This window comes from Marmota flaviventris, chromosome 7 (assembly GCF_047511675.1).
Source record: "Marmota flaviventris isolate mMarFla1 chromosome 7, mMarFla1.hap1, whole genome shotgun sequence".
NCBI classification, from domain to species: Eukaryota; Metazoa; Chordata; class Mammalia; order Rodentia; family Sciuridae; genus Marmota; species Marmota flaviventris.
The window spans coordinates 73,272,457-73,416,635 of NC_092504.1; the positions used below are offsets into that span (position 1 = coordinate 73,272,457).

General features: G+C 36.4%; 2 protein-coding genes, 1 long non-coding RNA gene and 1 pseudogene across 6 annotated transcripts; 2 read left to right on the forward strand and 2 right to left on the reverse strand.

Annotated features, from left to right (window-relative positions):
- Positions 1–17,238: 17,238 nt before the first annotated feature.
- LOC114079359 (broad substrate specificity ATP-binding cassette transporter ABCG2-like) lies at positions 17,239–58,286 on the forward strand. The gene is made up of 16 exons (XM_071614440.1): positions 17,239–17,366; positions 28,686–28,907; positions 31,864–31,923; positions 32,448–32,562; positions 33,570–33,722; positions 36,563–36,699; positions 42,728–42,879; positions 47,384–47,488; positions 48,071–48,318; positions 49,145–49,227; positions 49,715–49,804; positions 51,197–51,321; positions 53,021–53,169; positions 55,373–55,461; positions 56,138–56,223; positions 58,075–58,286. The coding sequence occupies exons 2-14, from the start codon at positions 28,705–28,707 to the stop codon at positions 55,436–55,438; spliced, it is 1,686 nt and encodes a 561-aa protein (XP_071470541.1). The 5' UTR covers positions 17,239–17,366; positions 28,686–28,704; the 3' UTR covers positions 55,439–55,461; positions 56,138–56,223; positions 58,075–58,286.
- On the reverse strand, positions 42,835–80,670 carry LOC114079362 (uncharacterized). 3 transcript variants are annotated; one of them, XR_003580476.2, is made up of 5 exons: positions 80,358–80,511; positions 58,548–58,614; positions 47,102–47,202; positions 45,566–45,682; positions 42,835–42,920 (listed from the first exon to the last, which is right to left on the reverse strand). It is a non-coding gene; the product is annotated as an uncharacterized lncRNA (long non-coding RNA). The 3 variants fall into 3 exon arrangements; XR_011707995.1 differs by lacking the exons at positions 47,102–47,202; positions 80,358–80,511 and adding an exon at positions 80,586–80,670; XR_011707994.1 differs by lacking the exon at positions 47,102–47,202.
- On the reverse strand, positions 67,825–70,007 carry LOC114079361 (la-related protein 4-like; annotated as a pseudogene).
- Positions 80,671–117,162, forward strand: LOC139706425 (broad substrate specificity ATP-binding cassette transporter ABCG2-like). 2 transcript variants are annotated; one of them, XM_071614438.1, is made up of 16 exons: positions 80,671–80,781; positions 84,892–85,113; positions 89,197–89,256; positions 89,810–89,924; positions 90,475–90,627; positions 93,012–93,148; positions 98,715–98,866; positions 100,589–100,693; positions 101,297–101,544; positions 104,923–105,005; positions 109,419–109,505; positions 110,605–110,726; positions 112,231–112,379; positions 114,399–114,488; positions 115,873–115,958; positions 116,999–117,162. In XM_071614438.1, exons 2-16 carry the CDS (start codon positions 84,911–84,913, stop codon positions 117,144–117,146), a joined length of 1,938 nt encoding a protein of 645 aa, XP_071470539.1. In that variant the 5' UTR covers positions 80,671–80,781; positions 84,892–84,910; the 3' UTR covers positions 117,147–117,162. The 2 variants fall into 2 exon arrangements, with proteins under 2 accessions (XP_071470539.1, XP_071470540.1); XM_071614439.1 differs by lacking the exon at positions 80,671–80,781 and adding an exon at positions 88,875–88,989 and having other exon boundaries at positions 85,030–85,113.
- The last annotated feature ends 27,017 nt before the right edge of the window (positions 117,163–144,179 follow it).

The following is a 144,179-nucleotide window of genomic DNA, read 5'->3' on the forward strand; positions in this document are numbered from 1 at the left end:
TGTTTGATAACCTACCATCATTGAAAATGTTGACAACATTTCAAACAATTTTGATTCTCCTTTGATTTTTGCTTTTCTGTTCATTGAATAAGAAAAACACAAAACAAAAGTTGACCATAAAAATTCAAGAATTTTTCCTACCTTCAAAGAATTCTATCATACTTAGTTTTTCTTCATACCCAGCATTTGAGCTTTCTCTCATCTAGGAAAGTGTGTATCCACTGTGCACTCTTTAAAATAGCCATTCATTTGAGCTTTCTTGGCAAGACTTTTTCCAAGTGAAGATTTTTGTTTTTGTTTTTGATGCTGTGCTGGGTATAATGGATGATAGAAAAAAAAAAAATCTCTACCCCTGTGCTATATCCCCAGCAGTTTTTTTAAAATTTTATCTTCAAACAGGGTCTTTCTAAGCTTCTCAGGCTCGTCTTAAATCATCTTGCCTCATCCCATCAATAGCTGGGGCTGCACACATGTGCCCTGTGCCCTGATAAACAGAACTTTCAATATTATAAAACTGTGTTTTACTGTGATGCCATGTATCATATTCAAACATGGAAAGAATTTATAAAACACTTTGAGACTATGCTGGAGGAGCTGTGATATTTATTTCCTATCTGTTGATATTTTTTCTGTTATCTCTCAACAGATATTTCTATATACAGATAAAATTTGATTGGTAGGCTTATCAATAACATATACAGAGATATACAGAAAGATAAGGAATCTGTGTACACATGTATCCTTTCCCTCTCTCCTTATTAATGAGAGGAAGATGGTGACTTTGGGGTTTATTTATTTCATAGATAATTGTTACAGTATTCTCAGCCTTCACCACAGGGTCATTGTTTCTGAATTTTTATGTTTCTCTCTCTTTTACATGCACCAGAAATATATATTTATAAAAACACATTATAGGATAAGAACCACTTATAAAGTGTAAAGTTTCCATTTTATAAATAAGAGATATGTTATAAAGAATTGGTCATGGAATATATACCCCCAGACTCCTGTTCTTGCAGCTGTTCCAAAATCATTAGACTGTATGACCCATAGTGTTAGCTCATTACAGTTTTTAAAGTAGTTTGTGATGCTTATCTTATTCCATTCTCTATCACAGAGCCACATGATGGTTTGTCTGGGAGACTTAGGTTATGGAGATACCTTTCCTTCCCCCAGGTATTAATCCACTGAGGTTGTGGAACCTGATCTCTGTTTCTTCACTAATGCAGTGACAACAAACAATGAGCAATGTTTCTGAGTACAGGAAAAAGCAGTATAATTTGGTCAATCATGATGTCTGTGTCTCTCCATCTAAGCAGTGCTGAAATTGGTCATAATTCCACATAGGGAAACACAGGTGCTATATGGAAAAGTGATTTGGTATTTAAGTGTACCAAAAAAACTGTATGATAACTCTATGCAGTTATATACAGGTGAACATTGAAATTGCTTGCCCATGGTAGTTGGATATGGATAACTTTTTTCATTCAGGTATTAATTTCTCTGAATTATTAACATTTGTATGGTAAATGATCTTGAATACATATTGACCTAGTAGCAGGGCTGAACCATTTTTTTCTTTCTAAGGATTGAACCTGGAGGCAAGAGCTTTCTCAATCATGATGCTTACTCTTGATGGTATACTATTCAACTTCCTGATACTAGCTCTAGGAGCATATGAACATTTGTCCATAGCAGAAATTATGGAGCCCTATTATCTGTTAATACTGGTGAGTAAGAACTGTGCTTCTCTGAGAGGGAAATTTCCCCTTGTTCTTCCTGAACCGTTTCCTGTCATTTAAAACATACTTTGAGGATTCTAAACATGGGATTTGGATGCTCCATGAGGACATAGATTGATACAGTCTAGAGAATGTTCCAGCTCACCTTCTCGACTTTATCCAACCTTATTTTGCCACTATTCTAATGTAGTTAGTATAAATCTCTTTACTAATGAATTTTTAAAAGACACTTCTTGATAATATTGAATAAAATCTTGAACTTCAAAACCCGTGTAACAAGAACAGTAGTTTCTCTGCCTACTTTTCATGCTGGTGTTATATAGAACTGCCAGCTGTTTAACAATTGGATTCATTGCTCTCCAAGGTAAACATGAAGCTCCTTGAGAAGTGTTATAGTGTGTGGCATGGAGAAGGAGTGTCTTATCTGGGTCCCCCATGTATTTTGAAAAGCAGTTTTTTAAGAATACTGGAAAATTCCAAAGTCCATAGTACTAGGTCACTTCCTTTCTGTGTTCCTAAGAATCTCTCATATCAAATATTTCTGCTTATCTTTTCTTTATAATGGTTACTTAGTTCTAATCTCACAAGGCCCCAATGTTTGTACACACATAGATGAATCAACAGATGAGCAGAATGAGTTCCCTCATTTTTGCCTCATGACGTGGACTAAACAGGAGTGCTTAGGCATCAATGCACATGTCATCTCTGCTATAATAAATGTCTTTCAATGATGCATAATTAGCATAAGCTCTTGTCAAAGTTTAATTCTTGCATTTCTGACTTTGTCAATTACAATGTATTGCATTGGGAAAGTGATGACCTTGTTTATATTTCATCTAATAAATAAAATATATTTTAATAAATACAGATGATTTCTTTGATTTATTGGATGCTTTGGCTGATTATTATGTAAGGGTTTCTTTGCAGAACCTTAAAACCACAGTCATGAAACCACATTTTACTCAGAGATGGTATGTTTTAGGCTTGACTTGGTTAGATCAAGTCTAAATGTGTGCAGACACATAACATTGTCATTGTTTGGTTATCCTAGTGCACTTGGTACCACTTAGGACTGTACCATTTAGCTGTCCCTTGTGTTCTGATAAGTCCTTCCTGGCATCTCCATTGTGATACTGATTTCTGGTAGCTTGAATTGGGAGGATTAACCACATTTTCTCCTATACTTCATCATATTATTCTGTTTATCAGTTCTAGACTTTGGGTCATCTAAAACCTGCATTCTGAACTCCAAATTATTCTTAATGTCATTTTTTGGGTCATTATGCCATAAAGTATACAATATAAACTATTTATATAGCATGTACATTGTAGTAAGTATTGTTAGGAAATAGAGAAATGATTTGAAATATACAGGATATTATTTTCAAGCAAAAAGGAAGTACATGAGTTACATTTGTGCAAATACTATACCATTTAAAAAGAAGGGACTTGAGTAACTTCAGATTTTGTATCTATGGACTGGAGTTCTGCAACCAATGCCCCTTGCATACCAACAGATTACTACTTCTTAAACTTCCATTGTGTGCAGTTACAGAGAATGTTGAGGACATGGTCTTAATCATTTGGGATCTTTTAAATAATTAAAATATATAATATAGATATAGGTATGTGGTCCTTCATTCCATACCACAAACAATGTCAGATATTCAGAGGTATACATATTCAAAGAATGAAGATTATTGTTTAGAGTAACTGGAAGGAATTTGAAGAGAATTGTTCCTAGCAGTAATGTTTGGAAAGTTGTAGGGTTCTTGAAAAGGGTCTTATCTAGAAATAATCTTAAAATCACTTGTTGGATTTTGATTCATGTATTTTTGCCTTTTGTAGGGTTTATGTATTATGTTACTGAATTCCATTCCTATTCTGCTTTGGCTCTCATGGCTTAAGTACATCAGAATTCCTCATGATGGCTATATGGTAGGCTGTCTTCGTTTGTTATGATAAATGGGTTCCCAATCTGTGACAAAATCAAAATAAAACCTGACCGGCTCATTTCCCCAGCCATGATCTGCAAATGTCCCCCTTTTTGGACTCTCCTTTTAAGAGCAATGAATGAAACTCTACTGTTAATGTCAGTTAGCACATGTTCCTGGAATCATGGGGGTTTTCCCCAGTCACCCATTGTTTGAGGAAGAGGAAAGTTGTTGAGAAATATTATAGTAACATGGAAAGATTAACTAATGATGATAAGCATGTTGTGCTTTAATTATGTAAGGAAATAAATGAGAGGATGGGGGATTAGAATTTATAGTTAATATCAAAAGAAAAATTAGAAGAGAAACAAAGACCATATAATTATATTTATTGTTGATATCAAAAGGAAAATTAGAAGAAAAACAAAGAACCATATTGGCTTTAGTGAACTACTCTACGCCAGAATAACCTGTGTCAATACAGTATGAGTGTTTCCAGCTCCCATAATTACAACTAGATTTGAAAAAAAAAAAAACAAAAAAACAAGAAAAGATTGTTACTATAAATTAGCAATATTATTTGTGCTCCATTGTATCATTTTAATTATAATGTTTGAGGTATAAAATTGGGAGAGCAGAAAGTAACCACAGTCTAATCTATCCAGAGTTTTCCTTTCTCAGCCAATGGGAAGCAACATCACAACCCTAGGCCACTTGAATTCCAGGAAAAATAATTTTAATTACTTTGGTGTGGCAAAGACATTAAAGGGAAAGAGAATATTTTTAGAAATAATAATAATAAAGATTAAACCTGAGGACATAATTTTGTGATAATCCCTTGACACTATTTACCTTGCTCCCTTGTGATAATGCCTTGGAACTATTTATCTTGCCCTGCTCCCATTGTGTTTTAGGCTATTCAGCACAGTGAATTTTGGGGATGAAACTACTGTCCAGAACTCAATACAACAGAAAGCAGTAGCTGTTCCAAATATGTGATGTAAGTTTGCATTCAGTGTCACATTGGATGTGCTTACTATCATAGTATGATGTGGAAAGATCCCTGGGCTTAGAGCTGGTAAGGATCCTTTCACAGTCAATAAGCTCTTCTGAGCCTATGTTTTCTCACTTGTAAAGTGAATTGTTGTACACTAATATATGTGATTATGCTGTGTGATTCTTGTTCTCTTAACAGTTAAATATTATCTAATATGAAAAAATGAGTTCTTTTTCAGAAACATTTGAATTTGTAATAGACTGTTTTAATGGTTTAGCAAGGGCTTATAGTCTTTGAACCTGTGAATTATTGGATAATTATGGTACCTACCCAGGTGCTTTTCTGACCTGTAACAGGGATACTCATTCTATCCTGCTGTGCTCCAGCTTCTAACTAAGGTTTGAGCCTGATCCTGGGCCTCCTGGTATCTTCCCATAACTGATTATCTGCAATGCTCATTACAGGCTTGGTGCAAGAGCTGATAGAACATGATTTTGTTCAGAAGCCCTTTCTCCCCTCTGATCCTTGTTTTAGAATTCTTAGCCTCTTTTTTGAGTGACTGTCTTGTGTGTAAGCAGAACTATAAGGAGCTTTGATCATATGGGCAGGAGCCACAGGTGACATCAGGTAAACTGAGGTTTCCCCACCAGGTGTAAATGAAATTACTCCATTGGTATTTCCTTTGAGGAGAGCAGCATCATAGATTTGAAAACAAGTGAATCTGAGGAGCCTAGGAAATTGGTTCACAGTATGACTGTGTAAACTTGGCCAAGTAAGTTAAGCCTACATCACTTCTTTTTTGAAATGTGTATAATATTTATATTTCTTTAGATTGTTTTAGGAATTAACTAAGCTGTCAGGCACAAGATGCTTATTATATCTAGCCAAATGTTAAATATTCAATAACTGTTACCTATTATATATGAAATGGCAACTACTGAAGATTTAGGTGACCTATAGACTTATTTAGGAATAGCAACTATATTGAGTAAAATTTGAAAGATTCTTAGAATATAGTCATATATTTTTGTGTTGAATTTCAGATGTACTGGTGAAGAACTCTTGACAAACCAGGGCATCGATCTCTCACCTTGGAGTTTATGGAAGAATCACATGGCTTTTGCTTTCTCACAATTGTCTACCTAAAATTATGATTTCTTAAAAGAAGTTATTAAGCTCCCATTTAATATACTATGAGTTACTCTTACATTAATAAGAAGCACCTTAATTTATTTTTAGTATCCAATGAAGATTTTTGTTTTCTTGTGCATGATTGCCAAACATACTGTCAAATTATTTTTAATAGAAAATATTTTCAGAAAAAACACAACTGATGGAATTATACAAGAAAGAATCCAAGCCAAAAATTATTGTATATTGTCATTAGAGAGTAATTGTGGGGAAGAAATCCAGTTGAATTTATTGGTCAGAAAAAAAAATGAATTGAATTCTGGATACTCTTGTCTAGTTACTAATATATCTGGAATCAGTTTTCTCATTTTCAAAATTAATATGTTGATTAATAGCCCTTCAGTTTTAATAGATTTGCTGTTACTTAATAAATAACAGATGTTAATATATTAATGCTATAATGGTAGAATGAAATATAAAATAGGCTGAAAAAACAGAGATATATCCAGGGTAAAAAGAATTATACAATTCTTAATACACCTTTGTAATAAGAATAATAAGAATTGTATGCAAAAAAAGAGAGCTCATGTATAATGGCATCATTTGGTGTGAACATACTTTATATACAGAGTTACAAAAAATTGTGCTGTGAATGGATAATTATGAATGTAATGCACTCCACTATTGTCATGTATGTAAGAAATAAATACAAAAAAAATCATGATGATAGAAAAACATGATTATGATAAGTCTATTAAGATTGTGGAACTTACTGTAGTTCTCTATTGGAATTATAAAGTTTCAGTAGTCTTGGCTGTGAGCTTTGAGATTTAGTAGAGGGTCAGGGATCTGTGAATATAGTTCTTGTGCATTTTGGGCACATTCTGCCTCTGAAGTCACTTTACTCCCCAGATGTCTCAGTGGTATATATGTGTCTGGCCCTGTCTGTCCCACCACAGCAGCACCTGCAGACCTGCCTTCTTGAAGAACTTGCCAGGACTGGATTTGGCCATGTACAAGGTCCATTAGCTCTTAAAGCTTTAGATTTATAGCCTAATGACTGTTGGATCTGGGCCCACATAGGATCCCCCTACTTGTACACCTCTTTTATTTCCATATACTATGTTCATTCTCACCTTTACCAGGAATGGGAAAGTATTTACCAGTAATACTGAAGTATTTTAAATCCTTTCTTTTACTGAAGGGTAATTAACCAAAAGTACAGTTCAGTGAATTACCAAAAAAAATGAAGACATGTGTGCAACCTCCAGTTCAGGCCAAGAAGGAAAACATGACCAGAACTGGGAGGCCCAGGTACCCCTTTCCCAACCACTACTTCCTCTTTTCTCCATGGGTTGTTTTTGAAATGACACGTGTGCAATCATCTCCGTTGCTGTTATCAGAACATCACTACAGCTCAGGTTTGTGCTCTTGTGTGCACAGCTACATAGTTAAATCTCCTTCCCACAATTAGTAAACTTTTAATTTTCAAATGATCTTAGATTTATAGAAAAGTTGAAAAGATAGTGTAGGAAGTTCTCATGTGCCCATGCCCAGATTCATTTAGTGTTAATATTTTATATGTTCCTATAAAACAAGGCACAGTGTCAGGGTAAGAATTAACATCAAGACATTGCTGTTGACTCAACTGCACACTCTGTTCACATTTCACCACTTTTCTACCATCATTGTTTCACTGTTCTAGGCTGCAGTTCAGGAGGTCACAGTCCATCCAGCTACCCTTCCTAAAAGCAAAATACTTATAGGAATCAAGCAATTTGGAAGTTAGTGAGCAGAGATCTCTAGTTATTGGTCATCCTGTTATATCATTTATCCCATCTATGCTGCCTGTCATGTTGTTGCAACATGTGTCTGAAGACAAAGATTTGTATTTTTATATTTGAATTTTAAGAAAAAAAAAATTTCTTCTTATGATTTGACTAAGCCTTCATCTCAAAAGTTATAATGTAGTTTTCCTGGTTATTATGTGAATGTCAAGGTGAATAAATTTTTCCTGTGTTTTATACAGTTCTACCCATGCCTTCCTCATATGTACATGCTTCCATATTACATACACGTATACCTTATGCTCACACTAGGCCAACCAGAACAAGCAAAAAAGTCAAAAGTACAATACCTACACTTTTTAAAAATTGATTTTATTTTTTAAATAGATGACAGTGGAATGCATTATAATTCTTATTACACATATAGAGCACAATTTTTCATATCTCTGTATATAAAGTATGTTCACACCAATTCATGTCTTCATACATGTACTTTGGATAATGATGTCCATCACATTCCACCATCCTTGCTAATCTCCTACCCACTGTCTTCCCCTCCCAAACCTCTGCCCTATCTAGAGTTCGTCTATTCCTCCCATGCTCCCCTTTCGTACCCCACTATGAATCAGTCACCTTATATCAGAGAAAACATTCAGCATTAGTTTTTTGGGATTGGCTAACTTCACTTAGCATTATCTTCTACTCCATTCATTTACCTGCAAATGCTATGATTTTATTCTCTTTTATTGCTGAATAATATTCCATTGTTTATGCCACATTTTTTAATCCATTTCTACTTTTAAAATATGAATTTAATAAGAATATATACTACTGTCTTTATCTCCCTTTTGTTTTACAATTGTCTTTGTAGTTTTATATATATATATAATTTTTAGTGATACTGGAGATTGAACTCAGTGACGCTCTGCCAGGGAGCTTTATTTTCAGGACAGCTGTTGCCATGATCCTTCTATTTTCTTGGGTGAACAGATATCCAGTGATTACTCTCTTTGGCAGTTTCATAGTGAAAGGAGCCATACAGTCAATTTTTCCATCCTCTGAGTGAACTATGGCTCAAGTGGCTAATAGCACGATTTCAATGAAAATTTGCCTTGTCTTCACAATGATTTTTGTGATAAAAGTTAGTGTTTTAATCACACCTTGGGTCTACCTTTTCCCCAAAAGTATTAAATATTTTCTAGAGTCAGTAGAATCAACAGTTCATAAAAGAAAAAAATATATAAATGATTTGCATGAAAAAATCCAAAACCTTAAGGAATTGTAAATTTGATGCCATTTTGGCATATTCACTGTTGAAAAATATTCTTTTTGTTTAGAGAGGTTTCTTTTCCCCTTTTAGATATTGGTGGTGAACTGTGATTTTTTAAAAAAATTATTGATTGTGTTTTATTCTCTGGAAAATTCCTATCCACTAAAAAGAAATACCTGCCTTAAAATTTTAAATATGTCCCTTTCTGTTGAGGACCACAGTCAAGTCAAGATGGCGCCTGGCACTTTGCCAAGAGGAGTGGTTTGAGAAGTAATGCCAGCGAGCCATTAAGATGATGGAGATTCCTTAATGACTGACTGCTGTGTCTAGATTATGTCAATTAAGTTAAGCTGTGTGTAATCATTAAGATGATGAAGATTCCTTATTGGTTGACTGCTGTATCTAGTTTATGTTAATTAAGTTAAGCTATGTGTAATTAGTTGGGTATATATACTTCTCTGTCCCGTAATAAAGCGGCTCCCGCTGTATCAACCTTCACAAGTTGCTTGTCACCCTCCCCCACCCCACCCGTTACTTTGCCCAGCCAGACTGCGGCACCTTTCTTTTTAAATTCTGGAAGTGATTTTAGGGAATTCTGTCTTTTGTGAGGCAACATCTGAGATTCTGAAATTTATTCCTATTCATGTATAATATTTTATTTAAATTCAAGCACAAATAAATAATTTTCTAAACGTCTGCTATATTTGCAGGTAGGCAGATAGGAACCATGTGATTTTTTTTCCTTTTATGAATGGGTATAAACATTTTGGAAAATTGTTTGGCAATTGGCATCTAAACCATTTTTGGCACTGACTGACCTAATTAGTAAATTTCCACAGATTTTTATAAAGAATTCTGTAAAGAAATTCTGAGTCAGTTTTTATTATCTGGTAATATCAGTCCCTGTTATTTGCCTCTTCAATTGAATAGCCACAAATATGAAAGAAATATTGATGTTTGTTATTCATAGCATTATATATAATAATGAAATCTGGAACCACTTAAATATCCAATGCCAGGGATGACATTGATATTTTTCAGTAATTTCATATGAATCATAAGTTTACAGCTTATCATTATTTTATATCTAGACATCATATTTATTTAATATATATTAACATTCTAGAGCCATTAACAAAAATCAGGATGCCATGGTAGATTCATGATTCAATATGAAGTGAGTTGATAATACAAACTGTACAATTAGGACAAATAAATAAGTAAATAAATAAATTTTTAAAAAATTTTGAATTTTTAGTTGTAGTTGAACACAATACCTTTATTTTATTTATTTATTTTTATGTGGTGCTGAGGATCAAACCTAAGGCCTTTCACAAGCTAGATGAGCACTCTATCACTGAGCCACAACCCCAACCCCAAAATAAATAATTTTTAAAAAACCACTATATTATCCTATTTGTCATGTTCACATTCTAAAGGTCACATTACTGAACATTATTGGAAAATAATGTTTTTATCTTTTATTGAGAAATAAATTTCCTCATGTAAATTGGGGGAGACACTCTCCTAGTGAAAAATAGCTGGTAACTCAAAATTTGGCTGATATTTACTGATAATGCATGAATTTTCAAACTATAGACTCCTTTTAATTAAATTGAACTTCAAATTGATAATAAAGTCTAGTTTTGAATAAAAGATCAGCAGTATTTGAGAACTATATTGTTTTGCTTATCTTTTTTATTAAATTATTTATTTATTCTTATTTGTTATACATAATCACAGAATGCAATTCATTTCATATTACACATATAGAGCACGATTTTTCAAGTCACTGATTGTACACAAAGTATTTTTCACTACAATTCTTGTTTTCATACATGTACTTAGAGTAATGATGTTTAACTCATTCCACCATCATTCCTACCCCCATACCCCTCCTTTTCCCTCCCTCCCCTTTGCCCTATCTTAAGTTCCTCCATTCCTCCCATGCTCCAACCTCTCATCTCCCTTATGAGTCAGTATCCTCATATCAAAGAAAACATTTGGCCTTTTTTTTTTTGGGGGGGGGATGGCCTTGCTTTACTTAGCATTATATTCTCCAACTTCATCCATTTACCTGCAAATGCCATGATTTTATTCTCTTTTAATGCTGAATAATGTTCCATTGTGTATATATACCAAAGTTTCCCTATCCATTCATCTACTGAAGGGCAAAAGTTGGTTCCATAATTTAGCTATTGTGAATTGAGCTGCTATAAACATTGACGTGGCTGTGTCCCTGTAGTATGCTGTTTTTAAACCCTTTGAGTATAAACTGAGGAGTGAGATAGCTGGATTAAATGGTGGGTCCATTCCAAGTTTTCCAAGGAATCTCCATACTGCTTTCCAGATTGGCTGTACCAATTTGCAGTCCCACCAGCAATGTATGAGTGCGTCTTTTCCCCCACGTCCTCACCAACACTTATTGTTGTTTGTATTCTTGATAGCTGCCATTCTGACTGGAGTGAGATGAAATCTTAGAGTAGTTTGATTTGCATTTCTCTTATTGCTAGAGATATTGGACATTTTCTCCTATGTTTGTTGATTGATTGTATATCTTCTTCTGAGAAGTGTCTGTTCACCTCAAAGTGGATGAAGGATTTAGGAATTAAGCCAGAGACCTTGCATCTAATGGAAGAAAAAGCAGGCCCAAATCTTCAGCATGTCGAATTAGGCCCCAACTTTCTAATACAACTCCTATAGCACAAGAATTAAAACCAAGAATCAATAAATGGAATGGATTCAAATTAAAAAGCTTCTTCTCAGCAAAATAAACAAATAAACAGGTTACAGAATGGGAGCAAATGTTTACCACAAGCACATCAAATAAAGCACTAATCTCTAGAATACATAAAACATTCAAAAACCTTAACATAAAAAACAAATAACCAATAAATGGGCCAAAGAACTGAACAGACTCTTCTCAGAAGAGAATTATATTCTTGAAACAGTGTAAAACCACAACTTTAGTTTTATAATGGCTTATGAAACTTCTTTAAAATCTTGCTTACAATTAATCTTTGCTGAATTAAAACTTTTATTACATATAAAAAGTAAATTGGTTCTATTTTATTAGTATAAAATTAAATTCAGTTGCAAATTAATTGAGACACATGGGAAAGAAAATAAATGGAGTACTTTTTATACTAAACAAGATATTGAAAAAGTGACATTTTTAAGGTTCCTTTCAATGTTTTTGTTTATAGACACCATTTTATCTTATAATTGAACTCTGTTGGTTTTCTCAGTTCATTTAGAGAGCTAAAATAATGTGAAAATGAAGCTATACAGCTATTCTCATAGACATTAATTATGAGAAAATGATAAGAAAAATGTAATACCTAACATTTATCTTAACTCTTCATAGAAATTCTAGCATAGTAGCTGCATACATTCTATGGTTTTGAGGCCTTTTCTCTTCCATGTTTTAGCAAAGTTCACAACAGAAATATAGTTGTACTGAAATATTATTTTTGTTCAAATTGTTCCCATAAATTTTTATTGGTACATTACATTCTTACATAATGGTGGGATTTGTAATCATATATTCATAAATACATGCAATATATTAATGTAATTTGAACTATATTTACCCCAGTGTTCCCCCTTTTTCTTTTCTTCTCCCTCTATGTTGTCCCATCAGCAAATGCATAAAATGAAAAATCAATGGGGCAGTTGTCCTTATAAAGGGCTTGTCATTTATGTGTCCTTACAGACAGAGAGACAGAGTGAGAACACCACATGAGGACAGAGGATCAGAATAATATAGCTACACCAAGGAGGGCAAGAGCTTCTGCAACCACCAGAAACTAGAAGAAACAAGGAAGGATCCCCATATTTTCAGAGTTAGCATAGCCCTCCCACACTTTGATTTTGGACTTCTAGCTCCAGAATTCTTATAAAATAAACATATATTGCTCCAAGCTATAAAACAATGTAGGAAATCCCTCCCCATAAAACTAAACAAGCAAGAAACAAATCATGAACAATCTAAACACAGGCAACATTTCATAAGCCATTAATTCTGAAAATTAATTAACAGAAGGATAAACAAGCGTAACATAAAAAAGTTAAGCTACTTACAAATGTATTTATTTTCAAAGAAGATGTAAAAATGCCATAAAAATATAACTATATCAGATATAAAGAGAGTAGAACCAAGAGGTCTTCTTTGGTCCCACATTCCAGGCCATATGCCACAAAATGAAGCTGCCACTTTCATAGGAAACCTAAATATTTTGCTAGATCTAAATCACACTGTATTCTTACAATGCTATCATAGAGATGAAATAGGGGCATATGGATTGGGCATAATGCTGCACACCTGTAAGCCAGTTATTCAGGAGACTGAGACAGGGTATTGCAAGTTTGAGTCAGCCTGAGAAACTTTATGAGACCTGTATCAAAAAAGGGGAGAGGGGGCTGGGAATGTTAGTCAATCGATACAGCATTTGCCTAGCATGCCCAATCTTCAGTACTAGAAAAAAAAAAACAAAAAACAGAAAGAAAGGAAAAAATGAACATATATTTGAAGGGATTACAAAAAATAGAAGTGACATATATAAACCAAATAACTATTAGCCTGGAATTGATTTACTTGTCATCAACCTCAAGAAAGGCTCTGTGCACCAGTGAAAGAGAAATACTGATGAACAAGAGGGAAAGGGGCAATGTTGCCAACCATAATTGAGAAGCTCCATGTGCCAACACTGCCATGTGCATGACGGCGTCCTTTCCTCCCTCCCTGTGAGGGTGATGGGTGCATGAACCTGTATGACAATCCCACCTGAGGATGCATAAAATGCCCAGAACATCAGTAAACCTCAGAAGGGGCTGCTTCGTTTGCACAGCAATAAACCTCCCTGTATCTGGTCCTGAACTGATCTTTAAGAATGACAGGTGACAAAGATTCTTTACTGTAGTCAGCCTCCTGAAGCTGCTCTTAGGCCCATCTGTGCACTCCCTTGTAAAGTCCAGCTTTAACAAAGAACTTGACTAAATCACTTTATAAATATGACTGTTTGTTCAGATTCCTTACCTGAGTGACATCACTCAGGTTATGTTTAATCACTCTGGTCTATCTTCAACAAGAATCCTGTCAGGTGGGATTAGCCAGAATCCCCCTGGCCCTTGATGTTTCCTCTTAGTAACTTTCCATCCACTGAAGCCACCTTACTTCTTGACTATAATTTCCCATTCTCTGAATGCTCATGCTGCATTCAGAGTCCAGCCCAGTCTCTCTGTCCACTGCAAAATCCTGTTGCACTGTCCCCATACATATCACTATGGTCCTGAGTAAAGTGTACCTTATGGGGTCTTAAAACTTATTGCTGAATATTTTTTTTTCTTTATCAATAGGAACTAAACAAACAAAGAGGAATGTAGTAGTATGCCTGGAGACCTTTTTGAGATCAAAATTGATGAGGTTGAAGTACCAAGTATTTATTGGGGTTAGCAATTCTGAAGAAGTAAACAAAGACCATATAGTGAAATTCTAGTCTGTTATCTACGTTTCATCTTCAAGGTGAGGTGACTACAGCATGTCAGCTGGAAGAACAACCTGCATTAATCAGCTGTCAGAAGCAGTAGTGCTGGAGACACACATGAGGATGCTGAACTACAAAGGGGAATGGCTCCCATCCAAACTGTGGTTCCCGTGGTTTTCAAAGTCTTAACATTTTAATAAATTGTATCACACCATTACTTAAACCCCAGCTTCACATCATAAGCCCCTTATCAAACTTCACAGGACTTACAGGATCTGGCCCCCATCACCTTTCCAATTTCATCTGCTGGCACTGTCCGATAACTGGCTTCACTCAACTTCTGGAATGTTCTGAAGGTTTTTCTGCCTTAGAACATTCATTCCTGCAGTTCTATCCTCCTCTGAATGGTTCCCATTCTTGTTTCAGTTTTCAAAGCCTTTTCCCTATAGGAGAACCCTCTTCCCCAGTCATATTCTTTCTTTTTTTCTTCAAAAGGTTTTACATATTTATTACTGAACTAATCTGATCTACTACTACTGCCAGCAAAGTCAGATTCCTGGTTATATATGCCAACCTGTCCAGACAGTGGTGACATTTTCAGTATGACATGGTAAAATGATCATGACCTAGATTGAGCATAAACATCAGTGACAACTCAACTTAAAGATCTTAAAGACCCAGCTTCAGTCTCCCCAAAGTCTCCCTTTGAAGTGGTACCCAAGTTTATTACCATTTTATTGTCTGAATTTACTGATAAATATAATATATTTCTTTTCCTTGTTTGGCCAGGAAACGTTGTTACAGAATCAAGTGTATGTATTACAATTGCTGCGAAATGTGAAGAAAGGGAATTCAAAGGAAGAAGGCATTATCCCCATCCATTTCTTTCATATCACCTACCACACTTAAGGGCCAGGCCTGAATACATTCACAATTAATTGTTACTAAACAATTAAATTAATGAAAAAAGTAACTCAGGAAAGAGAAGATGAGGGCTTAACTACTAATAAGAATAACATAGAAAAGAAGACCTCTCAGAAGTGAGAAGTCGTAAGGAAGTAGAAGGATGCTATAAGAAGGATAAGGGAAGACTTCTCAGACACCACTCAGGCTTGAGATAAGGTGTTCAGGTGGGTGATAGTAAGATTCATTCAGGTAGAGATTGTGACTGAGGCATGTTTGGATGGGTGGGATGATGAGACAGGTTTAGGACCATTAGGGATAGGATGCCTGTGAGACATCCCATCAGGATGTCAGGTAGAATCTGGCACAAGGTGTCCAGCTCATGAAAGAGGTGAAAACTTGGGAATCATCACATACCAGTACTAGTTGAAGCTTTGCTATCAGAAAGATCACCTAAGAGAAAGCTAAGGACCTAGTCACAGAGAATACATTGTCTAAACAAATTTAAGAAAGAAAATGAGGAAAGCGAATATGGCAAGGAGAAACACAGGAAGAATGAGAGAGAATTCAAAAAGGGAAATTTCTTGATTGTCATATGGCATGGGATCAAATGCCAGAGAAGCTGAAAAAAGCCCAGAAAATTTGGCAATGAAGAGATCCTCAGTGACTTTGGTGAGGGCCTAGGTGAGGGACGGAGGAAAGACTGCAGAATCAACAAGAGAATGAAGAAAGTTATTTGAATCCTCACAGGATGTCGATGTATCTCAGTAATGGAGTTAGTGTATGAGTAAGGCCCTGGGTTCAATCCACAGCACCATCTAAAGCACTAATATTTAAATAAATAAATATTAAACAATGTAAAACAGACAAAAACTAATGTATAGATGTCAGCACAGTGGTAACCTCCATAAAGGATAATGCTAGGATGGAGTGTAAGAGAAGCTTCTGAGGTATTATTAAGGCCCTTTTGAAAACTGGGGTAGCAGATATACAGATATACACATTGTAAATATACATTAAGCTGTCTACTGAGATTTTCTGTACTTTATTTTATAGGCACACTTTACTTGCATAAAACATATACTTAAATAAAATACTTGTATGAGTATTTTAGTATGTTGAACTCTCAACATTTAACATTTCAGCCTATGAAGCAGAGACTATTGTTATATCTGCTGCTGTATTATCTGACTCTCCAAGTTAATTACCAACATCAGTATTTGTTTTTCTCAATGTATTCACAGGATGTAGCTATCTGTTAACCTTATAACCAAATGAATTATTTTTGTTTAGCACTGCTAGGGATTGAACCCAGGTCCTGGCACATACTAGGAAACCGTTTTATTACTGAGTTACAGCCCATTTCATTTTATTTCATATTTTCAGGTAGGATCTCCTAACTTGTCCTGGCTCACCTCATATTTGAAAGGCAAATTTGAAAGCCTCCTCAGTAGCTGGGATTACTGGCCTGCACCACCACACCAAGCTCAAATGAGTTATTTCTTAGTTGTTCACTATCTGTTGTATAAAGCAAATTATATGAACCAAGGTGGCCCTATCCTGGCATCCGTGGGTCTTATCCTCCATTACAACGTAGACACACTCTGTGTCCGTCTCTATTTTAATCATATACCCATTTTCTGTTTGTAAAATGGAGGAAAAGGAGGAGGAGGAGGAAGGGGGGGGCAGGAGGAGGGGGGAGGAGGAGGGGGGGAGGAGGAGGGGGAGGGGGGAGGAGGAGGGGAGGGGGGAGGAGGAGGGGGAGGGGGGAGGAGGAGGGGGAGGGGGGAGGAGGAGGGGGAGGGGGGAGGAGGAGGGGAGGGGAACGGGAAGGAGGAAAGAAAAGAAAAAGAAAAAAAAGAAAAACAAGTTTTGGGTTGAACACTCTTCTTGAATCTGGCTGTCAGGTCCCTGGATGTTTATTGCTGACTGGCAGGGGGTGCTGTGCCTTCCTTGGCCAACCAGGGAGAGGCCACCCGCGCCCTGGCCCCGGACCGTGCCCCAAGTAGCAAAGCCGCATCCATCCATGCTGCCTCCTCATGGCCTCCAAGCAGCTTCCTAGCCCGCTACAGCCCTGAACCGGGAAGCTTCTCATCTTCCCAGGTGGCCGCTCCCGGTGAGTGTGTCTGGTCCCCAGGTCAGGGCCCTGGTGGAGTCATCTGGTCCGTGATCTGGAAGGGTCTCTGCTGCAGCTGCAGGCTGTGTTCCTGGATCCACAGACAGCACGTGTCCCCAGAACTCAGGAAGGGCAGCCCTGCAGGCCACCACTAAGGGACTGTGAGACAGGAATTTCTGTCTTTTGTTGGCAAAACGAAAGTGAATCTAGTGATACACCGGGAAGCTGTATTGGACTTCTTCTGTAGCTAGAAGGGAGGCCCAGCTCTAACCCTGTTAGGCTGGATGGTTGCTTGAAAAAAGAAAGGGACTGGTTCTTTTTCACATGTACCTGTTGCAGGCATGGGCTAGAGTGCAGGAATTTTCATCGGTTGGGTGTACATTTTCAAAGCATGAGTGCTGTTTTTGTATGCAAACACTTCTGCCTGGACTAGTAGACTGTCAGTTTGGAGCCCAGGAGCATGTTTGCTACTTGTATTGGTGCTATCTTGTAAGAAATCCTTGCCTTGTGATAGGAGGAGTCCTGGCAGTTGTTAAGAGAACACAAGATGGGGAAAGTATAAATCATGTACAGTAACAAGTTAAAGTCCCTGGGAGTTTGCCTTTACCCTTTGCAGAGATCCCCCAACAGTTTCATTCTTTATCTAGTTTATCCTCAGAGATATTAGGAGAAGGCATCCAGGCTTTAATGATGTATCTGGGTTTTGAGGTCCATAAGATTGCTTGAGAGGGTGAGCAGCAGGAAGGAACACACACCATACTTTTAATGGCAAACGGGCTGTAAGTTAAGGTCCTGGGAGTGCCTTTCCTCTAGCTGGGGTGGAGGGCTGGGGTTGGGTCTGACTGTCTCATTTCCCCTCTCATAGTTCCTACTCTTTTAGTCTTAAGGGGGTGTGTTTTTCATGGGGATTCCCAACTGTCTCTGGGACACACTGGAAGGGGGCAGGCCTGGAAGGGAGCCAGTGATATTTGGGGAAAGCCCTTCAGGAATTGCACAACACAGATGCTTGACATCATTGCTGACAGGAAACTACTTCTTTGGGTCTGTTTGGAAGGTCCAGCTTACTCCTTTGAAAGTTTATTTAAAGACTGTTGATGCTCTGTTTCTGAGCACACCCATCCTGAGACCTAAGCTCTTGGTTACCTGAACCACTATTAAGTCAAGTGAGCAAATTTGTGTGGCAGGAAAGGAAGATGGGTATTCTGTGCCCTTTTTGTGAGAAAATAGCACACAGCTAGAATGAGATGACTGAGTTCGTATTGCTAGAGTCCTAGAGCAGAGCTTCAACTCTGGGAGTCCCAACAAATGAGGTGTGATCACTTGCCCCCAAAATCAAATGGAAAAATTAATGGTTAAAAGCAGGAAAGGAACTTTAATCAGTGCAGCTACATGAGAAAGACAAAGGAGACCAGTGTCTCCAGCATTGTCTTCAGGGTACTGACAAGAACTTCTAGGATCTACAGACAAGTGGATCAGAAAAAAGCATAGTCCATCTGTCTTGATCCAAAGGTGGCCTGGATGATCATTAGGTCAGGACTGATCGGTGGAGTCTTGTTGGAGACAGTAAAGTTGCTGTTGCCTGGGTGGCAGTTCTTATTCTCCACAAGATGTTTATCCATCACACATATTGGTCCTAGAATCCAAGTTGACTCAGAACAAAGGAGAAAGATGAAAAAAAGGAGGCAGAGAATCCATTTAAAAAAAAAATCCCACGTTTAGTTACCCATGGAGTATTTGTAGGGTCCAGTGAAGTCAGGGTCCTTGTTACATTTGTAACCCCTGCCAGTTTCAGTTGAAAGTGAGCATGAAGTACAAACTGACAATTAAAGGTTTGTGGGATGCCTTTTCAGAAAATGATGTGGTGGTGTGACTGACTCTGGGTCTTGTCGTGTGTTAGTTGTGTCTTGGTTCAGGTAAAACCTTACCTGTGTCCAAACATAGGGTTGATATTGGATGGAAAAAACCTTACTGAGCATGGGCGTTACTATGGATGGAAGAGAAATTTGTTAACATTATTTGAAAAGTATTGACAAATGTATTCTGTCTTTTACTTATTCCCAAGACACAAAGTTTGTCCACAAGTTTGGATGGTTTGCTGAAGAGTTATTGAGCTCCTGTTTGTAATTTTTCTGTGAATAATTGTGAATATTGAGTTTTAATAACTAACTTTAAAAATTAACCAGATTATTACAATGCACATTGAAAGCAGTACTAAAAAACACAAATAATACAGAAAAATATAAGACAAATATTCAGGTTCTAAATTTCTAAAAGTATAAATAAGCATCCCCAATTTTCTAATCTGACAAAAGACCTCCCCCCTGATAAATTCTGACATAATGATCCCCCAGACCACACTTTCCCAGGACTCCTGGTCCCCCTTTGTCTACTTGTTATCTGAAAGCTCACAGTTAGTACACCCAAAGACAATGCTGAAATGCGGTCTCCTTTGTTTCCTGGTACTGATTGAGGTATAAGTTTAATCAGTTAGTCCAGTTGGGGTCCAAGTTCTTCATGTCCTGAGCAAAGAACTGAGCAACACACACAGAAGTAGCAGGCAAAGCACAGATTTGTTGAGGTGAAGTGGAAATGGCACTCTGTAAGGTAGAGTGGAGTGGGCACATCAAAGAGGGAAGCTCAAGTCCCGACTGAGTAAAAATTAGTGTCTTACATACTGAGTTGTGGGGCATTATTTTTCTCACCCCATTTGCTTCTATTGGTTATTTTATAAGCCCTGATTATTATAGTGTTCAATATTACTTTAGAAAACCTACTTAGAGTACTGTCTACCTTACCCCATTGGTTGTTTTAGAAGACCAATCCTGTGACAGAAGTTTTTATGGCCACAAGACCTCCTTAATTGGAGATGGCATGATAATTGGACTTATAAATAGGGACAAGATGCCTCATCTCCCTGTATTGTCCTCCAGTGGCATTTTTCTTATACCCTGCCCCCATCATCTTGGCGTCCCTGAATTCCTGCCTAATACTTGCTTTTCACCATTACTTTTTCTATTTGGTTTTTGAGGCAAGCACCCAGACCTGATTGATTGGGATGCAAAGTCAGTCAGTTGTCAGACTTAGGATTCTGGTAACAACACTTAGGACAAGAAAAATTGCCACTATAATAAACCGTCTTAAGAAGCTCACTTAGATCATTCATTGTTTTATGCATTATAGGATAGCACCGAGAATGTTCCCATTATAGTTACTCACTCTCCTCTATGTTCCCATGTGACACACAAGATATCTTCAAAAGTTAATGCCAGAAGTGTCTAGAAAGTTAATAAGGCTTTGAATCTCCCTCTGGGTCCATTGGAAGTGAGTGACTTACAAAGAAAGAGAAAGGACTACCCAGGCCTGGTGGTGCATACTGGTAATCCTAGCTACTCAAGATAGAAGCAGCCAGGTTTCAAGTTCAAGGACAGCCTGAGCAATTTAGTAAGACTCTGTCTCAAAATAAAAACAAATGGCGGGAGAGCCTAGTATTTGTGAGTCCTTGGTTTCAATTCCCAGTAGAAAAAAAATGAGGAAATATAGGAAGACAATCTGAGAGGTACCCACACTTATCATATCTTCAGCTAGAGGTCAATTCCTTCTGCTTCCCTTTTCCAACAGCACTACCTCAATCATTCCCACCTTGGTTGTACTTTAGGGTGTGGAGAAGGGACAGCAGAATACTGAGAAGGAAGAAGAAAACATTATACTTTACCTCACCCTTTCCATGAGTTTGAGGTGGCTTAAGATCTTTAGATCTTATATTGGCCAAATAATATTGTTATATTGTTTTCATGTATGGATACATAACAAAACCCCACCATTACGTATTACTATAATGTACCAATAAAAATGTGGAAAATTTTTCAAAAAAATTCTTTAAGTCTATTGCATAATAGAAGGAAGTGGCCATTAATGAGCAACCGAATGCTACTGTGTGCATTTGTCTTTTATAATCATTCCCATGTTGACTCTTAGCTTCCAGGTAGGAATTTTAGTCATCACATATGTATAGGAGGAATGTGAGAATCCCTAGGGTCACTCAAAGCTGGGACAAGTTAGAAGATAAAGGCAGAGCTCAGTGGTAGAGCACATGCTCAGTGTATACGATGCCCTGGTTCTGTCCCTACCTTGCGTGTGTGCATGTGTGTGTGTGTACCCCCCCCCCCCAAACACACACATAGAGCTTAGACAAAGCTTTTCCAGGTAGGTGTTATGGTGCAGTATTAATAGATGAGGAAGGTGAGAGTTCATTGGTAACAAAATACTACTGAACTTTGTTAATGTGCACCATGTCTCTCTGTCCATCTCTCCATCTTTTATTCCTCCATGTCTCACTTTGTTCCTAGCACCCTCTTTTGTTTTCTTCCTTCCTTCTCTTCTTCCCTTGCCCTAACCTGGTAGTGAGTTTATATCTCTCCTAGTTTTTCATAGAGCAGCTCATGTTGAAGGCCAACAAGGAGGAGGAAACTATAAGCTTCCTGCTCTGTGTCCTTTCTCAGTGTGCCAGAGACATCTCCACAAGCCTGATTTCTAGAGGAATCTCGTTGTTCATGTCATTTGAATATCAGTTAATTACAAATATGCCATATTAACCAGGAAGGGAGATTTTTGCTATGTCATTCTTCACAAAACAATGTTTCATAGAATAAGCTTTGACTGGGCTGTATAGATTTTGATAAGGAAATCTTCAGGAACAATGATGGTAGATTAAGTCCAACACTACACTTCTAATACAAATATTGAAAAAATGTTGCTTGTTTTATATTTAATTTTATTTTATTAAGGAGGTGGTACCAGAGATTGAACTCAGGAAAGCTAATCACTGAGCCACACCTCAGCCCATTTTATTTACTTTTAAAAAAATTTATGTATGACAGCAGAATGCATTACAATTCTTATTACACATATAGAGCACAATTTTTCACATCTCTGGTTGTATACACAGTATATTCACACCAATTCATGTCTGCATACCTGTACTTGGGATAATAATGATTATCACATTCCACCATCATTAATAACTCCATGCCCCCTCCCTTCCCCTCCAACCCCTCTACCCTATCTAGAGTTCCTCTGTTCCTCCCATGCTTCTTCTCCCTATCCCACTATAAATCAGCCTCCTATACCAAAGAAAATATTCAGCATTTGGTTTTTTGGAATTGGCTAACTTCACTTAGTATTACTTCTCTAACTCTATCCATTTACTTGCAAATGCTATGATTTTATTCTCTTTTATTGCTGAGTAATATTCCATTGTGTATATAAGCCACATATTTTTATCCATTCATCTGTTGAATGGCATCTAAGTTGGTTCCATATTTAGCTATTGTGAATTGTGCTGCTATAAACATTGATGTAACTGTGTCCCTATAGCATGCTGTTTTTAAAGACTTTGGGGGTATAGACCAAGGAGAGGGATAGCTGGGTCAACCATTTTATTTCCTTTTTTAAAAACAGAGTCTCACTAAGTTACTCAGAGCCTCACTATGTGGCCGAGTGTAATTGATTTTGAAATAATTTTTGACTTAATGAAAAGTTTAAAAAAGTGGAAAATCTTCATAACATCTTGCATAATTAGAGTACAATCATCAAAACTAATAAATATCAATTGCAGACTACTACAGTATTATTAATTAGATTCATATTATTAATTAAATTATTTGTAATACATTAGTTACATACTTTATTCCAAGATTTATTGTCCCTCTACTACCCTTTTTCTCTTCAGGATCCAATCCAGATTCTCACAGTGCAGTTCACTGCTATAGATCTATTTTTCTACTCCCTATAATAATTTTTCAGCCTTTTTCCCCCTAAGATCTTGATACTGTTGAAGATACCAATTAGTTTATGGGTAGATTTCACCACATTTTATTTGTTTGATGTTTTCTCATGATCACCTTGAGGTCCTGCCTTCTGAGAAAAACACCACAGCAGTACAGGGCCTTCCCAGGCATCATATCAGGGGTGTGTGATGTTGGTGCCTCTCATTGCTAATGGTGTCAGCCTTGGTGGAGGTGATGTTTGCCAGGAGTGATCATCTTCCCCTTGTAATGAAGACATATCTTGGGAGAAACACTTGTGTTATGTCAATATCCTGTTTGTTCTTAAACTTCCATTGATGAATTTTGGCATCTAGTTTTGGAACATGTTGTAAATGATATTATGTCAATCTCAGGATGGGTTTTTAAAAAATGGTTCATTTCTTCTACACTTTTATATTTTCCTGTAAGGAAGAATTTCCCCTTTCCTTCTTTTATTCAAATTTATGTTAGTATTGACTCATGGGTGTTTATTTTGTTATATGGGTTGTAATCCATTTTTACCTTTATTCGATTTGCTGTTCACATTGCATCGGCTTTTGCCACCAAAACCTCTTCTTTCAGACTTGCCCTGTGACATTTGTGTGTAATAGATTTGTGACTACTAAGTACATCATTACAAAAGCTGGTATTACCTTAAATTTTATACACTACATGGGACCTGATTGTAGTTGGCAATTTGGATTCAGCCTTTTAAGGGTAAGGAGACCAATTTGCTAGCACTTTGGAATTTTTAAAAGTTCCCAGCTTATCTCAAATGATGACTTGTAAGTGTTAACAGAACAATCAGTGTACACATGAGCTATTTATTTGTCACTGGTAAGAAGTCCAGAACATTTTATTAGCTTAGTAGCTTGATTAAACTTCATCCTGACTAATAATTGACTGTATGTGAAGGGAAGATATATTGAGATGCTTAAAATATTCTCAAATGAGTTAAGATGTCTACCCCCTCTCTGTCATGTAGGGGCAAGTCTGTATTCTGCATCCTCATTCCAGAAATAAAGGTTTTAGCAATAGTTTTTGGCTCCCATGCTTTTCTTGCATACTCAAAATACTCCTTAATATCCATAACATTTGGGATACTACCTTTATTTTAGTTTTAATTTCAGTATCTGCTGACTGAATACACAGTGCTAAATGAACTCAGTTAAAATTTAAATCCATATTTATTTTAGTCATAAGAACAGTGATGTTATTGATACTAGCAATTCTAGTCCTGCATACATAATGAGACACACATAATCCTTGCAGACCAGATTAGGCTGCTTACTTTTTTATAAAAGGCAAGTGATGTAAAAAGAAAAAATGTATTTTATGCACTTTGATCAAACTGTGGAAAAGTAGCTATATTGCTTTTCTGCTGGTGCCAAAAAGAGGTTAACAGTTATAGAAAAGATAGGTAAGCAATATAAGTATAACTAGGCTGTGTTTAACCAGAGAATATGTCAGTTTTAATTTTCTTGACATCTATCTTCAGCCTGTGTGAGTTTTTATTCTCATGTGAAATTCAGGAGCTCTCTGTTTCAGAAGGACTGGGTTTTAGATCTAGTGATGTAAAGCTTCTGGTAAATTCTAACTCAAGTATTCAGCTTGATCTTAGCCTATTCCTCTTGTTTTCCCCTTGGATCTCCTGATTCTACAAATTTCTAATCACCAATGACCCCTCTCTGCTGTTGGTCATCTTGTCACAGTGCCAGGTTGGTGAGGCCAACCTTGGGAAAGGAAAAGAGAAAGGGTGATGATGACGGATAACAGATGTGAGTGGTGGAAACATGGGGTTCAGGGGGCAATTCTATAAACTGTGCTGACCCCCCATGTGCTTTCTTTTTAAAATCAATTTACCTGCAGCTCTGTCTGGGCTAAGATTCATCAGTAAACAACATTTTATCTGCTTGAGAAATGCAGGGCCAAAGACTCCTTCCTGCTAATAAAAAGAACACAGGTTCTCTGAAGGAGGGATTTTGTGACTTCTATACAGGGCAGATTCCAGGACTCAATAAGACAGAATAATTGAATATTACGCAGCCATAAAGAAGAATGAAATTTTGGCATTTGCAGGTAAATGGATGGAACTGGAGAATATCATACTAAGTTAAATAAGCCAGTCTCCCCAAACCAAAGACCAAATGTTCTCTCTGATATGTGGATGCTAATCCACAACAAGGGAGAATGAGGAAGGGAAGAATAGAAATCCATTGATCAGACAATGGAGAATGAAGGGAAGGGAGTAGGGAGGGTAATAGACAGTAGAATTAATGAGACATACTTTCTTAGCCTTTTATTTGAATGCATGACCAGGGTAACTCTACATCATGTTCAACCTCAAGAATAGGATCCTAATTAGAATAAGTTATAGTCCCTACATGTGTAATATGCCAAAGTACATTCTTTGCTATATTTATATAAAAAAACAAATAAATTTTTAAAAAAGAAAATGTGATCTTAAATGACACTTCTTAAAAAATAGAAAGAGAGACAGAAAAATTAAAAGCAAAGCACACTATCAATAACATTTGTAAGAACAAGTTCTAATTAAAACTGGTCAGCATGGGCCAAAGTGACTCAGAGTTGCTTTGAATTTTTAACATATTGTTATAATATTAAAATGTCTCCTCATGGCAAAATGCCATTTGCAGTGGTGACTTGATAGTCTAATGCAATCCTTCTATCAGTGAGAAGTCAAGAGGTGGACCTGGTGTGACTCTGGAAACTTCCCTGGGATCCCCAATAAAACTAGAGGTCAGGAGGGCTGCACCTTCCCTCTCTTCTTTGAGAGGATCCATTGTCTCCTTTTTTCCTGTCTCTTCTAATAAACTCATGCCTGAGCTACTCTGAGCAACTCCTCTGAAATCTTTCCAGCATGATCACAAAGAACAAGTGACCAAAGACATCTAGAGGAATTTTGGCTCCATAGATGGCCTTGATCTCTAACAATGACTTTCCCTGGGGGCTTCATAAAAAGAGTGAAAAGAGGTGGGATTTGAGTTTGTTGAAGATCTTTCCTATTCCCAGAAAAGATATAGATATTCCTCATTTTTAGTAACCTGTCCCCCTTCCTCATTATTTTTATCCTATATTTGCAACCTCTAGAGTCGAGAAACTGATATATGAGTAAATATTCTCCTTCTCCATTTTTTTGAACCCTGAATAAAACCATCCCTTAAACATTGATTTTCCATGGGATGAGCTTCCATACCTAGGAAGAAAAACACTACAATAATCTACCATCCCTAGAGAAGTTCTACAAATCTAATTCTTAAGGTGATTGCTCTTGATTTCTTGCTTGTGGCTATAGTAGTTGTGGTTAATTGTGAATTAGTCTTTTATTCTATATGAATCTTTGAAAATAGGGTGTGAGGAGATCCAAAGGGCTGAAATAACTAGATATTATGATATTAAGTGAAAATTCAATTTTCAAATGCAATTCAATTTTCAAATGCAAATATGATTTTTAGAAATTATAGTTTTGCAATGAAAAGCTAAAGGAGATTTTTCTGTTAATATTATTCTTTTATTTACTTTAAACAGAGGAGACAGGCTGGAGCAAAGAGAAAGATAGAGCAAAAGTTACTACTCTATGACTGAACTCGAAGACCATTTTAATGCTAAATGGAATCATAATCTAAATACTGGCATACATGCTTAGGAATCTTTGGGACTTTTCTAGGAAAGGCCTAAAGGTGGGAATTCCTGGAAAGGTTATAGGTATTGAAATTGTTCTTGTTTTGTCTTCTTTTTTTCTTTATCTACCATTGCTATTGGAAATTTGGAATACAAAAATATGAAACTCACTTCAGGAATGAAGATGTCATGTTTTGATTAATAATAATGTGAATTATCTTTAGAGATCAGATTTAATTCTTTGGATACATCTCTTTTGTTTTGCTTGAAGAAAAGGATTGCATTTAGCTAATAGGCAGCAGTTCTAAAACAGTAGGATCATTTTCTTTTAGATTTTTCACACACTTTCTAATTTTGCACATTTAGTATTTTCAAACTGAAGTACACAGAATTTTTGTTACCAGTACTGCAGGTTCCAGTGTTCCCCCAAAGTAAAATCAGGCAGGAACACTGTTTTACAGGAAGAAGGCTTTGATTCTTAAGCTCTAATATAGGGAAGGCAGCAGGTGGGAATGGGATTAACAGTCCATTCATTAAGAGAGAGAAATATACAGTTTGTTGTTGTTTTGTGTGTGTGTGTGTGTGTGTGTGTGTGTGTATTTTTATTGCATATATAGGGTAGGCAGAAACTCAGTGATGTCATTTCATATAGAGGTGCAGTCTTAGAGCCCACCTGGGCTCTTTTCATCATAGAAGAAGTAGTCTTCATGGGCTACCTGTCTCATTATCATATTAGGTCTCTGTTCTGTGATATAATTTTAATATGCTAGTAAGGAAAGGGTTATCATGTTTTATTCCAGTGACTAGTTTCCACATGCCTTTATCCTTTATAATTCGGTAAAGCCTTAGCACTGTGTTAGAGGAAAGTACAATATTAATATGTATGCCTGTGCATCACTGATAGTTAGCTTTATAACTTTGCTTTTCTCAGTCTTCTGTTTCCTGATGTTTGCTGACCCCATAGTCTTGAGGACTGAGTGTACTACCTCACTTTTCTACTCATTTCTTTTTTAGCATTTTGTTATTTTTGAAAGAACTAGGGGCAGAGAGAAATTTCTTCATGGATGACATTGGCTTTTCAAAAACAAAGCTAGGTTTGTTGCAGGTAATATTTCAAACCTCTTGCACAAGACCAGTTAACATTAATGTCTTATCTAATTAAATATTTTAAGGGGTCTTTTGCAACTTATTTAGTGAAATGCTTTAAATCTACTTTATGAATGTAATATTCAGTTTTTGCTTTAAAGTATGGAGCTTCTTAACTATTGGCTTGATTTACTTTATAATTTTCATAGTTAATTTAAAACTTTGCTAGAATTTAAATGACCATTAAGGAAATGATTTGTTATTGTGAAAAATTATGATGTTACTTTCTCAGCTGATTGAAAGTGCATAACAACCAGAAATATAAAGTCTAGAATTATAAATTCAGAGAGATTTCTCCTGTGCTTGACTGCTTGACTAAGCTTGTATTCATAATAAAAATGTTATAAACTCAAAAAAAAATGTGGCACATGATGATGGTGTAGGCTATCTCTCAATGTAAGTTGTGTCATACTATGTTTTCAAGTACTACGCCAGGCACGTAAAACGCTCACCTGTCTTTTCCCTCCATTATGAGTTTTGGGTACTCTTTAATTATCAGGAAATTATTTGGCATCTAATTTTGAGTGTTTCATTGAATTGAGGATTCAAAGGTGTTTTTCCTCCCATTATGGATTCAAAGATTGTTCTCATCATAGTGATGTGGGCTGACTATTAGAAAGTAATCTAGTGCAGCACACTTTAAAACAAAATTGATTTAAATATATTAGCAAGGGTTTACAATCACATTTATATGGACTATCAACTTACATTGTTTCCCCCTCTACAGAAAGGCAGAATATGTCAAGATGTCTTCCAGTAATGACCAGGATTATATCCCATTTTTACAAAGAAACAACAGTGACCTCCCTGAGATGACCTCAAGTGACCTGAAGACATTTCCTGAAGGGGCTGTGTTAAGTTTCCATAACATCTGCTATCAGGAAAAAGTGAAGAGTGGCTTTCTATTTTGTGGGAAAACAGTTGAGAAAAAATTACTATCAAATATCAAGTATGTATATGAACTTTTTAAAAGACCACTTTAATGACCTATCTCAGGCTTCAAAGGCTTTGCCTAATACCAAAAAGTTACTGTGAGCATTTGTGCTTCAGTCTTTGTGCTGGTGTATAGACACATGCTTTCATTCCTTTTGACTAAACTAGGACTAAAATGACTCCATTTAATGAATTAAAATTGACTCATGAAAACTAACTCATTAAAATTGACTTGTGAAATGCTGACAAGATTTTTTGTAGAAAGTAATGTGATTGACCACATGCATATTGAATAGCTGTTCAAACATACTGTGGGAATGTATATTTACCTTGTCCTTCACTTTATCCCCGCCCCCCCTTTTTTTTTTATTTGTTGGAGCATGGAGGAGTGTGGATTACAGACTTTACCCAGGGCTTTGTGCTCCCTGGGTCATCATTCTCCCCATGAGCCACACTCCCAATTCCTCTTGCTTATCTTTTTCACCTGGGAGACTACTGACTCAGTATACTAAGGGTCTCCTCTATTCAAGAGTTCACACTGAGTTTATGGCTTAGTGGTGTGCATCTCTACAAAGGAGGAGACCATTGTTTTGTGCTTTGTTAGACTTATAAAAAGTAGTAAGTCTTGAAATTTTTATTTTGTTTTTACTGTTACAAACACAGCAAACGTTGGTTTTCATGCTTATTCACATTTCTGGTTTTTTATTCAAGAGAAGGTCATATTTTTCTGGCTGCAGTGTTTCCAAACTTTCTCCTATCTGCTGGACTCAAATAGTCTCTGGTGTGTGAAGGGTCACTCTCATTATCTTATTTTTGGTTTGTGTTGAATAGCACTATCATTATTGAAAATTATGACAATATGTCAAGAAAAGGTCATGAGAATCTTGGTTTTTCTTTGGATTTTTGCTCTTCTGTTCATTGTTTAAGAAGACAGTAAAACAAAAATTGATCATGAGAATTCATTAATTTTCCCTACTTTCTTAGAATTTTATTTTGCTTAGTTTTTATCCATATCTAGCATTTGAGCTTTCTCTTACCAATTCTAAAATTATTGAAAAAGGGCTGAGTATGTAGCTCAATGGTAGAGTGCTTGCCTTGCATGCATGAGGCACTGGGATCAATTCTCAGCACTAAATATAAATCAGTAAAGAATAAAGGTCCATTGACCACTAAAAAAATATTATGGAAAAAAATTCTCCATTCCAGCAGATGTGTGGATGTCCTATAATTGTGAGGAAAATTCTTCACCCTGTTTGAGAAATTGGTCTGGTTATCTATTTTGAAATAATTTGAGATGTAAAGCTGCATGTGCATAACCCTTTCACCAGATTCCCTAACTGTCCACACTGCACTGTTGCTCCCATCATTGTGTCTCATTTGTGTCCATTGTTACTACTGGTTTTTGTGAATCACATGATTCACCTTTATCCCTAGTTCTTTTAGTACTACTTTCTAGAAAGGTGATTCCTGTCCTGTATAATCACTCAATTGTTTTCTGGAAGCAACTAAGAAATGATGTATCCTCAGAGTGAAGGCAGGAGAGGTCCTGAGGATCACTCTTCACTGTGTTCCCCACATAAGTGACTAACCACCACATCATGTCTCTGCAGTCTTGTCCATCCTGGTACTTTCTAGTCCCATCCCACTCCAGGTGATGTTAAAACTGATCACCTGGTTATGTTGCTGTCCGTCAAACTTCACCATCAGATCACCATTGTCCTCTTTGTACTTGATTAATATGAGTGGTGATACTCTGATATTACTCCAGAATCTTGTTCTTCATTAAACTTGAGTTTCATTCCACTATGGTGACTCCTGTGTGGATCAGCAACCACTATGATTGTTGATAAAGGGTGAGTTCCTATTTTAATTGTCTCATAATTTGCATTCCAATAATAGGAAAAATCTTCATTCATCATTTCTCATTTTGGTTACTGTATAGACTCATGGATTGTATTTTTTTTTTTAATTTCCTTTACTGGGGACTGAACTAAGAGTTACTATACCACTAAGCTACTTCCCCAGTCCTTTTATATTTTGATTTGAGACAGTATCTTGCTAAATTTTCCAGGCTGGCTTCGGACTTACAATCCTCCTGCATCTGCATAAGGAGTCTTTGGATTACAAGAGTGTACCACAGTGTCTAGTATGGATTTGTATTCTATACAATAACACTCAATTGTAATGCTTCATTAGTATTATTTATCTTCATACTCCTATTGCTGCTGATTTAGTCAGTAGGAAATTTTTCAAGACAGGTTAATTTTTTATTTTTTAACTCATCCCGCCACTCTTAATTCTTTGGCATAGCAAGAAGTTCCAAATTTATTGTATACTTGCCTTCCCAGTCCTGGAATCCTCCAGTGTTTATTTTTGGAGAATGGTATTGAGAAAACATGATCTGGGCGATTTGAACACTCATTGCTATTCGGATGTCATTGCTCCTGTGCCTTCTAAATGGACAGACCTAGGGAGTGTATGTATGCAGGTACCTACACACATTGAATATGTCTATTGCATTTGGTAGTATAGCCATTTGGACAATATTAATTCTACCTATCCAAGAATATGGGATGTCTTTCTATTTTCTAAGTTCTTCAGTTTCTTTATTCAACATTGTGTAGTTATCATTATAGAGGTCTTTCCCCTCCTTGGTTAATTTAATTCCCAGTACTTTATTTTATTTTTGAGGTTATTGTAAACAGAATAGATGTACAAAAAGGATCATGGTTTAAAGAATAATTGAAAGGAATTTAGAGGGACCTGATCCATCTTTCTTATAAATATTGACTAATAATAACATCCTTCATAGACTAGACTTCTGTTAACCAATAAGTCTTTTTTCTTTGATTTGGTGCTTGTTTTCTGTCTGCAATTTCTTCAGTCTTCCTTGAGTGTATCATTGCAGAGTCTAAGTAAATGGTACTGCATTTAAAGTAGAACAATAAATCATCATGCTTTTGTGTTTACAGTGGAATCATGAAACCTGGTCTCAATGCTATTCTGGCACACCAAAGTCGAGGGAAATCTTTGTGAGTATAACAGAAAATATGTCTCAACCACTTCTGTGTAGTTGTTGTGTGATTTTTAAAGATGACTTTTTAAAATTTACTAGGGCATAACTAAACAATTGATATGGTGATGTTGGCCATATTAGAAGTGAATGGAGAGGGGAGAAAGGGAATAATGATAAAAGTGGGAAGATGGAGCTGAAGGAATAATTGAAGACAATAATTCTTTTTTTTTTTTTTTTTTTTGGTAAAGAAGCACATTGCCTGAGCTGGATCCACCAAATTCAGACAGCTAGAAGCTCATTTGGGAAGACTGTGCTGGATCAGCCAACATGGCTTTGCTTATATACCTTTGGGTTTTCTTGTAACAACAACAACAGTAACAACAAAAAGATGATGAGAATTTAAACATACACATGCACATATAAATAATTTTAGTTAAACCTCAGATTTCTGGAGTAGTAAATTTTCTAAGTTTAGCAGAATATGAGAGATATGGCCTATAATGGAGGAGAGAAATCTGTAACATATATGTCCTTTTATAGGTTGCTAAATATCTTAGCTGCAAGGAGAGATGCATCTGGATTATCTGGAGATGTTTTGATCAATGGAGCACCTCAATCTGATAATTTCAAATGTAATTTGGGTTATGTGGTTCAGGTAAGAATTCGTAGATTTGCCTTTTTTGTTTCATCTGTATGAGCATACTCTTTACTTACAGGTTATTATGCTTCTAGTTGTTTATGTGACATGCTCACATAACCAATATTCATTCCACCAGCTTTCATAATCTTCCATCTCAAGAGTTAAATGGAAAAGCAAGGAGGACTTGGAAAATGACCCTGGACAATGTTATAAATTCTGGCTTGTGTATAATTTACAAGTGTCCACAGTTGTCCTTTTTACCCTTCTAGCATTTTTCCTTTCCCTAGAAGATGTGTTTACAAATCCTTGTACAAAGCAACCTGGCTGTATCTGGTTCTAGTGGGCATGATTACCTGGGCTCAAACCTGGCGTGCAGATTGAGGATGAAAATGACTTCCTTGGACTCTGCAGCTATCTTTATGTGGGTCACTGCAATTGGTATAGTTGAAAGTTTACTATTAGCTTGAACTTTACCTTGGTTATGTTATTTTTATAGATCATGGATTAAGTTGCATATACTGAAATATGACTGAGGAGATTAAAATGAGACAGAAGAAAACACATGTACAGGGAAAATTACACTCAACTTAGAAAATTAGTGAAAAAAAGCCCCAGAGAGAATTCAGTCCAGTCTGGAACAGATTTATTATTAAGCATCTAAAATCATTACAGAGTAAAGAAATAAGTATGAAATAGGGAAAACTGAATGGAAATCTAATGATATTAAATATTATCACTAACAAATTTTACATATGATAATCATATTGTGGTTATGTTTTATATACATATAGAACTATGTACTATGATGTCTGGAATTTTCTTCAAATTATAGATGAGACAACACTGATCATGAGTTTATAATTAATGAAATTGAATTTTGAAGATGTGGAGTTTATCATATTATTCTGTCTATTTTTGAATATATTTGGCAATTTCCTAATGGAAAGTAAAAATAAAACATTTTTTTGGTAAAGGGAAAATGTTGATTTCTGATTTCAAAAATGAAAAAAAATTTGCATTAGGATGATATCGTGATGGGCACCCTGACAGTGAGAGAAAACTTACACTTCTCAGCGGCTCTTCGGCTTCCAATGGCTATGACAAATCATGAAAAAAATGAAAGGATCAAAAAAGTCATTGAAGATTTAGACCTGGATAAAGTAGCAGATTCCAAGGTAGTGTGAAAAAACCTGATAGTATCATAACCATGAAAGATGACCTCCTGTGTAGATGCTGTGACCTAAATGTGTGTTCCCCAAAATGTGTGGGGTCAAAAGTGGCTGCTTTCTGTAATGATGAGAACAATGACTACTTACATACTATGAAGGTGGAAATTAAGTGGAAAAATACTCTTAATAATGGCTGTATCCTAGGAATGGAGTGTGGTTTGGTGTGGGGAGTGTTCCTCACAGGACCCTTTCCACCCTCATTGTTAAGTCATGGCTCATTTGATGTCTTTGAACTAACCCTTCTTCTTCCTGTTTCTCTTCCTGCTATTAACTGCTGTTTTCTTTCTCTTCCTCCTGGGGCCTTTGTTCCATGACTTTTTTGAGGTGAATTTCTGGAATCAATAAATGACAAGAATCCACGGATTATTGCTTTGTATGTTTAATTTTTCTTTCAAAATTGTATTTTGTCAAATTATAATTTACTTTTAATTCATATAGTCACCAAGAATTTTTGGAGCCTTTCTTTGTCAGTTTTCTTATCCCCATCTCACTCTCTCCTTTCTTTCCTTTCCTTTGCCAGTCCTATTTTCAGATCTATATTCCAGGCTTCTTTAGGTTTGAGAGGTACAGTTGTGAACAAGTGTGACAATGAGTGAAGTGTGACAAACAGTTAATGCCTACTTAGGCATCAGAGAGAAAAATTGAGTGGAATGCATCAACTTAACACTATAGAACAGTTGAACAGTCTGTAGGCAGGGATTGCTGATCAGACATTTGAAGCTGTGTGTAATAATGAGCTACTTAGACTGTAAATGGTTCACCTCCTTAAGAACTCCCCGACTTAGAAGCAATGAAAGTTGGGGTTCTACTGGCTTATGCTTCCTGTATTATTGTGGATATTCTTGCATGTGAAATATATTTGTTATGGAAGAATAACCCTAGGATTCCACTATTTACCATTTATTTTTTGTGTACTTAGTGATTGAGTTGTCTTTGCTTTTCATCTGTTTATTGACTTGACTTTTGAGTTTCTTCTGTGGGATTCTACTCTATTCTTTTTTTTTTTTTAATTTTTTATTGTTGGCTGTTCAAAACATTACATAGTTCTTGATATATCATATTTCACAATTTGATTCAAGTGGGTTATGAGCTCCCATTTTTACCCCATATACAGATTGCAGAATCACATCAGTTACACATTCTACTCTATTCTTTAACATTAAGCACTCGCAGCCTTAAATTTCTTGCTTATGTTTGCTGGAAAAATATGCAGAGGTAGTCACTGACTGCCTATATTCAAATAATCTAATTGAATTCCATGGTTCATTTTTTTTTTTTTTTTACTTTTGGCATTTGCAGGTAAATGAATAGAGTTAGAGAAGATAATGCTAAGTGAAATTATACAATCCCCTCAAAACAAAAGCCAAATGTTTTGTCTGATATAAGGAGGCTGATTCATAATGGGGTAGGGAGGGGAAGCATGGGAGGAATAGACACAAACTCCAGATAGGGCAGAGGGGTGGGAGGGGAAGGAAGGGGGAATGGGGTTAGAAATGATGGTGGAATGTGATAGACATTATTATCCAAAGTACATGTATAAAGACACAAATTGGTGTGAATATACTTTGTATACAACCAGAGATATGAAAAATTGTGCTCTATATGTTTAAGAAGGATTGTAATGCATTCTGCTGTATATATAAATTTTAAAAAGTTAATTAAAAACAGAAAAGATATTCTCCTTACTATAATGTGATTGTTGAATCATTAATAGAAGAGTAAATTCCTAATTCTATTCCCTTAGACTTCTCAGTTGTTAATATCTTCTTCCTTAGTTACTATAGCTATTTCTTACTGAAGTATTTTATAGAAATTATATATATATATATATATATATATATATAATATTTTACCTCTTGTTATGCATCTCCAACAAACCAGAACATTGCCTTCCTTGTTTTAATACCATTATCAACTAACACAATGAGTAATGTATTTACATCATCATCTATATGGAGTTCATGTTAATTTGTACACATTTTCCAAATTGTGTCCAAATGTCTTTTATAGTTCAATTGTCAATAGCACCCTTGTTTGAATCTTGTTAAGAGACTCTGGGAACTCTGAATTTCATAATTGCTTCTAACTTTCTGCCTACCTAAAACCTTCCTTCTCTACTCACACACAGAATGACATTGACTCATTCAAATGAGTAAGCCCGTTGCCCTGTTGAATAACCTGTCTTCTTTTAAGTCTGAAAAGGTAAAGTAGAAATTCTGCATTCAGTTAGGGCATTGACAATGTCAGTATGGAAAACCTTGTAGAAACTGAAAAGGTGTAGATAGTGAACATTTCCTGGCTCTAAATGTACCTATTTTTGGTAGATAGTGAACATTTCCTGGCTCTAAATGTACCTATTTTTGGTAAGTCCACTTGGGGACTTTTGGTGAAAACAGTGTGGGAAGTTGTTAGAAGTCTAATAAATCACCATAAAGTTTTCCCCTTTTCCTCTCCTATCTTTCTCTCCCATTTTAGGCTATAATTTCACTATGTCAGGGCAATGACTCTTCATGTTCTAATAGACTATCTTAAACCTAAATATACTTAAAAAAATACAGGACTGTTCAAAGCATGGGCTTCACATCCAGTCTCAGCACTTACTTAGCAGCTCTGCTCTGACCCTCAGTTTATTCACTTTTAAGAGAAACTTCTTTCTTCTCCCCCGTGTTCATTTATTTGTTGCTCACAATAATTAGGACAATGAGATAAAGTATTTCTGTCAGGACTGTTCAACAATCATACTGACTGTGCCATTCTTGCTGATAATATAATAATCTGTGCTTTAGGTTTTATCTAGGGGAGAAAGAAAAAGGACCAGGATAGCAATGGAGCTGATCACAGATCCTCCCATCTTGTTCTTGGATAAACCAACAACTGGTTTAGATTTGATCACTACAAATGCTGTTCTTTTGCTCCTGAAAAGGTAAAGCTCTTTCATTTATTCAATATATGATTACTTGTGTTTACCATATATTCTTGGTTCAGGGAAATCAGAATACATCAGCAGGCTTTCTTACTTCTTTGTTAGAGGGAAATTATAAACAAACAAAGAAATGTTATCGAGATTGATGAAATAAGAGTGTAGGGAAGGAAAGTGGTAATGGGGTTGGGAAGCTGTTTTAAATAGTAGGAGGGTCAGGGAAGACCACAAGCATGTGACAGGTGAGCTGGAGTGAGACCTCATGTATCTGCAGAAGAGTTCTGGGTGGAAGGAGCAGCCAGTGGCCCTGAGCAAGAGCATTCCTGGTGTGTGTGGAACATCAGAGAGACCACAGAGACAGAACCTAGTAGATAAGGGGAAAGGAAACTGGGTGATTTTGGTGTAAAAACAAAATACCACAGACTGGAGGCAAACAACAGAAATTAATTTCCTTCTAGTTCTGGAGGCTGAAAGTTGATATCAAGATGTTCCACAAGGTTGTTTTTCCAAGGCCTCTCTTATTGGCTTGTAGATGACCATCTTCTCCCTCTGTGCCAGTTTCTAATCTCCTCTTAACTGGACACCAGTGAGTGAGGACCTTCAAGGTTCTCATGCAATCATAATGACCAATTTGAAGACACTTATCTCCAAAAGTAGCCACATTCTGAGATACTGGGGGTTAGGTCTTTAACATGTGAGTTTTGGGGAAGCCAGAATTCAGCCATTCACAGTTATAAATGATGTGAGATGAAGTTGGGCTGGCCTAGCTCTCCTAGGCCAGTGTTAAATATATGGCTTTCTATTCTTTTTGCTAGGGACATGGGGTCATTTTTTTTTGTCTTATTAAAGATACAATAAGCTTTCATTTGCCATTCTAGAATTGGGAACAATGAATGTTCAATGAACTGAGCAAAGGGGGTTGGCTTTATAGGAAGAAAAGGGCAGAAGAAAGAAGAGAACATATAGCATAGAGGTTATTAGAAAGTTACTTTCCTTAAGGGGTTAAACAGAGGGGACTTCCTTGTAATGCAACTCAGGTAATACAGAGCTCTTATGATTGGTTACTGAGAATCTGATTTTGGAAAACAGACCCATTTAAATCTAGTTTGATTACCTTGTACTTAACACAAAAGACTCATGGAAGCATTTTGAGCATAGGAGCAGGGCAATGGCTATAGGGAAGGCTGTGAGGTTAGGATAGGATGAGTGAAGGACTCTAAGAAGGAACTGTTGAGGCAGGATGGGGTCTGGACTAAGGTGCTCATGCTGCAGTGGTGGGGAGCACAGGTTCTGAATCTGTTTGAGGCTAGAAAAAACAATCAGTTTGGGAAGTGGACCTGGGCTTTGAGAATTGAGAGATGATGCCTGAGATTTGGGGCCTGATTAAGAGGAAGAATGAAGCAAAAGAAATGACAATAGCTTTTATTAAGAAGTGAGAACTGGGGCTGGGGATGTGGCTCAAGCGGTAGCGCACTCGCCTGGCATGCGTGCGGCCGGGGTTCCATCCTCAGCACCACATACAAACAAAGATGTTGTGTACACCGAAAATTAAAAAAAATAAATATTAAAATTCTCTCTCTCTCTCTCTCTCTCTCTCTCTCTCTCTCTCTCTCTCTCTCTCTCTCTCTTAAAAAAAGAAGAGAGAACTGTGGAGCTGGGCATGGTGGCATATGTCTGTAATCCCAGCAGCTTGGATGCTGAGGCAGGAGGGTCATGTGTTCAAAGCCAATCTCAGCAACTTAGTGAGGCTCTAAGCAACTCAGTGAGACCTGTCTCTAAATATAATATAAAAAAGGACTAGGGATGTGGCTTAGTGGTTAAGTGCCCTTGAGTTCAATTCCCAATAACAAAAATAAAAAAATGCAAGACTGTGAAAGGAAAGTTTATAGGAAACATTTCAAAAGTTAACTTTTAAATTCATTTGAAAGTATAAAAAATAATTTCAAAATTATAAGATGGCTCCAAGAATATTACAAATAAAATCCACTCTTCTCTCCTAGTCTCTCCAACTGTTACATTTTACTGCATTTTATTGCCCTCCATGTCTCTGATCACCATTACATAGATTTTTTACTTTACATCATCCTTTATCACTACTGAATACTCCTTAGTTTAAACTCCAAGATATAAAGACACTATACCATATCAACCTCCCAGTGAGGAACTTAACAATGACAGCTTCACAATTATTGAGTCCTTCAACTCCAGTCAGATGTCACAAGCTCACCCTGCTTTCTTTCTCTCTCAGGATTCTGAAGAAACACGTATTTCCTGGATGTTTCATTTTTTTATCCTCTAATCTGGAAAAGATGCTCAGTCTTTCTCTGGCTCTCATGTGGTTGAGTTAGGACATTTCATGAGTGACCTTCAGATGGTCTATTACAGTTGCTTAGGCTGACTCAGGCATGAAACCATGCTGAGTTCCCAGTATAACACACCTGAGCTTCACCCACCACAGCTGGTGTACACCTCCATCATCTGATCACATTGGTGTCTGCTGGACTTCTCTTCTGATAAATTACTGTTTTCCCCACACTGGAATAGATTAGTATATTATTGGGAAATAAAATAGACTATTTAATGCCAAATTCTATTCCTCATCAAATGTCCCCCACCAATTTTAGATGTACCCAAATCTCCTGCTCTTGTGGTAGCTGCCTAACATGTAATTGTTGACAGCATATCTAAGAAAGAGGTGTTTCTTCTTCCCTATTCATTTCCCATATGATTCAGTGAGTTGGATCTCTATTACTCCCTGTTTCAGTGATCAAGTTGATCCTGATTGGGCCTCATTCAATGTGGCTTTTGTGTTCCTTTGACTTCTCCCTAATCATTTGTCCAGCATTTCTTTCCTTTGTGGTCATTATGATGTTCCATGCTCACGTTGTACTATATCAGCCATTTGTAGAAGGTGCCCTTGGTTAGAAACCAAGATATGGTTGTTTAGTGCACTTACTACTATTGGAGTGGCTTAGCTTCTAGTGGCATTGCCTTTAGAAGACAAATCTAGGAAATATACATGTGTAAGTGTGTGTGTGTACACACATATAAAGTAGAAATCTGATTCTATATTTTATTTGTTCAGATAATAATTATAAATATACTTACATATGCATTTATGAGTCTCTGTGTGATTTGCACATTGTATGTACCCAATCTACCACTGAGCAACATTACCAACACCTACATGTGAATTTCTGATAGTCACAAATAAACATACATCTGCAAATGTTGATATTTCTTTTAGCATTTAATGTTATCATTAAAATCCCATGAATTCATAATAATATTCCTAATTCCAATCTAACAATTCAGTGTATTTTAAAATATTTTTTTAGTTGTAGATGGACAGCTATACTTTATTTTATTTGTTTATTTTTATGTGGTGCTAAGGATCAAACCCAGAGCCTCACTCATGCTGGGCAAGTGCTCTGCCACAGAGCTACAGCCCTAGCCCCCTTCAGTGTTATTTTAAATTTTGTCCTTTCAATCTTTGCAAGTCACTTTAGACAGTGAGAGATATGGCCCATTATCTCAATATATTTGCTTATTTTCTCAGTTAAGTAATTTAATTGTTTAATGCAATCAGTCTCCCAGTTGCTTTGGTCTACCACCTCTGGAACCCCTCTGCCTCATATATTAAGCTGGCAGACACATCACCTTCATGGCTCACCCTCTCTATCACTATGTCACTTCCTCTGGTGCCCATGCCACCATAAGAAAGGTTCTGTGCTAGCAGAGAAGAAACAGGAAGATGCAAAGATGGATAATTAAACATCTTAATTTTGAAATGTAAAGTGCACATACAAGTGTAGATGCCAAGTTATGGGTCTAGCCTTCTGGTACCATTTCAGAATATACCCAAGATATTTTTATTATTTAGAAATATGTTAATGATGTTTATTAGCAAATGATGGATTGATACAAAATATATAACTGCTTTCTTTATGCTTTGCACTATGTAGCACACAAGCATGCTGCCTACTGCAGGGAGCTCTAATTGGTCATTCTAAATGACTTATGTGTATTCTTATCATCAATGGTCTAGTTATAATGCATATTCTATTTCTTTAGTCTGAGATAGAGCCTAAGATTCTCCACAGGAGAATCAAACAGGGGATTCTGATAACGTTGCCACTGGTCCTCAGACAACATTTTGGGAAGCAGGGCTGTCATGCAATTATGCTTCCTGCTTCTAGTCCAGGTCCCTATTACCTGCTGGCTACAGTTGTGTTTTTTGAGTGAAGACTTAATCATCCCTTTTTTGGGGGAATCTCTTTAGTTATTTTCTTCATCCAACATCTAATATCTCATTATCAAAAACATACACACACATAAGTCCTGCTTTGTAAAAAGAGCTTCTTTTAGTTTCCAAAAAAAGCATTTTTAAAAAATTTCATGCTTTGTTTATTTTGTTCTTCAAGAATGAGCTGTCTTCTATTCTTAGATCACTCCTACTGAGACTTTTGATGTTCTACTAGTATTATCTTCATAATGGGTTGTAAGTCTCCTATTTTGCTTAAATGGAACCCTCATCTAATTCTATTTCCCATTGTACTGAAATTATTGGCCTACTGGCCTGATTATCTTTGAGGCAAAGCATCTTTCCACACACAGTTAGCATATACTAGGTGCTTCTCAAGTATGCATATTCAAGCTGTCTTCTCATAATTTTTTTTTTTTTTAGTACTAAAGTTTGAACCTTGGGGTGCTCTACCACTGAACTATATCTCCAGTTCTTTTAATTTTTGTTTTCTTTTTTTAAAAAGACAGGGTCTCACTCAATTTCCCAGGTTTGCCTCAAATTTGCAATCCTCCTTCCTTACCCTCCTGAATACCTATGATTAAAAGCATGTACCTCCATGCCCGGTCCCTAAAGTATTTCAAATATAGTTTTTCAACAGTGATTTTGTCATTGTGTCTTCTACCCATAAGCTATAACTCCTTTGTAAAGGAAGTTTAGCACTGCTTATACTGTAGAATAAACCAGAAATCAAATTCAAAGTTTTTTCCCTAGTATTCAATGACCCTTTGATCATCTGCTTGAACGTTAAGCCTGAAATGTAAAAAGAAGAAAATAATTATATCGGAACTGCCTTATAACAATATTGTGAACATGAAAACATGGCTGTTTCTAAAGCATTTAGCAAACACATAGTAATGTTAATTGTTTTATCAGGTTAGAAGAATGAAAATTAAACCTAAAAGATATAAATGATCAAGGAGAATTTATCATATGACACCTTTAATAATATTTACTCTATAACTCGTTCTCAAACTCAAGTGTACTTACAGATTACCTGGGCTGCTTCTTAAAAATATGGACTCCTGCCAGTTGCAGTGGCCCATGCCTGTAATCCCAGCAGCTCAGGTGGCTTAAGCAGGAGGATAACAATTCAAAACCAGCCTTAGCAACTTAGCAAGGCCAAAAACAACCTAATAAGACCCTGTCTCTAAATACAAAATAAAAGAGGGCTAACTGGTTAAGCACCCCTGGATTCAATCCCAGGTACAAAAAAATGAAAATTAATCCCTGTACCTACCCCTAGATCTTAATTCAAAATCTGGGAAGACTATCCAGGAATCTTTATAGTAGATTCCAGACTGTTGATTCACAATCCTTTAAGAAGTCCAGTTTTTTTTTTTTTTTTTTTTTTTTTTTTTTTTTTTTTTTTTTTTTTTTGAGAGAGAGAGAGAGAAAGAGAGAATTTTTAATATTTATTTTTTAGTTTTCGGTGGCCACAACATCTTTATTTTTATGTGGTGCTGAGGTTTGAACCCAGCACCCAGCACATGCCAGGTGAGCTACTGCTTCAGCCACATCCCCAGCCCATGTCCTAGTGTTTTTAATAAAAATATTGAATTTCATTTTCCCAGTAATCATGTAGATAATATAAAATGAGATGAGAACTTCATAAGAGAAAATCAAGTGGAACTGGGAACAAATGGTCTAATAGCAAGAATAAAATATTTTACCAAGAAGTTCAGGATTCATATATTTAATGATTCATTGTTTTCCCTTTTAACTTAGGATTTCTCAGCAGGGAAGAACGGTTATCTTCTCTATTCATAGACCTCACTATTTCATCTTCAAGCTGTTTGACAGCCTCACCATCTTGGCTTCAGGAAAATTAATGTACCATGGTCCTGCACAGAAGGCTTTGGAGTACTTCTCATCAGCAGGTGTAGTAGACTTTTTGCATGTACTTGATCCTTCATTCATCCTATGTTGGGAGAGAGCAGAGAAGTCCACAGGAGTGCTGTTTGATAATATATAGGTACCTGGGATTCCACCACCCTAAAACATCTTTGGTTACTTTGGTGCCAGAATTTTTCTTCATTTTGGCAGTGCTTGCTTGATTTTTAGGTCTCTTTCTTTTTCCTCTCCTATCTGAGTATGCATGTGTGTGTGTGTGTGTGTGCATCTGAGTATTTTTACTGGACCTGTATGTTATGATTCTTAGTTATCATTGATTGGTAGTCAGATTTCCATTGTTGTGACAAGACACCTGAGAAAAACAACTTATAAAAAGATAATTTATTTTGGCTCACAGTTTCAGAGACTTCTGTCCATGGTCAGCTGGCTCCATTGCTTTGGACCTGAGCTTAGACAACGAAGAATCTCATGAGGAAGAATATGGTAGAGGAAAGTTGCTCAGTTCATGGCTGCTAGGAAGCAGAAAGGGAGAGAGAGAGAGGGAGAGGGAGAGGGAGGGGAGAGGGAGAGGGAGAGAGAAGAGGAGAGGAGAGGAGAGGAGAGGAGAGGAGAGGAGGAGGAGGAGGAGGAGGAGGAGGAGGAGGAGGAGGAGAAGGAGGAGGAAGAGGAGGAGGAGGAGCAGGGACAATGATGACCAGAGAGGAGGGGAGAGGTGGGGAGGGGAGGGGAAGGGAACGCAATTTCAGATCCTCCCATGGCATGCTCCCAGTGACCTATTTCCTCCAACTAGGTCCCACCTCCCAGTAGGAATAATTGGAATTATTAATACATCAAATGGATTAATCCACATGAAGTTAGAACTTTTATATCCAATTGTTTCTTAAAAGCCCCGCCTCTGGACATTTTTCCACTGAGGACCAAGCCTTGTACACAGGAATCTTTGTGGGACACTTCATATGCCAACCATAAATTTCTACCCTGGTCCCAAGAAACTCATGCCTATCTCATAATGCAAAATGCATTCAGTCCCAAGAATCCCCATAGCCTTAACAGTTCTACCAGGTCTCAAAAGTCTAATTTCAATGTCTCCTCTGAGATTCAAGACAAAACCTTAGCTGTAAACTCTTACATAAAAAAAAAAAAAAAAGTTCTATGCTTCCAACATATAATGACAGAGTAAACCTTCCCATTCTAAAAGGGAGAAACAGGCACATAGAATGAAGGGATTGGACCAAAGCAGTGAAAACATTAAATTCTGTAGGTCTACATTTAGTTTCTGAGACAATGGTAGCAAGATCTGGGCTCTTAGGGCTGGGGAAGCCCCTCTGCCTCTGTCCTTACTTGTTGTAACCCCTATGGCTCCTTCTTCTGGTTCTGCTGCTAGTCTGCAGCTTTCCTTGGGAGACATTCTACATTCTAGGGATCTCTTAATTCCTGGAATTCCACTGCATCATTTGCTTCACTCTCAAAGTTTCACACTTTGCCTTCTCAGGGTTCACCTTCAGGGATTCCAACTCTGAAACACACTATCTGGTTCTCAGGCCTTCATTTGAACTCTCTGTTGAAGTCTGAGAGACTCCTCTAACTCTAGCATCCTGCATTCCTGCAAAACCAGCATCATGTGGATGACAGCAAACTATACAACCAGCCACAGCTCTATTCTGGACCTCTTGAACCATGGTTGCAGCAGTTCTGAATGCACGTGCCGCTAAGCAGGGTGTTTTAGTTAGCTTTTTCATCACTGCAACTAAAAGACCTAATCAGCACAATTGTAGAGGAGGAAAAGTTTATTTTGGGCTCACAGTTTCACAGGTCTCAATGGATAGACAGCAGGCTCCTTTCCCCCGGGCTCAAGATGAGGCAGAACATCAGAAGAGTGTGGCAGAGGGAACCAGTTCACATGATGGTCAGTAAGCGGATACAGGTCTTCACATGCCAGATAGAAAAGCCACGCCTCCAATTCCCACCTCTTCCAGCAGCTCCCTACCACTTCACTTACTCTCAGTTAATCCCTATCAGGGGATTAATCACTGATTGAGTTAACACTCTCACAACCCAACATTTCTCCTCTGAATCTTGTTGCATTATCTCACATGTGAGCCTTTGGGGGACACCTCACATCCAAACCATAACACAGGGTGAAAGGAATCCTAGGGAAAGAACTTCTTAGGCACCCCTGTGCGAAGGACTCTTCTTAAAGTCTTTCAACATGTTTTCATTTGTACACTATTGAGCCTGTTATGCAGGTTGGTCAATTCCTGAATGCCCTCAAGGCATCTCTCCTATTGTCTCTATGAGAAATACTTGTTTTGCTTTTAGTCATGCCAAATTCTGGCCAAACTACAAAATTTTCAAAATCTTTCTGCTTTGATATTTAGTCCTGATTTTTATTATAAAGATGGTCAAACAGATCAAAATGCTGTGCTGCACTGAAATTTCCTCCACCAGATTAATTAGTCCATCACATTTAAATTCAACTTCATACAAAGCCTAAGGACATGGAAAAGTGTACACATGTTCTTTGCCAGGATGTATTACTAATGGCCTCCAGTCCAGTTCCCCAAAGAGTCCTCACTTCCATCTGAAACTCATGAATGTAATCTTTACTGTCTGCATTCCTATGTGCATTCTGGTCTTCTGACCTCCCACCAGAATTGTTCAATAAGCTCTGTTTAAAATATCTTAAGGCTTCTGTAGCTATCATCACCAAACCTTTCCAGATTTCTCCTGCAAATCACTTCCAAAGGCTTCTTAACCACATGGGTAGGCACAGTCACAGCAATGACTCCTCTTCTTGGTACATATTTTCTGATAGTCGACTTTTCATCACTGTGATAAATACATGAGAAAATCAACTTTGATAAGGAAAGATTTATTTTGACTAATGATTCCAGAGGTTTCAGTTCACCTTCAGTTGGCTCCCTTACTTTGGGACTGTGATAAGGCAGAACCTCATGGCAGAAGGACATGGCACAGGAAAGCTGCTTAGCTCAAGACATCCAGGAAGTAGAATGAGAGGGGGGGGCAAGGGAAACATAAAACCTTTAAGGAGATGGCCCCACTCACCAACTTCCTCTATCTAGGTCCCATCTCCTAGTAATTTATTCATATTTTTAATTAATCACATGTATTAATTCACTAAGGAGATTATAGTCCTCATGAGCCAATCATTTTCTAAAAGTCCCACATCCCAACATTGCTACATTGGGGACCAAGTTCTAAACATATGAATCTGGGGAAGGAAATACTTCAAATCCCAACCCTAACAATGGTCTTTTCCTGAAAGTTCATTATTTAACTGGTTGTACTGTCATCTAGTTATTCTGTCATTTCAATATTTTTGGAAAGTACCAGTATTACTTTCTTCTTGATCATAGAACCAATTGTGGTTTTTTCTATGTTGACTTGGCAGTGATCTTGCTCTGCCTTGATGAGGGCTCATGAAGATGCTACACCACTTTCTAGGAACATTATATTTAAGATTTATGAATTGAATGGGTGTGAATAATAGTCAATAGAATGTGTGGTTCTAAATTCATCTTTAATGAACCAGTGTTTCTGAGCTGCCTGGTTCTATTTCATATTGAATTATGTGCTTTTTAAAAATGGATCCAAAAATCTACTTAAAGACATTTGGAGATGATCATACGTGTTTCTCCATGACTCCAAATGCAGTAGTGAATATTCACTAGCTAATTTTTTATTTGTTTATTTTAATCTCTGTCATTTAAATATAACCTGGGCTTAGGTTGTGGCTCAGTGGTAGAGTGTGTTAGGCACGGAGTTCAATTCTCAGCATCATAAGTAAATAAATAAATAAAATAAAAGTCCATCAATAACTAACAAACTATTTGAAAAATAAAATAAAATAAATCTAACCAAGCATGTAAGAGTCTGGAGAGTCCAGTGGAGATGAATTTGAGAGTCAGACTTCAGGCTCTCTTCAGATGATTGTGCCAAAAGAAGCTGAGGTGGCAGTTCAGGTATAACCTGCTGCTCATATTCTCAAGAATGCTGCTCCATATTTTGAATATGGCAGCATGTGAGGTGATCATTTGCACCTCCAAATTCAGTAGGCAGAGAAGCAGTCATTGCTGCATACACAGGGAAGTTTCAGCAGTCCCTACGTGAACTCAAAAACATACTGTATCCAGGCCTTTAATACTTTTTTTCTTGGACCTAGTTTTAGTACTGGGAAGTACTAAAGTTTAGTACTGGGAAGTACTAAGTTTACTTGGAAGTACTAACCTTAGTACTGGGAAGCACCAGAGCATATTGATAGCTGTTCGAGTTTCATGATTTATGATACCCACACATGTATTGCTGGCAGATAGAATGTTGTTGAAAGTCTGCATGAATGAATAGGATGAAAGAAAGTACAAATTTGTGAGGTGAGAAGAGAGCAAGAAGAGGAGGAAGAAATTTTAAGATTCTGTCTTCCCTAGCCTCACCTCCATCACCCTCTGGAAATGAGACCTGTTTACATTCCAAGACCATCACGCTGAGTTCTTGGGGTGTCTCCTTTTACAGGTTATTCCTGTGAGCCCCATAATGACCCTGCTGACTTCTTCCTGGACGTCATTTATGGAATTTCCTCTGCTGTGGTATTAAACAGAGAGGAAGAAGACCATGAAGGTATGTGAATCTTTTAGATTCACAGATATTTGCCTAATTGGTTTGTCCAAAGCTTAGCAATGTGGTGGCTCATTAAAACTTAGCTTTGTGAATTCACGTTTATGCCATGTTCTGATGCCAGCCAATAGATAGACTTTATTGTCAATGAGTGCTGTGTTTTATATTCAATTTATGAATGAGCAATTATGATGCTGTTATTGTAAGAGGAAAATTCACTAAAAATAAAATTGCTTATTATTTATTGTACTTTTATAATAAAAATTTGGTACTTTATGTATTTTCTCCTAGTAGAAAATAAGGACAAGGTTTTATACTAAGAAATATAACTCTTTGTGGTAAGAAGTCTGTTTCAAGAACTGAGATCCAAATTGTTAGGGAAAGGTTGAGTGAGTTTTTTCTATCCATATGATTATGGCAGAATCTGGCCAATTAGCTATGTTTACTAATGTTTACATCAATGACAACACTCATGATAGCTTTAGAATAAAATTGTTATCTCATAAATGAGTCACAGAAAATTGGGTTAAGTCAGTTCTTGTCTGCTAATAATATTTCCCTTCTTTATCTATTTTTCTTCTAAAGTCAGCCACAATGAAGAATTTCCTAAGAGAGAAAAAACAGTTACAAAAACATTAGCCGAGTTTTATGCTAACTCCTCCCTGTACAAAGACACAAAAGCTGAATTAGAAGAACTCTCAGGTGGTCTTAAGAAGAGGAGACCAGCCTTCATGGAAACCACCTACGTCACCTCCTTCTGTCACCAACTCAGATGGATTTCCTGGCGTTCATTCAAAAACTTGCTGCCTAATTACAGGACCTCTATAGAGAGGGTAATCTGAAAGATTCTTTTCATTTTGCTGTGAGATTCTTATGTGGGAGCAATTGGGTTCTGATATAGTCTACTTAAGAATTATGAGTATTTTCTTTTCTTTTTCTTATTTCTAATGTAAGAATTTTCACTTGAAACTTCTTAAAGTATAAAATAGTTGCCTAATATGTTGGTACATGCCTGTATTCCCAGCTACTCAGGAGGCTGAGGTAGGAGGATCACAAGTTAGAGACAAACCTGGGCAATGTAGCAAGACCCTATGCAAAACAAAAAGTGCTGGGGATATGGCTCAGTATGAGCATATTTGCCTTGCCTGTGTGAGATCCTGGTTGCAATCCTGATTATGGGAAATGGTCAGGTAGAAAATGTGCATGTTTCCTGGCAGAAGAGTTGAGAGCTCAGTTGAAGTCATCCCTCTTAGCTGTGTGGACTTTAATTTGTTCCCAGATCAACTTTGCCAGGTGCCTGCATTGCTTTGCTACTATGTTGTAGGACATTCATAGGTCCCGCTCCTGAACTGGGCCCTGAACTGGGAATACTTGGTAGACACTGAGAGGAGTCTTGGCCATTCCAACATCTGCTCTGTTATTCTCTCAATTAAAAAAAAAAAAAAAAAAACAGGTTAGTGTTCAACTTAATTTAGAAAGTAGTGTAATAGTGTGCACTGTATTCTGATTCTCTCAGAGACTTTGGCCAAGCCATGTAAATTGTTTATCTCAGTGGTGAAATCTGATTATGAAGCTGTATATTTTATCATAAATGGTGTACATTTTTCACTTCTAATTGAAACTATTTCTTTATCTTTTTCATTTTCCTTTTTTAAAAAGATCATTACCACAATCATAGGTGGACTGGTTATGAGTGCTATTCTCCTTCACCTAAAAAATGATTGCACCGAAATCCAGATTAGGTAAGTAAATTTGAATCAATGCTGTTATTTTTTTCAAGCTTGGAAAAATCCATTTCATATTTTTTGAGTATAAGTATTGAGTAAACATTATATTCATTGTGGGTAGGATGTGTTCATGCATTGAAAAATGAGTGGAAAAATTAATTTTATTTTTCATATATATTTGTATCTATTTATTGTTGAACTGTATACATCATAAATTTTACCCTTTTAACCCTTTTTGAATGTACAGTTACTGTTCAGTGCATCAAGCACCTGCTCATTGTGCAACTATAGCCAATATCCAACCCCAGAATGTTTTTTTTTTTTTGTCTTCCCACACAGAATTTCTATACCCTACACAGGGAGAGACCTCATGGGGTCATTCTTCCCCTCTCTTTTAACCAGGATAGTATTTTTTTTTTCTTCTTCCTTTCTTTCTTTTATTATGGAAAAAAAAAAAAAAAACAACAACTATGGTTCTTTTGTTTCTATTCTGTCCTGGCAGGACCTGGACACTCTGTCTGCTAATTGGCTTTCAGTGTTTACCCAATCTGTCAACAAAGGAGACCTTTGCACTTGAGAAGAAGCTCTTTATGTGAGTAGATCTCTATTTTAGGAAGGAGCTTGATGTCTGTTGACTAAACTGGTGATATCCATAATTGGACCAAGGATCTGATTGGGAGAATATCAGTATTTTTCTTTTCTTTCATATGTTGATTTGTTTAAAGGACCAATACAAATCATATATACCTATCATGTACAATATGAGCTTTCAAAGTATGTGCAGAGATAACCAGTATTAACTGAAAAAAAAAATGAACAGGGTATAAAGTCAAGTGTATGGGGCCTCTTGCCAAAGGAAGAGTGAGTTTTGGGGTGAGGTGTAGTCAGCAAATTCCAGTGCTGCAGAGAAAGCAAGCAATAGAGGGGCTGAAATTATCTTTTTGTTTCTAGAAAATAACAAATCAAGATGACTCTAGCAAGAACATTTTGAGGAGCTAGGTAGAATTGTAGTGGTGGGTTAATCAGCAAATTAGCAGTAGTAGATAAAGCTGACAAAGAATTGAAGTTGTGCAGCCTTCAGTGGATTTAAGAATGGAATGAATCAAAGGAAAAGAAGAAAAGGTTCAGTTTTTCTCTTGAGATTTTCAAATATAAAGGAGATTTTCCCGTGCTTACATATGCACCAAGGATAGCAATCATCAGAGAGGGAAGGAATGAAGATACTGGTGGAAGAGTTTGAAAATACAGGAAATCCATGTGAAGAAGAGGAAAGATGAGGATTTAATATCTGAAAGGGTGTATTGTTGAAAGACATGATCATTGAAGGAAGAAGTCTTTTTTCTTCTTTCTTTTTTTTTCATGAGAGTAGCAAAAGTAAAAGGAGAGGGCTGGGATTGTAACTCAGTGCTAGAGTGCTCTCCTAGCACATGCGAGGCCCTGGGTTCCATCCTCAGCCCCACATAAAAATGAATAAATAAAATAAAGGTAAAAATAAAATAAATTAAAATTAAAAATAAATAAATTAAAAGGAGTTTAGGAAACTGCACCTGCATGTAGGGCCTTGGAGAATAATAAAGCCATCTTTGTCACAATCATAAATGGGGAGAAGAAAAGCCTCTGTTATCACTGAGATTAGCCCAATGTTTTGCTCTTCAAGCAGAGCCCAGCTCAGAGGAGAAATATAGCCTCTGAGGAAAGTGAGGAGATGCAGACTCTGTCCCTGGAGGGGTGATGTGGGCCAGAGTGGGCAGCACAGGAGGAGTGCTGTTATGAGAGGATCCAGGCAAGAGCCTTGGGGGGGCTGATGTTCCAGGGAGGCTGCACCTGAAGTGGAGAATGACGTGGGGGTGGGGGTCAGCCTACAACCCTTGGACATCTGCAGTGTCAGACCTGGTGGCAGCAGGAGTCTGCACAGCAGAGTCTCCTCTGGGCTGTGCCTTCCTGGACTAATCTGGGATGTATGGTATGTGTTTTTGTTCTGCAGACAAGAGTACATCAGTGGATACTACAGAGTGTCTTCTTACTTCTTTGGAAAACTGTTATCTGATTTTCTACCCAGGAGTTTGTTAACAATCATTCTATTTACTTGTACAGTATACTTCATGTTAGGTAAGTAACAAGATAAAGAGGATGTGTCCGTAGTCTTACAAATGAAAGAAAACCATTTTCTCTTTGTAAACATATTTATGGTTTCCAAAACGAAAGATCAAGTCATAAGCCAGGAGAGCAAGTATTCATTCCTCACTTTCTAAAATGGTAGTTCAGTTGTCAATACTGTTCTACACAAATTCTTTTATTTTTATTTGTTACTTGTGTGTGTGTGCAGTACTGAGGATTGAACCTGGAGCCACTCACATGCTATACAAGTCGTCTACCATTGAGTTACATCTCCAGCCCTTTTTTACACTTCTATTTTGAGATAGGGTTTTGCTAATTTGCTCAGACTTGCCTTAAGCTTGGAATCCTCCTTTCTCGGTCAACCCAATTCCTGGGATAACAGGTGTATGGCACTGTACTGGACTCAACTGAACTTTCAAAGCTATAAATACATTTTATGTCAGTAAAATGCTGTGATTCATACAAAAACATGTAAAGAATCCCTTCATATTTGAGACTATGCTGGAGATAATGGGATATTTATTGCTTTTCAATTTTTCTCTGTGTCTCTGTACCTATACCTCTACATAAAGATAAAGTATAAATGGAAAAACTATAAATAGGTATTAGAGATACAAAGAGAGAGCTAAAAAAACAACATGCACACACATACACATATGCGCACACGTGCGTGCGCGCGCACACACACACACACATACACATATTTATTCTTCCTCTCCTTTTCCCTATTTAAAGAAAGATGATGACTTTTGGATTCAGGGATTTAACAAGAATACTTGTTTAATGGCCATAGACACATTCATTCGTGCATTATGCTCAGGCTTCTTCCCAGGCTCATGCTGTGAGAATGTAAATGTATTTCTTTCTCTCTCTCATGCACTCACATGCACACATCACAGAAATATCTATTTTTGACAATACACTGCAGAGTAAGAACCACTGAGAAAGTGTAAACCTTCCAGTTTAGAAATAAAAGTTGTTTCATAAATAATTAATTATGTAATCTAACCCCTCCCCCACAGTCCTGATTAGTGTTCCTGCAGCAATTGCAACATTGTAAGACTGATGGTGAGCATTAACTCATTAGAGTTCATAAGGTGGTCGAAGAAACTTCATTTGGCTCTAATCTGAATCAGAGTAATAGGATTTGTCTAGCGGTATTCAGCATATGGATTCTTTCTCTTTCCTTCCCATATATTAAAACCATTGTTAGAAAAAAAAATAGAGAATTGTGATCCCAGATTTTTTTTTTTTTTTCTGACAAATGCATTATAGCAGACAGTGAATAATGTAGAGATGTCTGGGTACATGGGTGTGCTGTTGATGAGTTTTCTTTAATAGGAGAAGGCAGTATAATTTGGCTAGATATGTTGCCTGTGTCCACCTCACCAATTCTGAATTGGTCAAAATTACACATAGGGCAACGTCAGTGTTATATGGGAATATGCTTTGGTAGAAAGTGTAATAAATCTGTGTGGTAACGTTATACAGTGGTGAACGATGCAATTAATGTCCCTGGGTATTTCGGTCTTGGATGACAACTTTTCATCTTGATACTATTTTTTTTTCAGAGTATTATACTGTCATTTGTGCATGCGTGTATACACACACACACACACACACACACACACAAGTTGTCAAATACATGGGAACCTAGGCAGGTAGACTGACCCTTTCTTTTCTTTCAAAGGATTGAAACCAGGGGTGAAGGCTTTCTTCATAACGATGCTTACCATTTTGATGGTGGCTTATTCAACTGGTTCCCTGATCCTTGCTATTGGAGTTCACAGTATTTTTTTCACAGCAGCAATTCTGGGACTATATTTTCTATTGATGATGGTGAGTGTGAACTGTGATTGTCTGAGAGGGAATTTTTCCCCTTGTTCCTTCCCACTCTTTCACCTGTCCTGTAAAACCTGCTTTGAGGATTTTGTGCATAGACCTAAGATGCTTTCAGGATGCCATGGACTAAGATCCTGTTTATATTAGAGAATGTACCACTTTCCTCCTGGCACTTATCTTGTTTTTTTTTTTTTTCCTGGTGCTTAATGTGAACTATGTTAAACTTAATTAACATGTCTTTCTAACAGCTTTTAAATGAACATCTTGGTGACATTATAAAACCTTGATATGTTGGAAATTCAAACACCAGAAGACAAATGATTAGGCACTTCCTTCATAAAAATAAGCTATTTGTCTGCCTTTCATGCTGGTATTGAGAACTGCCAGCTAGTTAAGAGCAGAGGTAGTTCAGTTGGGTTCATTACTCTCCAAGGTCAAAGTTAAGTTCCATGAGACGTTAACAGAGTTGTGCCACATGGGGAGTCTAACTTGAATGACTTTTGCATTTTGCAAAGGAGTATTTTAAAAACACTGGAAATCCCAAACTCATAGTACAAGGTCACCCTATTAATGGGTTCCTGATGCTTTTTATATCAATATTTTTCTGCTTACTTTTGCTTTTAATGATTACTTAGTTTTAATCTTTTATGCCTTAAATTTTGCACTCACAATGATGAATCAGCAGAAACTAGTTACCAACCTTTGCCACACAATGACATCAAATAGGAGTGGTTATCCTATTAATACACATGTCCTTTCTTCTACAGTAGGAGGAGTTGTCTTTCAAAGATACATAATTAGCATAAGCTCTTGCCAAAGTTTAATTCTTTCATGTATAAATTTGGCAAAAATCAATGTATATCACTGAAAAAGCAATGTCTTGTTTATAGTTTCTACACTGTCATACAACAAATAAAAGATATGATTAATTATTATGTAAGGTTTTCTATGTAGAAATTTAAAAATCAGTCCCAGGATCACATTTTACTTGGAGATGCTGACTTATATACTAAGCAGTTGGTTAGGTCCAGTTTTAACACATGCAGACAAAACCACAGCATTGTCATTGCTCCGAATACCCCAGGGTACCTCACGCCAGTTAGGACAAACATTATGTGCACCTCACAGCTGTCTCTTGTGTGTCTCCAGAAGTCTTTCCTGGCATCTTCATTGCCACACTGCTTTCTGGTAGCTTTAAATGGAGGGATTGACTATGTTTCCTGCTGTATTTCACCACATTGTGTTGTTTATCAGGTCTAGGGTTTGGGTTTTCTAAGGCCTCCTTTCTGAGCTCCAGATGATTCCTAATGTAATGGATATATAGTGTCGACCCTTGTGAATAACAAATTACATGTTGTATGAAAGTAGAAAGGGGCATGTGATGCTTAGGATTGTTCTTAGACTGTCAGGTTCCTTACTGGGTACATATGATTTAGTATAATTTGAATAGTCAGTAAAATCAGCTCTTCATGTCCATGGGATCCACATTCAAAGATCCAACCAACTGCAGATCAATACTATGCAAAGCAAAAATTATGTCTACAACGAGTATATGTGCTTATTTCTTTGTCATTTTGCTCTATTCATATGAACTATTTGCATAGTATTTATGTTGTATTAGGCATCAAGAAATATTAAAATGATTTTTAAAACACACTATATTTTTATTTATGCATAAAGAATGTATGTGGGTTACATGAAAATATTATGCCATTTAAAAAATAAGGGACTTGAGCATCTGCAGATTTTTGGTATCTGTGGACTAGATATCCTGGAACCAATACCGTTGGGCTACCAAAGGATAACTGTACTTCTTGGTATTCTTTTATGTGCAGTTACAGAGAAATTAGAGGACTTAGTCTTGATCATTACAAATCTTCCAAATAAGTGGAAAATATAATATAGATAATATTGTCCTGAATCTCCCAAATAAATGAATGTATAATACAGACTATAGGTATATTGTCCTTCGTTTAATACATAAACTATCTTAGCTGTGTGGAGGTATAGATATGCAAGGGATGAAGGATGAAGCTTACTGTCTAGAATAAGTTGAAGAAATTTTAAGAAAGAGTTGGTCCTAGCAGAAGTGTATAGAAAATTCTAGAGTTCTTGGAGAGACTTATCTAGAATTTCTCGTAAAATCACTGGACTTGTTCCGATTCATGGTTTCATGGTTTTTGCTTTTTTTTTTTTTTAGATTTTGATAAGTTTTTCACTGGATTTTGGAAACTTTGCCCCTTGGCTGTCATGGATTCAGTACTAAGTATCCCTCACTATGGTTATATGGTAAGTTGTCCTCATCTGTCATAGGAAATGTATTCTCAAGCTGGATGCAACAAAAACAATGCCTATCCATATTGCTTTGACCATGACCAGTGAAGGTGTCCTATCCAGCAGTTACCTTTTACGACTGAAAATCTCCTATTAGCCTCAGTTAGTACAAACTCCAGGAGTCACATGGGATTTTCCCCAATCACCTCATTGTTCGAGGAAGATGAAGGTTGTAGAGAAATTAGGGAAAATAGAAGAAGCAAAAATAAGACCATAATACACTCTTAACTGTATTGGCTTTAGCAAGCCAATCAACTCCAAAGTGACTGTCCATCCATGTATAACCAAATTTCTAACTCACATAATTACAACTAGTTTTGAGGAAAACATAATTATCATAAATCAACATTACCTTTGATCACCACTGTATTATTTTAGTTGTAGTGTTTATGGGACTATAAAATTGGGAAGAGATGAAGGAATGACTTCTTGGCCAATGGGAAGCAACATCCCAAGCTTAGGCCTCTTGATTTCCAGGGAAAATAAGGTATTTTGTGGGAAATAGACTATGAATATGAGACTTTGGCATGTTGTAAATACAAAATTAAGATTACACTTGACATCATTGGGATAATTTCTGGGAAACTTTTGGAATCCAGGTCTGTTTCACTTCTGTTCCCCCTTGTTATAGGCTTTGCAGTATAATGAATTTGGGGGACAAAACTTCTGTCCAGGACTCAATACAACAAAAAGCAGTGGCTGTTCCACCTATGTGATGTAAGTTTGTGCTCAGTGTCACAAAGGGTTTGATTACTCCTATGATGTGATTAAGAAAGGCCCCCAGGCTTAAAGCTGATTTGATTCCTTTCAAGGCTAACAAAACTTCCTGATTCTAAGTTTTATTACTTAAAATATGAGTCCTTGTACAGTAATATATATGAACACCCATACAATTCCTGTATTGAACATAAAATTGTGTTTAAGTTTAATGTGGAGACATATTTGTTTTGAGCCTTTTGAGAAATTGTTCTGATGTTTTAGTTGTGGGATTCAGTTCTTATTTTTTTCAGAACTATTGATTTTGAAATTAATTGCTTTGCCAGTTTAGTGAAGGATCATAGTCTCTGATCACTTGGATTCTGTGCTACCAGTGAGCCCATCCCTTGGAGATTAGTAATAGCTCAAAGAATAGCAGTAGCATAAAAGTGGTTAACGTTGCTTTGCTGAGATCCCGGCCCTTCTCTTTGTTCACACTTATGGGAAATCAAAGCCTGCATAGTTGTGTGTGTGTTTGTGTGTGTATATGTCTATACATTGACTCAGTATACTCCTTATCAAAGGCTATATACTCTAGAGAAAGAAATACATATTTCAGTTAGTTTACAAAAAAATCTATTTTTGAATAATGTCATTAAAACTGAAGTGCAAATTTCAATCAATTTAGAAGATCTCATTTTTAATTTTTAATACTACTTTTGTTTTCTATGATTGCTGTTATCTTTGACTTTAACAGATAAATTACCAAGGGGAAAGAGAATCTGGCATGCTCAATCTCTCCTAGATTTCTCAAATGTGTGGTATTAAGTCTTTGTAAAGACACAAACCCTATTGTTAATGATTGATAAAGCCTCTTCTAAGAGGAGTTTTCCTTACCCACTCTTTTTGTTTTGAGCTGGGCATAGTCTTTGTGACAAAAAGTTAGTGCCAGGCTATTTAGTCAGGATGAAATGGACGGGAAACATTAGACCACATAAGGAGAAACTACCACAGGCTTCATGCTCACAGAAGGCTCCTTCACATAAGAGAAAATAAGAAGCTCCTCTAATAGCACAGAGAGGTTAAGGATATTTTTGAAATGGCTGAATTCCAAGAGATGCACAAGAATGGCAGCAGGCAATAATTGTGACTGCACAAGGTGTTTTTTTATTAAGAGCCACTTTTCTACCTTGTGGCAGGAATGCTCCATCTTGCTGTGTTCCAGCTGCTACCTAAGTCTGATTCCTGGGTATCTTTCTGTAGTGGAGTGTCTGTGATGATTATTACCATCATGGTACAAGAGCTGACAGATCCTGACTGCCTAGAAGCATTTGTTTCCTCTATCTGTAGTTGTAGAATTCTTGCCTGTGTTTTTTGGATAACTATTCTGTGGGTGAGCCAAACCAGAAGGAACTTTTGATGCTCTCAGTAAGGTCTATAGGTGTCATCAGTTAAAGCTGAGCTTTTACCCACTAGGAATGGTGAAAAGTTCCTTCATCAATACTTCCTTTGAGGAGAGTAGCATTATAAATTTGAAATGGAATGAATCTGAGGAGACTAGAACTTGGTTCATTGTGTGACTGTAAACTTGGACAACTTCATTCATTCTTATTAATGAATCCTCCTCTTTGAAATGTGTGTAATACCTATACCCCCTTGGGTTATTTTAGGAATTCCCTAACTTACTAGGTGCAAGGTGCTTAGCACAGTATTTAGAAAAATTTTAAGCACTCCATGATAGGTATTATATATGAAGTGATGATTTCATATGATTTGGTTACTTATTGGCTTCTAAGAAAGAAATAGTGAATATATTGAGTAAACCTTGACAGATGCTACAAATGTAATCAGAAATTTTGTGTTGAATTTTAGATGTACTGGTGAAGAATACTTGACAGTCCAAGGCATTGATCCATCTCCGTGGAGCTTGTGGAAAAATCATCTGGCTTTGGCTTGTATAACTACTATCCTTCTCGCAATTACCTACCTAAAATTGTTACTTCTTAAAAAAAAGATTCTTAAAATCCCCTTTAATTTACCATGAATTACCCTAATATTAAAAAGGAACACCGCAATTTATTTCACCAATGCAGATATTTTTGCCTTTGATCAGTTGCCTGCATACTGTTGTTCAGAAAAAAATATTTTTAATAGAAAATATTCACAAAAATCACAACAAACTGAATTACACATGAAAGAACCCAAGCCAAAACAACTGACCTGTTATATTAGCTCATCTCATCAAACAGTAAAGAAGTCCAGTCTAATTTATTGATCTGAAAAGGAGAATTAAATTACTGAAACACTTAGAAAGTTAATAATATCTCTAGTATGAGTTTTCTCACCTTCAAAATGCATGGAAGGTTAGTAGACCTCTAGTTTTAATAGATGATGAATCCATGATCTGCCATTCTATAATAAATAACAGATATATATTAATGCTGTATTAAAATATGAAATCTAAAATGTGTTGTAATAACCTGTGTTATTTCTAGGGGACAAAAATCTATGATGATATAAAAACACATCTTGATGAGGTTATTGATGATGTTGGAAGTTAGTGATACTTCTCTAGTGAAAATGTAAAACATCAGGAGTCTCAGCAGGGGGCTTTGGGTCATAGTTAGAATAGAGACCAAAGGTTTGGGGATGTAACTCCTGTGCCATTTCTGAGACACTCTACTCAGAAGTCACTTTACTTCCCTGGTTGAGTCAGTGGTATATGCATCAGATTCTCCTGAGAGCTCTGTTAAGACACAGATGCCTGACCCTGCTTGTCCCACCACAGCAACACATGCAGAGCCAACACCCTGAAACACACCAGGGATGGATTTGGTCATTTCCAAGGTCCTTTCAGCTCAGAAAACTTTGGAATTATGATTCAATGACTGTTATATCTGGGCCTACACAGGATTCCCCTATATACCTCATTGATTTCCACATACCATCTTCATTCTACCAATAATGTCATATTCTTGTTACTATGTGAACATCAAGGCCAATGAATTTTTTGGGTTTTGACTACAATTCCAGCTTTTTATATAACTATGTTTTACTAAGTACAGACTTCCTTATTATGCAGAGAAATGCATATCTATACCTTGTGCTCAAAATATACCTGCCAGAAGAAAGAGAACAGTAAAAATTACTAACATATACATTTTAATAAGAATTTAATAGCATCTACAAATAAATTATTATGTTTATCACCCTTTTGCATTATGATTGACTTTTTGTATAGTGTTTCATTGTGATAAGAAACATATAACATAAAATTTATCATCTCTATATTTTAATTAAGGTGCATTTTTAAATTATGAATTTATTTTTCTATGAAGTAGAAAGAAAAATGTTAGTTTTAGATATTTAAGAATATGACTATAATCTTTATAAAATTTTTTTTGTTCTTGGATGTCAGAATTAATCTATAATGGATAGGACCAATTAATTTGGTTTAAACTAAAAGGAACCACAGAAATAAATGAATTTCTGTTTCTATTTATACTCCAGTTACTTTTTCAGACAGTCAAACAAGAGTATAAAAAGCCTGTGGCTATGGAAGGCTACTTGGTAAGTTGGGGAGGGAGGAAAAAAGGGGAGAAAAAGTGAGTAGTTTGGAGAGAGATGTTAAAGAAGAATATATTCTTCTTCTCCTGACTTTGAAGTCATCCTATATATATTTAGATTTGAATTTTATTAACATCCATAGCAAATATACATTTGAAAACTGGGATTACTCATTTATGAAATGTTTTTCACTATTCCAGTGCTTGCTCAGTAGGCGTTAAAAGTGAATCTTCAAGGTGGCAGGAATGGAGCTCTCAACTGGTCCTAAAACAGCTGGGGCTGTCACAAAGGCTGAGGTACTGACAGCACTGCTGGTGCTAGAGCTGTCAGCAGCAGGAGCTGATGCTGGGCTCTTGGTATGTTTATGACATTGTAGGAGAGCAGATGAGTCAGCAAATGGGTGTCAAGATGATAGTGTGCAATAGTTGAGTGATCGTCCCTAACATGAGTGGGGACCATGTCTTGGGCTTTAGGTCCTAATACAGGCATTAACTTTGCAGAAATGTTTTTGTATTATCTGTTTTTGCCCTTTCATGGCAAAGTAGTTATGACAAAGGCCATTGTCACCAACAAAGCCTAAGTATTTACTATCTGTTTCAGTAATTTTTTTTTTTTTCTGCTGTGACTAAAGGATTTGACCAGAACAATTGTGGAGGAGAAAAAGTTTATTTGAGGGCTCACACTTTCAGAGCTCTTAGTCCATAGAAGGCTGGCTCCACTCCTCAGGGCACTACCTAAGCCTGAACATCATGATGGGAAAGGATAGTGAAGGAAGGCAGCTCATATCACAGTGACCAGGAGGCAGAGAAAAAGACTCTACTCACAAGAAACAAATATATACCCAAAGCCACACCCCAATTCCCACCTCCTCCAGCCACACTCCTACCACTTCAGTTACCACTCAGTTTATCCCTATCATTGGCTTAAGACTCTTACAACCCAATTGTTTCTCCTCTGAAACTTTTTACATTGTCTCAAATGTGAGCTTGGTTGGTGGGGGGGGGGGCACGTTTTATACAAAACATAACACTATCTATTTCTTTATATAACTTTGCAAACATCTACATATCTATTTCTTTATATAACTTTGCAAACATCTACATTAAACCAACAGAGCTTGCAGTATGCTTATACTTAACTACAAGACTGACTAGGATTAATAATAAAATTTATATTCATAGCATTAATTCATTCAAATACATCTTTTAGCCAGGCATGGGGTGCAAAACTGTAATCAACCTAACTGAAAAAAACAGGCAATGAACAGATCATACTTGTTTCCCATTAAGTCAAAATATAAAATTTTAAAGGTTTGATCGGAAACATACAGAAAGGGAAACTCAATTATGTAACAACTCTAGAGTATATATTCAATGTTACCAGGAATCAGGGAAAAAAGGGCTCAATCTCAACTCATTCTATCAGGAAGTAGATGGTACCGGTGCTGGTGAGGTTATGGCTTAAACTGGAGTCCTAGTACACATAATTAGATTATCCTGGGCAGTCATTCTGGTGGGCAGCCTGATAGTCCTGGGTAAAATATTTATTCACTTCACTCTTATCACTCGAACCCTTATTATACATCCAGAGAGGAACACATGAAAAGTTAACAAGGGAATTATGTTCATGCAAAGATTTTGAAATGATGGCAATAGAACCAAACATTCACTATAGGAATGCATAAGTAAAATATGGTGGGTTCATACTAGCAAATACTACACAAATATCAGAACAACTTACTCTATTTACATAATACAGAAGAAATATACTGTAATAATTAAGACATGTATACTACATTAGTAATGTATAAGGAAAGAAAAGATCCTGTATTATAGTATAAATTCACTTACTTATACTAGTTAAAGCCCATTAATTATAACACATGAACAAAACATTTTTCTACATATCCAAAATCATCAGAAGGGCCCATTTTGGGAGAAATGACAGTAATGGAACAGTATACAATTGGAGAGAAATATATATCTTAGCGGTGCATAAGATAAAATGGCTAAAATATTTATTGGGGTTGATATGAGAAACACATGACACAGCATCCAACAAAAATCCAAATCATTAGCGAGGCATGGGGTGCACAACTGTAATCACAGTTACTGGGAAGACAAGCAAGAGGATTACAATTTCCAGGGCCAGCTGGGAAACCTATCTTAAACCTGTCTTTAAAAAAGGCTGAGGATATATTCAATGGTAGAGCACTTTCCTAGACTAAATGAGGGTTCAATATCCAGTAGAGAAATTTTTTTTGTTGTTGTTAATGCACAGGATGCATTTTACTAGAAATCTTAGAGGTAGAAAACAGAGTAACTGACCAAGAAACTGTATAGTATACTTAAAGACTTTGGACAAATATGCAAATAAACTATCAAGATAAAATAGGTCATTTACCATGGCTTTACTAAAAATATTTTTAGTTGGGACTCAAATTGAGACATGGAAATTTGCTTTTCAAACCTTTATAATCGTATACTTTGATCTAGTGGAAAACAAATGTGTTTTCTTCAGGTACAGAAGAGCCATTAGAACATGTTATTTCATATGTCTTTCTAAATTATATTTTTCTAAAAAAAGTCTGGACTCAGATAATAGACAAAAATAACAACTTTATTTGCAGTTGAACATTCTATTCTGCAGTATGCTTATATTTAACTACAAGACTCACTAGGATTAATAGTAAAATTTATATTCATAGCATTAATTCATTCACTACATCTCTTTAGAGTTGAAGGTCATAGGCATTAGATTTTCTGGGAACACTTACTGCCTCCAATGGTTAATGTACATTGCATTTCTCCAAGCTTTTTAGTTTTCTAAACCACTTGAGAGCTTTTAAGTGTAACTTACAAAGGGTACATAGCTTATTTTTGATAACAATTCTTAACCATAATCCTTTAATTTTCTGGGTAACTTACTGAGTCCCAATCATTATGGCATTTGTTGGTTCATAGTGAAAAGTGGCATATATTCCCTTTTTTCATCCTCTGAATGCATACAGCACAAGTGGCTAATACCAATATTTCAATGAAATGCCCTTGTCTTTGTAATGCTAATATTATGTAATAAAATTCTATTAGTCACCTTAATTACATCTTGGGTGTATCTGTGCCCCAATAATATTAATATATCCTTTAGTCAGTACAAGAACCAGCAGTTGAGCTGGGAATGAAGCTTAGTTGTAGAGTATTTACACAGGATGCTCAAGGACCTGGGTTAAATCCCTAGAATCATTAAAAAAAATCAGTTCATAAAAGAAAAAACCTATAGATGATTCATATAACAATTCTTTAGGAATTGCAAAATTGATGCCATTTTGACTTGTTACACTGGCAAAATACATTCTGTTTTAATCAGAGGATTTGTTTTCCTTCTAGAGACCAATTGAGATGCACCAAGTCCTGTCCAGATTTCTTATTGGCCATATAGGGTAGTTAAAAGGACTGTGGGTTGAGCATAATTTATTTTAGTCAATTCATGTTTGGTGTCCCTTATTTCTCGATAACAATTTGGAAGCTGGCACTGTTTAGTGGTGACTATACAGAGAAGCTCAGGAAAATCAAAGGGAGAGTGTTTAGCATGCCTCCTTAATATTGGCTTTACAGCTCACATGTTTAATCTCTCGATAATAAAATGAAACTCCCTTACTATGTTTTATGGAAATCTACCCCATTAGATAAGGATATCAATTACATATTAAAAAATGGGAGGTATGAACACCAGGTAGTGGATAGGCAGCAGTTGTCTAAACTGAAGCATAAGTGTTGACAGTTGAACCCTTACTGTTTTTCCCATCACACCCATCAATAGCAGTTAACTTGCCCAAGATTTTGTCAGGAATACAATAGATCAATGCATATTCAGCTTCCACATCCACCAATACTGTTAATTGCAATGTTTTTGTAGACCAATGTACTGCTAATTTTATACATGGCCTCCAGTCCAGATACACAATTCAGATGCCTGAACCTTGACCCCCAACTTACTCATCCTTTAAGCAAACAGCCAAAAATTCATCAGGCAAGTTCATGGTGCTTTTATTATACCTCTTTTTTAAATTTTATTATTTTTTTAAAGAGAGAAAGAGAATTTTTTTTAATATTTATTTTTTAGTTTTCTGCGGACACAACATCTTTATCTTTATGTGGTGCTGAGGATCGAACCCAGCGCCCCTTGCATGCCAGGCGAGCGTGCTACCGCTTCAGCCACATCCCCAGCACCTATTATACCTCTTAATAGCAGGAATTTGTCTTTGCCTCTTTTGGGAGCAGGAGTTAATTTACTATTCATGACTATCTCCTCTTTCTTTTCCTTCTTGGAAGATAAGGGTAATTGCTTCCATAATTGTACCAGAGTGGCATTAGGTTGCTTATCTATTTTCTTTTCCTCCACTCTTGTTTGTATTAATTCTACCCATACCTGTTCACAGGAGAATTGAAGGGGTCCTTCCCAATTTTAGATGGATTTTATGGGGCTCCATTTTCTGCTACAATCTTTCTATCTCTCCTAGATTAGCTATCATTTGTGTGATAAATATGAGAGACTGCATTCCCACTATGTGACAGATGGATTTCTTCAGATGATTTATGAGTACATTTATTTACTATATAATGAAGATTCCCACCTACATATTGGAGAAAAGGGAAATGTCCAGTTTTGGTCCCCTTTACCCAAATAATCACATTCCTTGAAGCTCTTTTTATCACACCATCATGAACAACAAGCCTTCCTAGGCACTGACTAATAATTACCCCAATGACATGTAATTGTGCCTTATAACTATAGAGTGGTGTATTTAGTGACATTTCTCCACAAGTTCATAGAATCATCATCACAGTGGGATTAGGATCTGCTTTATTTGCCATGGTATCCTCAGCATCTACCACGTCTCACACTGTATGATATAAGTATAGTATACATTATATATTATAATATATAGTATACACAATATATATTATTTATGGAAATATAATGGTGGAGTATCTATTTGAACATTAGGGCTATCTTATTCTGAAGGACTAATAAATCTTTATCAATTAAGGGAGAATCTTAATATTCTATAGCAGATATGAGAACAGAACATAGAATACATATAAGTTCCTGGCCAAAGGCTCCATTTTCAGGACTGATAATTTCAGTTGGAATGTTGTCCAACTTCTCTTTCCCAACAGAGGCATCTAACATTCTATATTGGCTTCCAAATTGATAATTGATGCATACACATGTCTCTGCTGAAATGGTTAAAGGGTGGGTCATCTCAGCAGACTTTTAATAGCAGACAGGGTCTGAGACAGGCTTTCAAAATGGTGGCAAGATGAAGCTTGCCTACTTACTCCCCATTCAATAATGCAAGTGTCACATAAGTGTCTCTGTACTAGAAGGTCTTTTCCTCTGTGTGTGGTGGTAGTCATTTCTATCTCAGGCATTTCACACCCCTGTGGGTTATTTTTAAATGGAGGATGGGATGAATGCACACCAGGCAGTCAGCACAGAAATATGAGCAACCCTACAGTTTGCTTCTCATTGGCTAAAAAATGATTTTGTATTGAGAGTAGCCTCTATATCTTATCTATTATCTATCATTCATCTATCCATCTATCAATTATATATCTATCATCTATCTTTATGTGAGGACTTCAAGAAAAGCAATCTCTTGTGCAGTAGTATAAAATTATTTTAATATAAAAAACAAGGTCTTATTTTCATGTTGTGATATTTGATCTGATAAAACGATTGAATAACCTGGAAGGTTCTGCCTATTAAGGCACAACATTCAAATGAGACCTCATTTGAGCAGTTCAAGTCACCACAGTTATGTTCCTCATGTAGGTAACTGATAAACTGAAAACTAGAAGGCCAGGGTCAACTGAAGGATCCACTGAAGGATGCTCAGTTCCTGGATTGTGGCTCTTTAGGATACATTCCGGTGTCCCCAAGTTCTAATACTACCAATGTTACAGGGTAACAAAGAATTAAACTTCCCCTAGTGTTTCTTTTTTTTTTTTTTTTTTGATTTTTACAAAATGTTTATTCTTTTAATTCCAATGAACTCACAGGGGGTTAACACTTTGTTTCATTTCCACCAACTGCAGCATTATGTAAGTAAAGCAAAATAAGCACTTTTATCATAGATGTAAGCCAATGATTAATAAAACTTTCTTTTTTTAAAGGACCTAAACTTCCCCCAAATTTCAGCGAATTTTATTGTATGTCTCTTTTAGAAGTTGATTTTAAAAATAGTGTGTAGGAAAGTTTCAAACTGTGTAAATATATTATACCATGTTATCAATCCACCAAATCAAAAGCAACTGCCAAGCTAAATAATAAATTACAAAGAAATAATAATTCTGGCTTGTACAGAAATGTGCAGTGTTTTCAAAGCTCTTAACAGTTATCCACTAATACAAATCCCCAAAGCTTAACTTAGAATTGAAAGCAGTTTCCACAGTAACATTTTTAACCTCCATTTACATTCACTTTAATATATTAAAGATGTTTATTCTATGCCACAATGGTGCTTTCCAGTGTTCACAATTTACAGTTTCAATTTGTACATATGTAACTCATTAACATAAGGGAAAGTTATTCCTGTTACAAACTATCCCTAAGAAGAAAAATAAAACCCCAACCTACATAGAACTCTGAACATGGTATGACTTAAAAAACAGATTAATGCAACATGGTTTTTAATATTTTATCCATTTTCTAAATACCAGCATGTAAACTTGCCTATTTAATATATGACAGCTACAATTTTATTCACTGAGAAATTCTGCATCAATTTTATTTAACCATCTTTATCACCTTATCATAAAAATCTCTTGACTTGCTGTTTCTGTTTCAGTGAATTCCAAACTGTGTGTGTGTGTGTGTGTGTGTGTGTGTGTGTGTGTGTGTGTGTGTATATATATATATATATATATATATATATATATATATATATATAGTTTTTTTTTAATTTTAAGACGAAGGAAGCAAGGTGATATACACTGCAAACAGAAAAAAGTCCCCCCCCCAATTAAGCCTTTATAAAAATTTTCTCTTCTATACTATTTAACACTTTTAAAAAGTCAGTTAAATTGTTTCATCTTTAACAATAAACAAAATATTACTGGAGAGTCAGTCTGCCCCACCTTTCTGGGACCTAAAATTCTGAGTATGTGAACAGAATAAAATACTTCAGTGTTAAATCCCCAAATTTATAACTGTTATACGATTTGACTGGATTAATTAAAATATACAGAAACATACAATTCAAATTCAATAGGTGGTTGGTTATTTTACTTTTGGGGGTAGGTAGTCAAAAAACAAAGAGTAACAAATGAAATAGCAAAAAAGTTTTGTTTCCCATCTTAAAGGTGAAGGGAGGGGTGACAACAGATCACAGGGCAGTTTAAACCTTTAAAATCCATTGACCTATCATTTCAGGTCCAAGATGAATTTCTGAATTTTGTTGAATAGCCCCCATTCTTTCCTTGAGTATCAAACTGATTGGTAGTCACATCTCCAAGTATAATTAGAGCTTAACAGTCTGTTGAATGAAATATTAATAAAGTTGAAAAGACAGACTAAATTCAAACTAGAATAAAAAAATCTACTCAAGTATTACATTCAGTTTTCAAATCATTTACTAATATGACAACAGATTTGGCTTAAATCACTCTTGCACACACTCACAACCAGACACCCCAATTACTGATCTGCTCGGCAACACAAGGCCATATAATCAGAGATGACATTCTCCAAGCCAAACATTAAATAGATTAAAAAAAGTAATTTCTAATTTTTACAGAAATGCTTCTTCAAAAAATATTTTCTTACTCCCTCATCTCCTATACTGAAGGATGTATACTGCTTTTTTTTGTTGTTGTTTTGTTTTGATTTCTCAAGCTAAATCTGAACACTCCAAATTGATTCCAGGCAGAAAATCTTTGTAAATTAAAACCAAAAACAAAAATAGAAAAATTATATTTTATAAATGTATGTATGTGTATATATATATATATATATATATATATATATATATATATATATATTGATTGATTGGAAGCCTCCAGCATTTTAAAATCACTTTAGAGATGAATTTTGGGATTCTACTCCTCACAATTCCAAAATCCATAATGATTTAAGGATATATTTTGTTTCCTTCCTGGCTACCCATTCCCCTCCAAAACAGTTCAATATAGCCACGGCTCAAGTTTAATGGGAAGAGAGAAAGTTTTTGAATAGTTTTGTTTTTTTGATTTTACTTTGGTGATCTGGGTGGCACATATTGCTCTTTGCCATTAGGTCGAGTCACTCCCTGAGGTATAGCCCTATGGCTAAACTGGCGTCTCTGTTCCCTGATTTTTCCAGATGCTCCCCTGGGAATGGTATTGCCTCAGAAGCCAGAATAATCCTTACTAGCCCTTGCTTCTGGCTTCTCATGTGATTTCTCAATGGACTTCTCAGGAGCTCCAGTCTCTTCATTTTTGGTGGGAGACACAACATTGGAGCGAAGTTCCCGTAGTGGCTGCACAAGAACTGGAACTGGCTCTTTAGGGGGCTTCTGGCACACTTCGGCATAACTTAACTTTCGAGGTTCCTGTATGGTCACAGCTCCGGATGCATTTGTGTTACTATTACTTGGTGAAGCAGTATTTGCCTGTGGTGTCTTTGCAGTGCTTGGGGAAGAAACTGGTATAGTCATCTGATTGAGAACATCCTTCTGAACAGTGGATTCCTCTATTGGATCCTTTTCTTTCTGAGTTGTGCTTAATGCAGGAAGCTCAGCTGTACATGGAGGACTTGTACTCATATTGAGTTGCAGGGCAGAAGTACAGTCTGTTTGCTCATCTTCTACAGGTACTGGGCAACTAACTCTCAAGTCTTCATTATCCTTTTCTTTGTAGACACCTTTAACAACATCAGACATTCTATTCTCCAAAACAAGTTCACCTGGCATTCTTGATGAACTTCCAGGTAATGGAGGAAAATTTGAAGCTAGTAAGTCAAACTTTGGTGTAGGAGCCTTTGTTTCAGCTGTTGAAGGATGGGGTCTTGGGATTCTGTTATCTTCTCGTCATCTTCGACCTCTGAAAACAGTTCTCCGATTTTTTTGGAATGGTCGACCAACATTCATAGCAGCAGCATTTGTTTTATAAGATCCTGGTGAATTAAAGCCATTCACAAAACTACCATTGGGAAAGGGAGCCAGTGGGGTTTCAAAGTAAGATGCAGGACTTGGAGACCAAGACTGAGGCACAATACTATAGACTGAGTATTGTTGATGAGGATTATATACAGGCTGCATAAAGACTGGTGAGGCATACTGTGCTTGAGTTTGAATTGGTTGACTATACATACTAGAATCCATTAATCGATAACCATTCTTAGCAAAAAAAGTATTGATGGCTTTTATCCTTGCCATGATTGGCTTGCCCTAAAACGTTTTAACTTCTTCTCTTAAGTATTTAAAAGCCTGTTGTGCATCTGTGTCTGACTGAAAAGTGATATACCAGTTGCTATTATGAGCAAACTCACAGCTTATCACTTTGGGGCAGTTTTCACTTTTAAACAAAGCTTTCACTTCCTCTACTGGTGTTGTTTCAGGAATCTCTCTGAGAATGACAATACAACGTTTATGACTTGGTCTCACCTTCTCACCCTTCTCATCAACTTATACCATAGGAGAAGATCTCAACACTTCAAGAATTAGATCAGGATCTGTGGTCAATTTTTTTATCTCTTCCATGTTGGCAATTGTCCAAATTGGGACGAACTGATCACTATCCATATGAGATATCAAATAAAGATCCTTTGACAAGTTTTCTCGTGAAAAACAGAATTCTAATTGTTTCTTTAGACATTCTTTTAGGTCTTCTGTAGAAATTGTTGAACTGCTTTCTCCAGAAACATCATATATTTGGTAACTCAGCTCTTCAGGTCCTAATATCATTCCATCAGTTGATTCTTCAATGCCTGTAGTGTTTCTTGTGGTTTCACAAGATGGAGAATACATTACTTCATATTCCTTACACATATCTTCTGAAAACTCAGCATTTCCTTCAGGATGAGACCCTGATGTGGCTGCTGTTTCATGCCAAGAGCTTTCAGTTCCATGAGCTACAGTAGTGGCATCAGGAGTTCCAGGAGGAATTTCTTGCCATACTTTGGCATTAGGATTTAAACCAGTTCCTTTAGATGTTACCTGCTTCTCCCTCCGGGGTCCCACATGTTGCTTGCCTTCCTCCCAGAGGCCCAGTGAGGCCTCGCCTCACTACCCCCCTAGTGTTTCTTTAAAATGTAAAAGGGAGAGGACATTTCAGAGGGTTATTTAGCTATAGATAGGCTTGTTGGCACATGCATATAATCCCAGTTACTCAGGAAGCTAAGGAAGGAGGATCAAAAGTTTGAGGAAAGCATAACAAATTTAGCAAGATCCTGTCAAATAAATAAATAAATAAGGTAGGGGTTGTGGCTTGGAGGTAGAATGCCTAAGGGTCCAATCCCCAGTACAGAGAAAATAAACAAAGTTTTATGCTCGTGAGTGGCTGTGAAGGTGCTGACATTAAAGTTAAAAAAAAAAAAAAAAAGCATGTGAGAATATTCTATTATTGAGATAAAGTACTATTTGGGGTAATTATAAATTTGTACTTGCTCTATTTTTTTTTTCATTGATTAAACACACTTAAATGGATAAATTAAAGACTACAAAGATGATATTTGATTAAGGTCTGCAATGGAAAATAACATGAATTTTCTAAAATCAATTTTGTCTGCTCTTTGCCATGATGGGAAGTAAAGTGTGAGAAAAAAGATGCTCATTTATAAACATGGAGCCTATATCACCACACTATAAACAATAGTGTACATACTAAAGAATGAAGTACAAATGTAGTAAAATACAGTGGATCTGAAACTTTATTAACTTCCTAAACTCTGCCAAGTTGATATACCAAAATGATGCAGAACTGAGAGAAGATATAAAAACAAAGCAAAACATCAGAATACAATATTGAAGAATACCCAGCTGTTAATGTAATATTTCTTAAAGATGATTTCACATTTCAGGCAGTTGTGGCAGTTGTGGAGAGCTGCCAAATAATAAAAATGTCAATATCATTGAAAAAGTCTTGCTACTTATATCAGCAATTGAAGTCTTCTGGAAGGATAATATGTTTTCATTCTACCTGTTATTTCCCTTCGATTAATATGAAAAATAATTATTATTAATTGATGTGGCTCTTTGAATCCATGTACAATCTGGGTAAACCATGATAACTCAATTTTTTACAATGGTTACCCTGGATCTGAAAATTTAAATTTCTTAAAAGAAAAACAAAAAAATTTTAAAGAATTACCAGAATTGCATATGTTCAAAAATCTAATATTTTCATTCACTCAAAGTGAGATCAAAGTTGATTTGTATTTCCAGGGTCAGGTTTTCATAAATAATTTCAATTTCTGACTTTTATCAAACAGTAATTAACTAGAGATAACTCTGCCCACATACACAAAAAGCCCTATCAATCAATTATCATAGGAGTCCTCTCCTTTAATAACTACTAACTCCTTCATACGTGGGACATAAATCTGATGCTGGCTAGTTTTCTTTTGTTCTGTTTTGTTTTCTGCATGTATGGGAACTTAGAAAAAAAGATAAAAAAATTCCTTTGCTGTTCTAAGATTTGTCTAAAATATTAGAAACATCTTTTCTCTTATTAAATAAGTTTAAGTTCTAAGTATATGACAATAGTTTTCAACAGGAATGAAACTATACAGGGATGTCTTTTCAGAGACTCCAGTCCAAACTAGGTGCTAAAAAGACCTTGGACTATGGAAAAGTGCTGGTTTTCTGTAGCTGTTTCATTATATCTCAATGTGCGAGGGCAGGTAGCATAGACATCAACATTTAATAATGGATTGACTCCTTTGCGTTTGTGGGTCCCATTTTGAGTGACAATTTTTAACATTTCATAGTGACCAAGTGGCAACCATGAATATTTCTTCATCCTTGAAAAGGACGTGATCTCACATTAAATATTTTCTTCTTAATTATATAAACACTGAAGTCAGCAACCTGAGCTTAGAAGGTGTGGAATATTAACTGGGCATATCTTTGCCACCTCTAGATAGTCATGGCAGACTCATGGTCATGTTAAAATTGGAATTTGAAGAACTGTAAAGAGGGAAGACATAAAAAAAAAAAAAAAAGATTGGAAAAGCCCAGTGGTATATACATATAATGCTATATTTTTCGGCCATAAAAAGGAGTGAAATTTTAATATAAGAATGAGTCTGGAATCATGCCAGAGAGAGATCAAAGATGGTGGATTAGAAGAGGGTTGCACTTTTTAGTTGCTCCATAGCTTGGGATTCAAGAAGCGGGAGTTCTGCTCCTCACAAAGCTCTGTGACAAAAGAAATTCACTGAAATTTGATACTGGAAAGTGAGAGAATCATAAAAATCCAGAAATTTGGTTTCTTGTAACAGAGGACAAGAAAGCGTGCATTAGAACCAAAGCAGTGGTGGCAGCAGCACGAGTTCCCCACAGAGTGGAGGGAAAACACAAACAGAAAGACAGAAGTGAGGCACAAAAATTCAGCATGAGAAAACCTGTGGAACACAAAAGCAGTCTGAACTTAGCCAAACTCCCAGAGCTGGTGTTTAAAAGTGCTCTGTGTTTCTCAACTGGAAGAGCTGAGGCAGGTAGCCATCTTGAAGATGTCATGTTGCGGCATGGTGCCACAGGAACCCAGGTCATAGCAAATATTGCAATACTGTGCTGGCAAGGACCTACAGTGTGGCCTAGGGTGTGTCCATTAGAGTGGGATTGAAACAGGCCTAGAGAAGATTGTTCCCAAGGGGACTCAGGTTAGGGATATGGAGAGGAATGTGGCTCATTTTCCCTCTGAATCCGGCTGGTTTATGTAACCAGCTGAAGAGAGTTGGGAAGCTAAACAGGCAGGCATGATTACAACAGGAACTGACCCTGGGAAGGCCATGTTCAAGGGTGGTAAAGTCTGTAAGAGTTGTAGAAATTTGGTTATCTCATCCTGTGAGTGGAGTTCTCAAGAGGCCTCTGAGATTGAGACACTCAGCAGAGATAGAAATCTGCTTGGTCCTAGGAGATAGCACCTGACAAAATTTCAAAGGTCTGATCAGAGCTTAACCCCAACTGTTGGAAATTCCCACTTAGAAATTTGTATCAGCTCCACCCTAGGTGTACATCAATCTAGTCTGTCTGGACTAAACCCCTGTGGACAGTACTTCACATTCTATTCTGATTTATACTGGAGAGAAGGGAAGCTAAGAACTATTTCAAACAGCTTCAGTTCCAGGCTGCTCTAGTTGGCAACCTGGTTATCTGTTTCCTTGTTTTGATTAGCCAAATTAATCAAAACAAGGAAAGAGAATATCCAAATTAATAAAATGAGAGAAGAAAACTGAGATATTACCACAGATATGTCTGTAATTCAGAGGATTATTAAATAGTATTTTGGAAACACATTCTCCACTAAATTGGAGAATCTAGAAGATATTGATAAATTCCTAGACATATAGGACCTACCACAATTTTTGTATCCTACTAGGAGGATATAAAAAAACCTAAACAGACCAATCTCAAGCAAAACTATTGAATTAGTAATATAAAAGCCTAGGACCAGATGGATTCTTAGCTGAATTCTACCAGTCTTTTAAAGAACTCATGTCAATTCTTCTTGAATGATTCCATAAAATAGAAAAATAAAGAAGACCCCCAAATTCACTCTTTGAAGCCATATCATCTGATGCCAAAAATAGGTAAAGATGTTACAAGGAAAGTACAGATTAATATCCCTATTGAACATTGATACCAAAAACCTTTAATACAATATTAGCAAACTGTTTTCAGAAACATATTCAGAAGATACTACACCATAATCAAGTGGGTTTCACCGTAGGGATGCAAGTATTGTTCAACATGTGAAAATCAATAAATACAATTTATCAAATAAATAGAATTAAGGACAAAAGTAATATGATAATCTCAATAAATGTATAAAAAGACTAACTAAATGTAGTTATGCATTTATGTTAAGAAATCTGAAGAAACTAGGGATAGAAATAACTTAGCTCAACATCATAAAACTTGTGTATGAGAAACCCAAAGCATATATTGAGATGATTATGTGATTTTGTCGTTAATTATATACATATTTTAAAATATTTTTCTTTATAAATGTTTTTTTCTATCTATTTATTTATATGCAGTGCTGAGGATCAAACCCAGAGCCTCACATCAGCCAGGCAAGCGTTCTACCACTGAAGCACAACTCCAACTGCTTAAGTTTTTGTGATGAATTAAATTTATTGATTTGCATAAGTTAAACCATCTTTGAATCATTGGGATGAAACCAACTTTGTTTTGATGTAAAATCTTCTTAATGTGCTGTTCAATGCAATTTATATTATTTGATTAGACTTTGCATTAGTTTTCCCCAAGGACATTGGTTTGTAGATTTCCTTCCTGGATATGTCCTGTGGTTTATAAATCAGGGTGATACTAGAATGAATTTGGAACTGTTGCACCCCTTCTATTTCATGTAATAGTTTGAGGAGTATTGGGAGTAGTACTTCCTTAAAATACTGGTAGAATTTTCAGAGAATTCCTGTCATCCTGGCCTTCTCTGTGTTGGAAGTCTTTATGTTACTGTTTCAATTACATTACTTGCTTTTGTTCTGTCTGCATTTTTTATATCCTCTAAGTGCAGTTTTTTTTGGGGGGGAGGCATATAACTACAAATATACCTATTTTTTCTACATTTTCCAATTTATTGATTTAAAGATTTTCAAAATATTGCTTAACAATCTTTTTGGATTTCCAAGATGTCTGAGTGATATCCCTTTTCTTTCATTTTATAAATTTGGGTCTTGTCTTTCTTTTGGTTAGTTTGATTAAGGGTTTATTAGTGTGGTTTATCTTTTCAGAAAACTAACCATTCATTTCATTGATTCTTTGTATCTTCTTTATTCTCTATTATATTAATTTTGACTCTGACCTTAATTATTTTATCAATTCTACTCAATTTATAATTAGTTTATTCTTGGTTTTCTATATCTTGTGATGCATTATTAGGTTGTTTATTTGGGACATTTATGATTATTTTATGTGGACACACATGGCTATAAACTTTTCTATTAGAATTGTCTTCATAGTATTCCAGAGATTCTGATATGATCTATTTCTGCTTGGGCTATTCAACCTTTAGAGTTGGCAAGTGCTTTGGATATTAAACCCTTCCTTCTTTTGTGTTGCTTACCAAGTGGCTGGCAGGAGTGTTGGGAACCAAAATTGATTGAAATGGCTGTCAGCTTCATTGTTTACCAGCATGAGATAGGATACAATGGGAAGTACTCTCTACTGGAGTTTTGTCTGGACATATTAGATTGATTACAATTGTAGGGCAGGGTTGATGCAGAGTTAGACCTAAATAGGAAGTTCCAATGACTGATATCTAGGATCTGTGGAACTTTGTTGGCTGTTTTCTACTCCATAGAGATTAGATCAACACATCTCTACGGGTGGGCACAGGTTGATTTCTGCTGGTTATCTGAACCTCAGGGGCTTCCCAAAATTTCAACACGTACTGTGGGCTAACCAATTTCCTTGGTTGAAAGAGGAAAGGCAGGTCTTGTACATTTTACCACCCATAAATATCCAAGTATCCCTGAATGCAGTCATGTCCACCTGTTCAGTTCCCAACACTCTCCAGATGGTTGTGCAAGCACCAGCCATAAAGGGAAAGAGAGTTTCACTCCCCTCTGAATCCCTGACCTGAATTCCCCTGTATGCAATCATCTCTGTTTTAATCACATTCAGGCCACATAGTATGTGCTAGCTGGCACACTGAGACATTATTTGCTATGATCTCCCAGGTTTCCTACAGCATGATCCAGCATGAACCCCACAAGACTGCTCCCTGCTTCAGCTTTCTGCTCACAAGTTGAGAAACATGGACAACATTTCACATACTGCTCACTGTGCCACCTCTAAATCAGCTAAGCTCAGACTGTCTTTCTGTTCTACAGGTGTTCCCATGCCAATTGGTCCATGGTGTTTTTCTCTTGCTCCATTTGTGTTATCCTTCCCTGCTTCAGTGCCCTGGTGCTACTGTCACAATCTAAAAAGGAACAAGCATTCTTTATTTTGTTTTATTGATTTTAAAAATTTATATGCGACAGTGGAATGCATTACAATTCTTATTACACATATAGAGTACAATTTTTCACATCTCTGGTTGTATACAAATATATTCACACCAATTCGTGTCTTCATACATGTACTTTGGATAATAATTCTTTCTTAATATACTAGACATTGGAGGTATGTTTACCAAAGAACACACACACACACAATACCAAGAGCAAGCCTTCAAATATGCTTATGTGTCAATATAAATTTAAAATCACAAATATACATTTGAGAAATAGGGATTTTAAACCAGAAAAATATTGTCTCTCCAATTCAAACTTTATATAACTATACTTTATCTGGAGATTCCCTAACAAACTAAAAGTGGAAATACCATATGCACTAGCAACCTCACTAAAATGTATAAAGAAATGAAATCAGCATATTCAAAAGATCTCTGCACTCCCATGTTTATTGCAGCACTCTTCAAAATAGACAAAATACAGTATCAACCATAGTGCATCAACTGATTCATGGAGGGTGAAAACATGATATATAAGTATAGTAAAACAAGCTCTCAATGAGTCTCAAGGTGGTCCTCCTGACATTGTTGCTGCTGGTAGGGCACAGAGGGCAGTATCACCTTCTAAGCTCTGCTGAACTTATTCTGTCAGGTCACATAGATCCTTTTCTTGGTAACCAAGACATCCAAAACCCACATTTGTTAATAGCAATATCTATCTATCTATCTATCTATCTATCATCTATCTATCTATCTATATATATATCTATATATATCTATATCTATATATATCTATATATCTATATCTATATATATATCTCACATGTTTGTGTAATATATCAGGAGGATTAAGAATAATTTTCAGATACCCTAGTAAGATGCTCTCACCTGTTATTCTATAAATCAAAGTTGGTAGGACAAGAACAGTCATCTTCTAGAGCTACATGACCTGCCATACCTAGAACTGTATTGGACCCTAGTTAAGGGTGTAGAATTCTAACATTCATATTCATGGAACAGGTATTGAACATGAAGATTAACAAGAGCCTACTTATCCTTCCAGAAAAGGAGCTCATAATGTCCCCTGGGAGCAAGCTGTCTGAGCAGTTCCAATATAGAGACGGACACAGATATAATACAGTCTGCAGAGGCCTTCTGTGGATTCTGAGCCAATTGATGGGACAAAGCTGACATGAAAGTATAGGGAGTGAAGTTTCCTAAAACACCTAAACAAGTTAATTGCTTTCAACTAATATGAAAGTAGAAGGTGCTTTGGATAGATTAATATAGAGCATTCTGCTATTTTCTCACCTGTGGGTTTGTAGTTTATCTTTAGGAATTTTGAACAATTACTTACAATATTTGAATTCTAAATAATGGTATAGTTATGCATAATAAGTAAATATAGGTATCTTAGCTACTAATTTAAAAATGTATCTCCTTTATTTTCCTGTTGTGTTCAAAACCCAATATTGACTTTCACTTTTGAAATTCTTGGAAACTTTATATTGGTTTTGTTCAGTAAAAGCTAAGCAACAGACCTCCTTGATTGTACAGCACCCCCTGCTGGACAGCCAGAGAAATAAAGCCTTTCAGCTTTCAATGATTATTGAAACAACTTTAATGCGCAAACATGAACTTAGTTTCTCACCTTCCCTAAATCCTGGGCTGTCTCAGCTGTATTTGAGTGACAATTCTACACACTCCAGAAGTCAGCTACATCATAATTCTATTTAACTGGAATGTAAAGGACCCCTGGATTTAGTGTCAGAAAATTTGAGTCAGTGTTTCATCTTTGCTCCATCCTGTCTGACTCTGGGATTCATGATTCTGAGGCTTGGTGTCTTGGGATTTTGGACAACTATTAACTCTCCTTGGTTTGATTTCTATTTTCCAGAAAATTAGCATAATATTATCTAGGGGTTTTGTGAAGCCCAGCTAAAGAAATGTATATGAAAGCATTTGAACACCTTAAAATGCAATTGGGATGTGTCAGTTGCATCACTCCTCTTTCATTACCAATGGAGAAATCAGCATATTCAAAAGACTTGGAAGGTGGCATTCACTCTCACTAAATGAAATGAATTGTGAAGGACACAGCTGCCACATGGAACAGAGAACCTGAAGTGAGGACCAGAAAGGAAAAGTGAATATTACAATACATCACCTAAAGGACACATATGTATCCATGTGCACATATTTTCTTCTGCTATTGCAATCCTGTACCAACCCCTAATTATCCTATTTTCCAAAAACTAAGCCAGAACAAAACATAAGACACAAAGCATCAAACTACCAGCATGTAAACTACCAAAAGCTGCCTTTAAAACATGGTGCATTATTTCAAAATAGTTAATAGATACTATTTTATTCTTAATATTGTTTGGGAAATGGCGATAAAAAATAAATTCATATCTCTGTGTAAGTTTGCATCGCATGAATAAAAGAGCAAAGCAAAATATCTAAGAAAAGAAATTAATAAAAATTATGTAAAAGTATAAAAAAAGAAAGAACTAAGATGATAGAAATTTGGCTAAAGTATAAATGAAAATGATTTAAACTCTTACTGATGACAGAATTTCCAAATATTGGTTAAAAATAAAAAATAAAATCACCTTAGAAATTGTATAAGTCCCCTCAAAGTAAAGTTAAAAACAAATGGAATTTTGAGAAAATATATGAGAAGAAAATGCTTCTTAAAAAGGGGTGAAGGGGTCTTATACTCAATAGGTTGACTATGGAATCTGACAAAAAGTTATTTAATATGGATAAATGGTTCATACACATGATTTAATTATCATGAATTTTATATATGGAATAACAGAGCTTTAAGATATATAAAACAATACCAGATTGTATATGAAGAGCAATAGGAAAATTACATCGTAGTTGGAAACTTAACCCTACATATCTCAATCTCTGACAGAGAAAATAGACAAAAATTACCTATACATATGAAGGGTTTGAAATGAATATGTGACATACAATATACACATGTAACTTCATACAACATGCACGTCCCTAAATCTGAAATTGTTCCAAAATCTGAAAGTCTTTGAGGGGCAGGAATGATACTACAAGTGGAAATTTCCACACAATATAATTTTGTTTTATCCATGAAATTATTAAAATGTTGTACATTAATATTGTATAAATTACATCCATGCAAAGATTATATGAACTTGGGTCACATCCCCCGAATATCACAGGATATGTATGCAAACAGACCAACATCTAAAAAAGTCCAAAATCTGAAACACTTCTAGTTTCAGGTATTTCTAATAAGGGATATTCAGTCTCTACTATCAAAAGAGATCACTTAGTTTCTTCTTTAGGTATCTCTGGAATATTTACAAAACGTGATACTATGCTAAGCCATGAAGAGAAAAACAGTATATCCATAAAATTAAAAATTAGCTGGACAGGTGTTCTTATAATAGCTTGTCCACTTGAAGACAGAGAGGCAAGGAGAGCACCAAGTGAAGACAGAGACAGGAAGAGTTCTACATGAAGACAGAGAATTTGAGTGATACAGCTCCATACCAAAGAGACCAATAGTTGCTAGCAATCAGCAGGAGTGACATGGAGGCAAGGAAGGATCCCTACTGTTTTAGAGTGAACATAACCCTACCTTCACCTTAATTTTGGACTTCTAGTCCCAGAACTTCAAGACAATAAATTTCTGTTGCTCTAAATTTAAAACAAGCAAACAAAAATAAGAATAAAAGAAAAAGAAAAAAAAATTAAGCATATCTCCCCCAAATATAAAACAAACCACAAATAACATAATCAAGAAGCATTTTAAAACCACAAATTCTAAAAATTAATTAACAAAAGGATAAACAAGCATAACATATAAACTTAAGCCATTAGAAATCTACTTTTTCCCCATGATACCCATGGGCCAATAAGGAGATGAAATGGCTGTAACATGTCACTATACCAGATGTAGATAGTAAAACCAAGATGTCTTTGGCTCAAGTATCAGGCCTTAATGGAGCTGTCACTTTGCACAGGAAACATAAATTCCTTGCTTGCTCTGTGCTAGAATGTATTCTAACAAGTCTTTGGTGGACATAAAATAAGGACACACTGAGCTGGCCACCATGGCCCTTACCAATGATCACAACTAGCCAGGAGGCTGAGGTAGGATTGCAATTCTAGGCCAGTGTAGGCAACTTAGAAAGTTCCTATCTCAAAATAAAATTTAAAGAGGGTTGAAAATGTTGCTCAGAGCTAGACAGCTTGCCTAGGATTCTCAAAGCCCTGAGTTCGATCCTCATTGCCTCAAAGGAAAAAATAAAGAAAATAGGACAAATATTAGCAGGAACTCTGTAAAACTGAAGTTCCACATGTAAAAGGATTAGTAGGTTTAAACTAATAATTTGATGTATTCCTCACCAACTTGCAGGAAAAGTTCTGTACATCAGTCAATGAGAAGTACTGGTGAAGAAGCGGGAGGTGTTCCATGTTGCCAACAGCAAGTGTCCGCCCTGCAGCATGTATGGTGCATGACAGCACCCCTTCCTCCCTCCCTGTGAGGGCTATTTCAACCAGCAGGGCTCCCTCTTCTTATCTTGGGACACTCTCCCAGAACCTGGGCTCTGGGGCCCGCTGATGCTTACTTACTGCTTCCTGGTAGCGGCACCACCCCTTCCTCTTTCGTTTTACTGTCTGGGCCTTGGGGAGCCAGCTCTTGGGAGGTAGCCGCAGGCGCCCCAGCCCTGAAGCCCGATCCTGGTATGGCGAAGCCGCGTCCACGCCACTTCCTCACCACCCGCAGGACTGAGCGGTGCCGCCCGCACCTTCCCAGGCGCCTCCAGTGGTGAGTGCCGGACCCCAAGACAGCAGATTCACTGGGGACCTCTGGGTCCTGTGAAGGTCTCTGTGGTGGCTGTGGGCGTGGCCCAGGATCCGCACAGACCAAGTCCCCAGAACGCTGGGGGATGGGGAGCCCCGCAACCCCCAGCTGGACTTGGCTTGTGGGTAAAACCCCAAGTGAATACGTAGGGGGGCTGTCTGGGGAGCCAGAGGGCGACATGGCTCTGAGGAAGTGTTAGGCTGGTTCCTTGTAAAAAAGAAAGGGTCTCTGTGTTTATTCACTTGTACCTGTTGCTGAGGAGCATTTGACCCTCTTTTAAGGGGAGGTGGGCCAGTCTCATTTCCCCACTCAGAATTTCTATGCTGTTCATTTTAAGGGGTCATATTTTTCATGGTGGTCCCAGACTGCAGGAAGGAGGCAGCCTGGAAAGGAGCCAGGGGTATTTGGGGAAAGCTCTTCAGGAATTCAACAGCACAGCAGAAAATGATTGGCATCATATTAAGAGGAAGCTGTTTCTTTGGATCTGTTTGAAAGATCCAGCTGACTCCTCTCAATGTTTGAGTCAAGACCTGTTAACTGCCCTGCCTCTGAGCACACACAACTTGGGCAAATTTGTTTGGCAGGAAAGTTGGTTTATATTGTGATTTGTTAAAAAATAGCAAGCAAGCTGCTCAAATGAGATGATGGGAGTTTTTGTTAACCAGAGTTCAGTCCTAGTCCAGAGGCCTGATGAAATGGGGGTGGGGTGGGGGGCAGTTAGCAAATCAGTTCTGTCCCTTGTCTCAAAATCAAATGAAAGAGTAATGGTGAAAAGCGGAAAGGAAGTTTAATCAGTATAGGTATACTGGGAAGTAGACCAGTGTTTCCAGACCCTGTATTTGGGGGCATTGATATGAACTTCTAGATTATTAAGACAAGGGGAACTAGATAGAAGTATCCATAGTCAGGCAGCTTTTGTCAGACTATGGCATGAATGATCATTCTCACAATTGGTCTGGTGGGAACCTGTTGGATATAAGAAAGCTGGTATTTCCTAGTTGTATGTGTATGTGTGTTTTGTGTGGTATGTGCGGGGGTAGTTTCCACTCATCACAAGGGGTTTATTGGTCAGGTCTGTCATTTCCAGAATCCAAGGTGGCTGAGAGTAAAGGAGACAGATGTAACATGGATCCAGAGATTCCAAGATTTTAATCTTTCTTTTACTTGCCAACTGGATATTCATAGGCTCAAGTGGAGAGTCTTAAGTCCTTATTATATGTGCAGAACCTGGCAGTTTCATTTGAAAATGACTATGAAATACAAACTGAAGATTCAGAATGGATTTTCAGAAAATGATGTGGTGGAGCAGTTGATTATAGTGGGTTTTTGCAGGTTGGTTAAGGTAAAATCCTTACCTGTCTCCACGTGTGTGAAGATAAATGGAATTGATATTGAATGGACATAAATTTACTGAGCATAGGAGTTCCTAAAGGTGTAGGAGAATTCTGTTCACATACATATTTTAAAGGCATTGACTAATATATTGGGTCTTTTTTTTTATTTACAGGAAATGAAGTTTAACTCCAAGTTTGGGTGGTTTGTTAAAGAATTATTGAATTTCCTTTTGTAATTTTTCTGTGAGTGGTTAAGTTTTAATAATTAACTTTAAAAATTAACTAGCCTTTTATAATACATATAAAAATAATGCTAAAAATGTTCAAATATATGACCAAAAAAATTAAGTTGAAAATATATCAGCTTGTGTGTGTATCTATAATAGTACCTTGTTTTATTTTCTTACCTAATAATGGAAATGTAATTGTTGATTATTTTTTCAGAAATATATATATAGATTCATAGTAACAAATGTATACTGGGCATCTTTATTCCAGGTCCTGGGTATTATACAGGAATTCTCTTAGGAAACACATTCTTTTTGAAACAAGGTGTATTAAATTACACAAGCATGCAAAATCTGTTTCTGCATTTATTGTCATTAAGCATCCTTGAAGCATTTGACGTCAGCATAAATATGATGTTTACAAAATCATATATAACCTAGAGTAGAAAGCTGCCATGAGGGAGCACATTACAATGGACATGGGCTGACCCAAGGGCCCTCTGCACTTAATAAAGTTACACCAAGGAGGCCATAATGAAAACAGAATGGTCTGTCACACAGTTTAGTGACAATAAAGGGGATAACATTGTGTCTCTTCAGAGAAGCTTTACCTGGCATTTACTTTTGAGGGCTGTGTCTTTCGTGTGTGTCACACAAGGATGCAGAGGAGACTGAGGATTGGCAATGGAAGAGCCCTCTCAGTGTTTCCATAATGCATGCAACAGTGCATGTTCTAAGTGTACTTCTTGAAATGGCTTGTCGTAGTTGTAAATATCATAGTTGTAATTTTGCTTGCTTTAAGTGTTGTTTCTGAAGTCCTAGGCCAGAGGTCCAATGTGGTGGAGTCCCAGCAACTTAGGTCCAGCCACTAGCCTCTAAAAACTGGAAGAAAAAGTAATGTCAAAAAGCAGTAAAGGAATTTTAATCAATATAACTATACTGGAAAACAAAGGGGACCAGAGTTACCAGCTGTTTGTATAGTGGTACTGATGTGATATTGTATAGACAAGGGGGACCAGAAATAGGCATAGTGAAGCAGAGTAGGGAGGACAAGATCATTAGAGGAGAGAAGGTCAAGGGATGGGAATGACAAAGATCTTTCATATGGATTCTGAAGTTGCTGTTGCCTCCAACATATTAAACTTTAAAATTGTGGTCTTGCCCTTACATTCAGTCCGTGTACTTCAACCTCCAAACTATGGCCAGTATTTCTTTAATGACTGATGCTGCTTCATTTTTCCCTCTTCTCCCACATCTCTAGTTACATGTAGATCAGACTCTTCCTATCATGCCCTGTGTTCCTTATCCTCTTTTATGTAATTCTCTTCAATTCAGAAAACTAAAGTTTATTAATTCTCTTCAATTCAGTAAACTATACTAATTCTCTTCCATTGTCATTGTTTAAACTGTAGCTAAACTCAACTATTGAACGCTTAATGTTTTTTTCCCCTGTACTGGGGTCAAACCCATGGTCTCAAACATGCACTCTACCACTATGCTACACCCCCACAGTCCCTTATTTTTCTTATAAGAGACAGAGTCTCACTGTACTACCAGTGCTACCTGGAATTCATGATGATCCTGCCTCAGCCTAATCATATAGCTAGGACTGTAGGTATGCACAACCACTTATGGCTTGAATTCTTAATTTTGATTTCTTTTTTCAGTTTTTGTTTTCAAGTCTTGATTTGCTTAATTATTGGTTTAATTAACTTAATCATTTTTATACTTAATTTGATATCTTCCTAGAATTTAAATGTTTTCCTAGTAATGAAATCTGTTGCATTGTAAACAATATTGGAGTTTACCTTCTTACTTGACTGAAAGTACATAATAACCAGATATGTGAAGTCTGGACTCTAAATTCATAGAATTCTCCTATCCCTGTCTGCTTGTCTAAGCCCTTTTTGGTAACAACACTATGAACACTTCCAACATTAAAAAAAGTACAGGGGATATTATGATGCTCATGTAGGCTGTCCCTGAACTGAAGCTGTATCATAATATGCTTTTTGAAGTCAGGAGCAGTCCTTACCTTTTTTTTTTTTTTTTTTTAAGTACTGGGAATTGAACCCAAGGGTTCTGTACCACTGAGGTACATTTATATTTCTTTTGAGACAGGGTCTTGCTAAGTTGCCCAGGTTGACCTCTGAGATTGCAATCCTCCTGCCTCAGCCTTCAGATTCACTGGGTTTACAGGTGTGCATCTGCCAATAACCTGGCTCACTTGTCTTTTTTCTCCTTTATGAGTTGTAGGTAATTTTCATACTCAGCTATTTTGCTTATTGGAATTTATCTGACATCTAATTTGAGTTCAAGCATTTAAAGTTTCATCTGTCTCCCATTTTAGGTTCTAAGGTTATTCTTATTATAGTGATGCAGGCTGTTCATTGGAAAAGAATTTACTCACTGCAGCACAGTTTAAAACCATCTTGTTTTCAATGAATTGATATCTAGAGTTTACAATCTCATTTATATGGAATATCAACTTACTATTACTTTTCCCTCCACAGAAAGGCAAAACCTCTGAAGATGTCTTCCAGTAGTGACCAGGTTGTTATCCCAATGCTACAAAGACACACCAATGACCTCCCTGAGATGATCGCTGGTGACCAGGAGACAATTACCCAAGGTGCTGTGTTGAGTTTTCATAATATCTGCTATCGAGTACAAGTGAAGAGTGGCTCTCTGCTCCAACATAGAACAGTTGAGAAAGAAATACTATCAAATATCAGGTATGTGCATGAATTTTTTAAAAGTTCACTTTATTGACCTATAGGCTTTGCTTACTACGAATAGACTGCTGTGAGCATTTGAGTACAAGTTTTGTAGAGACAAATAGATGCATGCTTTCCTTCCTTTAGGCTAAACAAGGACTGATATGATTGGATCAGTTATCAAGTAGTTTAAACTTTGAAGAGAATTTATTAACTGCATCATGTTTTGTTTGTTTTTATGGCTGTGCAATTAATGTGTCATTTAATTATTAAAGTGGCAGTGAGTTTGGAACCTCTCGCTGCTTGTGTCTATATGAGCTCACAGATGCTGAGCTCACAGATGCTCACCATTAGGGTTGTTAATGTTTCTCTGATTGCTAGATAACTGTGCTTCCCTCTAATGATTAGATAGAATTGACTAATAAAAAGCTGACAAGAGTTTTGTGAGATAATCATGAGGGGAAATGAATTTGGATTTGCCCTGGCAACACTTTTTTTTTTGTTGTTGTTGTTTTGTTTTGTTTTGTCTTTTACTAGAGGAAATAACTACTCCTAGTGTAAGCAAGCAACTTTTTCTGACTCTCCAAGGCTGGGAAAGTGGTTATAAGAGTCCTGGTATGGTTGTAGCTCTATACAAAATCAGGTGATTGACCTGTTTTCTTGACATTTTGTATGCATCTGTGGTCTTTATTGTCAGTAGTGCCTAACATCTTTCAGAAGACAAGGAAGTGACAGGGTTGGGTAGACAGTATTGGGGTGTGCCTGAGAGAAAAATGGTGAGGATCTGAGGGTTCATGGGCTGAGCTCAGGGGCTCTGTGCAGGATTGGAACTCTTCTCTGGCAATACCTGCTGTCATGCCTGCTTCTTGTCTCTCTTGTGTTGGTTAAGAAATCCTGACCAGGTGAATAAGAAGAGGAATAGTGGATCTAAAGCTTTTATCCTTTGTTAATGATTAGATAGAATTGACTTATGAAAAGCTGACAAGAGTTTTGTGAGATAATCAAGAAAATGTTGGTACTTTCAGATTTTGTGTTGAAAGAGGTAAAAGGTAATTTGATTTGAATATGTGTAGGCTAAATACATATAAAGTTCATTCTTCATGTGAGGGTACATTTACCTGCCCCTGCCCACTTTGGTTTTAGGAATCAAGCCCTTGGCCTTGTGCACAGTGAGCCATCTTGCTGCCACTGAGCCACACTCCCAAACACCTCTAGATTATCTTTTCCTCCAAGTAGACTAGTGATGGGATACCCTAAGTGTCACCTCTGCTCAGGACTTCTTGTTGTGCTTAAGGCTCAGTGTTGTGCCTCTCAACAAAGGACAGGGATCATGGTTTTGTGCTCTTGGGCTAATAAAAGTGCAGTCAAATCTTGAAGTTCTTTCAATTTTTACAATTTCAGGGACTGTTGTTTCTCATGTTTCTGGTGTAAGTATCTGTGGGAAAGGACACCCATTTTTGGTTGTTGTGTTTCAGATCTTTCTCCTATCTGCTCACTTCAGGTTAGTAGGGTATGGGATGGAGGAAGAGTTACTCATATTATTTTTTATTTGTATTTGATAGCACAAGTCACCGTTCAAAACAGTAAGTATATTCCAAGAAATGTGGTGAGAATCTCGATTTTCCTTTGGATACTTGTTTGCTTTCCTTTTGTAAGAAGAAGTTAAACCAAATTTGACCTTGAGAATTGAAAAGATTTTCATACCTCATGAAAAACTTTCCCTTAAGCTTAGTTTGTCTTCATACACAGCGCTTGAACTTTTCCTTACCAATGTTTAATATCTATGGGAAAAAATTATCCATTCCTGAAGATTTATGAATATTCATATAATGGTGAGGAAAATTCATTCTTCTCTTTGGGAAATTTTCAGATTCATGATTATTTTTTAAATGATTTCAAACATAAACCTGCAAAAACATAATCCTTTCACTAGACTCCTTACCTGTTTACATTCCACTGTTTACTCCCATCTCTGTGTCTCTTTCTTGGAGGGGGGGCGGTACTGGGGATTGAACTCAGGGGCACTTGACCATTGAGCCACATCCCTAGTCTTATGTTGTTTTTTATTAGAGACAGAGTCTCACTGAATTGCTTAGTGCCTCACTAAATTGCTGAAACTGGCTTTGAACTTGACATCCTCCAGCTTCCACCTCCCAAGCCACTTGGATAACAGGCGCATGCCACTGTGCCTAGCCCTACTGTGTCTCCTTTTTCATCCATTTTTACTAGTGTATTTTGGGAATCATTTGAGAGCAGACTGTTCACATGATGATTTTCTATCCCTAGCTCTTTCAGCCTTACTTTCTAGAAAGAAGGACCCTCTCCTGTGTAATCACTCATTTGTTGTCTGGCAGCAGCTGAGGAGACAGGTATCCTCAGAATGAAGGCAGGAGTGGTTCTGAGGGCTGCCCATCACTGTGCTCCTCACCACATCATGTTTCTTCAGGCTCATCCAGACTGGTACCTTCTAATTCCATCCCACTCCAGGTGATGTTAAAATTGATCACCTGGTCATGCATCTGTCTGCCAAATTTCACCACAGTGTCACCATTTTCCTCTTTGCACTTCATTACTATTGTGAAGGGTGGTGCTCTGACATTAATAAAGAATCTTGCTCCTTATTATAGTCCAACTCACCAGCTTCAGCTCCCATTAATGACTCCTGTCTAGATAAGAAAATATGATAATTACCAAAGGATGATTTATTTCCATTATCTCATAATTTGCATGAAACTAAGAGGAAAAAGCTTCAGTTTACCATTTGCTCTTTAATTTACTCTATTGACAATAGTCAAGGATTCCTCTTTCAATAACACTTAGTGGTAATGTAGTATTATTGTTATTTATCTTGATACTTCTGTTGGTCTGAACTTAGTCAGTGGGAGACCGTTCTATTTGAGTTCCCTTCCTCCTTCACTGTTTTGACTTATTCTTTCATTCTTTGAGTATTTTCTTGTTATAGCTAGAAGTTCCAAACACTTTTAATGTTGAGGCATATACCTGTAATCCTAGTTATTCAGGACACCAAAACAGGAGAATCACAATTCAAGTCCAGACTGGAGAATTTAGAAAGACCCTGTATCAAAGTAAAATTTTTAAAAGGCTGAAGCTGTAGCTCAATTATAGAGTGCTTGTTTATCATGTATGAGTCCCTAGGTTTAATCCTATTACAAAAAAAAAATCCAAACTGTGCACTAATCCTAGGCCAGAATCAGCTGATGTTCATTCTGTGGAATTGTGGAGAATGGTATTTATAAACCATCATCTGAGTGTTTAGAATGCTCATTGCTATTCATGTGTCATTAGAATTAAACCACCTCTGTGGACATGCCTAGAGAATATATGTATGCATGAACATGCGTACACACACAAACACAAATATATATATATAACTTTGTTTAAAAAAATAAAACTGAATCCCTTATGCAAGTGCATGAGGTTGTGGTTCTGTCCAGGAGGGGTAAGTGGAGTGGTGGATGGCAGATGGTTCCTCAGCACCCTTCCATCTATACTCTTCTATAACTATTGTGTAGATTAAAACCTATTACTTCTAATTAATGCACCCAATCCAATCTAGCACTGTAGATTCTTCACACATTTTGCATGTTTAAAAAATGTATTTTTTAAAAAGTCTATTTAAAAACAGTGAAAAAATGCCTCTTCATAGTCTTAATGTAATTACTGATTTGTTCAGTTCTTTTATTTTCTCATAGAAGCTTCTTCACAGCCTACAACTTTTCCCCTCTACTTTCTCACTGCTTCCCATCCTGTATTCCCAGATGCTGGTGTCTGTTGCCCTACTCCCAGGACATCCATCCTATTCCTATTAAGAAAGGAAGGCAAGGGCAAGTCTAATATAAATGACTGACACACTATGTGAGCATAAAATTACAGGTAGGAATGTAACTAAGTTCTGTTCAGTCAGAATATACCTATTTTCAGTAATTTCCTGCTTCTTTTTAAAAAAAAATAATTAAGAGATGTTAATGAGAATCTGATGCAATTTCATGAAATTTCCTTAAATGTATTTGACATAGATCCTAATTTAATAGAACTTTGTTTAAAATGGAATAATTACTCATTTTTGCTTTTGTGTTTCAGTGGAATCATGAAACCTGGTCTCAACGCCATTATGGTACCCAAAGGTCAAAACAAGTCTTTGTGAGTATAACAGAAATTATAAGTCAGCTGTCTTTTTGTAGTTTCAGTGTGCTTTTAGAAATAACTTTTATCAGTCTTACTAATACAGCATCATAAAGTGGTTGAAGTACACCTGTTGAACCTATTATGAGCTAATGAGGAAGAATAAGAAGGGAATAATATTAAATGTGGGGAGATGGAACATAGGAATAATTGAAGACACATTTAGATAAAAGAGCACATTTCCTGGGTTGGATCCACCAATGTCAGATGGACAGGAGGTTCCTTTGGGAGGTCTATGCAGGATAAGCCAAATTTGCCTTGCTTTTATATTTCTGTGCTTTCTTATAGCACAAATGAAAAGGAAGATGAGGATTTGAATGTAAACACACATACACATACACACACACAGAAGCACACAAACACACATGTACTAAGTTTTAGTTAAGTCATATATCTCTTGATTAGTTAATTTTATAGCTTGAACAGAATTTGAACTAACAGTAGCTGAGAGAGGTGGCCTGTATTGAAGGGAAAAAAAAAAAAAAAACTCACCATGTTTGTCTTTTTGTAGGTTGTTAAACATTTTAGCTGCAAGGAAAGACCCAAGTGGATTATCTGGAGATGTTTTGATCAATGGAGAACCTCGACCTGCCAATTTCAAATATCATTCAGGTTATGTGGTTCAAGTAAGTATTAGTTGGTTTACTTTTAGGTTTCATGTATTTCTATATAGGCAAGTGCCTTGGTTTGCAGTTTATTTTGCTTCCAGTTGATTATGTGACATACTCATAGAATCAACTTTTCTTACATCTGCTTCTCATAATTTCCTATTAGAAAGAGGGTGGAGTTAAATGGAAAGGCAGAGAGGACCTGGAATATGACCTCTGTAGGGCATGGATATCAATTCTACTTGTATCATTTTCAGAAGGGTCTGCTGATATCTGTTTTTGCCCTTCCTGCCTCTTTTCCTTCCTGAGAACATACTTGAATGTGTCTGCCAGTAGTCATATCATAATTCCCTATGCTCCACTTGGATGTTCAGATGGGTGTTGAAATTCCTCCCTGAGTTCTGCATCTGTCTGTGTATGGAGTCTCTGTAGTTAGCAGAGTTGAAAACACAGCATTAACTACAGCATTTCCTTGGGTTTGTTATTTTCATCTATTGAGTTACATATACTAGAGGAATAGTCTAAGAAAAGACTCAGTATGTCTCTTGAAAATTGTATTTTCTTTCAGAATAATGTCTTGATGAACACCCTGACAGTGAGAGAAAATTTGCAGTTCTCAGCAGCTCTTCGGCTTCCAACAACTATGACAAATCATGAAAAAAATGAGAGGATCAACAAAGTCATTGAGGATTTAGATCTAAATGAAGTGGCTAATTCCAAGGTAATGTGAAAAAAACTGGTAGAATTGTAGCCAGGAAAGCGGACCTCCCTGTGTGGACAGTGTGACCTTAATCAGAAGTTTCTTATGATGTGTGGCTGTTTTCCGTAATGATGAGAAAATGACTACATAGCTATTGTGAAGGTGGAAATGAAGCTGGAGAAACAATCTCAAAGATGGTGGAATCCCTGGAGTGGAGTGTGGTCTCATTGCTGTAGTCAGGGCTCATTTGATATCTTTGCACTAACTTTTCTTCTTCCTGTTTTTCTCTTCCTGACTTTCACTGCTCTTTTCTTTCTCTTCTTCCTGGGACCTTTGTTTCATGGCTTTTTTGAGGCATATTTCTGGAATTGATAAATGACAAGTTCCAGGTATTATTTCTTTGTATATATAACTTGTCTGTAATTTGACTTCCAGAATTATATTTGATCACTGTAGGACTGACTTCTAATTTGCGTTGCTGTTAATTTTTTCTATAGCTTATCTTTGGCAGTTTTTTTTTTTTCTCATCCTCTCCTCATTCCCATTTTTTTTTTCTGCCAATATTTATTTCCAGACTCACCTACCAGGCTCTTAGGTTTGAGAAGTACGTTTGTGGGCAAGAGTAATAGAATGGACTAAGTAACTCAACCTTTTGTGGGTTTGCAGGATCATGGAGAGAATGATTGAACTTTACAGTTTACCGCTCCACGTGGAGGTTTTGCTGAGCAGATATTTGGAGCTGTATGTGATAATAAGTTTTTTAGAATGTAGTGTCTTTGAATGAAGCCCCTGATCTTCCCTCCTAAAAAAATGAAGAATGTGGGTGGAGCATCCTATTGGCTGCTGCTTCCTATTATAATTGCTGATAGGCTTTATGTGAAGTGTTTTAATTAGAAAAATAGTCCTGTAATGCTACTTATTTTTTATTACTGAGTATTGATTTTATTTTCCTTGGCTCTCTTTATTTATTTGGTCTTCTCATTCCAGTTTGGTACTTTTTTTTTTTTTTTAACTCTGTTCTTTACCATTAAGCACTCATTGTCTTTAGTTACTTTCTTGGATTTCTGGGGAACATATGTAAAGGCTGTTTTTGATTTCTTATAATTAATATAATCTAATAGTATCAAATAATTTTATATAGTTTTAGTTTTTATGATATTTTGAACATAACAGAAATCTAGAGAAGATGGTCTGATTAGATTACTATAATGATGTGATTTGGGGTAATTAATATAATAGTTATATATTATATGTACATTGTATTATTTATATATTATACATTATGTTTAGTATGTATCTATTATTATGTTAATTATATAGAAATTAATATAATTACTAGTACTGTTCACCTTGATTTCTCAATTGTTAACATCTCTCATAATTATTATAACTCTGTCTTATGGAACTATTTTATACAAATTTGTATGATATTTCACCCCAAAATACTTATATGCATTGGGAAAAAAGGACGTTTGCCTACCTTACCACAAAGCCATTACCAACTAACAAAATGAAGAGTAACATTATATCCTCATATCATCACCTATGTCAAACCATATTCATCCACATTTCCCAAATTGTCTTCAGATGTCTTTTTAAAGCTCAGTTATTAAAAGTTCCCAATCAAGGGCTATGAGTTGCGTTTGATTATTTCTCCTGGAGACTCTTCATTTGAGAATTGTTCCCTACTGCCTTTCTCCCCAGAACTATTCTAGTCCTCTCAGCACACACAATAATATTGACTGGTTGAAAAGTTTGAACCAGGTACCTGCGGACTATCCCACCTCCTGCTTTTATCTGAAATGATTAATTGGGAATTCTGTATTGAGTTAGGGTGCAGATGGTATCAATTTAGAAAATCTTATGGGAATTAAAAAGTGCTTATGTGTTATAGTAGAACGAGAGCTCTCCTGGCTTCAAGTGTACCCTTTTCTTATAAGTCCACTCAGGGACTTTTGTCAGAAGTAATGAAGTGTGTGTGTGGCGGGGAAGGGGGGTTGTTGTTAGAAGACTAATAGAATACTTAAGGTGTTTTCCTTTTTCATCTCCTAGCTTTATCTCCTGTTTTAGACTGTGGTTTCACTGTGACAGTTCCATATCTTTTAGTTTTGTTACTCACTGTCTTTAAACTTTTGACTTGGTGAGGAATATACAGAATGTTAAAAGTATGAGCTTCATATCAGGTCCAGCCACTTGGATCCTCTGCCCTTAGCCTCCAGGCACTTATCTCTTCAAATAGAGACCTCCTTCTTCTTTCAGGTGTCCATTTATTTCTTGTTCAGAATAATGAGGGTAATAGAGAAAGTATATCTTATAGGACTGAAGTTAATCCACCGAATGAAGTTAATTCACTATGGTGGTGACCATAGTGGTTCTTGTTGATAATGTAATAATCTGTGTTTTAGGTTTTATCTAGAGGAGAGAAAAAAAGGACCAGTATAGCAATGGAGCTGATTGCTGATCCTCCCGTCTTGTTCTTGGATCGACCAACAACTGGTTTACATATAAGCACAGCAAATACTGTACTTTTGCTCCTGAAAAGGTAAATACTGTAGGAACATTGTTGTTTTATTTATTTACAATTGGATCACTTCTATGTACCAGAGGTTCAGGTGGCCAGGGATTCAGAAGTGAAGAGCAAAATTCTTTCCTTTCTTCTTAAAGAGAAATAGTCAAGAAACAAAAAGTGTTATTAAGAAAAATGAATGAACAACTTGGGGAAGAAAGGCCATGAAGGGAGTGAGGAATTGTTTTAAAAAATAGGATAGTCATGGAGGACCACAAGTATGTTACAAGAGACCTGTGACAGAGTGAGTCCTGCTTTTTCTGTCAGCAGAGAGTTCTGGTTGGAAGGAGCAGCCAGTGGCCCTGAGGCACAGCATGCTTGATGATTGTTGTGTGTGGAGCATCAGAGAGGCCAGAGGGACAGAACCCAGTGCAGGTTGGCTGCTAGACTCTTATAACAAGACCTCAGGCTGGGGGCTGAATAACAGATACTACTTTTCTTCCAGCTCTAAAAGCTGGAATTTCAGATCAAGGTGTCTACAAGTTGTTTCTTCTTGGATCCTTCATTAGACACAGTCAGATGAGTCACCACTTAATGACCTTCTAAAATCTTAGTGACCTCTTTAAAGACTCTCCAGAGGTAGCCACATTCTGAGGTGCTGGGTGTTAGGACTTTTACATATCAGTTTTGGAGAGGCCACAATTCAGCCAATTACAAATTATGTAAAGTAAAGTTGGGCTTGGGACAGATTACATAGACCTCATTGGCCCCTGTGAAACATATTTTGTGCTGCTAAGGTCCAGGGACATTTTGAGAGTGTTGGCATTGACTGCACAATGAGGCCAAGGTGAATGAAGGACACCAAGAAATAGCTGCAGAAGTAGGCCCTGTCCTAGGATGCTGGTGGTCAGGTGGTAAGAAAAGCATGTGTTCTGGGTCTTTTTTGAAGGTGGAACCAACTGGATCAGCTTAGGAAATGGACTTGGCCTATTATGACTCCTAAGTGGGGGCCTGGAAAAGTAGAACAATGGGAAAAAAAGTCATTCATTTCTATCAAGAAAGGAGACTGGCAGGAATGTAATAGGAGAAATTTTTAAGATTAATTTTTGAACATCTTCTTTAAAATTATAAAAAATTATTTCAAACTGACAGGAAAGTTCCAAGAAAAATTTAAAGAAAAAAAAAAAATTCCCAGTTCCCTCACCTGGATTCCCTAACTTCTATTTTACTGCATTTGCTCCCCTCTTCTTCCACCTGTGTAAGTTTTTTTCTGACCTCATGCTCCATCTCTGGTAAATTCTCCCCAGTGTAAATTCCAAGAGGCAAGGACATTCCACTACACCAGCCTTCAGGTAAGGAAGTTGACAGTGGTGGTTTCACAACCATCCAGTGCTTAGACTCTAGTCACATGTCACCAGCTTCCCCTGCAGTGTCTGTTTCCTGCAGTGCCTTGGGATTCTTCACTGAAACCTGTCTTTTCTGGCTTTCCTGTTTTGGTTGGTTTTGATAATCTGTGTGAGTTCCACAGTCCTTTCCTGTCCGTCACGCCCTTGCAAGTCTTGGTGGATTTCATGGTGTGACCCTCTACTGGGTCCATCCCTATGTTCCATGAGCAGATTCCAGTCTCATAGGTGGTGTGAACTTCCGTCATTTGATCATGTTGGGGTCTGCTGGGCTTCTCTGCTGGGAAAGTACTTTTCTTCTTTAGAGTAGATTAGTATTTTTTTTCTGGGAAGATAATTGCCTATTATACCGAGTTTGTGTTCCTCCTCAAGTCTCACCCACCAATTTTAGCGTAAGCTAATAACTCCTGTTCTTGTGGTAGTTGCCTAAGAGGGAATTGTTGACATTTTATCTAAGGAAGAGTTTTTCCCCTGTTCATTTTCTGTGTGATGCAATGGGTTGGAATCTGCTTTTCTTCACTGTTTTAATGATTAAATTGATCCTGATTTGACTAGGGGATGGCTTTTCAATGGTCTGTGTGTTCTTTTGACCTCTCCCTGATCATTCTTCCATCATTTCTTTACTTTGTAGTCACTGTGATGTTCCATGTTTGTGTTGCACTTTTCCTGAGTTAGCTATTTGTGGATGGATGTGGTTTGTTCTGGTTTAATTAATATTAAGAAACCAAAATGTGGTTGCTATTGTGCTCACTGCTATTGGAGTCGCATTGCTTTTAGATCTTCAGTAGGCATACGTGGGCCTACTGTATGTGTTTATATAAAATATGGAAATATATTCTATTTTATTTGGAAACATTGGTCCTGGATGAATTTTATATGTGTGTATACAGACGTGTGTGTGTGTGTGTGTGTGTGTGTGTGTGTATGTGTGTAGTGGGGTTTTTATTGTGTGTGTGGCAGGGTTCCTACCCATGGCCTCATATTTGCTAAGCACTTACTCTACACCTGAGCAATATTTTCAGTCCTTCTTTCTTTCTTTCTCTCTCTCTCTCTCTCTCTGTGTGTGTCTCTCTCTGTGTATATATGTATGTATATTATAAAAAAAACATGTAAACATACTTCTGTAATTATTGCTGTTTATAAGAGTATATATTTAGATACCCATGAGTTCATATTATTATTTTTATTTCCAGTCCAATATCTCTGTGTCATTTTTAGTTCTTTCCCTTTCAGCCTTTGCAAGTCACTTCAGACCATGAGAGATGTGACTCCCTTTATTTTAATATATTCACTTACTTGGTCTGTCTATGATTTAATTGTTTAATGCAACCAGTCTGCCACTTGCTCTGGGCTATATCTTTGTCTCCTACCTCTGGAAACCCCTCTACTTCATAATTTAAGGTGCCTGACACACCACCTTCATGGCTTCCCCTAGTACTTACCTTGCTTTCTCTGATGGCCATGCACTCGTAAGAAAGTTTCTGATAGGAGAGAAAAATCAGGACGATGCAAAGATGGCTGTTTGTTTAAATATCTTATGCTCTAGATGTCAACATACATATAAGTGAAGATGCCAGGTTATGGGCCTGGAGTTCGGGTTCCTTTATAGAACATACCCAGGAAATTTTTTATTATCTACAGCTCTGCTGACAGTGTTCATTAGACAATGATGAATTGATACAGAATATTGTAACTATTTCCTTTATGTTTTTTTTACTGGGTAGCATTCAAGCATCCTGCCTCTGGCAGAGATCAAGCCCTACTATGCACAGTCATCACTTGGGGTCTGATTGAAATGTAGATTCTGTTTCTTTAAGTCTGAGGTGGAGCCCAGGATGTTCCCTAGAGGACTCTAAGAGGAGATACTGATACTAATGCCACTGCCCATCCAATCACACTTTGAGTAGCAGGGCTCTCATACAATTCTGCTTCCTGCTTCTAGTTGTCTACCAGCTTGAAGATATCTACTGGTTACTGTTGCAGTTTCTGAGAGAAGGGCCAATCTTAGGCTTGTCATTATCTTTTTGTAGTCTCTTTAGTTACCTTATTCATTTAATACCAACTCACTGTCTCTCAGATATATATAAACACACCTCTTGCTTTGTAACACTGAGTTTCTTTGACCAGGAGTATCCTTTTCTTAGCTGAGTCCTGTTGGTCCTTTTGATGTTCCACTTGTATCATCTTTAGCCTAGGTTGTTAGCCTCTACAAGGAACCCTTAGCTATATCTATTCCACATTCTATTGAAATTTTTGGTCTTCTTGCCCAAATCTCTTTGGGGCAGCGCACCGTTGGCACACTACTAAACTATACTAGGAACTAATCAAATTTGTAGATTGAAGTGGGTCTCCTAAAGTTTTGTTGTTGTTGTTGTTGTTGTTGCTCTCAGGATTGAACCTCAGTGTGCTCTACCACTGATCCTGTGACCTTCTTACTTCTTATTTTGGGACAGAGGTACACCAAGTGGCTTAGGCTAACTTCAGACTTGAAATCTTCCTGCCTCAACCTCCTGCCTAGCTGAGATTACAGTCACATACCATCACACCTGGCTCATAAACATTTTAAATATCTACTTTGAACATTTTTACCTTTATTTTTTGCATCCATAGTAATAACTCATGTGAAATGGCCTTTTAACACTATTTCTACCACAAATTAAACCAGAGATAGAATCATAGCCTTACTTCTTCATAATTGTGACTTAGTGGGCATTCACTTAACTTTTAAGCTTTTCCTGTTAAAAGTTATGAAATTATAATATTGAAACTACCTTATGACAATAGTGTGAAAATTAAAATGAAGGAATTTCTAAAGCGTTTAGCAGTCTCATAGTACATACTTCAAAATGTTCATTGTTTTATCAAGGTAGAAAAAAGGAAAACTCATCCTAAAGCGATAGAAGACAAATCATCAATGAGAATTATTTGTATGACTATTGTCTTTTTTTTTAAAGAGAGAGAGAAGAGAAAGAGAGAATTTTTTAGTATTTATTTTTCAGTTTTCAGTGAACACAACATCTTTATTCTGTTTTTATATGATGCTGAGGATCGAACCCGAGCCCCGCGCATGCCAGGCAAGCGTGTTACCTACCGCTTGAGCCACATCCCCAGCCCAGACTATTGTCTTAATATTTACTCTATTACTACTTTTCAAACTTGATTATATTTGTAGGTTGCCTGGACAGCTTGTTAATAATATGGACTCCCTGTATCATCCTCAGAAATTCTAATTCAGTGTCTAGGAGGACTGTCCAGGCATCTTATTTTTAACAAGCCCTATAGTAGATTCTAGACTGTGGATGTACCATCTTTTCAGAAGCCCAGTGTTTTTATTTTTTATTTTTCTTGGTAAGAATCATCTTTTTTATTTATCTTGATTATGTATTTTAATTGCTGTTATGGTACTTATAAACACTGAAAAACTCTTCCAAGGGAAAAAAAAAAAAACTGATTATAAATGCTGCCAAGTTAAATTCTGTTTAGAACACAAAGAATATTAATAATGTATAGGAACAATTCTTTCAAAACAAGCAAATAAAAAATTCCCTTAGTTGTTATTATTAAAGATACAAAGCCCATAATAATTACTACTTTTTCATAATAATTACTAAGGTGCACAAAAATCTTGATATTTTTTTTTGCATATCTGGGTATGAAACCCAGTGTCTTACATATGCTAGGAAAGCACTTTTGATGAGCTATATCTCCAGCCCACCATGAATTTTTTTTTGAGTTGCAGTGTTGTTGAAATAATAAAGAATGATAACATGTTTAATTTTTTAATTGCATATTAAAGTGAATTTCTAATAATTTAGTACTAATAAAAACATTGAATTAGGAATGAGGCTGTGGCTCAGCGATAGCACACTTCCCTGGCATAAATGAGACACTGGGATAAATCATCAGCTCCATGTATTAAAAAATAAAGGTCTATCAACAACTAAAAAAAAAAAAAAAACCCAAAAGATACATAAATAAAGGTATGGTGCCCAACTACAAATAAAAAAATATAGAAAAAAAAACATTGAATTTAGATTCCCCAGGTGTCATGTAGGTAATATAAGATGAGGTGAGAAGACTATAAGAAAAAATGAAGTTGAACTGTGAACTCTCGTTTTAGTGGTAAGAATAAACTGTTTTATTAGGAAAGGCAAGGTTCAGATGTGTAATGATTCATTATCTTCCCTCTTTTGACTTAGGATTTCTGAGCAGGGACCAACAATCATCTTTACCATTAATCACCCTCGGTATTCCATCTTCAAGCTCTTTGACAGCCTCACCTTATTGGCCTCAGGAAAACTAATGTACCAGGGTCCTGCACAGAAGGCTTTGGAGTACTTTACATCAGCAGGTTTGGTTGACTTTTTCATGCACTAGATCCTTCATTCTTGGAATTCTGGGAGAGAACAGAGGGGTTGATGGGAGTGCTGTTTGATCTTTGTATAAATTTACCTCAGGTTCCACCACTCTAAAACATTCTGGGTCACTTTGTTGCCAAACATTTTCTTCATATTGCAGCATATGTGTGTGAGAGTGTTTGTACTGGTCCTGTGGCTGTACTGCTTCCCAGTGACTGTGTGGGTTAGCTCTTCATTCCTATAACACATATCTGAGAAAAACTAATTACAAAAAGTATGATGGTTTTTGGCTTCAAGTTTCAGATGTTTCAGTCCACAGTCTACTGGCTTCATTGCTTTGGGCCTGAGGTGAGGCAGAAAAATGGTGTAAGGGTGTGGTCGAGGGAAGGGGGGGAGGGAGTGAGGGAGGGAGGGGGAGGGAGGAAGGAAAAGAGGGAGGGAAGTAAACAGGGAGAGACAGAGAGACAGAGAGAAGAAAAAGTAGAAGGGGAGAAAGAGGAGGGAGAGAATGAGAGGAAAGGTGGAGAGGGGAGAGGAAATGGGTTAGGGACAAAATAAATCCTTCCGGGGCATGAACCCAGTGACCTACTTTTTCAAATTAGGTCCCACTTCTAAGTAATCTATTCTAATTATTATCCCATGAAATGAATTAGGTTCCTGAGGAAGTTAGAGCCCTCATAATCAAATAATTTCTTAAAAGCTCCATCTCTGTACATTGGAGACCGAGTCTTAAATTCTTTAGTATTTAAGTACTTAAAGTATATACTTTATATCCAAACCATAATATTCTGCCCCAACCCCAAAAGGCTCATGTCCATCTCATAATGCAAAATGCATTTAGTCCTACAATTTCCTCTAGTCTTTAACAATTCCTACATTTCTCAAAACTCTAAATCCAAAGTATTCTGTGAGACCCATGGTAACACTTTAGCTGTGGGCCCATATACATAATAAAAGGTAAGTTACATGTTTCTAATATACAATGGAACAGAGTAGACATTTCCATTCCAAAAGGGAATAAACAGCCTCCAAAAAAAAAAAAAAAAAATATTTAAAAAATTCTCTCTCTCTCTCTCTCCACACACTCTCTCTTTAAAAAAAATATCTCTCACTCTCTCTCTAAAAAAAAAAATTAAAAAAATACTCAAGCATGTATGGGTCTGAGGAGTCCAGAGGAGATAAGAAACAGACTACAGGCAAAGTTTAGATGATTTATGCCACTACAAGTGGAGGAAAGAGTTCAGGTGTACTGTACTGGTCATTTTCTTTCCAGAATGCTACCCTGAAGGATTTGTTCCTCTTTGGAATTATGACAGATTGACAGATGATAAATTTGAAATATGAATTTAATAGGTGGAAAAGCTATCTTGTTGTCATTAGTACTGCCATTCCAGTATTTCCTGGATCAACTCAGAGAATACAATGCATCTGGGCCTTCAAAACTTCCTTCCTGGACTTATCCTTAGTCTTATGAAGGAGTACTGATAAATTCGAGGAAATTTAGAAAGCTTATTGAATTTTACTACTTATTGTAGATAATAACTAATGTAATATGTTCTAAAGAGTCCAGATTTGGTTGGATATGTATGTATGTATGAAAATGAGGGAGAAGATGATAATTCTGCCTTCCCTAGTCTCACCTGTCTCACACTGTGTGAGTCCTCTTTACTTTCGAAGACCATTGGGTTGAGTTGTTGGAGTGCCTTCTTTTGCAGGTTATCCCTGTGAGCTGTACAGCAGCCCTGCAGTCTTCTTTTTGGAGATTATTAATGGAGAATTTTCTGCTATGGTATTAAACAGAGAGGAAGAAGGGCGTGAAGGTACATCAGTCTCAGATTCACAGTTTTTGCTTAATCGATTTGGCTGAGGTTTTGTGATATGGAAAGATATTGTAACAGGGCTTTGTGAATTTGCATTAATGTTGTGTTCTGATACCAGTCAGCATATAGGCTTTCTTACCTGTGAGTGCTATGGATTTTTGTTTGTTTGTTTGTTTTATTTATGAGTGAGCATTTATATGCTAGTTTTGATTTTATGGGGGGGTCCATTTAAAAATAAATATGCTCATTGTTATAGTACTTATAAATGAGAAACAATTTTTTATGCATTAACATGTAGAATAAAAGGACCAGATTTTTATATTAACATTATAACTATGTATGAAGATATTTATTTTAATAGTTAGGTTCCAAGTTGGGAGGAAAAGGTCAGTGAGTTTGCTGTATCTGTAATTACAATCATAGTAGTAGCCAGCTCATTTACCTGTGTATTCCTAATGTGAAAAGTGGCAATAAAGCTAGTAATTTTTATATTCAGGCTCTAAAATAAAATTGTTATTGAAGAAAGGAGTCATAGAAAAATGGATTAAATAACTTGTTGTCTGATAGTAGAGTTTTTGTTCTTTATTCGTTTTTATTTGAAAGTCAGCGAGACTGAAGAGCTTTCCAAGGGGAAAATACCAGTCATAGAAACATTAGTTGAGTTTTACCTCAACTCCTCCATCTACAGAGAAACAAAAGCTGAGTTAGACCAACTCTCAGGTGGTCAGAAGAAGAGGAGTTCAGCCTTTAAGGAGACCACATATATCACCTCCTTTTATCATCAGTTCAGATGGATTGTCTGGCGTTTTTTCAAGAACTTGCTGAGTGATCCTGAAGAAAACATATTTCAGGTGATCTGAGACTCTTTTAATTATGCTGTGAAATACCCCTGCAGAATTAACATGGTTTTGATATGATCTACTTCAGGAATTGGTTTATTCTCTTCCATTCACTTATTATCCTTGCTTCATTTGGTATGTAATCGTGGCCAATATAAAAACAACAACAAAAAAATCACAAGTTTTACTTATGGGAAAGTTTCTTAGTGATTCTTGGATTACCTCACCCAGAATTTTTGTTGATTTAGACAAATTATAATGGGTAATATTGAGTAGAAAATAATTTTCCTCAAAAAAAAAAATAAAGACAATGTGTCTCAGATATGTATGGGTATTGCATAGCTGTCCACTTTCATTTGCAGAGTCATTCACAAGATCATGTGTTGCATTTTGGGAACTCAGAAAGCAGTACACAAATGAGTAAAAATAAACATTTCTGTTCTCTCGCAATTCATTTGTTATGAGGGTAGAGACATGATAATTGATATATCAAATTGCAGAAAGGTCTATACAGAAAATTTAAGCACCGATGGAGGGTGAAGAGGGACGGGAGACAAAAGGCAGTAGGGGCAAGAAGGTTGTTTTGCCCTTGAAATGAGGCAGTGAGAGAACTTGATGTTAATGAATACAGTTGAGGGTTTTCTAGGCTGACCATTGTCTGGGCTGCCCACTGTCTGGTGGAGGATCCTGTATGCAAAGTGCTGTTCCTTATAATTCACCTTCCTTATTGAGAGATTTTAAACGGTTTGCATTTTATGCACAGATGGTAACCAGACTTAACAAGGCTACTCACTGTCAGGTTATCCCTCTTAACTAGGATGATATAATGTAATTTTCTTCTTTGGCTAGCTCTGTGGTCATTGTTGATTATCACTTCTCAAGGTTTTTCTGTTGTTTTTAACCCCTGTGTCATACAGAGCTTTTCTAACTTCCAGTTCATTTTCTGTCATTTGTAAGGAAATCAGTTTAGCTGATTGTTTGGGGTTGAACACCAAGCCTGGAGACACTAGGCCTCTGTCTGCATCTTAAGGAGGCCTAGGACCAAATGCACATTATCAATCATTGAGTTTCAGTTGAGTACTGAAAGATGGCCTTTGTTGGCTCTAATGAAGTATTACTGACTATTTAACATTAACCATCATAATTTTCATATTTAATTATTGCCTGCATCTCTATTTGAGTCAAATTGTCAATTTCTGCAAATGTTTGTTGTGCTTTTGATCTGTCATTTTTCTCAGACCATGGACAGTTTTATGTCCTAGCAATCAAGGGTAAAGTTTTACTGTTTCAGAGCAAAGTTGATGTCATTTGGAAGCATGTCAGATGACTTAGATCTATCAACCTGCATTATGTATTTTTGAACAATGTGATGTAATCCATTCATTCTTTCATATGATTTATGTATTATGTTTCTTACTTGCTTCTCAAAGTAGTAGTTCTGGACAGAGTATGATTAGGACATAGCTACTTGCAAATACACCAGGATTGTGCATTTGGTCCTAGGTGTCCTTAAGATGCAAACAGAAGCCCAGTGCCTCCAGGCTTGGTGTTCAGCCTTCTGGTCTCATCAGTGAACTCAGTTCTGCAAAAGGAAGTCCAGCAATATTCAGAGAATAGTAGTCTCTAGAATAAGGGGAGAACTCTCAGAGATCCCTTAGCTTAGTGGGACAAATCTCAACAATTTTGTAAATGCTGGAATGTTTTTGTAGGAAGAGGCAAACTCTTTTGTGGGAAGCGCCAAATAGTTAATATTTTAGGCTTTTCAGGTCCATATAGTCCTTGTCTCAGGTAGTTACCTCTCACATTACAGTGAAAGCAGCCTTAGGTCATACATAAAAAAATGAACCTGGCTATGTTCTCCTAAAACTTTGATTCATGGATCCTGAATTTCATATAAATCTTATATCAAAAGACATACTATTTTTATGATTTTTTTTTTAACTTTATAAAACTGTTATTAGTTTGTGAACAGAAGAAAAAACAGTAGCTGGCCTCATTTGACCTGTGGAACATAGTTTAATGATCCTTGTGGTTTAGGATTCTTAAACTGGAGTGTTCTTTTTGCCTAAGTTTTGAAGATAGATTTGTTAAAATATTAAGACAGATTTGTTTTATGGCTTTGTTCTTATAAGACCCTATCTGTTACCTGATAGCTATGTTTTGATTTAAACTAGTTATTTACACGATTCAGACTTGACCTCTAGCCAGCAGTTGTATTTGGAAGTTCTTAGAATAAATGAATTATCTATATAGAATTATTTATAGTTTATTCATTGTGCTAAAGTTTTCCTGATTAAATCAATTTGGAAGACATTGTTATCAATCTGTCTGAGAATCATTGTTTCTATTAACATATTGAACATCTATAGATTTTTTTTTTAGTTAAAGCTATAGACATCCCTCAGAGCACATCCTTGATAAATGTTGGTTCAACAAATTTGAACAAAGACTAAGTAACATTTTGGAAGAACTCCTTTTTCATCTTTGTGTTTAAAACAAACCAGATGCACAAAGCTCATATATATGGCCATTATCACTACTAATGCTTAGTTTTCTTTTTTTTTAATGTAAGACAGAATAATATGTGTAACCTCATAAAACTATGCATGATATTGTCATGCAATTCTTTGTTTTGTTAAATGTTTGAAAGCCGACTGATAATTGTAGAATTTTGAAAACTATAGGAAACATCCTTGTACTTATTGGTAGTATAAGATGATAAGTTGGAATGAAAATAAACTAAGAATATGGAGTGTTGAAACTGAAAGATTGAATATTCTTAAAAGTTATACTGTATGAAAGTAAAGACTCTTGTTTACCTGTTTATATTGCACATTGGTAGAACCATCAGCATTTATTTGGAAGTCTTTCCAGATTAGGGTCCTCTCAAACTATTCTTTACAGGTCATTCTTCATTTTTTTTTAAACTTTATTTTCCTTTATGCCATAAATGTCCTTCACAGATTATTTCACATTTTAATACTGTTATAGTATTGAGTTTCATTTGTTCCCAAATGACTTCCCCAGATCCCTGCATGTCTGTTAACTTTAGTAGCATTTGTGGGTTCAGTACCTGAATTGAACTGGACCCTTAACTGACAGTGCCTGGTGGACACTGAGAGTAATTTTAGCTTGTCCAGTAGTCTACTTGTTGTCCTGCCAATTCCCTGAAGAAAAGATACCTTAATTTGCCATCTAATTTAGATAGCATTTTCATAACATATACTGCTTTATATTCTCCTAGGGACTCTGGCCACACCATTAAAGTGTTTATTGAAATGGAGAGATATGATTATATACCCATGTGTCATATAATAATAAATGACATGAAAAATCTTAACTCTAATTGAAATTCTTACCTTTTTTATGTTCATTTTTCTTTTTGAAAAGATAACTGTGGCAGTCATTCTGGGAGTGGTCATAGGTGCATTTTTCCTGGCACTAAAACATGATTGTACTGACGTCTACCATAGGTAGGTCAATTTGGATCTTGATTTTGATAAAATGCCATTACTTTATTTAAGCTTGTAGACATCCATTCAAGAATTTGGATTTATGATAAGTATGGTGCAAAACTCAGGAAAGAGTCAATATTCTTTTTTACACATGTATGTATATGTGTGGTAAATTATATGCAAGCTGAAGTTTACCCTTTCAGCCATTTTTATATGTACATTTCAGTGGCATCACATACATTTATACTGAGCATCCATCACTGCTATCCACCTCCAGACCTTTCTTTCATATTCTGAAATGCAATCTTCATACCATTGAATAGTAACTCTCCATACCCACCTCTCCCAACCCTTGGCAACCATCTTTGACTTTCTCTGTTGCAGTCATATGATATTTTTTTGCATATGACTGGCTTATTTCCCTTAGCATAATGTTCTCAAGGTTCATCCAAACTGTAGTATATGTTGGAATTTGTTTTTTAAGGACAACTAATTGTCCACTATATTGTTTATGCATCCATTGATGAAAGTCTGTGTCATTGTCCCCTTTTTGGCTATTGTGAGTAATACTGCGATTAGTAGAATTATCTCTGTGAGTCTCTGCTTTCACCTCAATGGGGTATATTGAATGGCTGGGTCATAAGGACTTTCTGTTAAGATTTCCAAGACCTGCCATGCTGTTCTCCACTGCAGCTGCACCATTTTCCATTGTTCCAGCAGCAGGCAGGGGTTCCAGTTCCTCCACGTCCCCACCAGAACTTGTTCATTTTTCTTTTTGTAAATAATAGAGATCTATTGGATTTTTGGTGTATATCTCGTGAAGTCTTTTGCGTTTTCAAAAGTTGAATTGTTTTATTTTTTCATTATTGTTGACTTGGAGTTCTTTATATTTATGGATTTCTGATCCTTTATCAGTTACTTAATTTGTGAAGAGTTTCTCCTGTCTTTTGGGTTATCTATTCACTCTGTTGGTAGTGTGTTTGACACATAAATATTTCTAATTTTGATGTAATCAAGATTGTTGTTGTTGTTGTTACTAGTGAGTCAATTTCTTTGAATTTTGGTGTTTTTTTTGGAACATAGGAGTGTCAGATAAGAGGACAGGACTCAGTTTTTCCTGTTGTGTGGAGCACTCATATTACTTGTTGTGATTGTTGCGTAGTTTCAACTGTAATGTGTCCTTTAATCTCTCCTCATGATGAGAGATTTAACTGGCTGTGTCATGTTCTGAACATGGGTGCTCAGCAACATCCCAGACCCAGGGTTCTCCTCATAGTTCATGTATGGAGAAGCATACATGGCTACCTAACGGGATGGCTGCTTGTCATCCAGAGCCTAAGGTGACCTCTAAACAGCCAAAGGGGCTGTATGGTCTTATCCCCATTTTATTATGGAGGGTGATTGTAAAAGCTTATGTTGAGTCTATTTTGATACATGGAGAAGGCTGGCTATTTTCTAAACTAAGAATGAGCATTGTTTAGATTTACACTGTCCCCCAAACTCTCATGTGTTGAAGGGTTCCCCAATGCAGGAGTGTTCAGCGGTGGGGCTTTCGCGTAGTGATAGAATCATGAAGGCACATTTCTCCCCAGTGGATTCATCAATTGATAGTTAGGCAGACTAGTGGGTGTGGGACCTAGTTGGAGGTAGCAGGTCACTGGGGGCATGCCCTGGTGGAAGGTTGATCTTTTCCCTGGCCCCTCCTCCTCTCTCTTTCTCTCTGCTTCCTGGCTGCAATGAGCTGAGCAGCTTTCCTCCAGCATCACTTCTGCCATAATATTCTGCTTTAACCCCAACCAAAGGAGTCAGCCAAGGGTGGACTGAAACCTCTGAAACTGTATATCAGTGTATATATTTTTTTTTCCCTGTAAATTGTTTATGTCAGAGCCAGGTACTGCCTATAATCCCACCTACTTGGGAGGTGGAGTCAGAACAGCCTCAGCAGCTTAGCAAGATCCTCTCTCAAGATAAAAAATAAGGACTGGGGCTGGAGCTGAGTGGTAAAGTGCCCCTAGGTTTAACCCCCGGTTCCAAAAAACATTGTTTATGCTAAGTATCTTGGTCAATTTCTTGGGATTATTTTTGAAGAATTTAGACATCAACCTTATTTTAATTCGTCCTTTTGACTTATCTTTGTTAACATTTTCTGTGGGCATTTGGCTATGTGAAAGTAACCTGTGTGTGTGGCTTACCTAATCCCTCCTGGGGTAATCAGTGATTTATTCTTTTGATTAGAAAACAGTAGTTTTGCATCATTTTGGAAACTATGTGCTTAAAGCATTCTCCAGCAGTGACTATCAGTCCTTTATCATTTGAAATTGCTAGGGAGGCCAAAGGTTTTGTTCTTCTTTGGGATCAAGTACTATCCTTGCACTTTCTCTAATCTGTAAAACTAAGAACTGGCTTTGAATCCTATGTAGAATGTGAGCATCTTTGATTTAATAGCTTTATAAGGTTGTAGTTATGGCTAAGAAAATTTGGAAAATGTATTTTAAAATGATTGCATCCACTAATCCCAATTCTAGATATTTATGGAAATTATTTGAAATCAGTTTGTGAAAAAGGTGTCATCAGTCTTATGTTCATTGCAGCACTATTCACAATAGTCAAGTTAAGGAATCAAAGTGCCTGTCAGCAGATGAATGGGAAAAAAATGTAGTATGTATACATAATGGAATACTGTTCAGCTCTGAAAAATGAAATTTTGTCATTTGTGACAACATGGATGGAAGTGGAGAATATTATGGAAAGTAAATTAATCCAGACTCAGAAAGACAAATAACATATATTCTCACTCATACATACATTCTAGAACAATTAAATTCTTAGAAGCATAGAACAGAATAGTAAACTGTGGTTGCCAGAATCTGAGGGATGGGCAGGATGAGGAGATTATGATCAAAGGGTACAAAGTCTCAGATTGAAGAGACACATACTTTTTATTATTTTTTTGAGATACATTCCTCATTGCTGTGAAGATGCTAAATAATAATATTCCTTTCAAAATTGCTTGGATTAAATTTCAAATGTTTTCACCATGAAAAATGATAAATATTTGAGGTGGTGGAGATCACCTGAATTACCTTGACTTCATTATTTAACATATTTATTAATCATATCATTACTTTGTACCATATATGCACAAGTATATTTTGATTTATTTGAAATTAAAAATTAAATCAATCTAGATAATACTAGATATGACAAATGTGAGTTACTATCTTATAAAGAATTAGAATGAATTGGTTCTGTAATAATAAAAAGTAATATAAAATAAATCATATTATGAATCTGAATGAATTTCATTGTCTTTTTTCTCAGAGTTATGAACACTATAATATCATTAGCTATATTGAACTGAATCTTTGCTATATCCCATGCATCTCAAATTATCTTATAAGTTTACTTATAAGATAAGTTATTATCTTATAAGTTTACTTATATACTTATCTTATAAGTATATTTTTGGACTCAAAGTTATGTAGTTGATTATCTACTAGACATGGCTGTTTCCTATTTATTTTAATTATCATATTAACATTTACATGTTTACACATTTACAGGTACTATTATTTCATAATTCTTTAGGCATTAAGAAAATATGTGGAGTGTCTCTGGACTCCTGTTTTTCCTTTAAGATAGTTGGAATTGTTCACTTGAATTTATATTTAAATTATTTTTTTTTTCTCTTTTTTTTATGTCACTTAATTGATGTACATTATCTTTTTTTTCAAATTGTTTCAATTAAAAATCATTCATATCAGTTAAGTTGGTTTGAAGAGAAGCTTGTTCTTATTTCCAGGAGGTTGGTATATAATCATAAAATTTATATTTTTATAAAGGCATAAATTCACTGAACCCTTTTTTGTAAAAAAAAAAAACAAAAAAAAAACCATTCTTTTACTGAGAAGGTACACAGAATTTTTTTTTTCCTTCTTAAATTATATCTCTTTGGTTTATTTTTGAAGACCTTGTAGGAAGGTGGCTGTCCTGGTCAAGGATGACTGTCAGGGCTTTGCTGACGTGTGTGCTGTCTGTGTGTCTGAAGGAACGGAGTGCGGGTTTCTTCCAACATCTGGCATTTTTCTTCCACATGTCTCACCATCTTCTTCACTCAACTTCAAAATCAAACTGGCTAATTAAATTTTTAACCATCTGAGGAGTTTATTAAGTTTGCTGTTTCTCTGTTTATATTTAAGGAATGGTGCCAAGCATTCATTCCTAAAATATAAACAGAGAAACATTGAATTCAAAGTGATGGTATTTCTGTGACCAGATAGCGCAGGCTGACATAACAAAATACTAAAGACTCTACTTTAAAGAAAAATGTTATATAATTTGTGGAAGGAGATCCTGTGAGTTGAAAGCTGATCTAATAGCTTTGAATTGACTGAGGATTTTGTTTGTTTGTTTGTTCTTCTGTCCTGGCAGAGCCCGGGCACTCTGTACACTGACTATCTTCCAGAGTTTGGCCGGCCTGTTAGGAGGAAAGAGTGTTGAACTGGAGAAGCTCTTTAGGTGAGTAGGTTTCTATTTTGGGAGTGGATCTATAATTGGGTCAAAGGTGTGACCCAGAGGATTACCAGTATTTTTCTTTTATTCCTGGTTTGTTTAGTTGACAAATATAAATTGTATGTATTTATCATTGTGTAACATGAGCTTTTGAAATATGTATGCAGGTTATCACAATTAATTGAAAACAAGCAGTCAAGAGTAAAATAGAAAATCAAGAGCTTGTGGGGCCTGTCACCAAGGGAAAACAAAGTTTCAGAATTAGGTGTGGTCATCAGTTTTCAGTGCTGCAGAGAAAGCCAGCAATAAAGAGCTGAAAAGTATCTTTAGGTTTTTTGGAAATAACAGGCCACCATGACCCTTGCAAGAAAAGTTTGAAGTTCTTGGTAGAGAGTTAAGTTGTAGGATTAGCAATAAATTGGAGGTGGGAGTACAGTTGGCCTTAGTGGATGAAGGAATGAAAAAATCAAGAGGGCAGTCTTACACTAAAAAGCAGACTGGGTTGTTTCTTCTGCTTTCAAAGATGGAAGATATTTTACCATATTTATATGCCAAGGACTGGAATTATCAGAAAGGGAAGGAATGAAGATAGTGGTGGAAGAGTTTGGAATTACAGGAGAGAGACATCAGGAAGAAGAAAGATGAGGGTTTGGTAGCTGATGGGTATTGCTTGGTGATCGTTGAAGGGAGAAGTCCTTTTCTTTTTCTAACATGAGAGAAGCAGAAGTATAAAAAGTTTAGGGATCATAAGTTGCTTTGAGGCCTTGGAGAATAACAGTGTCATCTTTTACAGGGTCAGAATTGGAGTGAAGAAAATCTTCCGTTATTGCTAAGATTAGCCCTTTTTGTACTACTAAGAGGGAGTCAGCCTGAGAGGAGAAGCAGGGTATCTGAGAAGAGTGAGGAGATGCAGACTCTGTGTCCCACCTCCAGGGAGGCTATACCTGCAATGGAGAAGGGATGGGGGCAGGGTGGGAGGGTCAGCCTGGAGCCCGTGGGCAGCTGGTGGCAGACCTGTTGGCAGCAGGAATCTGGACAGTAGCATCTTAGCTGGGTTGTGCCTTGGACTAATCTGGGATGTGTGGTGTGTGTTTTTGTTTTGTAGACAAGAGCTTATTAGTAGATGGTATGAAGTGTCATCTTACTTCTTTGGAAAACTGGTATCTGATTTACTACCCAGGAGTTTGCTGCCAATTATATGTACTTGTGTAGCATACTTCTTGATAGGTAAGTAACAATACAAAGAGAATGTGTCTTTAGTTTTGCTTATGTGTTAAAACCAATTTCTTTTGCCAGAATGTTTATGGTTCCTACAACTAGAAGTACACACTTCCCACCACTAGGGAAGTGTGTATCCATTGTGCATGCTCAACAATAGCCATTCAGTTGAGTATTGTTGTCAAGTCTTTCCCAAGTGAAGCTTCTTGTTTTTGATTTTGGTGCAGTGCTGGGTGTCAATCCAATGGCTTCATGGATGATAGACAAACGCTGTATCTCTGAGATACATCCCCAGCTGTTTTAAATTTTTTTTGTCTTGATCAGGGTCTTTCTAAGCTTCTCATACTGGTCTTAAAATTTAGATCATCTTGCCTCAGTCCGCTGAATAACTGGGATTGCACACACATGCCCCATGCTCTACTCAACAGAATTTTCAATATTTACAAAACTTCATTTTACCAAGATGCCATGTATCATGAAGAAACATAGAAATAATTTATAAAAACCTCAACACTATGCTGAGGAGCTGTGATAGTTATTGCCTATCTATCTATATTGTTTCTCTTTGTCTCTCAACATGTAACTATATACAGATAAAATTTAGATTGGTATGCATTATTGATAAGGTCTACAGAGATATATAGAAAAGTAAAGAATCTGTGTACACATGTCTTCTTTCCCTCTACCCTTAATAATGAGAGAAAGGTGGTTACTTTGGGGTTTATTGATTTAATAGATCATTGTTGCATTGTTCTCAGACTTTACCCCAGGGTCATTGCTTCTGAATTTCTATATGTTTCTCTCTTTCTCACATACACTGGAAATATCTATTTATGATAACACACTATAGTATAAGAACCAAAAACTTCCAGTTTACAAATAAGAGGTGTGTTATAAGGAATTGGTCATGGTATCTAGGCCCCAGACTCCTGATCAGTGTTCTTATAGCTGTTCCAAATCTTTAAACTATATAATGAATGTTTGCTTGGTACACTTTTTAAAGTATACTCATCTTATTCCATTCTCTATCACAGAGCCATGTGATGGTTTGTCTGGGAGACTTAGGTATGGAGAGTCCTTTCTTTCCCCCAGGCATTAAAACCACTGAAGTTGTGAAACCTGATCCCTGTTTCTTCAGTAATGCAGTGACAGCAAATAGTGAGCAATGTGGTGATGTCTGAGTATAGGAGAAGGCAGTATAATTTGACCAGTTGTGTTGCCTGTGCCTCTCCATCTAAGTAGTTCTGAAGTTCATCCTAATTCCACATAGAAAAACAGAGGTGCTCTACGGAAAAGTGCTTTGGAAGTAAATGTACAAAAGAAATCTGTGTGGTAACTTCATGCAATTATATATAGGTGAAAATTGAAATTGCTGGCCCATGGTAGTTGGATGTGGGTAACTTTCTTCATTCAGGTATTAATTTCTCTGAATATTAGCATTATTTGCATGGTAAATGATCCTGAATACATATTGACCTAGGCAGCAGGGCTAAACCCTTCTTTTCTTTCTAAGGATTGAAACTGGAGGCAGAAGCTTTCTCAATCACGGTGCTTACTGTTTTGATGGTGTACTATTCAACTGCTTCCCTGCTATTGGCTATAGGTTCATATCAACGTTTGTTCATAGCAGCAGTTTTAAGTACCTATTATCTGTTAATGCTGGTGAGTATGAACTGTACTTCTCTCAGAAGGAAATTTCCCCTTCTTTCTTCCTTGTACCTTTACCTGTCATTTAAAACCTACTTTGAGTATTTTATACATGGGATTTGGATGCTTCCAGGAGGCCTAGATGAGGTATATTCTAGAGAATTTACCAGCTTTCCTTCTCAACTTTATCCAAGCTTATTTTGCTAGTGTTCTAATGTCGTTAGTATGAATATGAATATGTCTTTAGTGATGAGCTTTTAAAAGACACTTCTTGATAGTATTGAATAAGACCTTGAACTTTAGAAACCAGAGTAATGAGAACAATAGACTCTCTACCTGCTTTTCGTGCTGGAGTTAGAGAACTCCCAGCTGTTTAACCAGCGGAGACAGTTTCATTGGATGCATTAAAACTCCAAGGTGAATGTGAAGCTCCTTGAGAAGTGTAATAGTGTGTGGCATGGGGAGGGTTGTCTTACCTGGGTCCTGTATTTTGAAAAGGAGTGTTTTAAGAATACTGGAAAATTCCAAAGTCCACAGTACTAGGTGATTCCCTTTTTGTGTTCCTAAGAATCTCTATATCAAGTATTTCTGCTTATCTTTTCTTTATAATGGTTACTTAATTCTAATCTCACATGGCCCTAAAGTTTGTAATCACATAGATGAATTAACAGATAAACAGAACAAGTTCCCCTGTTTTTTTTTTTTTGTGTGTGTGTGTGTGTGGTGCTGGGGATTGAACCCAGGGTGTTGTGCACATGAGGCAAACACCCTACCCACTGAGCTATATCCCCAACATAGTTCTCACATTTTTGTTCCATGACATGGACTAAATAGGAGTGCTTAAACAATTAATGCACTTGTCATCTCTGCTACAATAGATGTCTTTCAGTGATACATAATCAGCATAAGTTCTTGTCAAAGTGTAAATCTTTCATTTCTGAATTTGTCAACTACAATGTATCTCATTCAGAAAGTGATGTCTTGTTTATATTTCATCTAATAAATAAAATATCCTTTAATAAATACAGATGAATTGTTTGATTTATTGGATGCTTTGACTGAATATTATGTAAAGGTTCTTGGTAGAACCTTAAAACCATAGTCATGAAACCACATATTACTCAGAGATGGTATGTGTTATATGAAGCACTTTGTTAGGTCAAATCTAAATGTGGGCAGACATACAACATTGTAATTATGTTGCTATCCTAGTGGTACCAAGTACCACCTAAATGGTACTTGGTACCATTTAGGACAAGTGTTGTGTGAACCTCATAGCTGTTCCTTGTGTTTTGAGAAGTCGTTCCTAGTATCTCTATTGTAATATTGATTTCTGATAGCTTTAAATGGAAGTATTGACCATATTCTCTGCTGTACTTCATCATATTATTGTGTTTATCAGTTCTAGGCTTTGAGTAATCTGAAGCCTGCATTCTGAACCTCAAATTATTCTTAATGTCATTTTTTAGTCATTATGCCATAAAATATGTATTGTCAACTACTTATATAGCATTTATGTTATAGTATCATTAAGGAATATGGAAAGTATTTGAAATATATAGGAAGTAATATTAAAGTAAAAAAGTAAGTACATGATTTACATGCAAATACTACACCATTTAAAAATAAGGTATTTGAATACCTGAAGATTTTGGTATCTGTGAACTGAGGTTCTGGAACCAATCCCCCTCAGGTATCAAGGAATGACTACTTCTTAAACTTCCATTGTGTGCAGTTACAAAGAATGTTGAGAACATAGTATTAATAATTTTAGATCATCCAAATAGTATATATTATACAGATTATAGGAAATGGTCCTTCCTTTAAAATAATAAACAACCTTAGATACACAGAGGTGTATACACATTCAAACGATGAAGATTATTTTTAGAGTAACTGGGAGGAATATGAAGAGAGTTGATCCTAGTAGAAATGTTTGGAAAGTTGTAGAGTTGAAAGTTGAAAAGGGTATTATCTAGAATTCTTCATAAAATCACCAGTTGGGTTATGATTCATGGTCTTTGCTTTTTATAGGGTTTATTGGGTATATTGCTGACTTTCACTCCTCTTCCACCTTGGCTATCATGGCTTGAGTACTTCAGTATCCCTCACTATGGCTATTTGGTAAGTTGTCTTCATCTGTTACAGTACATGTGTTTCCAAGCTATGAGAAAAGCAAAATAAAGCCTGACCAGCTCATTTCCCCAGCCATGAGCTGTGAATGTCTGTGATTTTGGAGTCTCCTTTCAAGAGCGATGAATGAAACTCTCCTGTTAGCCTCAGTTAGCACAAGTTCCTGGAGTCACATGGGGTTTTCCCCAGTCACCACATTGTTTGAGGAAGAGGAAAGTCATAGATAAATCTCATAGTAAAATGTGAAGATAAAAGTTGATGATAAACATGTTGTGGTTTAGTTAAATAAGGAAGTAAATGAGAGGATGAGAGACTAGAATTTATAGTTTATATCAAAAGGAAAACTAGAACAGAATGAAAATCATATAATACTCAAAACCATATTGTCTTTCATGAGCTATTCAACTCCAAAATAACCTGTGTCAATATAGAATGATTACATTTTCTACTATCATAATTAAAATGGATTGGAAGAAAATAAATAAGAGAAGATTGCTATTATAAATCAGCAATATTCTTTGAGCTCTATTATGTAAGGAAAATAAAAAGAGACACAGAGACAAGATGCAGAGGCAGAATAGCAGAATAGCCAAGCTGTCAGCTTTATTTATATCAATAAGTTACATTAGATCATTGGCATCAGTAGTACATTATTGCTCGTTCTGTCATTAGGCAGCTTACAGAGTAAGTAACATTATGCAGCTTATTCATCACTTACATGCTATAGTTGCAATATGTAATGTTAAGTGGTTTGTATAGCTCTCAAAAGAGTCCATTGTTTAAATTTACTGTTATGTGGACAGGTTCAGGTGCAGCAGAGCTTGGTGAAACATTGTGGTTGTCTAACAAGAGAGGTTTTTTTTTTATTCCCAGGAGCTGTGAGCCTTAGGTCAAGGTTGAGGCTGATAAGACTCTAGCACAGATCCTCCTTATGCAGAGCATTGCTACAGCAGCTAGGCATCCCATGTCTTTGCACAGAAATTTTCCTAGCAGCCAGGCATTCTGTGTCTTTGCACAGAAACTTCCTAGCCACCAAGCATGCCACAGTTATGAAGCCATCAGAGACTCCAAACCCAATCAAAGAACCATTTCACTGTTATATTGTTTTAATTATAGTGTTTGAGGCATAAAATTGGGAAAGAAGGAAGTAACCACAGTCTAATCTGACCAGAGTTCTCCTTTCTTATCCAATGGGAACCAGCATCTCAATCCTAGTCTACTTTATTTCCAGGGAAAATTAGGTACTTTGCTGTGGCAAAGACATGGCAAGAAAGAGAATATTTTTTAGAAATAATCATAAACATTAAACTTGAGGACATAATTGTGATAATCCCTTGAAACTATTTATCTTGCCCTTCTCCTCCTTGTGTTTTAGGCTTTGCAACACAATGAATTTTGGGGACGAAACTACTGTCCAGAACTCAATACAACAGAAAGCAGTAGCTGTTCCAATTATGTGATGTAAGTTTGCATTCAGTGTCACATTGGGTTTGCTTACTATAATAGTATGATATGGAAAGGTCCCTGGCCTTAGAGCTGGTAAGGATCCTTTCAAGGTCAATAAGACTTTCTAAGCCTAAGTTTTCTAACTTGTAAAGTGAATTGTTGTGCACTAATGTATGTGAACATGTTGTGTAACTCTTGTTCTCTTAACAGTAAAATATTATTGAATGTGAAAAAAATGAGTTCTTTTTCAGAACATTTGAATTTGTAATAGACTATTTTGATGGTTTACTAAGGGCTTATAGTCTGTGAACCTCTGGATTATTGGCTACTGGTAGGCCCTGCCCAGGTGCTTTTCTCACCTGGGACAGAGGCACTCCATCCTGCTCTCCTCCAGCTGCTACTTAAAGTTTGAGCCTGATCCTAGACCTGATGGTATCTTCACGTTGCTGACTATCTGTAATGCTCATTATAGTATTGGTGTGGGAGCTGACAGAACAGAATTCTGTTCACAAGCCCATGTCCCCCCTAGTTCTGGTTTTAGAATTCTTAGCCTATTTTTTGGATGACTATCTTGTGATGTAAACAGAATTTAAGGAGCTTTGATCATATAAACAGGGGACAGAGTTGTCATCATCAAAACTGAGGTTTTCCCACCAGGAGAAAATGAATTTACTTGATCAGTATTTCCTTTGAAGAGAACAGCATTATAGATTTGAAAACAGATGAATCTGAGAAGCCTAGGAAATTGGTTCATAGTTTGAATCTGTAAACTTGGCCAAGTAAGTTAAGCCTGCATCATCTCCTTTTTGAAATATGCATAATATTTATATTCCTTTAGATTGTTTTAGGAATTAACTAAGCTGTCAGGCACAGGTTGATTAGTATATCTAGCAAAATTTGAAGTACTCAATGACTGTTAGCTATTACTTATGAAATGACAAATACTGAATATTTATATGATCTATAAACTTCTTTAACAAAGGAATAGCAACTATATTGAGTACAGTTTGAAAGATGTTAGGAATATAGTCATATATTTTTGTGTTGAATTTCAGATGTACTGGTGAAGAATTCTTGACAAACCAGGGCATCGATCTCTCACCTTGGAGTTTATGGAAGAATCATGTGGCTTTGGCTTTTATGATGATAATTTTCCTCACAATTTCCTACCTAAAATTGTTATTTCTTAAAAGAAGTTATTAAACTCACTTTTAATATACTATGAGTTACTCTTACATTAATAAGAAGCACCTTAATTTATTTTAAGTATCCAATGAAGATTTTTTTGTTGTGCATGATTGCCCACATACTTTTGAAGTGTTTTCAATAGAAAAAATTTTCAGAAAAATCACAACTAACAGAACTATAAATGAAAGAATCCAAGCCCAAAACTAGTATATATAAGTTCCTCTTATTAGACAATAATTATGGGGAGAAATTCATTGAATTTATCAGTCCGAAAAAAAGAGAATTGAATTCTAGAAACTCTTGACTAGTTATAATATCTCTGACTGATTAGTTTTCTCATTTTTCAACTTCAATACATAGGTTAGTAGCCCTTCTATTTTAATGGTTTATGAACTATGACCTGCCATTACTTAATAAATAACAAATACGTTAAAATATAATGCTATATTGGAAGAATGAAATCTAAATTAGATTGAAAAAAAACAGTGATATTTCTAGGGTAAAAAAAAAATTCATGATGATAACAAAACATGTCTATGATAATCTTATTAAGGTTGGTGGAACTTACTGATACTTCTAGTAGGGGTCTCAGATCTCAGAGGTCTTTACTGTGGGCTTTGAGATTTAGTTATACAGAAAGCCAGGCCAAGGATATGGTTCTTGTGCATTTCTGGGATATTCTGGCTCTGAAATCACTTCACTTCCCAGCTGTCTCAGTGGCATATATGTGGTTGCTTCAGAATCTCCTGAGAGCTCTGTTAAGACACCAATGTCTCGCCCTGCCTGTCCCAACACAGCAGCACCTGCAAACCTGTCTCCATGAAGAATTTGCCAGGGCTAAATTTGGTCATTTACAAGGTCCTTACAGGTTTAAAAACTTTAGACTTATAGTCTAATGACTTGTTGTATCTGGGCCCAAACAGGATCCCCCCCACTTGTACACCTCGTTTATTTCTATACTCTGTGTTCATCCTCACCTTTACCAGAAATGGGAAAGTATTTGCCAGTAATACTAAAGTATTTTTAATCCTTTCTTTGATTGAAGGGTATGTAATAAAAAGTACAGTTCAATGAATTACCAAAAATGAAGACATGTGTGCAACCCCAGTTCAGGTCAAGAAGGTAAAACATGGCCAGCACTCAGGAGGCCCACGTGCCCTTTTCCCAACCACTACTTCCTCTTTTCTCCATGGGTTGTTTTTGAAATGACACTTGTGTATTCATCTGTGTTGCTGTTATCAGAACATCACTACAGCTTAGGTTTGTTTTTGTGTGCACTGGTACATAGTTAAGTCTCCTTCCCACATTTTTTGGTAAACTTTTAATTTTCAAGTAATCTAAGATTTATAGAAAAGTTGAAAAGATAGTGTAGGAAGTTCTCATGTGCCCTTTACCCAGATTCACTTAATGTTAATATTTTATATGATTCATATAAAACAAAGTATAGTGATAAGGCTAAGAATTTACATCAAAGCATTGCTGTTAATTCAGCTGCACACTCTGTCCGGATTTCACCACTTTTCTACCATCATTGTTTCACTGTTCTGGGCTACAGTTCAGGAGGTCACAGTCCATCCAGCTACCATTCCTAAAAGCAAAATATTTACAGGAATCAAGCAATTTGGTGCCCAGTGAACAGAGATCCCCAGTTACTGGTGATCTTGTATATCATTTTAGCCCTTCAGAGATGCCTGCAATGTTGTTACAACATGTGTTTGGACAAAGGTTTATATTTTTATATTTGAACTTTAAGGAAAATTTTTTTCTTCTTATGATTTGACTAAGGCATCATCTCAAAACTTATACAGTTTTCCTGGTTATTATGTGAATATCAGGTGAATAAATTTTCCCTGTGTTTTGTACAGTTCTGGCCATTCCTACCTCACTGTGTACGTGCTTCCATATTACATACATTTATAACTTACACTAGACCAACCAGAACAAGACAAATGATCAAAATTTAATACCAACTTTACAAATATGAATTTAATAAGAATATATACTAGTATGTTTATCCCACTTTTGTATTATATTTGTCTTTTTACTTATATTTTATTTTGTTTTATTTTTGGTTATACTGGAGATTGAATCCAGTGATGGTCTATCACTGAGCTCATTCTTTCAAGACAGCTCTTAGCAGGATCCTTCCATTTTCTTGGGTGACCCTAATTCCCAATGGTTATTCTGTTTGACAGATTCATAGTGAAAGCAGCTTTATAGTCAATTTTTCCATCCTGTGGGTGAAGTACAGATTCACTGGCTAATACTATCATTTCAATGAGATGCCTTTTTCTTCATAGTGCTCTGTGTATTAAAAGTTAATTGTTTTAACTAAGTCTTGGGTTTAGCTTTTCTCCAATAGTATTAAATATTTTCTATAGTCAATACCATAATCAACACTTCATAAAATAAATATATGTATATATTTATTTTCATAAAATATTTATATTTTTTAATAAAATACACACACACACACACACACACACATATATATATATATATAGTATGAAAAACTCCAAAACCTTATGTAGAAGTTTCTCAAGATGGCAGAATACATGAGGTCATTTTCCTGGCTGCTCCATGGTGTGAAATCAAGAAAACAGATAGGCAGCTTCTCAGCAAGGTGAGTGAAAAAAAAAGGGGGGGGGGGCTTTACTGAGATTTAATATTGGACATTCAAAACAGGTTAGGGACTCAGAAGTTTGGATATAATAAAATAAGATATAAATCCCCAGTGCCATTGCTGGGGTTGTAGTGACATTGGAGGCAATAGCCAGAGATGTCCCTCCAAGAGCAACTTGGAGGGATAAGGGAATTATTTTATTTTTAGAAGGCTTGAGGCATGTTTGGATATGGAGAGATCAGAGATCAAAGGTATTGCCCAACTAAATTGAAAGGCATGCTACATAATTTTTTTTTCTGTGGGGGAGAAGATGTATCTCTCCTGCTTGTGGAGGCCAGAGGAAGGAATGATTTTGCAGCCATTGTGCAGGGGCTGGCAGCTGAGGGAACTTGTTCCTGGCAAACCCATACTGCATGACATAGAGTGTATGTAAGTGACCAGGAGAAAGTAAAAAATGGAGAGAGGTTTACACACAGGTATACTGGTTGTGGAAATCCACCCAGCTTCTCCCTTCCCCTTCAATCCTGCCACTTGCATTACTTGCTGAGAGAGATGTGCATAGCCAGGAATTCACAAGGGTGGAAGAATTGAAGACTGAGCCTGATAGACAAGGAAACATAGAGTCCACAGGTGATGGAGGGGGCTAAAAATTGGCTCTTCCACCACATGAGTAGAACCTAGGGGAGATCTCTGGGGTGTAGTCTTCCAGTATGGACTGATAGCTGCTGGGCCCTGCCAGAATGCTGATTTAAAATCTTCAGACTAATCACTATTCCATGAAGAACCTGAAGCCTACCAAAGCCTAAACCCCACCTCTAAAAGCTCTACCTACAGGATATCCTCTCACACTCCAGGAATCCCAATCTGATAGTGGAGCAGATATCACACTGCAGCCCATCCCATGTAACACTGCTGAGTAGGGAAGCTGAGAATCTTTTAAACTCCAGTGGAAAAAATTCTTTAAATTTTCATTAAGATCTTTTTTTTCTTAATTTTAAACTTATTCTTTTTTTCTTTTCTGTTTAATTGTGACCTGAATGGTTCATGGACACACATATACATATTCATATTTTTTTCTCATTTCTAGCATTTTTGAAGCCAGATTTTTTCATGAATCTGTTTTTTCAGGACTAGGATGAGTAATATATTTTGATTTTATTTTGTATTCTTTTATTTTTATTTTTTAAATTTTATATATTATTTGTCTCACTTATTTGTTACCCTTGATTCTCTTTCTCCCTTTTCTTCTCCTAACAACCAATTTTGATTGTTCTCTCTTTCACTGTTCCTTTAATTTTTTACTTCTAGGTTCTCTCTTCCTTCCTCGTAATTATCACATCCTAAGTCATGTCTGTTCTCTCCCTGTCCATCATTTGAAATTATAAAATCTTTTGCAAACTTACCCTGATTACTATGGGCAATAACTGATCACATGATTTCTATTTATTGTGACAATTAATATTGTAGATGTCAGAATAGAAACTATTTGATTTAATGCTATATATTGTTTGTATTGTGTGTTATAATTTGTCTCCCACTAAACTGTGATGTACTGGAAACCTTCAAGGACACTATAAGTCCACAATGTAGAAACTATACTGACTTAGAGTCATAATTTTAGATGGGTAGACACACAAACAACATGAAAAAGCAAGGGAAAAAATCACCCTCCAAAAACCAAGATACTTCAATAACAGAGTCCACCAATACCATGGTGGAAGAAATCTCAGAGAATAGTTTAGAATGTTCATAATTAAACTGATCTGCAAGGTATAGGATGACATAAGGAGTGAAATAACACAGAGGAAGTGAAAGAACATTTTAATAAGGAGATTCTGAAAAATCAAGCAGAGTTCCCCAAAATGAAACAATAAACCAAATTAAAAATTCAATGAAAAGCATCATGAACAGACTACACCACTTGGAAGACCAAGTTTTACATAATGGAGACAAAATAATGATCTTTAAAATAGAGTAGACCATGGAGAAAAGATAAGACCATGAACAGAACTTCCAAGAAATATGGAATAACATGAAAAGAACAAATATAGGGTTTATCAGGATAGATTAAGGCTTGGAGATACAAACCAAAGGAATGCACAATCTATTCAATGAAATAATATCAGAAAATTTTCCAAACCTTAGGAATTAAATAGAAAATCAAATATAGGAGGCTTATAGGACCCCAAATATACAAAATAACAGCAGACCCACACTAAGTCACAGTATTATGATAATGTCTAACATATAGAATAAGGACAGACTTTTAAATATTGCCAGATAAAAGTAACAGTTTACATGTACAAGGAAAACAATATGTACCTCAGCTGATTTCTCAATCCAAACCCTCAAAGCTAAGAGGTCTTGGAATAATATATATCAAACTCTGATAGAAAATGGATACCAGCCAAGAACACTATACCCAGAAAAATTAAGCTTCAGATTTGAAGATGAAATAAAAACCTTTCATGATAAACAAAAGTTAAAAGAATTCAAAACTAGAAAGCCTGCATTAAAAAAACATACTCAATAAAATATTTCATGAAGAAGAAATGAGAAATAAAAGTTAAAACCAGAAAATGGAGGAACTACACTAGAAGAATAATCAATCAAAGAAAAACTAATTCAAAGTAAACCCAGAAAGAAAACAAAATGACTAGCATTAAAAATAATTTCTCAATAATAACATTGAATATAAATGGCCAAAACTCATCAATCAAAAGACATAGACTGGGGGCTGGGGATGTGGCTCAAGCGATAGTGCGCTCGCCTGGCGTGCGTGTGGCCCGGGTTCGATCCTCAGCACCACATACAAACAAAGATGTTGTGTCCGCCGAAAACTAAAAAATAAATATTAAAATTCTCTCTCTCTCTCTCTCTCTCTCTCTCTCTCTCTCTCTCTCTAAACAAAAAAAAAGACATAGACTGACAGATTGGATTAAAAACAAGACAAAACAATATGCTGTCTTCCAGACACTCACCTTATAGGCAAAGACATCCACAAACTGAAGCTAAAAGGATGGGAAAAAACATATCATTTATCTGGATCTCACAAATAAGCAGGAGATTCTAGCCTCATATCACATAAAATGGACTCTAAGCCAAAGTTAATGAGTAAGGACCCAGAAGGTCATTTCATACTGCTTAAGGGAATTTTACATCAACAAGACATAGCACTACTGAAATACAGATGATAATCAGAAACAATTTTGAAAATTTATGGTCCAATAAAATAAAAAAATTTGAAAAATGTCAAATTTCTAGATTGTATGATCTAAACTGAATCAGGAGGACATAGAAATGAATGAGTCCAAATTGAATCAGGAGGACATAGAAAATTTATACAGATCAATTTCAAGCACTGAAATTGAAGATGCCATCAAAAGCCTACCAAGGAAGAAAAGCCCAGGACCAGAAGGATTCTCAGCCAAGTTCTACCAGACTTTCAAAGAAGAGCAAACACCTATGTTCCTCAAATTATTCCATAGAAAAGGAGGGAACCCTTCCAAACATATTCTATGAAGCCAGTATCACCCTGATTCAAAACCAGACAAAGATGCATCAAGGAAATAAAACTTGAGAACAATATCCCTGATGAACATAGATGCAAAAGTCTTAATAAAATAATGGGAAATTGCATACAAAAACATATTTAAAATGCAGTGCACCTTGATCTAGTTGAGTTCATCCCAGGAATGTAAGGTTGTTTCGGCATGTGGAAATCAATAATTCACCACATCAATAGAGTTAAGGAAAATAATCTCATGATTATCTTAATAGATTAAGAAAAGACATTTGACAAAATATAGAATTCATTCACATTCAAAACACTATAAAAACTAGGGATAGTAGAAAGATTCCTTAACATCCTAAAAGCTATATATGTTAAACCCAAGGCCAACATCATTCTAAATAGAGAAAAATTGAAAGTATATCCTCTAAAAACTGGAAAAAGACAGGAAGACCCTCTTTCACCACTTCTATTCAACATAGTCCTAGAAACTCTAGCCAAAGCAATTATACAGAAGAAAGAAATTAAAGGGACATGAATAGGAATAAAAGCTCTCAAATTATTCCTATTTGCCAAAGAAATAAATCTATATTTAGAAGGCCCAAAAGACACCACCATAAACAAATTCAGCAAAGTAGCAGGATATAAAATTAACACCTATAAATCAATCGTGTCTATACACCAATAGTGAATCAACTAAAAGAGAAATTAGGAAAACTGTCCCTCACAACAGCCTAAAAAACAAAAAACAAACAAACAAAAATCTTTGAGAATCAATCTAACAAAAGAAATAAGTGAAATATCTCTACAATGAAAATTATGAAACACTAAAGAAAGAAACTAAAGAAGCCCTTAGAAGATGCAAAGATCTCCCATGTTCTTGGATAGAGAGAATTAATATTGTCAAAATGACCATACTACCAAAAGTGCTACATAAACTTAATGCAATTCCTATTAAAATTCCAATCACACTCTTCATAGAATACGAAAAAGTGGTTATGAAATTCATTTGGAAAAATAAGAGACCCAGAATAACCAAAGCAATCCTCAGTGATAAAAGTGAAGCAGGAGGCATCACAATATCAGAACTTAAAGAGCCATAGTTAAAAAATGGCATGGTATTTGCACCAAAACAGACATGAAGACTAATGGAACAGAATAGAAGACACAAAAATACAGGTATATCATACTAGCCAAAGGCAGCATAAACATACATTGGAGAAACATAGCTTCTTCAACAAAACATACAGGAAAAGTGGAAATTCAAATGTAGCAGAATGAAATTTAACCACTTTGTCTCACCCCACACAAAACTCAATCAAGGACCTAGACCTTAGACCAGGGACCCTGTGCCTACTAGAAGAAAATATGGGCCCAACTCTTCATCATGTCTGCTTAGGAACAGAATTCCTGACCAAGACTCCTAAAGTACCAGAAGTAAAATCAAGAATCAATAAATGGGATGGCATCAAACTAAAAGGCTTTTTTCACAGCAAAGGAAGAAATTAAGAATGTGAAGAGGAGACTACAGAATGGGAAAAATTTCAGAGAATTAACCTCCAGGATTTGTAAATAACTCAAAAAGCAACACCAAATAATGAATAACCCAATCAATAAATGGGCAAAGGAACTGAACAGACACTTTACAAAAGACGAAATATGACCAGTCAAGAAATATATGAAAAATATATATTCAACATCTATAGCAATTAGACAAATGCAAATTAAAACTACACTGAGATATGTCACTCTAGTCAGAATGGCAATTATCAAGAATATGAGTAATAAAAAATGTTGGTGAGGATGTGGGGGAAAATACACTCATATAGTGCTGGTGGGACTTCAAATTGTTGCACCTGCTCTAGAAAGCAGTATGGAGATTCTTCAGAAAATTTGGAAAGGGACCATCATTTGACCCGTTATCTCTCTCTCACACACACACACACTGGAAAATTGCTGAGCCACAAAGAAAAATGAGATGATGACATTTGCTGGTAAATGGATGGAGCTGGAGACTATCATGGTAAGTGAAATAAGTCAGTCCCCAAAGACCAAAGGCCAAATTTTCTCTCTTACATTTGATGCTATTATACAATAAGTGGAATGGGGAGGGAAGATTAGAAGTTCATTGTATTGGGCAAAAGGGAATGCAGGGAGGGGAAGGGGAATGGGAATAGGATAGAGAGTTGAATAAATTAGACATAATTTTCCTATGTTCATATATGAATACATGACTGGTGTAACTTCACATCATGTTCAACTATAAGAATGGATCCTAATTAGAATAAGTTATGCTTCATTATTCCATGTATGTATAATATGTCAAAATTCACTCTGCTGTCATGTATATCTAAAAAGAAAAAAAAATAAAAAAATTTAAAAATGGTTTGATATGGTTAAAGTACCATATGTTTTTAGAGAGCGTCAGTTTTTTAAATTTTTTTAATATTTATTTTTTAGTTGTAGTTGGACTCAATATTTATTTATTTAATTTTTATATGGTGCTGAGGATCGAACCCAGGGCCTCACACTTACTAGGCAAACACTACAACCCCAGCCCAAGAGTGTCAGTTTTGAGCAAGTAGGCAAAGGCTATGTAGTGAAATACTAGTCCATTATCTTAAGATTTTAAAGTTTATTTTGGAAGTGGTACGGGAGATAAATCTTAATTCATCTGGTTTCAGAATCAGGAGCACCTAGAGATAATTCCTGGCAATCCTAAAAGTCTGGGCATAGGGAGAGGGGCTTCTATCCAATGTGGTCCACATGGAATTCAGTGGTCATCTTAACATTTAAAGTTGTGTCATTCTCCTACTTTAAAGTTCTACTTCCCTCTGTAATCACTGTAGAAAGCCCATCTGATCTAGGATCTGACCCATGACTACCTTTCCATTCTCATTGGATGGCAGTTTCCAGTAACTGATAATTCAACTTCTGGAATGTTCTGAATGTTTTCCTGCCTCAGGATGCTCATTTATGCAGTTCTCACTCATCTGAACATTTCCCTTTATTGTTTCAGGCTTTTGAGAGGTCTTCTCTATAGGGGAACCCTGTTCCCCAATTGTATTCTTTTACACCACTTACCTCACAAGTTTAGGCCCTAAATATGTTTTCAGTTAAGTTATTGAAGAGTCACATGAATAAAAACAATGCATAATTCATGGAAAAAATGATGAGGGCTTAAATGAGAGCAAGTGCTATATGAAAAAAGATACTTTTGATAGGTGCTAAAGAAATAGAACAATTTTGTAAGAAAGGGAAGGGAAGGTGTTTCAGATGCCACTCAAGCTTTGGGTGAGGTGTTCCTGCAGGTGATGGCAATATTCACCCAGATAAAGACTATGACTGAAACATGTTTGGGCAGGTGGGATCATGAAGCAGTTTTAAGACAGAGATGAGATGTATGTAAAATATCTCATCAGGAAGCTCAGTCATAGATTTAAAAAAGGAGAATATGGCAATGAAAAGATCCCCAGGGACTTGGTGAGAGCTTCGTGGGAAACCAAGGACAGAGTTCAAAATAAAGAGAAGATTTATTAAAATTCCCACTGGTTGTAGATATAACTCAATGGTGATCCCTAGCATGCATAAGTTAATAATTAAATAAATAACTAATTAAAAACACAAAAACTAATATATATTTCAGAATGGTGGCACTGCTTGGATGGGATAAGAATTAGGAAGGAGCAGGAGAGAAGTTTTGGGCAAATTGTTAAAGCTCTTTTCAAATATCTGGGTGGCAGATGTACAGGTGTATTCATGTTGTAAATTTTATAAAGCTAATTTTATTTCTTGGACTTTTAAAAGTCTACATTATAGTTCAATGAAAAAAGTGGACTTAAAAGATTGCTATGGGTATTGAAATTCAGTGTGGTGGACTCTTACCATGTAACCATTTTGCCTAGTATTCAGGGAACACTGTTATTACATTCTCTAATGTACTATCTGACACACTCCAGACTGATTACCAGCCCCTAATATTTTTTCCCATTGTACTCTACTTGGCAGGACTTAGCTACCTGTGAACTTAACAACCAAAGAACATATTTCTTAATTGGTCTCAGGTGCCCAGGCTTAGGTGCTTAAGGCTGCCTGGCAAGCTGCCTGGGTCTTCTCTTTTCCTCACCTCTCCCACATCAAGGGGAGCAAGCCTCACTGGAGTGACCACTGCCGCTAAACCCTGCTTGTCCCAGCCACATTTGTACCGCTGGTGCCACCTCCTCACTGCTGGCTCCCCAGCTCCTGGACAGGCGGGTGCCCGAGTTGTGTGCTTGGTCCTAGGGAAGGTCTCTGCTGTGGCTGCCAAGGTGTCCTGGGTCTGCGCAGACCACATTCCAAAAGAGCAGGAGGAAAGGGGAGGCATTTTGTCCTCCACTGAGGAGGGAATGGTGGGTGGAAGGAGGAGAAAGGAAAGGAGCCTGGGGAGCTGGGAAAAGCCCTTCAGGATTTTCATGGTGTCCTTATCCAAGGGAAGTTGTGGCTTCTGGGCATGTTTGCCAGCTCCAGCTGACTCTTCTCAACGTTTATTCAGACTGTTAACACATTGCCTCTGAGCACATGTGTACCATGGCAGGAGTCTTTGTTCATTTTAAAGGATAGGAAGCCTTGTGAGTAAATTTGTGACAGGAAAGCTTGGTATACTGGGGGCACATTTTATTAGAAAAGAGCACACTGCACCCGGGAGATGACTTTGTAACCTCTGGCAGTTTTATTTGAAAGTGAGTATGAAATACAAACTTGAATTAAGTTTTGTGCATGGTGAGAGATAGGGGTTTAATTTCATTTTGTTGCATATGGATTTCCAGTTTTCCCAGCACTATTTGATGATGATGCTATTTTTTTCTCCAGTGCATGTTTTTTGGCACCTTTGTCTAATATAAGATAATTGTAATTTTATGGGTTAGTCTCTGTGTCCTCTATTCTGTACCATTGGTCTACTAATCTGTTTTAGTGCCAATATCATGCCGTTTTGTTACTATTGCTGTGTAGAATAGTTTAAGGTCTGGTATAGTGATGCCACCTGCTTTGCTCTTCCTGCTAAGGATTGCTTTAGCTATTCTGGGTCTCTTATTTTTCCAGATGAATTTCATGATTGCTTTTCTTATTTCTATGAGGAATGCCATTGGGATTTTGATTGGAATTGCATTAAATCTGTATAGTGCTTTGGGTAATATGGTCATTTTGGTAATAATAATTCTGCCTATCCAAGAGCAAGGTAGATCTTTCCATCTTCTAAGGTCTTCTTTGATTTCTCCCCTTAGGGTTCTATATTTTTCATTGTATAGATCTTTCAACTCTTTCTGGAATTAAACCAGAGACTCTGCATCTAACAGAAGAAAAAGTAGGCCCTAATCTTCATCATGTGGGATTAGGCTCCAACTTCCTTAATAAGACTTCTACAGTGCAAGAATCAATAAATGGGATGGAAGTGAACCAAAAAGTTTCTTTTCAGCAAAAGAAATAATTTGTGAGGTGAACAGAGAGCCTACATCCTGGAAGCAAATTTTTACCTCTTACACATCAGATAGAGCACTAATCTCTAGGGTATATAAAGAACTCAAAAAGCTAAGCAACAAAAAAAATAAATAACCCAATCAAGAAATGGACCAAGTGTAGGGCGTGGCTGCCTGCTTCCTGGTCTTGAGGCTGCACACATGGCTGTGACAACTCCTGGCTATCAGCCAGGAGGCGGTTCTGTGGGCAGTGACGCTGACCACCTCAGGATAGGTCCAGGACTCTTCCAATCTCATGGATAGCTTGTGCCTTCCCTTACAGACTATGGGGTGGGTGTACACATGAACTTGCTCCATCCCTCTGACCTTTATTCTGATTGGCTCCTGTGCAGCATATAAGCTGTGTGTACTTCCTTATTAAACAAGATCCTGCTTTGACTGTTCTCCCTGGCACATCTGATTGTCCTCCTGAGAGGGAGGGCTGGGATGGGCGGCCAGTCAACCTTTACCTTTCTTGGCTCGTCCTGGTCAGGGCGTGCTTTTCTGGCTTCTCCCGCTGATCAAGAGAAGACGGGGGCTAAAAACCCCAACAGCCAAGGACCTGAACAGACACTCTCAGAAGAGGATACACAATCAATCAACAAATATATGAAAAAATGCTCATCATCTCTAGCAATCAGAGAAACGTAAATCAAAACTACTCTAAGATATCATCTCACTCCAGTCAGAATGGCAGCTATTATGAAGACAAAGAATAATAAGTGTTGGCGAGCATGTGGGGAAAAAGGTACACTCACACATTGCTGGTGGGATTGCAGATTGGTGCAGCCACTATGGAAAGCAGTATGGAGATTCCTTGGAAATCTGGGAATGGAACCACCATTTGATCCAGCAATCCCTCCCTTGGACCATACCCAAAGGACTTAAAAACAGCATACTACAGGGACACAGCCACATCAGTGTTTATAGCAGCACAATTTACAATAGCTAAACTGTGGAGCCAACATAGATGCCCTTTAATGGATGAAAGGATAAAAAAAGTGGCATATATACACAATGGAATATTACTCAGCAATAAAAGAGAATAAAATCATGACATTTGCAGGTAAATGGATGGCACTGGAGAAGATAATACTAAGTGAAGTTAACCAATCCCCCCCAAAAAAATGCCAAATATTTTCTCTGATATAAAGAGGCTAACTCATAGTGGCGTAGGGAGGGGAAGCATGGGAGGAATAGATGAATTCTAGATAGGGCAGAGGGGTGGGAGCATTAGGGAGGAGGCAGGGGATTAGCAAGGATGGTGGAATGTGAATGGATGTCATTATCCAAAGTACATGTATGAAGACACAAATTGGGTGTCAACCCACTTTATATACAAACAGATATATAAAAAATTGTGGTATATATGTGTAATAAAAATTGTAATGCAAAAAAAATAATAAATAAAAACAAAGTACATGATAAAGACATGAATTGTCATGAACACACTTTATATACACAGATATAAAAAATTGTGCTCTATATGTGTAATAAAATTTGTAATGCATTCTGCTGTCATGTACTTAAAAAATCAATTAAATAAAAAATAAATTGATAAAATTCAATTTGAAAAAAAAAGAAACACAAACTTGAGAATGCACAATGGTTTTTCAAAAAATGAAATGATGTTTTAACTGATTCTGGGTCTTAAAATGTGCATGAGCCAGTTGGTTAAAGTGGAACTCCAAAAGAAAAGAAAAACAGAGTTGATATTGGATGTACAAAAACATGATGATCATGCAAGTTTCTGTGAACCTGAGGGAATCTTGATTCACTTTATTTTAGGTTTTTGCTTTCAGTTGACATTAAAAATCACTAACATAAGAAGTCAGTTCGGGAGGATCCAACATGGCGGCGGGCGCAGAGAGATCAAGTCTCTGACCTCTTCAGCTGTGCGGGCATAGGGAGTCCTAAAACGTCTAAATGCTGTTTGCTCAGGATCACTAGGCAATGCTGAGTTGACGTGGATATGGGGCGAACGGTTTGCGCCTCTCAGAACACACACCGAGCCCGGAGCAACTGAACTCAGGCTCCCATTCGCCTGCATCTCGCAGACAAACCACTATGACTCAGCGCTAAACGCTCCTGCTGAATCAACTTGTTGGTTACTCCTGAACCTGGGGAGGTTAATACCAACACAGCCTTCATAGGCAGTGGCCACAGGATTGAGACGGGGCTTGGGAGAGCTGCTCAGGACTCACCTGTTGCATCGGACACCCAGCAAAGGGAATGAACTGTTGCCATTTGCATGGGATACCACCATGGCAGAGAACTTATGTCACCAGAATGTGGCGGAGGAGATAACTTCATTGAAACTGGCGGGCGGCAGGTATGTAACCCCCTAGCCCTCCCCCTTCACAAGGCGGGGAAACCTCAAGGGTCCCTCCCAGCTCTCCTGTGAGCCTGATAGTCAGACCAAGGGAACCAGGAGCGGTGTAGGACCCGCAGCGCAGGACCCCCGTCTACTGCTCCTACCAGCGCTGACAACTGAGGTCTCTTGCATCAACTATCCGGGGCATGGCTACCAGAGGTTTCCAGCCCCATGCTCTACAACCTTAGGGTCTGAGGGAATGGCAAGCAGGGAGAGTGTGCCTATCCATTCAAGAAAATAGGGCTCCCAGGAGCAGCAGACCTGGTGTGTAGCCAGTATTGTGGTGAGCATCACCGGTGAGCGGGGCCTGGCTAGAGGAGGAGTGGGGAAGTGACTAGACACAAGAAAAGGCCCTAGGCACTCAGGATTGGAGACTCGCCCAGTCGGGGAGGAGGAGCTGCTTCACAGTGATTTGTTCCTGCATATTGAGAGGAGAAGCTTGGCCCAGTGGGCACAGCTCCACCTGCTGGAAGAGAGGTTAATCAAACTCTAAGACTGCATTTTTTAATTTTAAATTTTTTTTAAATTTTTTTTATTATTTGTTTTTTATTTATTTTTAATTTATTTTTTAATTTTTATTTTTTTAATTATTTTTTAATTTTTTTATTTTCTATTTTTTTTCTTTTGTCTTTTCATTTCTTTTCAATTTCCTTATTCCCCTTTCCTTGAATTCTACCTGTTTACTCTCATTCTCTTAAGTGACTTCTTCCCTCCCCTTCTAATACCTTTCCTCCCAAGCATCATGACGCTGTTTATGTGTAATTTACTAAATATATATAGGTAAATGTTCCGAGACATTATATAGTGCTACCAAGTCCCTAGCTACCCCCAAATACTCCAGACCATTCTCCTGTTAATATCCCTCATCAGTAGAGCAACATTCCAAGGTTGCTAAGAGATACCAACCTCAATACCATCACATCATTCGACCTAAATATAAGTCCCAAGACCAAACTGCAGACTGCTATACGCCATCAGAATCCGTACACGATTTAAGAAATGAAGAATCTGCTTTAAAGTGCAACAAAATGCATCATCTCTAGACATAGTCTCCCATCACAAAAGAGAGACACCAGAGATACACAAAACCAAATAAATTTATAGGAGTAAACAGTAACTCAGCAGTCAAACAGAACAAGAAGTAACATGAGCAGCATGAAAAAGCAAGGAAGAAAAGGAGTACAAAAAATGCAGATCAGCCTAAATATACAGGAGGACCTAGAGGCATCAGAAAAATGGTCAAATAAAGAATTTAAGGAATACCTTAGACAGATGGAATGGAATCTTAAAGAAGACATGAGACATCAAATTCAAACAATGAAAGAACACATTGAAAATGAATTACATAAACAGATAAAAGAAGCAAATAAGCATCATTATCAGGAGATAGAGATTATAAAAAAATCAAACAATAATCCTAGAAATGAAGGAAACTATAAACCAAATTAGAAACTCAAACGAGAGTATCACTAACAGAGTGGAGCAAGTAGAAACCAGAACATCAGATAATGAAGACAAAATATATCATCTTGAAAAGAGTTTAGCCAACTCAGAAAGGCTGGTAAAAAATCACGAGAAAAACATCCAAGAGATATGGGATAACATAAAAAAAACAAACTTAAGATTCTTCGGGATAGAGGAAGGTATAGAGGTTCAAACCAAGGGAATGAGCAATCTGTTGAATGAAATAATTATGGAAAACTTTCCAGATATAAAAAAGGAAATGGATGTACAAATTGTAGATGCATACAGGACACCGAGCATACAAAATCACGGTAGACCAACGCCAAGACACATTGTTATGAAGATATCCAATATACAGAACAAAGAGAAAATATTAAAAGCTACATGAGAAAGGAGGCAGCTTACATTCAGGGGTAAACCAATAAGGTAAACAACAGATTTTTCATCACAGACGCTGAAAGCAAGAAGATCCTAGAACAACGTATTTCAAACACTGAAAGACAATGGATGCCAACCAAGAATTTTGTATCCAGCAAAATTAAGCTTCAGATACGACAATGAAATAAAAATCTTTCATGATAAACAAAAGTTAAAAGAATTTGCAGCCAGAAAACCAGCATTGCAAAGCATCTTGAGCAAAACACTACTACGACGAAGAAATGAAAAACAATAACCAAAATCAACAGTGGGAAGTACCTCAGTAAAGCCAGAAGGCAGGGCGAAAGCTAATCATGGAGAAACAAACCAAAAAAAAAAAAAAAAAAGATCAATAATCAAACATGGCTGGAAGTACCAACCATATATCAATAGTAACTCTAAACGTTAATGGCTTAAACTCACCAATAAAGTGACACAGGCTGGTAACATGGAATAAAAAAAAAAAATCCAACAATATGCTGCCTCTAGGAGACACATCTGATTGGAAAAGACAGACACAGGCTGAAGGTGAAAGGTTGGGAAAAAACATACCACACACATGGCCCTCATAAGCAAGCAGGGGTGGCCATCCTCATATCAAATAAAATCGACTTCAAGACTAAGTTAATCAAAAGGGATAAGGAAGGACATTATATACTGTTAAAAGGAACCATTCACCAGCAAGACATAACAATTATCAATATTTATGCACCAAATAATGGTGCTGCAACGTTCATAAAACAAACTCTACTCAAGTTCAAGAATCAAATAGACCACGACACAATAATTATGGGTGACTTCAACACACCTCTCTCACCATTGGACAGATCCTCCAAACAAAAGTTGAATAAAGAAACTATAGAACTCAATAACACAATCAATAACCTAGACATAACTGACATATATAGAATATATCAACCATCATCAAGTGGATATAATTTTTTCTCAGTAGCACATGGATCCTTCTCAAAAATAGTCCATATATTATGCCATAGGGCAACCCTCAGTAAATATACAGGGGTGGAGATAATACCATGCATTTTATCTGATCATAATGCAATGAAACTGGAAATCAATGATAAAAGAAGGAAGGAAAAATCCTACATCACATGGAAAATGAACAATATGTTACTGAATGATCAATGGGTTACAGAAGACATGAAGGAGGAAATCAAAAAATTCTTAGAGATAAATGAAAATACAGACACAACATATCAGAATCTATGGGACACAATGAAAGCAGTTTTAAGAGGTAAATTCATTGCCTGGAGGTCATTCCTCAAAAAAAGACAAAAAAAAAAAAAAAAAAAAAAACAAATAAATGAGCTCACAATTCATCTCAAAGCCCTGGAAAAGGAAGAGCAAAACAACAGCAAATGTAGCAGAAGGCAAGAAATAATTAAAATCAGAGCCGAAATCAATGAAATTGAAACAAAAGAAACTATTGAAAAAATTGACAAAACTAAAAGTTGGTTCTTCAAAAAAATAAATAAGATCGACAGAACCTTAGCCATGCTAACAAAGAGAAGAAGAGAGAGAACTCAAATTACTAACATACAGGTTGAAAAAGGCAATATCACAACAGATGCTACAGAAATACAGAAGACAATTAGAAATTATTTTGAAAACCTATATTCCAATAAAATAGAAGATAGTGAAGACATCAATAAATTTCTTGTCATATAATTTGCCCAGACTGAGTCAGGGGATACACACAATTTGAACAGACCAATATCAATGGATGAAATAGAAGAAGCCATCAAAAGACTACTAACCAAGAAAAGCCCAGGACCGGATGGGTATACAGCAGAGTTTTACAAAACCTTTAAAGAAGAATTAATACCAATACTTTTCAAGTTACTTCAGGAAATACAAAAAGAGGGAGCTCTTCCAAATTCATTCTATGAGGCCAACATCACCCTGATTCCTAAACCAGACAAAGACACTTCAAAGAAAGAAAACTACAGACCAATATCTCTAATGAACCAGGATGCAAAAATCCTCAATAAAATTCTGGCAAATCTGATACAAAAACACATCAAAAAAATTGTTCACCATCATCAAGTAGGATTCATCCCTGGGATGCAAGGATGGTTCAATATATGGAAATCAATAAATGTCATTCACCACATCAATAGACTTAAATATAAGACCCATATGATCATCTTGATAGACGCAGAAAAAGCATTCAAAAAAGTACAGCATCCCTTTATGTTCAAAACACTAGAAAAACTAGGGATAACAGGAACTTACCTCAACATTGTAAAATCTATCTATGCTAAGCCTCAGGCTAGCATCATTCTGAATGGAGAAAAATTGAAGGCATTCCCTCTAAAATCTGGAACAAGACAGGGATGCCCTCTATCACCACTTCTATTCAATATAGTTCTCGAAATACTGGCCAGAGCAATTAGACAGACAAAAGACATTAAAGGCATAAAAATAGGAAAAAAGAACTTAGATGATCACTATTTGTGGAGGATATGATTCTATAAATAACAGACCCAAAAGGGTCTACAAAGAAACTACTAGAGCTAATAAATGAATTCAGCAAAGTGGCAGGATATAAAATCAACATGCATAAATCAAAGGCATTCCTGTATATCAGCAACAAAACTTCTGAAATGGAAATGAGGAAAACCACCCCATTCACAATATCCTCAAAAAAAAAAAAAAACTTGGTAATCAACCTAACAAAAGAGGTGAAAGATTTATACAAGGAAAACTACAGAACCCTAAAGAGAGAAATAGAAGAAGATCTTAGAAGATGGAAAAATATACCCTGTTCATGGATAGGCAGAACTAACATCATCAAAATGGCAATATTACCCAAAGTTTTCTACAGGATCAATTCAATATCAATCAAAATCCCAACGGCATTTCTTGTAGAAATAGATAAAGCAATCATGAAATTCATATGGAAAAACAAAATACCCAGAATAGCAAAAGCAATTCTAAGCAGGAAGTGTGAATCAGGCGGTATAGTGATACCGATTTTCAAACTACACTACAGGGATGAGAGGTGGGAGGGAAAGGGAGAGAGAAGGGACATTGCATGGAAATGGAAGGAGACCTTCATTGTTATACAAAATTACATATGAGGAAGTGAGGGGAAAGGGGAAAAAAAACAAGGGGGAGAAATGAATTACAGTAGATGGGTTAGAGAGAGAATATGGGAGGGGAGGGGAGGGGAGGAGGGATAGTAGAGGATAGGAAAGGCAGCAGAACACATCAGACATTAGTATGGCAATATGTAAAAAACTGGATGTGTAACCGATGTGATTCTGCAATCTGTATACGGGGTAAAAATGGGAGTTCATAACCCACTTGAATCAAATGTGTGAAATATGATATGTCAAGAACTATGTAATGTTTTGAACAACCAATAATAAAAATTAAAAAAAAAAAAAAAAACGGAAGGAGCAATAGCAAGAGGTGTCTTGAAAATAAAGCTCCCTGGCAGAGCGTCACTGAGTTCAATCTCAAGAATGACCAAAAATAAAAAAAAAATATATAACTACAAAGACCATTGTAAAACAAAAGGGAAATAAAGACAGTAGTATATATTCTTATTAAATTCATGTTTTAAAAGTAGAAATGAATAAAATTGTGGCATATATGAACAATGGAATATTATTCAGCAATAAAAGAGAATAAAAGCATGGCATTTGCAGATAAATGGATGGAGTAGAAGAAGATAATGCTAAGTGAAGTTAGCCAATTCCAAAAAACTAATGCTGAATGTTTTCTATGATATAAGGTGACTGACTCATAGTGGGATAGGAAAGGGGAGCATGGGAGGAATAGACAAACTCTAGATAGGGTAGAGGTTTGGGAGGAGAAGAGAGGGGGTAGGAGATTAGCAAGGATGGTGGAATGTGATGGACATCATTATACAAAGTACATGTATGAAGACATGAATTGGTGTGAACATACTTTATATACAGAGATATGAAAAGTTGTGCTCTATATGTGTAATAAGAATTGTAATGCATTCCACTATCATCTATTTAAAAAATAAAATCAATTTTTAAAAAAGTATAGGTATTGTACTTTTGACTGTTTTGCTTAATCTGGTTGTTCTAGTGTGAGCGTAAGGTATACGTGTACATAATATGGAAGCATGTACACAATGAGGAAGGCACAGGTAGAACTGTATAAAACACAGGAAAGATTTATTCACCTTGACATTCACATAATAACCAGAAAAACTACATTATAAGTTTTGAGATGAAGGCTTAGTCAAATCATAAGAAGAAATTTCTTTTTCTTAAAATTCAAATATAAAAATACAAATCTTTGTCTTCAGACACATGTTGCAACAACATGACAGGCAGCATAGATGGGCTAAATGATATAACAGGATGACCAGTAACTAGAGATCTCTGCTCACTAACTTCCAAATTGCTTGATTCCTATAAGTATTTTGCTTTTAGGAAGGGTAGCTGGATGGACTGTGACCTCCTGAACTGCAGCCTGGAACAGTGAAACAATGATGGTTGAAAATTGGTGAAATCTGAACAGAGTGTGCAGTTGAATCAACAGCAATGTCTTGATGTTAATTGTTAGCCTGACACTGTACCTTGTTTTATAGGAACATATAAAATATTAACACTAAATGAATCTGGGCATGGGCACATGAGAACTTCCTACACCATCTTTTCAACTTTTCTATAAATCTAAGATTATTTGAAAATTAAAAGTTTACTAATTGTGGGAAGGAGATTTAACTATGTAGCTGTGCACACAAGACCACAAACCTGAGCTGTAGTGATGTTCTGATAACAGCAACGGACATGATTACATAAGTGTCATTTCAAAAACAACCCATGGGGAAAAGAGGAAGTAGTGGTTGGGAGAGGGGCACCTGGGCCTCCCAGGCTGGTCATGTTTTACTTCTTGGGCTGAACTGGAGGTTGAACACATGTCTTCATTTTTTTAGTAATTCACTGAATTGTACTTTTGGTTAATTACCCTTCAGTAAAAGAAAGGATTAAAAATACTTCAGTATTAATGGTAAATACTTTCCCATTCCTGGTAAAGGTGAAAAAGAACACAGTATATGGAAATAAAAGGGGTGTACAAGTAGGGGGATACTGTGTGGACCCAGATCCAACGGTCATTAGACTATAAATCTAAAGCTTTAAGAGCTAATGGACCTTGTACATGGCCACATCCAGTCCTGGAAAGTTCTTCAAGGAGGCAGGTCTGCAGGTGCTGCTGTGGTGGGACAGACAGGGCCAGACATCTGTGACTTAACAGAGCTCTCAGGAGATTATGAAGCAACCACATATATGCCACTGAGACATCTGGGGAGTGAAGTGACTTCAGAGGCAAAATGTGCCCAAAATGCACAATAACTATATTCACAGACCCCTGGCCCTCTACTAAATCTCAAAGCCCACATATAAGACTACTGAAACTTCATAATTCCAATAGAGAACTACAGTAAGTTCCACAATCTTAATAGACTTATAATAAACATAATTTTTCTATAATCATGATTTTTTTTTCTTTTTTTATTTATTTCTTACATACATGACAATAGTGGAGTGCATTACATTATAATTATCCATTCACAGCAAAATTTTTTGTAACTCTGTATATAAAGTATGTTCACACCAAATTATGCCATTATACATGAGTTATCTTTTTTGCATACAATTCTTATTATTCTTATTATATAGGTGTATTAAGAATTGTATAATTTTTTACCCTGGATATATCTCTGTTTTTTCAACCTATTTTAGATTTAATTCTACCATTATAGCATTAATATAGTAACATCTGTTATTTATTAAGTAATAGCAAATCTATTAAAACTGAAGGACTACTAATCAACATATTAATTTTGAAAATGAGAAAACTGATTCCAGAGATATTAGTAACTAGACAAGAGTATCCAGGATTCAATTTTTTCTGACCAATAAATTCAACTGGATTTCTTCCCCACAATTACTGTCCACAATTACTGTCTAATGACAATATACAATAGTTTTTGGCTTGGATTCTTTCTTGTATAATCCCATTAGTTGTGTTTTTTTCTGAAAATATTTTCTATTGAAAATAATTTGACAGTATGTTTGGCAATCATGCACAAGAAACAAAAAACTTCATTGGATACTTAAAATAAATTAAGGTGCTTCTTATTAATGTAAGAGTAACTCACAGTATATTAAAGGGGAGCTTAATAACTTCTTTTAAGAAATCACAATTTTAGGTAGACAATTATGAGAAAGCAAAAGCCACATGATTCTTCCATAATCTCAAAGGTAAGAGATTGATGCCCTCATTTGTCAAGAGTTCCTCACCAGTACATCTGCAATTCAACACAAAAATATATGACTATATTCTAAGAATCTTTCAAATTTTACTCAATATAGTTGCTACTCCTAAAGAAGTCTATAGGTCACCTAAAACTTCAGTAGTTGCCATTTCATATATAATAGGTAACAGTTATTGAATATTTAACATTTGGCTAGATATACTAAGCATCTTGTGCCTGACAGCTTAGTTAATTCCTAAAACAATCTAAAGAAATATAAATATTATACACATTTCAAAAAAGAAGTGATGCAAGCTTAACTTACTTGGCCATGTTTACACAGCCATACTGTGAACCAATTTCCTAGGCTCCTCAGATTCACTTGTTTTCAAATCTATGATGCTGCTCTCCTCAAAGGAAATACTGATGGAGTAACTTCATTTACACCTGGTGGGGAAACCTCAGTTTACCTGATGTCACCTGTGGCTCCTGCCCATATGATCAAATCTCCTTATAGTTCTGCTTACACACAAGACAGTCACTCAAAAAAGAAGCTAAGAATTCTAAAACCAGGATCAGAGGGGAGAAAGGGCTAATGAACAAAATCATGTTCTATCAGTTCTTGCACCAAGCCTGTAATGAGCATTGCAGATAATCAGTTATAGGAAGATACCAGGAGGCCCAGGATCAGGCTCGACCTTAGGTAGCAGCTGGAGCACAGCAGGATAAAGTAAGTATCCCTGATACAGGTCAGAAAAGCACCTGGGTAGGGCCCATAAGTATCCAATAATCCACAGGTTCAAAGACTATAAACCCTTGCTAAACCATTAAAACAGTCTATTACAAATTCAAGTGTTTCTGAAAAAGAACTCATTTTTTCACATTAGATAATATTTTACTGTTAAGAGAACAAGAATCACACAGCATGATCACATACACTAGTGTACAACACTCACTTTACAAGTGAGAAAACATAGGCTCAGAAAAGCTTATTGACTGTGAAAGGATCCTTACCAGCTCTAAGCCCAGGGATCTTTCCACATCATACTATGATAGTAAGCAAATCCAATGTGACACTGAATGCAAACTTACATCACATATTTGGAACAGCTACTGCTTTCTGTTGCATTGAGTTCTGGACAGTAGTTTTATCCCCCAAATTCATTGTGCTGAATAGCCTAAAACACAAGTGGGAGCAGGGCAAGATAAATACTTCCAAGGGATTATTACAAGGGAGCAAGGTAAATAGTGTCAAGGGATTATCACAATAATGTCCTCAGGTTTAATCTTTATTATTATTATTTCTAAAAATATTCTCTTTCCCTTTAATGTGTTTGCCACACCAAAGTAATTAAAATTATTTTTCCTGGAATTCAAGTGGCCTAGGGTTGTGATATTGCTTCCCACTCGCTGAGAAACGAGAACTCTGGATAGATTAGACTGTGGTTACTTTCTTCTCTCCCAATTTTATACCTCAAACATTATAATTAAAATAATACAATGGAGCACAAATAATATAGCTTATTTACAGTAACAATCGTTTCTTGTTGTTTTTTTCAAATCTAGTTGTAATTATGGGAACTGGAAACAGTCATACTGTATTGACACAGGTTATTCTGGTGTAGAGTAGTTCACTAAAGCCAATATGGTTCTTTGTTTCTCTTCTAATTTTCCTTTTGATATCAACTATAAATATAATTATATGGTCTTTGTTTCTCTTCTAATTTTCCTTTTGATATCAACTATAAATTCTAATCCCCCATCCTCTCATTTATTTCCTTACATAATTAAAGCACAGCATGCTTATCATCATTAGTTAATCTTTACATGTTACTATAATAGTTCTCAACAACTTTCCTCCTCATCAAACAATGGGTGACTGGGGAAAACCCCCCATGGCTCCAGGAACATGTGCTAACTGACATTAACAGTAGAGTTTCATTCATTGCTCTTGAAAGGAGAGTCCCAAATGGGGGACATTCACAGATCATGGCTGGGGAAATGAGCCGGTCAGGTTTTATTTTGATTTTGTCACAGATTTGGAACCTACTTACGATAACAAATGAAGACAGCCTACCATATAGCCATCATGAGGAATACTGATGTACTCAAGCCATGAGAACCAAGGCAGAATAGGAATGGAATTCAGTAACATAATACATAAACCCTACAAAAGGCAAAAATACATGAATCAAAATCCAACAAGTGATATTAAGAAGATTTCTAGATAAGACCCTTTTCAAGAACCCTACAACTTTCCAAACATTTCTGCTAGGAACAATTCTCTTCAAATTCCTTCCAGTTACTCTAAACAATAATCTTCATCCTTTGAATATGTATACCTCTGAATATCTGATGTTGTTTGTGGTAAGGAAGGAAGGACCACATAGCTATATCTATATTATATATTTTAATTATTTAGAAGATCCCAAATGATTAAGACCATGTCCTCAACATTGTCTGTTACTGCACACAATGGAAGTTTAAGAAGTAGTAATCTGTTAGTATGCAAGAGGCATTGGTTGCAGAACCCCAGTCCATAGATACAAAATCTGAAGTTACACAAGTTCTTTCTTTTTAAATGGTATAATATTCGCACAAATGTAACTCATGTACTTCCTTTTTGCTTTAAAATCATATTCTGTATATTTCAAATCATTTCTATATTTCTTAACAATACTTACTACAATATAAATGCTATATAAATAGTTTATATTGTATACTTTATGGCATAATGACCAAAAAAATGACATTAAGAATAATTTGGAGTTCAGATTGCAGGCTTTAGATGACCCAAAGTCTATAACTGATAAACAGAATAATATGATGAAGTATAGGAGAAAATGTGGTTAATCCTCCCAATTCAAGCTACTAGAAATAAGTGTCACAATGGAGATGCCTGGAAGGACTTATCAGAACACAAGGGACAGATAAATGGTACAGTCCTAAGTTGTACCAAGTGCACTAGAATAACAAAACAATGGCAATGTTATGTGTCTGCACACATTTAGACTTGACCTAACAAAGTCAAGCCTAAAACATACCATCTCTGAGTAAAATGTGGTTTCATGACTTTGGTTTTAAGGTTCTACAAAGAAACCCTTACATAATAATCAGCTGAAGCATCCAATAATTCAAAGAAATCATCTGTATTTATTAAAAGATATTTTTTATTAGATGAAATATAAACAAGGACATCACTTTCCCAATGCAATACATTGTAGTTGACAAAGTCAGAAATGCAAGAATTAAACTTTGACAAGAGCTTATGCTAATTATGTATCACTGAAAGACATTTATTATAGCAGAGATGACATGTGCATTGATTGCCTAAGCACTCCTGTTTAGTCCATGACATGGGGCAAAAATGAGGGAACTTGTTCTGCTCATCTGTTGATTCATCTATGTGCATACAAACATTAGGGCCTTGTGAGATTAAAACTAAGTAACCATTATAAAGAAAAGATAAGCAGAAATATTTGATACGAGAGAGAGATTCTTAGGAACACAGAAAGGAAATGACCTAGTACTATGGAATTTTCCAGTTTTCTTAAAAAACTGCTTTTCAAAACACATGGGGGACCTATGCCACACATTATTACACTTCTCAAGGAGCTTCACTTTTACCTTGGAGAAATGAATCCTATTGTTAAATAGCTGGCAGTTCTATATAACACCGACATGAAAATTAGGCAGAGAAAATACTGTTCTTGTTACACGGGTTTTAAAGTTAAATATTTTATTCAATATTATCAAAAAGTGTCTTTTAAAAATTCATTAGTGAAGAGATTTATACTAACTACATTAGAATAGTGGCAAAATAAGGTTGGATAAAGTTGAGAAGGTGAGCTGGAGCATTCTCTAGACAGTATCAATCTATGTCCTCATGGAAGCATCCAAATCCCGTGTATAGAATCCTCAAAGTATGTTTTAAATGACAGGTAAAGATGCAGGAAGACAAGGGGAAATTTCCCTCTCAGAGAAGCACAGTTCTTACTCGCCAGTATTAACAGATAATAGGGCTCCATAATTTCTGCTATGGACAAATGTTCATGTGCTCCTATATCTAGTATCAGGAAACTAGTTGAATAGCATACCATCAAAACAGTAAGCATTGTGATTGAGAAAGCTCTTGCCTCCAGGTTCAATCGTTAGAAAGAAAAGAATGGTTCAGCCCTGCTGCTAGGTCAATATGTAATCAGGATCATTTACCATGCAAATATTAATAATTCAGAGAAATTAATACCTGAATGAAAAAAGTTATCCATATCCAACTACCATGGGCCAGCAATTTCAATGTTCACCTGTATATAACTGCATAGAGTTACCATACAGATTTTTTTTTTGGTACACTTAAATACCAAAGCACTTTTCCATATAGCACCTGTGTTTCCCTATGTGGAATTATGACCAACTTCAGAAATGCTTAGATGTAGAGACACAGGCAACATAATTGGCCAAATTATACTGCTTTTTCCTGTACTCAGACACATTGTTCACTGTTTGTTGTCACTGCATTAGTGAAGAAACAGGGATCAGGTTCCACAACCTCAGTGGATTTAATACCTGGAGGAAGGAAAAGTATCTCTATAACTTAAGTCTCCCAGACAAACCATCATGTGGCTCTGTGATACAGAATGGAATAAGATAGGCATCACAAAATTACTTTAAAAACTCTAATGAGCTGTAAAAACTGTAATGAGCTGTAACAACTGTAAAAACTGTAACACTATGGGTCATACAGTCTAACGATTTTGGAACAGCTGCAAGAACAGGAGTCTGGGGGTATATATTCCATAACCAATTCTTTATAACATACCTCTTATTTACAAAATGGAAACTTTACACTTTATAAGTGGTTAGTGTCCTATCATGTGTTTTCATAAATAGATTATTCTGGTG

Bases quoted from the DNA above. Each gene is read 5' to 3' on its own strand.
- LOC114079359 (XM_071614440.1), top strand. From the start codon at position 28,705: ATGTCTTCCAGTAATGACCAGGATTATATCCCATTTTTACAAAGAAAC. The intron at 28,908-31,863 runs GTATGTATATGA...TTGTGTTTACAG, and splicing joins AAATTACTATCAAATATCAA to TGGAATCATGAAACCTGGTC. The intron at 31,924-32,447 runs GTGAGTATAACA...GTCCTTTTATAG, and splicing joins CAAAGTCGAGGGAAATCTTT to GTTGCTAAATATCTTAGCTG.
- LOC139706425 (XM_071614438.1), top strand. From the start codon at position 84,911: ATGTCTTCCAGTAGTGACCAGGTTGTTATCCCAATGCTACAAAGACAC. The intron at 89,257-89,809 runs GTGAGTATAACA...GTCTTTTTGTAG, and splicing joins AAAGGTCAAAACAAGTCTTT to GTTGTTAAACATTTTAGCTG. The intron at 112,380-114,398 runs GTGAGTATGAAC...TGCTTTTTATAG, and splicing joins CCTATTATCTGTTAATGCTG to GGTTTATTGGGTATATTGCT.